Genomic DNA, 144,179 nt, shown 5'->3' with positions numbered 1-144,179 from the left:
GTTACCAAATCCTTGAAAAAATTATGTATGCAATTCCTGTGAAGGGAAATGTCTATCTGTGTACCCTCTTTTTTTAAAGAAAGTAGATCATAAAATTTTTATTAAATGCAACTCTAAACAGAAAATAGTGATAGTAGTACATCTATTAAATTTTATTTTAGCCAATGCTGCAGTGCAGCTAGAAACTAGATATTAACCAACATGAGCAAATATATACATAAAGCAACAAATGAAATGTCATTCACTAGCCATAAGGCATCTCCTAAGGCAGTAAAAAGAATCTCTCAGCTAGACAGGCAGTGCTAATCAGCTGTATAGACATGATGTATTTCTCATCACTTCATTAGGTATTTCAGTAAATATTAGAAAGTACGAGCTCCAAACTGTAATCATATGTTTTCACGTATGAGCATGTCATATTTGTGATACTTTCTACAAAGAAATGTCAATAGCAAGGTTAATGGACTTTTTTTTCTCCAACTGTGCCTCTGAAAGGCCCATACTAATGGCTTTTTTTCAGGCAACTGTCATGCAGCAGGGCACCCACAACACATTATGTCAAGGTCACCTACCTTCTCTGCTGAAATATTTACAACAGTTTCGGATGCAGTGACAGTCTGAACCCAAAAATACACTCCTGGAAATTGAAATAAGAACACCGTGAATTCATTGTCCCAGGAAGGGGAAACTTTATTGACACATTCCTGGGGTTAGATACATCACATGATCACACTGACAGAACCACAGGCACATAGGCACAGGCAACAGAGCATGCACAATGTCGGCACTAGTACAGTGTATATCCACCTTTCGCAGCAATGCAGGCTGCTATTCTCCCATGGAGACGATCGTAGAGATGCTGGATGTAGTCCTGTGGAACGGCTTGCCATGCTATTTCCACCTGGCGCCTCAGTTGGACCAGCGTTCGTGCTGGACGTGCAGACCGCGTGAGACGACACTTCATCCAGTCCCAAACATGCTCAATGGGGGACAGATCCGGAGATCTTGCTGGCCAGGGTAGTTGACTTACACCTTCTAGCGCACGTTGGGTGGCACGGGATACATGCGGACGTGCATTGTCCTGTTGGAACAGCAAGTTCCCTTGCCGGTCTAGGAATGGTAGAACGATGGGTTCGATGACGGTTTGGATGTACCGTGCACTATTCAGTGTCCCCTCGACGATCACCAGTGGTGTACGGCCAGTGTAGGAGATCGCTCCCCACACCATGATGCCGGGTGTTGGCCCTGTGTGCCTCGGTCGTATGCAGTCCTGATTGTGGCGCTCACCTGCACGGCGCCAAACACGCATACGACCATCATTGGCACCAAGGCAGAAGCGACTCTCATCGCTGAAGACGACACGTCTCCATTCGTCCCTCCATTCACGCCTGTCGCGACACCACTGGAGGCGGGCTGCACGATGTTGGGGCGTGAGCGGAAGACGGCCTAACGGTGTGCGGGACCGTAGCCCAGCTTCATGGAGACGGTTGCGAATGGTCCTCGCCGATACCCCAGGAGCAACAGTGTCCCTAATTTGCTGGGAAGTGGCGGTGCGGTCCCCTACGGCACTGCGTAGGATCCTACGGTCTTGGCGTGCATCCGTGCGTCGCTGCGGTCCGGTCCAAGGTCGACGGGCACGTGCACCTTCCGCCGACCATTGGCGACAACATCGATGTACTGTGGAGACCTCACGCCCCACGTGTTGAGCAATTCGGCGGTACGTCCACCCGGCCTCCCGCATGCCCACTATACGCCCTCGCTCAAAGTCCGTCAACTGCACATACGGTTCACGTCCACGCTGTCGCAGCATGCTACCAGTGTTAAAGACTGCGATGGAGCTCCGTATGCCACGGCAAACTGGCGGACACTGACGGCGGCGGTGCACAAATGCTGCGCAGCTAGCGCCATTCGACGGCCAACACCGCGGTTCCTGGTGTGTCCGCTGTGCCGTGCGTGTGATCATTGCTTGTACAGCCCTCTCGCAGTGACCGCAGCAAGTATGGTGGGTCTGACACACCGGTGTCAATGTGTTCCTTTTTCCATTTCCAGGAGTGTATTTCACAGGTCGAAAAATTACGGTAGAAATATATAGAAACGAAATGTCATGACTAGCAGTGTTGTGATACTCACATTCACGCATGTACACACATATCATAACTATTAAAGTACGATTCTTGAACACGCTTTTCACAAGTCAGAGTCCCTAACTACTACTCATTATTCCTTATCTTATTACACATATACATATTCGTCGACACTTCTTCAATATTTCATCACAATAAATACATAGCATAATCAAATTCCTCATATAGCCTCATCTCATTGATCATAAACATACCTCAACAGCATAATACACATCGTCACCGTAATAATATCATCATAGCAAATCAATAAAATCTCAAAATCGTTGTAACTTTCTCCAATAATCTAAAAACCTTTAAAAAATGCTCTCTACTCGTTTCAATAAAGTCATCTACCTCAAATGTAAAAATCATAATCCGTCACCAAATACATCATTCAAAGCCTTCACAGTATCACTATGGTTCCAAAAAAATATGAACAGTTCACAAAGTACAGACAAAACACAATTTCATAAGTGTGAATTAATTTAACTATGTAATAACATACATATGTGTCAATTACATATTGAAAAAATGTTTGTCTCTCTGTTAAATAATTTATAGCTGTGTAATTCTGTGTTAGAGAAATATGGTACCGATGTGTAAATTTGAATAAGCAAAATTATGTAACGACTATAAGGCTTACATACTTAGAACATATACTGCTAATGAGATTTTAATGCAACATTTGGTTTACTTGAAAATATATTGTGGATTTAAAGTACTTTCTGTGAGATTACAGATGACTAGCATTTGGTTTGTTTGACAGCTACACAATTATTTCACGAAGCTACTAATGAGTGACATAATCTACATTGTTGCTTTTGTGCTGTATCTGTTTTACATCTGCACAGTGTTTCTGTATTATTCTGGAAAGTAAAACATGTTTTAATAGTAACTTTTGTGGTATAGTTACAATGAGACAGCCTTTTCTGTAGCACAACAATATGTTACAGTATAGTACTTTCTTGATCACACCAATAAGCATAGTAACTACGATATCTATACGCATAGCATTACACTTTTGTTGCCCGCATCTCGTGGTCGTGCGGTAGCATTCTCACTTCCCACGCCCGGGTTCCCGGGTTCGATTCCCGGCGGGGTCAGGGATTTTCTCTGCCTCGTGATGGCTGGGTGTTGTGTGCTGTCCTTAGGTTAGTTAGGTTTAAGTAGTTCTAAGTTCTAGGGGAACTAGATGTTAAGTCCCATAGTGCTCAGAGCCATTGAACACTTTTGTTTATGACGAGGTAAGTACATTGACTTCTACAGAACTTTGCTTATGGAGGAAGATAACTACGACACTTGTCACATTTTTACCGTCACGTAATGACAGAAATTATCTTACAACAACTCGCACAGTTTAGCGCTACAGGACACGCATTTGAGTGATTAATTTTTGTACTTAAAACATTTCTTTTTAGATTTTTGAATTACAAAGATACAAAGAAGGTTCTCGGCGATACATTTCATTCCATTGCTGTAATCTTTAACACCTGAGGGCATAATTACATGTGTAAAGTTGTATAAGCAAATACCATAATAGCTATGGCTCCTAGCGCTTGCCACACACCTAGTACACAAAGTAGGCGTGTACCCCCTGAGGATTAATGTAATTATACCCTCAGGTGTTAAAGATTACAGCAATGCTGTAATCCGAAATGACTTTAGCAACGTGTCCAATGTCACGTAAGAAATTTTTAACAAAGACGTTGGATACAGACCGTCCAGTAGCTTTACATAACGGAGTGAAAGAAAAAAAAATTTGAAGTAAGTTCAACAGCTACCAGAACGTACGAGAATCCATTCGATGTTCTGACAAGGGGTTCCAAGAGATCAACACCAGCAAATTCTTTTAATTTATCAGGAATGATAGGAAACAATGAAGCACGTTGTGAGATGGTAGATGCTTTAGCTTTTTGACAAAGTTTACAAATATACAAGACTCTTCAAATTCTCTTTTCCATATTGTTAAAAAAACAAGTCGTCGGAAGAATATGATAACATTTTCTTGGACCAAAATGTGGTAGCTGAAATGAACGTACCAAATGAGCTTATTAACAAAATCGTCACGACCGCAAAGTACCCAAAGATTCTCATCAACAGTGCAACATTTGAAGTGTATGTTGTTTGTAACCAGATAATGATGTTGAATCTGCGTGTTTGTACTTTCATGCCACTTACTTTTGACGTCTTTCCAAATCGGATCCTTATCTTGTTCATAAGCAATGTCGTTTTAAGGTGTTGTGATGAAGTTTTCAAAGGCGACTTTCTGAATGTAAAGAATACTGAAATTTTTTTCGAGGTTGCCTTCTGTGTTACTTTCCTCAAGCCCAGCCGGGAATGTAGATTATTGTGAAGTGGAATTCTTGCAGAAACAATGCCCAACGTTTCAACCTGTCATGATTTAATTTTGAAGGCTTAAGAAATTGTAATGCACGATGATCACTGTGTACTTTTACGTGTTGACTAGAAAGAAATAAACTGACTTTGTTAAATGCCCAAACGATAGCTAAAGCTTCTAATTAAGTAACGGAATAATTTTTTCAGATTTTGTTAGGAAGCAGCTAGCAAAATTAATGGTTTTCTGAACAGTAGTGTCATTTTCTATGGCTTCTTGAAATAAGTGGACATCAAGACCGACTTGAGAAGAATCTGTGCTAAGAGAAAGTCTTATGACGGATCTGGATTAGCTAATATTGGCGCGTTAAGTAGCGCTTCTTTCAAAGAATTGAATTCCAACTGTGCATTTCCGACCCAGCTCCAAATAGTATTTTTTCCAGTGTGAGAACAAAGTTTTGGTGTTACTAGAATTTGCATATTCAGGAAACGACGGTAAAATTTTACGAGACCTAGGTAACTGCGGATTTGTTCTATTGTGGATGGAACTGGAATGGCTCTGATTGCTTCTAACTTTTCAGGATCCGGCAGGATGCCTTCAGAAGAAATAATGTGTCCCAAAACCTTCACCTTTGACCCACCGAATTCAGACTTTTCCAAGTTAACTATAATTCCAGATTCTGCAAATATATGTAACACGCTGTTGAGGATGCGATTATGTTGTTCCCATGCGGCTTCTGCTAGTAGAATGTCGTCCACATATAAGGTGATATGACGTCTTAAGAACTCCGGTAATATGGGATTTAGTCCACGAATGAATGCTGCGGAAGAAATGTTCAAACCAAAAGGAAGCTTCCAAAACTGATAACAAACGCCGAGAAAAATATAAGCTGTGTATTTTCTATGTTATGGATTAGGTTCGATCTGATAAAAGCTGTATCTGAGATCAATAGAAGGCAACACTTTTACACCATTAAAATTTTGAAGAAGTTCTTCCAACGTTTGCGGTCTGTCTGTTTCAAGAATGATGATAGTACTGATTTGTCTCGAATCAAAGACAAGCCTGAACGACCCTTTTTTCTTCTCAACAACTTGTAATGGATTGTTGTATGAGCTTACTACAGGCTCAATAACGCCTTCGTCTAGCATAGTTTGTTTTTCTGTTCTAACACCGTGCCCATAATGTGCCGGAATTATGTATGGTCTAACACAAAATTTAGTAAGCTCACGATCACGAAACTGGTATTGAAATCACTTGATAGTTCCTATTTTGTGAGTAAAAACTGTGGAATATGCTTGTAAAATGTCAAAAAGGTCCTGCCGATCATTACAGTTCACAACTGTTTGAATTTTATTTTGAATTAAGTCATTAGTATCAGATACTTTGTCGATGTGATCCCTGTCAATACTTGCAGAGTGGTTGATTGTTAGTTGCGTCGAAAATTCCGAACTGTTGTCTAACAAGAGGTAATGCCGATTAATTTCCTCGTCGTGATTTGAGAGCCAAACTATATGTTCAAAGCTATTGACTTACCTTCTTTCTCTAAACTTATTTCAGCTTTGTGAGAATTTAAGATTGCTTTGTATTCATTCTAAAAGTCTACTCCCAATATAATTTCTGTCTACAATAATGGAAAAATATGGAAGTTCATAGAGAATCTGCGGTTTTGACAAAAGAATTCTAAGTTAGTTTGTTGGCTTACATCTACACTTTTTCCAAAGATTGCACCTTGTAATTTAATCTTACGTAACGGAAGTGTGGGGCAATCGTTCGATTTGGTGCACTTGCTAAAAGCTGTTTCACCAGTTACTGAAATGAGACTGCCAGAGTCAAGTACTGCCGTAAATTTTACATCATTTAGTGTAATGTGAATTACAGGATGTGGAATGTTGTTTTGTTTTACGTCGTGTTCCTGGAGTGAGATGTCCCTAATTTTTACGTAATTAATAGCCACGGCAGCTACATCGTCAGCTACAATTTGGACATGTCGAGAGGGCACTGCCCTGTTTGAGTCCCTCCAGTTCTGATTAAATTCTGGTCTGCTTTTAAGATTATATAGTCTGTTGTCTTGTCTGTAGTCTCCGTAGTTTCTTTTCCGTCAGTCACATGGTGGAGAATTTCTCCCGAAACCTTAACTGTCTTGTGGACCGTTGCGTCTGGATTTATTCTGTCTCCCTTGATAATAATTATTTTGGTTCCCATATTGTCTTTTTCTCTGAAAGCCTCTGTCATAGTCATTACTGCGGAGAGGTGATCTTTCCCTGTAATTATTATTACTCTTCCAACGGTTGTCACACGGGTGGTGTCTGTTTTGGTCATGATCTGCGTTGTAAGAAAAGTCCTGTCGTGTCCAGTTATTATTTCTGCCATCATGGAATTGTGAAGGATGTGTAATTTAATTCTTGTGTTCCTGTTTTCGCGTCCCGCGGTTGTCAGTGTCAATTTCCAATTATTGTAACAGTCCCTGAAAGCTTCGATGTCTTTGCAGCGTCCTGCCAAAATAATACGTCGTAAATGTTCAGGCAATTTGATTAAGCAAATGCGAATAAGTTCTGATGGGCTGTATGGGTTTGACAGATACTGATTCTCATGCAACATGTCTTCAAAGTATTTGACAAGACTGGAAAATTCGGATTGTTCGGAATGTTTCATCATTATAATGCTATTTTTTACGCTATCTAGAGTAGCTTGAGACCAATATACTGAGAGGAAGGCATGATAAAATTCTCCTTCGGGGTTACAAGGGTGAATGACCGATCGCATTCTTACAGCTGGTTGACTCTCTATGTAGCCACACATAAATTCTAATCTGTGCTCCAATGACCAGTTGGAAGGGAAACAATAAGAGAATTGATGAAGCCATGCTTGTGGATGAATGTCGTTGCTAGAATTCTTAAATGTTTTGAATTTACGTCTAGTAATGAACAGCTTATAGTCAAAGTCATCATGACAGCGGGTCGCATATCGGTCATTGCTACTTCGTGTCGTCGGTTCCATCTCAAAATTCGGTGCACCTTGCCACTTTCTTTCATAAGTTCCTCTGAAATATGTAATTCTTGTATTACATGTGCCAATTGATCTTTTACTTCCGGGATTTCTCTTTTGTGTTCAATATTAATTTTATTCTGATTTTGTTCGAATTTCCTAATTTGTTCGTACTCTTCTGTGTCAGTAAAGACTACCGAACTGGTGTCATTCAGATTAACATTTACCTTCGTAGATAAATTATTTAGCTAATCCCAAAGCTTGAATACTTTCTCTGATAGTGAACTGATTTCCTCTGTGTGTCTTTCTGAACCAGGTTTCAGAGTATCTACTGTGTCCTTTAAGTTTTCCTGAGTTTTTGCAACTTGCGTAACCGAATCGGAAGATGCAAGTGAGTCAATTTTAGCTTTCAAAGTGTCGTGATTTTCATGAACGATAGTCTGCAATCCCTTTATGGCTGCTTCGTGATTCTGTAATGCATTTTCGTGCCACGAAAAAATAGGTTGAAAATGCTCAATAGTTAGTGTTTGTACGTCATTACATACTTTTTGACATATAGATTCGATTTTAAGTAACTCAACAGTTAAACCTTCACGTGTTTGTTGAAGTGTTTCTTTAATTTGTTTCTGATTTTGTTCCATTTGTGGCTGTGATTGTTTTAGATTTTGTTCCATTTGTTTCAATAATTGCAATAATAATCTATTAGTGTCTGGAACAAGTTCATTTGTGCCTATTGGCAGTGCGTTTGCACCGGCAGCATTCGTATTTAGAAAAGCAGACAATGTGTCTTGACTTAATTGATAAAAAGGTGAGGACGCAAAACCTGACTCTACAGTATTTGCAAAATTTTGTCCGGTCATTTCGGATTCCTGAGGAGAGCTGTTGCCAACCGATTGACCGACAACGCTTCCCCGTACACTAATTGTTTCACTACCTACAGCATTATTTATTGCCTGGTCCATTTCCCTATGCACAAATCACCAAATTACTACTCTGATTATTAGTTATTTATCAGACGGTGGCGATAACACACTACTCTCGTCTTCACTGTCATTTCTCAGTGTACTTTGCAGCCTAGTGTTGCGTTTCACACACGCCATAATTATCACGTATTTCACACGATAACAAGAAAAGCACAAATTGAAGAACAAAAATAAGAAAACACATTAACATAGCACTGAAAATAATATCTAAGTAATTGCAAGTACGGCTGTGAAATACTTGGTGCAAGTCAACATGCATGCCACAACTGTTTTACTGTACAGCAATGAAAAACTACAACTAGAAACGATATTCTCTCTACAATTACGTGCTAGCAATAACAGTAACTACACTAAGAAAAAAATCAGAAGTTTCCAGTGAGATATCTTCGGTTAAGGGTCGACGTATGTAACGTCCCCTTAGATAAATTATGAACGACTCTGCTGGTAAACTACTACGTTATTTGATTTTGAAACAGCTGAGCAAAACTCAACGTACTCAAACAGTTTTCTCTTTACTTATTCTGATCATCCCTAAGCTGACACACAATATTTTAGAGCAACGCTATCTCGCTTTCAATAATCCCAGCAAAAGAATGGCCCTGACTAGCAATAACCTATATCTTTCATGTATAATTTATCTCACAAAAATCTTCGTTACTCGAACTACTGTAATACAGCGAGCGCCAATACTGCCAGCTAAATAGAAGATTCTAACTACTGAAGGCACTAACTACTGATAGGCATAGTTGGCAAAAGAAAGATTTTCATAGAGACCAAACAATGTATTAACATTCATAATGTTCAAAAGTAATCTCATATATATATATATATATATATATATATATATATATATATATATATCAATTCATGACATCCATCTTTACAAATTTTCTTTTTCTGTCGGACACACGTCCAGATCGTCCGCCTATAGTACGTAACCTCTCAAAACTCTGGCATCTCTCTCTCCACATCCACCACTGCTGGCGGCTCACCTACAACTGCACAACGCTACGCCCTGTTCACATCCAATTGCTCACCACTACACAAGTGAATATTCCAACAATGAGTCCAACCAGCCACGGACTGCACACAGCACAGTGATTTTGATACAGAGCGCTACTTGGCGTTACCAACATAAAAACCTAACCACGCTACTTACAAGAGGCTGACGACCTTTTGCACCACAGACGATTGATGAAATCGCTGTTCTACATCTACATCCATACTCCGCAAGCCACCTGACGGTAGGTGGCGGAGGGTACCTTGAGTACCTCTATCGGTTCTCCCTTCTATTCCAGTCTCGTACTGTTCGTGGAAAGAAGGAATGTCGATATGCCTCTGATTTTATACTCATGGCCTCTTCGCGAGATATACGTAGGAGGCAGTAATATACTGCTTGACTCCTCGGTGAAGGTATGCTCTCGAAACTTCAACAAAAGCCCGCACCGAGCTACTGAGAGTCTCTCCTGCAGAGTCTGCCACTGGAGTTTATCTATCATCTCAGTAACGCTTTCGCGATTACTAAATGATCCTGTAACGAAGCGCACTGCTCTCCATTGGATCTTCTCTATCTCTTCTATCAACCCTATCTGGTACGAATCCCACACCGTTGAGCAGTATTCAAGCAGTGGGCGAACTAGCATACTGTAACCCACTTCCTTTGTTTTCAGATTCCATTTCCTTAGGATTCTTCCAATGAATCTCAGTCTGGCAGCTGCTTTACCGACGATAAACTTTATACGGTCATTCCATTTTAAATCACTCCTAATGCGTACTCCCAGATAATTTATGGAATTAACTGCTTCCAGTTGCTGACCTGATATATTGCAACTAAATGATAAGGGATCTTTCTATCTATGTATTCGAAGCACATTACACTTGTCTGCATTGAGGTTCAATTGCCATTCCCTGCACCATGGGTCAATTCGCTGCAGATCCTCCTGCGTTTCAGTACAATTTACCATTGTTACAACCTCTCGATAATACCACAGCTTCATCCGCTAAAAGCCTCAGTGAACTTCCGATGTTATCCACAAGGTCATTTATGTACATTGTGAATAGCAACGGTCCTACGACACTCCCCTGCGGCGCACCTGAAATCACTCTTACTTCGGAAGACTTCTCTCCATTGAGAATGACATGCTGAGTTCTGTTATCTAGGAACTCTTCAATCTAATCACACAATTGGTCTGATAGTCCATATGCTCTTACTTTGTTCATTTAAAGACGGTGGGGAACTGTATCGAACGCCTTGCGGAAGTCAAGAAACTCGACATCTACCTGGGAACCCGTGTCTATGGCCCTCTGAGTCTCGTGGACGAATAGCACGAGCTGGGTTTCACACGATCGTCTTTTTCGAAACCCATACTGATTCCTACAGAGTAGATTTCTAGTCTCCAGAAAAGTCATTATACTCAAACATAATACATGTTCCAAATTTCTACAACTGATCGACGTTAGAGATATAGGTCTATAGTTCTGCACGTCTGTTCGACGTCCCTTCTTGAAAACGGGGATGACCTGTGCCCTTTTCCAATCCTTTGGAACGCTACGTTCTTCTAGAGACCTACGATACACCGCTGCAAGAAGGGGGCAAGTTCCTTCGCGTACTCTGCGTAAAATCGGACTGGTATCCCATCAGGTCCAGCGGCCTTTCCTCTTTTGAGCGATTTTAATTGTTTCTCTATCCCTCTGTCGTCTATTTCGATATCTACCATTTTGTCATCTGTGCGACAATCTAGAGAAGGAACTACAGTGCAGTCTTCCTCTGTGAAACAGCTTTGGAAAAAGATATTTAGTATGTCGGCCTTCAGTCTGTCATCCTCTGTTTCAGTACCATTTTGGTCACAGAGTGTCTGGACATTTTGTGTTGATCCACCTACTGCTTTGACCCAAAATTTCTTAGGATTTTCTGCCAAGTCAGTACATAAAACTTTACTTCGAATTCACTGAACGCCTCTCCATAGCCCTCCTCACACTACATTTCGCTTCGCGTAATTTTTATTTGTTTGCAAGGCTTTGGCTATGTTTTTGTTTGCTGTGAAGTTCCCTTTGCTTCCGCAGCAGTTTTATAACTCGGTTGTTGTACCACGGTGGCTCTTTTCTATCTCTTTCGATCCCGCTTGGCACATACTCACCTAACGCATATTGTACGATGGTTTTGAACTTTGTCCACTGATCCTCAACACTATCTGCACTTGAGACAAAACTTTTGTGTTGAGCCGTAAGGTACTCTGAAATTAGCTTTTTGTCACTTTTGCTAAACAGAAAAATCTTCCTACCTTTTTTAATATTTCCATTTACGGCTGAAATCATCGATGCAGTAACCGCTTTATGATCGCTGATTCCCTGTTCTGCGTTAACTGTTTCAAATAGTTCGGGTCTGTTGGTCACCAGAAGGTCTAGTATGTTACCGCCACGAGTCGGTTCTCTGTTTAATTGCTCAAACCAGTTTTCAGATAAAGCACTTAAAAAATTTCACTAGATTCTTTGACCCTGCCATCCGTTATGAACGTTTGAGTCTCGCAGTCTATATCCGGCAAATTAAAACCTCCACCCAGGTGGGGAAATCTACTCGAAATATTTTCCAAATTATCATTCAGGTGCTCAGCCACAACAGCTGCTGATGGCTCTGAGCACTATGCGACTTAACTTCTGAGGTCATCAGTCGCCTAGAACTTAGAACTAATTAAACCTAACTAACCTAAGGACATCACACACATCCATGCCCGAGGCAGGATTCGAACCTGCGACCGTAGCGGTCACGCGGTTCCAGACTGAAGCGCCTTTAACCGCACGGCCACACCGGCCGGCAACAGCTGCTGAGCCAGGGGGCCTATAGAGACATCCAATTACCATGTCTGAGCCTGCGTTAACCGTGACCTTCACCCAAATTATTTCACATTTCGGATCTCCGTCAATTTCCTTCGATACTATTGCACTTCTTATGGCTATAAACACGTCTCCCCCTTCACTGTCCAGCCTGTCTCTGCGATATATATTCCAATCTGAGTTTAGAATTTGCTGTGGCAGACAACGCTGTGCGCGATTCCCTATCCTCAGGCAGCGCGCGTGCTGTGTCACAACAGTTGAACATCCCGTGGTACACTGCACAGATGGTGCTCCGAAACATTCTCAAATGGTATTCGCGCAAGATCCATATCGTACCGTAGGTTGCACCACGGGATGCACACGATATGCTGACTTCGTTCTACACTTCGTCGCAAGGAGTGAAGTTGACGAGTGCTGGTCCTGGACCATCCAATGGATAGACGAAGCACATTTTTCTCTGACAGGTGAGATGAACACACAGATTTGACGAGTGTGGGGATCTCCACCTCCATTCACCGTGCGTGAAGCTCCTCTATATGGTGAACTTGTCACCGCATGGTGTGGCTTCACGGATACTTTCATCATTGGCCCATTCTTACTTGACAGGTTGGCGCTCAAGGACCAAAGACGTGCAGCGTGATTGGCCAGCGCTACTGCGATATGCTTCTCCAGCATGTCACACCCGCCCTACAGGAGAGAGACGCATTGAACTCAACAGTTTTCGTGCAATGCACAACGCTCGCGAAGTTCACCTGCTTCTCCGAAACACATTTGGAAACTCTCGAATTATCAGCCGATCGTTTCCAAATGCTTGGCCGACACTGTCACCTGATCTCACTCCCTGTAATTTCTGGTTGTGGGGCTGCCTGAAGGACATGGTTCCCCAGGGGAACATTCACACATGCGCTGATCTGAAGCGCAGCGTATCAAGAGAGGTAGCCACGTACCTACGGACATACTTCGTTCTGCCGTGCGCAATACAATATTGCGCTTTCAGACTCTTCTGGGCACTGAAGAGCGCCATATTGAGCCCCTTTTGGAACAGTAGTGGCACCGACATGTAATGGTATAATGTACCGTTGCAGCATATTCAAAGCGTTTCAGTTGAATTGGTTCTGCGTTATTTATCTTCCCCATTTCCCTGACATTAATGCTACCAAGTTTGGTCCTCGTACGGTAGTGTCCTTGTTGTAACGTGTTAAGTAGGGAAGTCTAATTACAACCATCTCATATAACTTCTGTGGAACAGGTAGGCAGCTATCTTCTCCAAAAGCTCCATTTGGGCTTCTTAGCTTAGAGGTTGTTGGCACAGGGCACATGACGTATGCCAACATGCAGTTCATTCAGATTTTTTCTGTTCGTGTATTGTTTTAATTTTTCACTATTTTAGTGCCACCTTCGGTATAAGGAACTGCAAATCGAGCGTTGAAACTACAAATTATTCCGCTCAGGTTTTGTGACTGATCTGGCGCCTCTTCGCAGCATTCACGTCTCATCTTTAAATGATACGCTTACTCCAACCACATCAACATCGAGGTGCACTGTGATACTGGAAGATATTCACGCTTCTTGAAAAGTAGGCCTTGTAAATCTGAGTAACTATGCCAGAAAACTGTTACATTGCTACTTTCAGTGACACTTCATTAATAAATGCACTGGCCATAAAAAGATCTAAGAGACAGAATGTGCCATTTAGGAGCCCTTTTTAAGGCAAAGAGAAAATAACCATCTACAGAAAAAGTGAATGACGTACCTTCACAGGAAGATGACACACTTTGGATTAATATACTATACTGAATCAGTCAAAATCCTCGGTCTGCCATTAATCACGAAAAGGAATGTGGAGGTCTCCGAATTCTAGCTTGTAACAAGTCTGTGTCTAATGTAGCTATGTCAGTGTGTGAAAAACAGCGTGCTTTAATCGAGTTTCTAACCAAAGAAAAGTGCCTCCAGTTGAAACACATGGAAGAATGAAAGCTATGTTAGGCGATAATTGTATACGTCAATATTGTGCGACTTAGGGTTATTGGTGCCCCTAATGAAGGAAAGTGTGGTGCTAACCTCAAAAGCCACCAAGGGTCACCGACCCCAAAAGAGTTCATGAACATGCAATCTGCAGGCAAAGTCAGGCTCACAGTGTTCTGGGATGTTCAAGGTGGGGTACATTTCGAATTCATGACTAAATGTACCAGGATATGCTCTCAAAGGTAGTGAAGCATGAATTCGAGGAGTTTGTCCACACATGGAGCGCCTTCTCATTCCGCACGAAAATTCCAGACCACACACGAGCGCTGGGACATCTGCAGCAGTCCAACGCCTTGGATTCGCTATCATTGATAGTTCTCCATAAAGCTCGACTAGCGTCTAGCGGATTTCCTTCTGTTTCCATAACATAAGAACACCTTCGAGGACTTCTCATTGATCGTGATGATGTGGCTCCGTGAAAGAAGTCAGCCATTCTACAGTGACGGTATCAACAAATTGGTCCCTCGTTGGGAGAAATATGTTCGTCATCATGGTGGCTATGCTGTGAAACAAACAGCAAGACATGAAGAATAAAGATGTATAAGCTCAGTGTTCATTTTCCTATTCACAATTGGTGGATTAACAGGATTAGCATGAGCAAACACTAATAAAGTTTGTTTTATCTAAAAATTATTAGGTGTTTCTACATAAAAACTTCGGAGGCGTTACTTTTCAGCACGCCCTCGTAAATATTCGTAGCTACCATTTCTCACATCCTGTTAACCTTCGTACACTGAAGTGCCAAAGAAACTGACATGAGTATTCAAATACAGAGATATGTAAACAGGCAGAATACGGCGCTGCGGTCGGCAACTCCCGTATAAGACAACAAGTGTCTGGTGCTGTTGTTAGATCCGCTACAATGGCAGGTTACCAAGATTTAAGTGAGTTTGGACGTGGTGTTATAGTCGGCCCACGAGCGATAGGACACAGCATCTCAGAGGTAGCTATGAAGTGAGGATTTTCTCTTACGACCATTTTACGAGTGTACCGAGAATATCAAGAATCCGGTAAAACATCAAATATCCGACATCACTACGGTAGGAAAAAGATTATGCAAGAACGGGACCAAGGACGACTGAAGAGAATGTTTCAACGTGACAGAAGTGAAACTCTTCCTCAAATTGCTTCTAATTTCAATGATGGGCTTGTAACACTAGCTACTCGTTTGTTATGGCACAAACTAGCGTTACCCTCTCGGAGGATTTTTGTATTTCACCGTGTGTTTGTCTAAGGGAGAAAAGGGTATCGGACAGTAATTCTGCAAATATTGCACTTCATAGAAAATTAAACAGGCTTTACTTTGTGGATAATGAAAGTATTAAAGTTCATCCAAATGAAACAATAAACGGTCGCCAGCCTAATTAGGCATATTAATGTGAAACATTGGTTGAAGGAAATTGAATATTAGTAGTTGTAGTGACTTTCATTAAGGTTGCCTTTGAGTAGTACACTGGATACACACGGCTACAGGGCGATCTAAGGTGTGGGTAGCAGTAGTTACCACTAAAGTTCAACCCAGTTATCACAGAATGCAAGATTGTACTCCACTCGTAATAATAACACTTACGATCACAATCATTATGTAACTCAGTACTAAGATGTTACTGCAGGAAACAATGAACTAAAGTTCGGTATGAAAAGTGTTCTGATTGAACTGACAAATAAATACTAAAAATAAAATTAAATAGTACTACTTATACACTTTTTATATTCCCATTCATATAAAAATATCAGATTTCCTTAGTGGCAGTAAATATCCCAATTATCTTTCTGATATGAGAAGAATATAGAGGGGACCCATGAACTGATACTGTCTCCCTAGGCAAACTCTATGATTGTTTCAGAAACAAAGTTCAATTCAATCAACAATAATTCTTAGCCCCACTTTGAATAATTTATGTTTTCATCCTTTAAAACAAATTACTCAACACTGAGCTCGATTAACTTCAAAAAACAATCGTTCATGATACCAATCAAGATTAAATTACGTTTCAAATAAGTTTAATTTACGTGCCTTTTTCATCGCCTGTGAAGGAGGAATTTTAGACAGTAACATTTGCACACGATGGCACTAAATTTTGGCACTTTTAATACACAGAAACAAATCACTATTTTGATAGAAACAGGATACTCGATATTTTGCACACTAGGAGAGGATCCTGCATCGGTTCATTATTAGGATAACATTAGGGTTCAAACACAGGTTTATAGCACTTGGATTATTATTGAAAACACACACACAAATTACCTGGTCCATGCTATAATACACATGTGTCCTTGAAGTTGGCGGAGTAGTGGTGGCAAGCGACGTGGTGGCTAACTTCACTCACGGTTCTTGATGTAGAATGCTGGTTACAATTTCTTCTTGGCGACGGATTTTTATAGTGTTAGAGCCATTCCGTAGTGCCGAGAGTACTATGCAACAGCCAAATCCACATCCGAGGAAAATTTCCATGCAAAACGGCTTCGAAATACCTCCCTCGGCACCCTTGTTGTGTATTGTGCAACGGCTAACCACTGATTGCGTATCGTTCCCGCCCAGATCGACCGCCAAACCCGCCATTTACATTGTTCAAAGCCACTTCCGTTGCGGAGGGGCTTCCCTACAGCTTTTACTTTTCACAATACAAGTTCCGTAAGCATGAACCAGAATCCAATACACAAATTTTTCTTCATGAACATACATATTTTATAAAATTTCATTATTTCAAATATCATCTATCTTTTTTCATACATACATTTCAATCTTTAAATTTCCTGACACAAATCAATAACCTCAATTAAGAAAAAACAAACACTTCATAATCACAGACACATAGATACATAGTATAAACCTACTTCTAACCGATATTGGTGTCACAGGCTGTAAACAAGCGTCAGCGTACAAACCGTTCAACGAAACATCATCGATTTGGCTTTTGGAGCCGAAGGCCCACTTGACTACCCTTGATGTCTGCACGAAACAAAGCGTTACGCCATGCCTGGGACTGCCAACAGCGACATTGTACTGTTTACGACTGGCAACGTATTACCTAGTCGGACGAGTCTCGTTTCAAATTGTATTGAGCGGATGGACGTTACGAGTATGGAGACTACCTCATGAATGCATGGACTCTGCGCGTCAGCAGGGCCTGTTCAAGCTGGTGGAGACTCTGTAATGGTGTGGGCCGTGTGCGGTTGGAGTGATATGAGACCCCTGATACGTGTAGATACGACAGGTGACTTATACGTAAGTATCCTGCCTGATCACCTATATCCATTCTTGTCCGATGTACATTCCGACGGACTTGCAATTCCAGCAAGACAATGAGACCCGCCACACGTCCAGAATTTCTAGAGAGTGGGTCCAGGAACACTCTTCTGGGTTTAAACAATTCCCCTGGCCACCAAACTCCCCAGACATAAACATTATTGAGCATATGGTTCAAAATGGCTCTGAGCACTATGGGACTCAACATCTGAGGTCATCAGTCCCTTAGAACTTAGAACTACTTAAACCTAACCAACCTAAGGACATCACACACATCCTTGCCCGAGGCAGGATTCGAACCTGCGACCGTAGCAGTCGCGCGGTTCAAGACTAAAGCGCCTAGAACCGCTCGGCCACACTGGCCGGCTATTGAGCACATCTGAGATGCCTTGCAATGTGCTGTTCAGGAGAGATCTCCAGACCCTCATACTCTTCTACAGGATTCTTGGTGTTAATGTCCTACAGCACGACTTCAGACGTAGTCGACACGACGCCACATCATGTTGCATCACTTCTGCGTGCTCGTTGAGGCCCTTCACGATATTCGGCAGGTGTACCAGGTTCTTTGGCTCTTCACTGTAATATGCACCTGGATTCGGAGAGAATATGTACCTGACCCCCATCTGTAGTAAGGTGGTGTGGTTTTATCGATTACCTGCAACTTTTGATTTTCTTTTTTTTTTTTTTAGCTTTGAATTTCAAGTGGTACTTTCATTAACACTATGGGCAGCACTTGTCACACATGGCGCAACTGTTTCAAAGAGAGAGAGAGGACAGATGGGAGATTGCAGAGCATTCTCACTTCTAATAGGGTGTTATGCTGTCTAATGTTCTTAGAGAAGTAGATCTTTATTACTTGGTTGTTATACCTGGATACGATCTGACTTTATACATCATGATGAAATGGTGGGCAGTAGTTAACGCTCTTGCTTGTGTGCTCTAGTGAAAGAATAGCGGTAAGCTTTACCTGCATTTTAATGAATGGGGTGCCAATTTAAACGACTGAAGTAAAAGTGTACGGCGACTGACGGACGAGGAGAGCGCTTTTTCTGCGGAGCCTAGGTGAAAACATTTGTGGACTGCCCAGTTCCTCAGTCACATTGTGCAGACACGTTGGATGGCGCCGGTCGGTCGGCAGCCGCGTCCAGGAAGGCTGACGAGCGCCGAGGAGTCGTTGCAACTGTGTGCAGACTACTGACGACCGGCAATAAAGCAGAGGATGGACCGGACTGCCGAGTTCTGTGGTCTCATTGTCCAGACACGTTAGGATAGCGCTGGTCGGTTTGGGGCCGCCTCCAGCTAGGCTGACTGTCGCCAAGAAGTCTCTGCTGCATTGGCAGAGCATTGAAGACCAGTATTACAGCAGGGGGTGGGCCCTTGTTAGGCAGGAAGCCAATGAGACGACTGTGAACTTTCTGTGAATTTCTGTGGGACAGGTCACTGGCGCCCAGACGTCAAGACTCTGTTACAAAACATATCTGTGAAGGCATGGCCGTTCTTTGGAAAGTTCAAAACGGACGCAACAAGCAAGATAAAGATCTTTTTATGGAGGGCTGTGGTTCCATCGAGGTCATGTTGTTAGCTAAGGACATGGCGTAAATGTGTGGGAAAGAGGCCATGAAGCTGAATCTTCCTTTTCTCCCAATCAAACTTCAAGATCGCTGATTGGTTAAATCAGTGTATGCAGAGCAAGGGGCAGTCTTCCACCTTCGCGTGAAATGCTCCAGCTCGTGACTGGCTTGTGCTAAAGTGGGAGCAGTCTAACAAGGGAACCTCCCCATCGCACCCCCCTCAGATTTAGTTATACGTTGGCACAGTGAATAGGCCTTGAAAAACTAAACACAGATCAATCGAGAAAACAGGAAGTAGTTGTGTGGAACTACGAAACAAATAAGCAAAATATACAAACTGAATAGTCCAATCGCAAGATAGGCAACATCAAGGATGCTGGGAGCTGCGGAGCGCCGTGGTCCCGTGGTTAGCGTGAGCAGCTACGGAACGAGAGGTCCTTGGTTCAAGTCTTCCCTCGAGTGAGAAGTTTAATTTTTTATTTTCAGGCGATTATTATCTGTCCGTCCGTCCGTCCGATGCGATCACTTTTTTGGGAGTGATTATCACATCCACAAGAAAACCTAAATCGGGCAAGGGAGAAGAATCTTTTTACCCATTCGCCAAGTGTACAAGTTAGGTGGATCGACAACATATTCCTGTCATGTGACGCACATGCCGTCACCAGTGTCGTATAGAATATATCAGACGTGTTTTCCTGTGGAGGAATCGGTTGACCTATGACCTTGCGATCAAATGTTTTCGGTTCCCATTGGAGAGGCACGTCCTTTCATCTACTAATCGCACGGTTTTGCGGTGCGGTCGCAAAACAAAAACACTTAACTTATTACAGTGAACAGAGACGTCAATGAACGAACGGACAGATCATAACTTTGTGAAAACAAAGAAAGTAAACTTTTCACTCGAGGGAAGACTTGAACCAAGGACTTCTCGTCCCGCAGCTGCTCACGCTAACCACGGGACCACGGCGCTCCTGAGCTCACAACCTCCTTGATGATGCTTATATTCCGCATGGACTACTCAGTTTGTATATTTTGCTTTTCTTTTCATAGTTCCTCACAACTTCTTCCTGTTTTCTCGATTGATCTGTGTTCAGTTTTTAAAGGCCTATTCATTGTGCCAACTTATAACTAAATCTGAGGGGGGCACGATGGGGAGGTTCCCTTGTAAGATGTAAATGTGCTTTGGTACCGAGCTGGCGAGGAAAGCTGAGAGAAAGAGAAGCGGACACTCTTGTACTGGCGCTTTGCTAGTAAAGAACTGCAGGTCTTTACCTAAATGGTGAGACTTGTGTCCTTTACTAGTGTGCCGACTTACAGCCTGTGCGAGTCAACTTCTGAAACGTCAGAGGTACTGCTTCTAGGATCACGCACACAACGAGTGATGCGTGGGTGTACTTATCTGTTTGGAGTCGGCCGTCTAAACGTTTGACACATTCTGTCACGCATAGTCATGGGACGGGGTAAAATTAGTTTGGCAGACCAGCAGTCGGGTCCACCTGTACACCGGAATCTATGGGGTTTCAGAGGCTCATAGGAAAGTACCTGCATTCCGAATTAGCTGAACGCGAGACCGCATACTTGCATTTTTCGGGCGCGCACCATTAACAACAGATTGCTGCTGTCCATGACTCCATTCGTCGAGCGCATCGTGGTGTGCCGCCCTGACCACCAGGAGGGTAAAGTACTCGCTGCTACAGCGTAGGGCACCAATATATGCTTCTCAGCATCCTGTTGTTTCGAACGATGTTTTTCTTTATGGAGTAGTATAGATGCTTGACTGTAGCGCAGTTTTTGGGCCATACCACGGATTCATAATTATGAAGTCAGGTAAGGCGATTAGTTCTGGTTAGTGTCTTGTGTTGATCCCCAGCTGATCGCTTTGTTCACTATAGACCGCATATAATAGAAATCGTTTCTCAAACAAAAATGTTTCTGTGACGTTTCTTTAGCCATTTCTTTGTCTTGTAATGTTAGGAATGAAACCAGCTATTGTCATTGAGACCACAACTCCTCCCAGTCTTCTGATTAACATTATTTTGCCATTTTCGTTAAGGTCTTGATTACAACTGAAAGTAGGAAGATTGCACAGAAAAATCTCAAATTAAAAGCTATGGCGGATTACCTCCATGTCGCCTATGTGTAGAATCGCCTCCATCTTCACTACGTTTAGAACATGTGATTTTTGTTCACAGTAAAGGTACAATATTGATTCAGATTTTAGATGCCGGATTGAATTGACAGGTTTGATCAGTGCTGCATAACCAATGTGGAATAAGTGACCCACTCGACGAGACACGGGCTATTTATGTCGTATGCAACAGTTTTATGCAGCTGGTTACAGAATTTTCATTTTTTGAAGCTGATTAAATAAAATTACCAGTTTATATAAATGTATTATATTACTATTCTATGGCAGAGATATCGCATTGTTTCCTTTGGTATGATCTTTGTATTTCTTCCTTCTTTCAACACAGCTTAATCTTTGAACAACTGATAGTTGAATAGTTGAAGGTGTGGTGTGGTGGTGGAGTGGGGGGGGGGGGGGGGGGTGCGTAATCCACATTAGCTTCTTTGAGCTGTAGCATGTTATATGCCTGGTTAAATTAGAGACCAGAACATAAATCCTATGTGACACAATAATTTATTTAAGTGGCAGTGGTTTCTAGCGGCAGTTATGGAACTGTTTGTGACCTTTATGTGGTGAGCTGGAAAATACACCAGATGTGATAGGACCTATCTATACAACTAATAGGCTAATCAAAATATCCACGGGTATGCTGCCAGTCTATAGTGTCCAACGGGCACAATATTTCGGCGATCAAACATGTCGCCATCATCAGGTGAACTGACGGACTGAGCTCCTGTGAACGTGCCGGCACGGAGATCCGTACGCTATGGCTGCTCAGAGGGAACTGGGTTCGGTCGCGGCGGCGGCCGATTTACATACCCTCCGCCCGCGGCGCGCTCCCTCCGCCGTCCGCGCCCAGCGCCACGGTCGCGCGGTGGAACAGATTGCGACGGCGTCTGAGATGACGTCGGTGTGATGGCTCTGTCCGCCGTGGTCGTCACAACTATACGTCTGCTCGATTTACTCTTGATTAACCCGATCGCTGGTTCCCAAGCCTTGCTAAGATTATAGCCACAGTCACGGTTTATGAGGTCGTCATTGGTGCGAATTTCGATGGCCTCTCTAACAACGCTGTCCCAGTATCTCGACGTCTGTACCAGAATACTGGGACAGCGTTGTTAGAGAGGCCATCGAAATTCGCACCAATGACGACCTCATAAACCGTGACTGTGGCTATAATCTTAGCAAGGCTTGGGAACCAGCGATCGGGTTAATCAAGAGTAAATCGAGCAGACGTATAGTTGTGACGACCACGGCGGACAGAGCCATCACACCGACGTCATCTCAGACGCCGTCGCAATCTGTTCCACCGCGCGACCGTGGCGCTGGGCGCGGACGGCGGAGGGAGCGCGCCGCGGGCGGAGGGTATTTAAATCGGCTGCCGCCGCGACCGAACCCAGTTCCCTCTGAGCAGCCATAGCGTACGGATCTCCGTGCCGGCACGTTCACAGGAGCTCAGTCCGTCAGTTCACCTGATGATGGCGACATGTTTGATCGCCGAAATATTGTGCCCGTTGGACACTATAGACCGGCAGCATGCCCGTGGATATTTTGATTATCAAATACGCCGGGAGAAACTCAAGAATCACAACTAATAGCCTAACTATGTTCTTGGTTCCTGAGGCTCAGTGCCAATTGCTTCAGATTGCGTATCCGTCGGTTCCAGCGGCAACATAAATTTGATTTTCAGTATTCAATATTACTATTTCCCGCACTTAAAAATTTTAAGTGCTGTCATAGTGTACCCATCAAGAGTTACACTTCTGTGTTAAAGGCTTAACACAGTAAGGAAAGTATTATAGTCAGAGATTGTATCTATATCATGAGCCAGTGCAACTGACTGTGTGCAAATGCCCAGAATGTATTCTTCCGCTATTAGAGAATGAGAGCACATAATGACTTTCAACAAGCTTTACACATCATTTAGAAATTTACCAACTTTTTCTCTCTGACACTCCACAAAAAAGGGTGACAGGAAGAAGGTTCATCACTTGCTGCGTTTTTGCTGCCCATTGTCTCAAACTTCATCAAGCATGAAGTTTTAATTTTTTACTTCTTTACTACTAACTCTATTCGTAACACAGTTTGCAGACAATATCCACATATACGACGTCCCTGCAAAACTGTATCATTATGCGATTCATAGTGCGGGAGACATTATGTCAAAAACATAAGATTGTTGAAAACTTGCTTTTGGTGAAAATGAAGTTTAAATTATCCAGTCTGCACTAACCCACCATTCGATAATGCGAGCACTTAGTGACTTCTAATAAGATTTAAAAAGAATTTCAAAGCTTATCTAAGCTTTTCTCGCTTATTCGCTTAACGTAAAATATTTAACACATTAAATCATTTGAAAAAAATATTCATAAATTAGGAATTGTCTTATACATGGTAGTTCGATTCTTTACAGGATCGAGAGTTTACTAGTCAATGCTGGATTTGAGATTAGCACTCTCTTTCGCTGACTCCACCCCTTATTTAAGTCGAGAAGTAGCAGCATCCTCTCTCTGGTGAATTGAATGCTTCTCTTATTTAAGGTGTTTCTCAACGTTGTCTTTCCTTTGTCACACAATTAAGAAACCTGCAAAACACTGATCATCCTCCCGCGAATTAAGCTGCTGACATAACATAACCTACAAGCACTCTGATGGCTCTAAGGACTATGGGACTTAATATCTGAGATCATCAGTCCCCTAGAACTTAGAACTACTTAAACCTAACTAACCTAAGGACATCACTATCATTCGTGCCCGAGGCAGGATTCGAACCTACGACCGTAGAAGCAGCGCGGTTTGCATACAGGTCATCCCAGTAAGGTGGCGTAAGGCCGTCGCACTGAACAGAAACCAGAAGAGTGGGAATAATACGGTTCATTGAAATACTAAATAAAATCTGCCTTCAGGGATAAACTGGTTGCACGTGCCACTCGTATGAATAAATTGATGAGTGACAAACCGAACACGCTTGTGTGCACATGGAGAAGACTTGGATGGCTGAAAGGCGAAATATCAGAGATGCTGGTGGTCAGAGGTTACCCGTTTCCCAGCTCAGATTCTAAAACTCCACCATTAGTTAATTATATTAAAATTAAGTACGGACGTGAGATTGTAATGTTAGAATTAATCTGACTGTTTGGCCCTTGGGAGAATCACTGTCATTGATGATCAAGGTCCTACACAGGGCTCACACTCAAAAAGGTAGTTTAAAAATTCGGCGTTTTTTTGGGGATACTCTGTGGAACATACTTCCATGCAAGACTCGCCAGGAGCCGCTTCAGCCAAGAGAGGGACGTGTATTTCTGGCTACGAGGGAGAGAAGGCATCGGCGCAGACCAGATGACGTAAAATTTTTCAGCCATCACAGCAACCACTCGCGAGCGCCAGTAACACTAAGTATGGTGAGCAACAAGAGCAATCGAAAATAGAGTTACGTGTTATACAAAAAGATTTCAGATCGACATTAGGATTTTCACTGTTGTAATTCATATTCGTTTATTAACATCCCTCGGCTCAACATGTGCTGAATAAAGATAGTCAGTGCATGCATGGTTTTTTTATGTCGTTCTTTCTTTCCTCTCTAATTAACATCCGGCAGTTGTTTCCTAAAATGCTACGTGACGTTAACGTATTCACATCAGATTCATAACCCGGTCCTTACCGATGTGGATCGACAGGAAGTGCAAAATGGCTAAGCAGGGATGGCTAGAGGACAAATGTAAGGATGTAGAGGCCTATCTCACTAGGGGTAAGATAGATACCGCCTACAGGAAAATTAAAGAGACCTTTGGAGATAAGAGAACGACTTGTATAAATATCAAGAGCTCAGATGGAAACCCAGTTCTAAGCAAAGAAGGAAAAGCAGAAAGGTGGAAGGAGTATATAGAGGGTCTATACAAGGGCGATGTACTTGAGGACAATATTCTGGAAATGGAAGAGGATGTAGATGAAGATGAAATGGGAGATATGATACTGCGTGAAGAGTTTGACAGAGCACTGAAAGACCTGAGTCGAAACAAGGCCCCCGGAGTAGACAATATTCCATTGGAACTACTGACGGCCGTGGGAGAGCCAGTTCTGACAAAACTCTACCATCTGGTGAGCAAGATGTATGAAACAGGCGAAATACCCTCAGACTTCAAGAAGAATATAAAAATTCCAATCCCAAAGAAAGCAGGTGTTGACAGATGTGAAAATTACCGAACTATCACCTTAATAAGTCACAGCTGCAAAATACTAACACGAATTTTTTACAGACGAATGGAAAAACTAGTAGAAGCCAACCTCGGGGAAGATCAGTTTGGATTCCGTAGAAACACTGGAACACGTGAGGCAATACTGACCTTACGACTTATCTTAGAAGAAAGATTAAGGAAAGGCAAACCTACGTTTCTAGCATTTGTAGACTTAGAGAAAGCTTTTGACAATGTTGACTGGAATACTCTCTTTCAAATTCTAAAGGTGGCAGGGGTAAAATATAGGGAGCGAAAGGCTATTTACAATTTGTACAGAAACCAAATGGCAGTTATAAGAGTCGAGGGACATGAAAGGGAAGCAGTGGTTGGGAAGGGAGTAAGACAGGGTTGTAGCCTCTCCCCGATGTTGTTCAATCTGTATATTGAGCAAGCAGTAAAGGAAACAAAAGAAAAATTTGGAGAAGGAATTAAAATTCATGGAGAAGAAATAAAAACTTTGAGGTTCGCCGATGACATTGTAATTCTGTCAGAGACAGCAAAGGACTTGGAAGAGCAGTTGAATGGAATGGACAGTGTCTTGAAAGGAGGATATAAGATGAACATCAACAAAAGCAAAACAAGGATAATGGAATGTAGTCTAATTAAGTCGGGTGATGCTGAGGGAATTAGATTAGGAAATGAGGCACTTAAAGTAGTAAAGGAGTTTTGCTATTTGGGGAGCAAAATAACTGATGATGGTCGAAGTAGAGAGGATATAAAATGCAGGCTGGCAATGGCAAGGAAAGCGTTTCTGAAGAAGAGAAATTTGTTAACATCCAGTATTGATTTAAGTGTCAGGAAGTCATTTCTGAAAGTATTCGTATGGAGTGTAGCCATGTATGGAAGTGAAACATGGACGATAAATAGTTTGGACAAGAAGAGAATAGAAGCTTTCGAAATGTGGTGATACAGAAGAATGCTGAAGATTAGATGGGTAGATCACATAACTAATGAGGAAGCATTGAATAGGATTGGGGAGAAGAGAAGTTTGTGGCACAACTTGACCAGAAGAAGGGATCGGTTGGTAGGACATGTTCTGAGGCATCAAGGGATCACCAATTTAGTATTGGAGGGCAGCGTGGAGGGTAAAAATCGTAGAGGGAGACCAAGAGATGAATACACTAAGCAGATTCAGAAGGATGTAGGTTGCAGTAGGTACTGGGAGATGAAAAAGCTTGCACAGGATAGAGTAGCATGGAGAGCTGCATCAAACCAGTCTCAGGACTGAAGACCAGAACAACAACAACATAGTCTACATTAATTCTCAATGAACGTAACAGTTCCCTGTCTTTGTGCACTTGTCTTTAACCACAAGTTTATTGCGAATTATAATGAATAGGGTGTTGTGGTGACCATTGCTTCATTCACCACCTTGATGCAACTCCCTATTTTTATCTCTTTGTGAGTTACAGAAGCCATGTTTCCCGTACGTTAAGGCCAACCATGTTTAATAAATTAAATTCATTAAGCTGTCCATAGCGTAACATTTGTAATTAAATTCAGGTGATATTCTTATCGGCAAGGTCACTCGGTACAGATCCCTCTGACATGCACAGAGGTATATCAGTGGCTCAGCCTTAACCTCACACAACATCATTGACTAAAAAATTCTTAGCTTTGTCTGAAATGTTCGTCGTCGTCTGTCGTCTCGGTTGTCCTGTAGCATCCGGCAAGGCCCTGTCGCGATCGCGGCCAGAGCTAACGAACTCTTCGTGTCGCGCGGCGCTCGAGACGAATCATGCGAGTAATTGCTCCGCAGACTTCGCCCCAAACGTTTGTTGGCGGACCTGGATAATTTATAGGCTCTGCTGTACCTAAGCTGTAAGTCCGGATTGCCGGCCTCGCAGAGACGGGCGAAACAGGGTTCAAACTGCACCTCCGCTGCGCCACTATTCATTGCTCTGAAATCTGCCTTCAAAAGCTCCGAAGTCCGTCCACTGGACTGGAGGACATAAACCGCAGTCTGTCCCCGCACCGTCGCCTGCCGGTTTCTCCCGTCTTTTCTCCAAACAACAGAGGAGCACATTAAAAAGCCAAAGAGGGTAAGGACATGCACAAGATCGTCACACTTCTAATTTCTATTGCAGAAAAACTCAATTTATTCTTCTTGTGACAAGCCTCGCCAAGTCCGCTACGTTCGTTGCACAACGCCTCCAGCTAGCGAGTTGCTCCACATTCTGTCTGGTGACCTTTTACTTAACAGTCTGTATAAGCACGCTAACGTCAAAACCCACCTCCAAACCAGCAATAGATTAAGATGTCCCTTATGTGCGTCTTGCGAATACTTTCTGTACGTTCCACACGCGAAAATAACCTTGGACCCTGACTAAAAGTTTCCCAAATACGCATACCCAGCTCCTCCGCCACAGAGGATCCAGACTCGCCACCTGCATCCTAAAAAATGGTTCAAATGACTCTGAGCACTATGGGACTTAACTTCTGAAGTCATCTGTTCCCTAGAACTTAGAACTACTTAAACCTAACTAACCTAAGGACATCAGAAACATCCATGCCCGAGGCAGGATTCGAACCTGCGACCGTAGCGGTCGCGCGGTTCCAAACTGTATCGCCTAGAACCGCTCGGCCACTCCGGCCGGCACCTGCATCCTACCGCTATCTCAGACATACTCCTCGATGGCGAAGCTTTTTATAGCTCCACGACATTTTCTTGACTTGCAGACGTTTCTGCCAATCAGCCTCCAGAGCATAACGTAGTGACTGCTACTGGCAATTTCCTGCTAACGCCCACCATACTACAGTAAAGTGTTGCCGCCTGTCTACACTTTCACAAGTTTGTTCCCTAAAGGGTAGTAGGAAAAGCCGGCCATGCTGTGGTAAAAACGCCCACCTTTGAAAACCACCCAGTCGAACAAGCCCACTACCCTTACACAGTAGCGACCAGTACACATTGATTATTACAGCCCGTAATTGATATGTTACATTTCGATCTTAATGTGCTGAAAATAGATTGATATGATACCATGGTAGACAAAATACTTCAGTTGGGTACAATTCGCTACAAAATAGCCTGAGTAGATGATTTCGCTATTTAGCTCATTCAGCCAGAATTTGTTTAATTCTTTACTTTCTGCCTCCTTCTCTTGCATCTTATCTCCATTCTAGATATTTTACAATACATTTACATCTATCGGACAACCCATAGCTATGGAACAACACTTCTAAAACAATAGCAGGCGTATCAAACGAATTTTAAAGACATGCAGTTTGAGACGGTAGACTGGAAAACCTGTTAGGCTATGTCATCAACATACTGCAAGAACTGGGGAGAAAGGAAATTTGTAGCATAAGAGTACAGATTTTGAGACATCAAGTAATCATTGATTCAGTATGGGGAGTTAGTCAAAGTGGGGAGGGGGATTAAAATTTCACAGGGGAATCAAGAGATGAGAACAGTAAATAGATTCCGATGGATGTGGGTTGCAGCAGTTATTTGGAGATGAAGAGGCTTGCACAGGACAGAGTAGCATCGAAATCTGCATGAAATCGGTCTTCATATTGAAGACCACAACAACAAAATATCCCCAGCTCTTTGATATGTTATATGACCCTTTTCAGTCTGAAAATTACGAGTTTCATTCTTGATAGCGGCTTTCAGGTTGATCGATGTGCAGCCCTATAGCATCGACGACACACGGACGAGCGCAGCGCCGGAAACGGCATCAAGAAGGCGCTGACCCGCTCGCCAATGGATAGAGCGGGCAGGGTCACACCTCCAGGAAGACAGAGTTCAGCGCCCCCTGTTAATTTTGATTAAAGCAGCCACCCAACGCTGGTCGGCCCCCAGTTCGATCGCAGTGAGCATCAGTACTGAGTAATAAGGAGATGATACTTAGCGTGCGTTCTACGATCAGCAATAGGTTGTAAAAGTGATTGCGTGTAGAAGGACACAGGAAGCACCTCAACCCACCTCATAAAGAGAAGTTAAGCATTGTTGCTTTCCTGTTTAGAAATAAGACGCTCTATTAATCTGCAAGATGCATAGATCACTTTTGGATTTCTACCAACGGCTTTCACAACCCCTCTCCTCAGTTGCTTGTGCCGGTGCTCCAACAGTAAACATCTGTAAAAACGTAGATACAATATGTAATACATTAATACGCGCTGCTACCTGTCGGAGGGCAGAAGCACTCTTACCGACAATGGCGTGTGGCGGCCGTTAGAGCTCACACACCGCGCTCGTTTCTGCGCAGAATTATTGTAGGGGCGCAGGTGTGCGTGACAGACAGCAGGTATGGGCGTCGCGTCGTTAGGGGGGTAAGGACGTCCCGGGTAACGACCAGCCTTCCATCACACCAGAAGTCTGCGGCACGGCGGCCGAAGCGCGCCTACTTGCAGCAGGAGCTTAACCATGTCCGAATTACATCTGCGTATACAGGGTGAGCCATCTACAGCACGAATTACAACATGGCGACTGTAGAGTTATCCAGAGAGTCAGGAAATAATTATTACACTACTGACCATTAAAATTGCTACACCATCAAGGTGATGTGCTACAGGAAGAAGATGCTGTGATATGCAAATGATTAGCTTTTCAGAGCATTCACACAACGTTGGCGCCTGTGGCGACACCTACAACGTGCTGACATGAGGAAAGTTTCCAACTGATTTCTCATACGCAAACAGCAGCTGACCGGCGTTGCCAGCTAAAACGTTGTTGTGATGCCTTGTGTAAGGAGGAGAAATGCGTACCATCACGTTTCCGACTTCGATAAAGGTCTGATTGTAGCCTATCGCAACTGCGGTTTATCGTATCGCGACATTGCTGCTTGCGCTGGGCGAGATCCAGAATATACTCGTAGAATCGGTGGCTTCAGGAGGGTAATACGGAACGCCTGCTGGATCCCAACGGCCTCGTGTCACTAGCAGTCGAGATGACAGGCATCTTCTCCGCATGGCTGTAACGGATCGTGCAGCCACGTCTCGATCCCTGAGTCAACAGATGGGGACGTTAGCAAGACAACAACCGTGTGCACAAAGAGTCTGACGACGTTTGAAGCAGCATGGACTATCAGCTCGGAGACCATGGCTGCAGTTACCCTTGACGCTGCATCAAAGACAGGAGCGCCTGCGATGGTGTACTCAACGACCAACCTGGGTGCACGAATGGCAAAACGTCGTACTTTCAGATGAATCCAGGTTGTGTATACAGCATCATGATGGTCGCATCCGTGTTTGGCGTCATCGCGGTGAACGCACATTAGAAGCGTGTATTCGTCATCGCCAAACTGGCGTACGTCTCGGTCACCTCTTGTTCGCATTGACGGCACTTTGAACAGTGGACGTTACATTTCAGATGTGTTACGAGCCGTGGCCCTACCCTTCATTCGATGCCTGCGAAACCCTAGATTTCAGCAGGGCAATTCACTTCCGCATGTTGCAGGTCTTGCTCGACTGTTGCCCTGGCCAGCACAATCTCCAGATCTCTCACCAACTGAAAACGTCTGGTCAATGGTGGCCGAGCACCTGGCTCGTCACAATACGCCAGTCGCTACTCTTGATGAACTGTGGTATCGTGTGGAAGCTGCATGGGCAGCTGTATCTGTATACGCCATCCAAGCTCTGTTTGACTCAATCCCCAGGCGTGTCAAGGCCGTTATTACGGCCAGAGGTGGTCGTTCTGGGTACTGATTTCTCAGGATCTATGCACCCAAATTGCGTGAAAATGTAATCACATGTCAGTTCTGGTATAATACATTTGTCCAATGAATACCCATTCATCATCTGCATTTATTCTTGGTGAAGCAATTTTAATGGCCAGTAGTGTATATTGCAATTTCAATCACGCACCAAAAGTGTTTGTTAATCAGATTATTAGTTTCAGTTAATGATGCCCGACTACCACAAAGCAGAGATATACCCCATTTCACACAAATACAGATTCAGAAATCAATTTAAGCAACGTGGAATTATTTCTGTACCTGAGAAGTTGCAGTGTATTAATCGTATCGTATCGCTACATACATACGTAGGTTGGAATTTAAATAGGTGCACCACTGCTGTGGAGACACTATGCAATAGAATCTACTGTTGTCACTGATAGCGCACGTTGATGACATACCGACCTTCCGAGCAAATGGACTCGCCCGTCCCACGTCACCGACATGAGCACAGTCGAAGGAAACACAGTCACTTGTGAGAGAGCGGTCTAACGTGACGGAGTCACTATGTTTTCGAAACAGGAACAACAGAGTTGGATCAAGATTGAATGTGCCAGAGGTCGTACAGCACGACAGTGTCATCAAGGTCTTCAAGAGGCGTGCGGGGAATCGGCATTGCGGTACAGAACAGTGGCACGTTTGGTAAATTCCTTCAACGAAGGTCGGTAAACTGTGGCAGACATGCATCGGGCTGGTCATCCTAGCATCTCTGAGGAAGAAGTGCATGCTGTTGCCGCGTTAGTGGACAGTGATCGACGCCATACGATTCGTGAGCTCGCCCACAAAACCGGATTAGCGCATACGACTGTGCATCGCATCCTGAAGGAACACCTGGGCATGCGGAAAACTGTGCCACGATGGGTTCCGCAATACTGGACAGAAATGGATGCGTTATGGCGCTGCTCAGACGCACTAGGAGCGCTATGAGCGTGAAGGAGAGGCTTTCTTACGCCGTATCGTAACACTGGATGAGACATGGGCCCCATCGTACGAACCAAAACTGAAACACCAATCCAACGAATGTCGTCATTATGGGTCGCCACGAAAGTCGAAAGTGCGTTAGAGCCCCAGCACGGTGATTCTCGTGTACGACTTTGATGGTGTTATCCTAACGCTTTACGTTCCTCCACGGCAGACCGTCAATGTACAGTACTACTGTTCGTTTTTGCAGCATCACCTGCGACCAGTTTTGCGAAAGAATCGGCGACACTTTCTGCTCAACCCACCCATCATTTTGAACGACAATGCGCGGGCGCATACAGCGCAAGCTGTGGCTGCTCTGTTCGGTCGATGGGACTGGGCTGTACTGTAGCATTCACCATACTCCCCGGACTTAAGTCCTAGTGACTTTGATTTGATTCTGAGGATGAAAGTATCACTTCGTGGTGTTCGCTTCAGTACTGTTTCAGAGATTCGACAGGCAGTAGACCGCTGCATTCGCACCATCAACAGAACACGCTCTGCTAACTGTATACTATGCCTTCCACATCGCTGGCAACGGGTTCTACACAACGCTAGTGACTACTTTGAAGGACATTAACAGGGCAAACATGTAACTCTTTTTGTATCGGTTGTGAATAAGTAGTTGTCACTATTAAAGTTCCAACCACCGTATACGGTATAGCTACAATTATTAGTTACTCGAACGTATTCACGAAATACCAAAATCTGGTATCGTAAGCACTACTACGACACTCATGCTGACACTTTGAAGAAATAATTTAGACTGACGAGTGACGTCCTTGGAATGTGGCACGCTATATGTCGCTTCTGCATGTTAGCTTACATGATTTCAGTAGAACGTTTCTTTTAAATGAAGTGTACAAAACGTCTACAACGGGAGTTATTGAAAAAAAGACGCAGGTAATTGTGCTTGCATCTCATGCAATAAAATGTAACGAGTAAGGAGGCTTTATTAAAATATAACGCTAACTGTATTCTGATAGTTACACAATACCATAGTCCACTGAAACTGGTAATAGCAACAAAATACCTTAAGTTCTCTAATATATACAGTGGAAGAAAACTTGAGCGCACATATTGTGCCCGCACAATGCACTTTCCAGACAGGAGCACACAAAACGCCTTACAATTACGTGAAAGGAAATGGAAAGCCACCGTGACCGGACACATCAGTGCGGTTGTCACAGAGACCACCTATCAGTATGAGTTACAGGTCAAACACGAAAACTCTGAGGTTCCGAAAAAAATCAGACGTAAGCGCTCAAAATATGGCCAACTAAGGGTCAGTCAAAAACTGTGCATTTACTAGCCTGAAAAACGGTCAGCAACCCTCTATAGCGAGTTTAAAGCGAATGGCGCAAGACTGTTAGATAAGCGTGGCTGTTGTATCCTCAAAGTACGCAGAAGGTCTCTATCCTTCAACGTCATTACATTCAGATATCATTATAAACATTCAAGAAATCATATACGGCAAGAGTAAGACACGCTAATGAAAAAGAACAGCTATAGATGAGGGGAATCATTGTCGCTTGGAGCTAGCCTCAATGTAGAAGTGCGATCAGCCGAAGGAATCTTCTGGGGACACTATATTTCAGCCTTCAATATTTCGTTCGCTCCGTCAACACCTTCATGACAATCACTCCAAAATCCGTCACAGTTCTCTGAGTTATTTCTACTTAAACTGCAGACTGACTTCTATACATTTCACTGAAGTGAGACGATTAAATCTAACTTACTATCAATTGGAAAAACGCACTAGGTGCATCTAGTGACTGTAGAAGAAGCAGTGGCTACATGAGTAGACTACATGGGCCAGCTGAAAAGTAATACTACCAAATTTTTAATATGAGAGCTCTTTAAGCCAGTTAAACAAAGCAAACGTTATTAAGAGTAGTGTCGCAGCAGTAGGCCTCATTGCCGGCCGGAGTGGCCGAGCGGTTCTAGGCGCTACAGTCTGGAACCCCACGACCGCTACGGTCGCAGGTTCGAATCCTGCCTCGGGCATGGATGTGTGTGATGTCATTAGGTTAGTTAGGTTTAAGTAGTTCTAAGTTCTAGGGGACTGATGACCTCAGAAGTTAAGTTCCATAGTGCTCAGAACCAACCAGTAGGCCTCATCAAACTACGTCGTTATGCAAACTCGCCACATTTTTATATGCAAATTGGAGTCAGTTTGATATGCAAAGTAGCTACACTTGAAATTAAATCCAGTCGAAATTGGGGAGAACGCGGTAATTTTTCAACTGCAATACAACTCCAGTGGTTGTGAATGTGATTTCTTCCTTCAGTGTAGATACTCTATTGCATGTACTTGGTGCGATATCTATGTGCTGTGCCAGACGCAGAGCAACAAGAGAAGTTCAACAGAAGAACCATCTCAACCCTGCCGATAAAACAGGCACGGAAAGCGCCAGCCACTGGTGGAGAGGACAGATGGTACAGACAGCCGCCCACTTCCTGGAGAGATCTTGTCATCCAGGCGCACTTCGCAACATTTTACCGCTAACGACAATCTTCCCTGGGGAAAGAGGAATTGGTAAATAACACAGCCAGTTTGCTCACTAACTCTTAAGAGAATACTTTCTGTGGGAGAAACCGATCTCGAAAACTTTGTAAAAAACAGAGGCATTTCCAAGGGAACTGGTACTGACTGTCATATGCTTCGGCCGCCTATTCGGCATCTAAATTGACACTCTTCTCCCTTTTGTGCTTTTATATTCCCACGTTAGAAAACAGCGCTAAAGCTGAGAAACATAGGACATCTCGATTGGCAGGAGTTAGGTTAAGTAAAATTTTTAGACGCTAGTTGGTGGAAGAATGGTTTCAGTACACTTGATTACAAGGGCTATATTTTTCGTACGGTGATAACAGTAGAGCGGCGTCTCCTTAATGTTTCATTGGCGGTTTAAAAACGTTACTCTTTGATTGCTCATTACTGCTAAAGACGGGTAAAGCTCAAGCTGAACTGACGCGCTCTGCGCTTCTAATTTCACTTAGTGGAGCGGCTTTAGGCTCACCTTGTAGAGGGCAAACCTCGGCCTCTGCTTGCAGCAGAGTCACTTCACGCTTTATATTCATTGAAGACACTTTATGTTCTGCACGCAGCTGGGACGCCTTCAGCCAGGACGCTCCCGATCTAGACTTCTGGATCAAAATGGTTCAAACGGTTCAAAGCACCGTGGTACTTAACATATGAGGTCATCTGTCCCCTAGACGTAGAACTACTTTAACCTAACTAACCTAAAGACGTCACACACATCCATGCCCGAGGCAGGATTCGAACCTGCCACCGCAGCAGCAGCGCGGTTCCGCACTGAAGAGCCTAGAACCGCTCGGCCACAGCGGCCGGCATTTCTGGATCAGACCTCGTCCAAGGACGCTGCAACAGTGGCGCACACACAGGTGCGCTTATCGAGTCATCGGCACCTCCCACAGCCAGCGCATTCGCACTCAAACGTCGGTGAGATTTCCTGGTAGCATTGGCAGTGAATCCCTTGATGAATTTAGTAACCCGTAATAATTTCTGGCCGCTGGAGCTAGCACAGTAGCACAACAACTTTACCGATATTCCAAGCGTGAATGCAAATACTGACGGGTTTGATTCAATTGAAATGTAATATGTTAGAGAGTGGAACTTACCATCATGCTTCCCTTTCTCAACTTTGCCAAACCTAAATAACTTCAGTTTTATCTTGTTTCGCGTTTGTCATTATTATCGTTGGGTCTGGATTAACTTTAATTGCGCCGGCCGGTGTGGCCGAGCCGTTCTAGGCGCTTCAGTATGGAACCGCGCGACCGCTTCGCTCGCAGGCTAGAATCCTGCCTCGGGTATGGATGTGTGTGATGTCCTTAGGTTAGTTAGGTTTAAGTAGTTCTACGTTCCAGGGGACTGATGAGCTCAGATGTTAAGTCAGATAGTGCTCAGAGCCATTTGAACCATTTTTTGGACTTCAATTGAATTATTAGACACTGTTTTTAACGAAACCAGATTGTGCTAATAAACTCAGGCATTTGTCCTACCCTTGAATTTCATTTCATAGCTAGTCACACCTGTGCCTAATTGAGGGAAATATATGGCTATCCCCACTCATAAATTTTTTCGTGGGCCAAAAATCAGTGTTTATTAACTACGTTATGCACGGTTTAATTAGTGTCATTCATTATGGGACAGTTATAGATGAATAACTAAAGAGCATCATTTCCCACTGTTTTTAACAGCAAGAAGTTTTGCACTTAACATTCTACATGTTTATTCTTCATGTCTACGTATTTATTTGTCAACATAATAACCCTGATGACACGTACACATGTCTCCCAACTAGAGAGAGTATGTTGATACCGTCACTGTAGAATGTTTACCTTTGTTGACTGAGCCACAACCTCACTTCTGCTTGCATTGCTTCATCATTATGAAAGTAAAGTCCACGAAGATCTTCTTTAAGTTTTGGAAACAGATAAAAATACAGAGCGGCCAAGTCGGGACTGTGCGGAGAATCACTTGTAATGGTGAACCCAAAGTGTCGCACTGCTGAAGATGTCGAGGTTGTTTGTGGTTTGGCATTGCCATGCCGAATTACACTCCTGGAATTGAAAAAAAAACACATTGACACCGGTGTGTCAGACCCACCATACTTGCTCCGGACATTGCGAGAGGGCTGTACAAGCAATGATCACACGCACGGCACAGCGGACACACCAGGAACCGCGGTGTTGGCCGTCGAATGGCGCTAGCTGCGCAGCATTTGTGCACCGCCGCCGTCAGTGTCAGCCAGTTTGCCGTGGCATACGGAGCTCCATCGCAGTCTTTAACACTGGTAGCATGCCGCGACAGCGTGGACGTGAACCGTATGTGCAGTTGACGGACTTTGAGCGAGGGCGTATAGTGGGCATGCGGGAGGCCGGGTGGACGTACCGCCGAATTGCTCAACACGTGGGGCGTGAGGTCTCCACAGTACATCGATGTTGTCGCCAGTGGTCGGCGGAAGGTGCACGTGCCCGTCGACCTGGGACCGGACCGCAGCGACGCACGGATGCACGCCAAGACCGTAGGATCCTACGCAGTGCCGTACGGGACCGCACCGCCACTTCCCAGCAAATTAGGGACACTGTTGCTCCTGGGGTATCGGCGAGGACCATTCGCAACCGTCTCCATGAAGCAGGGCTACGGTCCCGCACACCGTTAGGCCGTCTTCCGCTCACGCCCCAACATCGTGCAGCCCGCCTCCAGTGGTGTCGCGACAGGCGTGAATGGAGGGACGAATGGAGACGTGTCGTCTTCAGCGATGATAGTCGCTTCTGCCTTGGTGCCAATGATTGTCGTATGCGTGTTTGGCGCCGTGCAGGTGAGCGCCACAATCAGGACTGCATACGACCGAGACACACAGGGCCAACACCCGGCATCATGGTGTGGGGAGCGATCTCCTACACTGGCCGTACACCACTGGTGATCGTCGAGGGGACACTGAATAGTGCACGGTACATCCAAACCGTCATCGAACCCATCGTTCTACCATTCCTAGACCGGCAAGGGAACTTGCTGTTCCAACAGGACAATGCACGTCCGCATGTATCCCGTGCCACCCAACGTGCTATAGAAGGTGTAAGTCAACTACCCTGGCCAGCAAGATCTCCGGATCTGTCCCCCATTGAGCATGTTTGGGACTGGATGAAGCGTCGTCTCACGCGGTCTGCACGTCCAGCACGAACGGTGGTCCAACTGAGGCGCCAGGTGGAAATGGCATGGCAAGCCGTTCCACAGGACTACATCCAGCATCTCTACGATCGTCTCCATGGGAGAATAGCAGCCTGCATTGCTGCGAAAGGTGGATATATACACTGTACTAGTGCCGACATTGTGCATGCTCTGTTGCCTGTGTCTATGTGCCTGTGGTTCTGTCAGTGTGATCATGTGATGTATCTGACCCCAGGAATGTGTCAATAAAGTTTCCCCTTCCTGGGACAATGAATTCACGGTGTTCTTATTTCAATTTCCAGGAGTGTAGATGGTACTCAATGTCTGGTTGAATTCTTGCAATTAGAAACGCGATAACACTATACTGTTCCACGGACCGACGTATTTGTGTTACACACCACCATGTTACACGCTACAGTTCGGAGCTCTCTATTGGCAGAGGGCTGAAAATATGTAGACATGAAGAATAAAATTGTACAATGTTTATAACGTCTGTTGTATCTAAAAACCTTTTAAGAGTTTTCCCATTAAAAATTTGGAAACATTACTTTTCAGCACACCATCGTATTTTACCAGAATGTATGTCTTAGGTCTACTTGAAACAATATCAAGGTCATCCACATATTTTCAAAACCGTCCACTCCAGGGTAGCACTGTCACGTTGTACCATGTACATTGAAGAGCCAACGAAACTGGTACACCTCCCTAATATTGTGTAAGGAACACGACGTCATATGAACTCGAGTAATGTCTCGAGTAGTGCTGGAGGAAAATGACACCATGAATCCTTCAGGGCTGTCCATAAATCTGTAACAGCACGTTGCAAGGCATCCCAGATAAGATCAACAATGTTCGTGTCTGGGTACTTCGGCAGTCAGTGGAAGTGTTTAAACTCAAAAGAGTGTTCTATAGCAATTCTGCACGTGTGGGGTGTCGCGTGGTCCTGCTGGAGTTGCCCAAGTCCGTCGAAATGCACAATAGACATGAATGGATGCAGGTGATCAGACAGGGTGTATACGAACGTGTCACCAGTCAGAGTCGTATCTAGACGTATCACTCGAACTGCACACACCGCGCACCACTGCAGAGCTTTCAGCAGCTTCAACAGTCCCGTGCTGACATGCAGGGTCCATGAATTCATGAGGTTGTCTCCATACCCGTAAACGTCATCCGCTCGATACAATTTGAAACGAGAATCCTCCGACCAGGCAACATGTTTCCAATCATCAACAGTACAATGTCGGTGTTGACAGGCTCAGGTGAGGCGTCGAGCAGTTATCAAGGGTACACGAGTGGGCCTTCGGCTCTGATGGCCCATATCGCTGATGTTTCGTTTAATGGTTCGCACGCTAACACTTGTTGATGGCCCAGCATTGAAATCTGTAGCAATTCGCTGAAGGGTTGCACTTCTGTCACGTTGAACGATTCTCTTCAGTCGTCGTTGGTCCCGTTCTTGCAGGATCTTTTTCCGCCTGTGGCGATGTCGGGAATTTGATGTTATACCGGGTTCCTGGTATTCACGGTACACTCGTGAAATGGTCTTGCGGGAAAGTCCCCACTTCATCGGTACATCAGAGATGCTGTGACTCATCACTCGTGCGCTGACTATAACACCACGTTCAAATTCACTTAAATCTTGATAACCTGTTATTGTAGCAGCGGTAACCGATCTGACGACTACGCCAGACACTTGTTGTCTTTTATAGACGTTGCCGACCGCAGCGCCGTCTTCTGCCTGTTTACATATCTCTGAATTTGAGTATGCTTGCCTGTACCAGTTTCTCTGGCGCTTCAGTGTAGTTGTCGGGTTTGGATGTATCGCCTCAGATATTATGTAGGCATCGTGGCTGACAATTTAATAGATATGCACCGCTGCGTATGCGTTTCTGATGTACAGAGTAGCCCTGTGCATGTTCTTGTCATTGCTAGACCATACCCCATCCGATGGCCGTGGGTTACCCACGTAGCAGCACACACAAAATAGTGTGACTTGTGTCCAACCACATTTAGAATGTATGACTGTTTCACATGACTGGTAGTCTTGTCATCATGTCCTTTATCTGAAGGTATCTGTGACTGGTATGAGTAATCAGCGTCATTAAAAAAGCGTTTTCTGTTGGTGGTCATTTTGATCATATGACTATGCTAATACGCATTCCACTTTAGTCGAATGCATTTTTCATCACGGAGGAAGGATGAGGTGGTATCTAAACCAGCATCCTCTTTAGAATTCAAATAAAAACGTTGACGATGTGGCCGAGCGGTTGTAGGCGATTCAGTCTGGAACCGCGCGACCGTTACGGTCACAGGTTCGAATCCTGCATCGGCCATGGATGTGTGTGATGTCCTTAGGTTAGTTAGGTTTACGTAGTTCTACGTTCTACGGGACTGATGACCTCAGATGTTAAGTCAGATAGTGCTCAGTGCTATGTAAATCTGTAGTTTCGATTATTTAACGTGGAATTCGATAGCATGAGCTAATGAGCTACCAAACATTGAAGATGACAGTTCTACTGTGGATGACTGTCTATTCGATGTAAGGAAATCACTCTGCATATTCATTCTAAGAATGATGTTTTAATCGAGCACTTGGTAATTTTCGAAGGGTATGGCTGTCTATTCACCGAATCGTTTCGCCAGGCAAGTTACTGGTGTCAGATACATACTATAGCACCAAGACTGGAAAACATGTTTGTTATTTGCAGCTACTATAGTTGTAAAATCCACTACCTTTCCCAGACGTTATTTTGCTAGTATGTTAAGAATATGGAAAAATATAGGGACAGTAATCCAGACAACACAAAGAAGAATACGCGACTGTCTGGTTGGTGACGATATAGAACAAATTATGCCCACCTGACATCTAAAGAAGGCAATGTATGCGGAGCAAACACATTATCTGTTAAAGTTTTCGTATATGTAGTCCTATGTCGCTCTGCAGTTTGTCAAGTGCAAAGTAATAAGAGCGTGTATGTTGTTGATCACATAATCAAGACGTGTTTTCTGGTTATGGCTCCAAAATTTAGAATACATAGATGTTATACCTTAACTGGATGAGTACATATTGTGGAAGGCTGTAGTTTTAATGGAATATTCGGTAATGGCAAGGTGCTGTGCCATAGCTCGATACCGTACTTAAAAACGACGAACAGGACCTATAATGCATACATATCACGAAAACGGATGTTTTAATACATGTATGTGTTGTGGAGGTGGGATGGTCAGTGTCTGTTCCACTGTTCCACATCTCCTCCTAAACCACTGCACCGATTTCAACCAAACGTGGTACACTTACCCCTTACTGTCAACCAACAATCGCTGTGTAGGTAACGACCACCTACCTACCATAGTTCAAGAGGTGGTATGTCAAAAAAAAAATCAAATGCGTGAAAAATTAGCGCATCATTCATGGCATTTAGATGCATTACTCCTGTTCAACAAACTGTATTCATTATGAACTTCATAGGCAGGATCCACATGTGCTGTTAAATGCACCTACAAAAGTATAGTGTGGCACCGTATAGATTTCATATGACATGACGTCTTGAAACCTGAGATATTTGAAAAGTTTGCGCATTATGTACGACCATTATATTTATTACTTTTCTTCTACTATCTCTGTTCGGAAGACGTTTTCAGAAGATATTCACATATGCCTCTGAACGTACCTACGTACAAAATCATAGCACTGTATGATACCTAGAGCAGGAGTTACGACATCATAAACACTGAGAAATTCCGCATCGTAGATGAAGTTTTAATACATTCATTCTTAACTAGTAAGATACTCCTACAGTCGAGTCAACTTAAGAAAATCTCTGACACCTGACAGTGATTTTGAGTTTTTTCTACTGCGAAGCTAAATAGAAGTAGGCGGAAACTACTGCCGTCTATAGAGCGATGAGGAGGTGTTGCCACAGAAGCTGCCCGGGATAATGTTTCTTAATATGGAAACTGTACTTACACGTTTATAAATTATGGACATGTCTTCGTGCGAATGTTTCATAATTTCAAAGGTGCTTTCACAGATACATGGAAAAGATATTTTTTCAGTACTGAACTATGAACAGAGCTAAAGTTTTGTTTTGGTTTCTAATAAAAAATTGCTAGAATGAAAACTCGGGCATTGCCGGCTTTGTCAGCCAGTGTGTTCCAAAACTATGCACTGTACGCCTATAGTTTTAACGTGGAAATCGAACAGCAATACTGACAGGTGTTAAGAAGATGATATATTGGTGGAATTCAAAGTTACTCTACCGGAAGACTGAAATAAATTCGTCTACTACGTTACTGGAGTCGGTTACTTCCTATAGAACCAAGACTGTGAGATTTGCTTTACTACGAACTCGCAGCTATGCCTGACAGAAACGTTACCTTCCCAGATGGGCTACGGCTCCATCACGTAGTGCTAATTCAGTATGTTATTGTAAACAAATACCTATGACTGCGTATCGAATCTATAATTATTTTGTCACTTACATAGCACATTTCGGATCTGCAGAGGTCTCTTCGGTAGTAAGAACAGGCCTTCCAGAAGAGAATGGTTGACTCGAGCGGCCTTGGGAAACTAGGTGATTTTATTGCAGTGGAGGTAAAGCACAAGAAACGTAAAGACGAGTTATGTTCCTCATCCATCATTACACGTCACCCGTCTGATACACGTGTCAGTATTTACTTTAAAGAGGGAGTGATACGTCACCCAATGTTTACACGCCTAGATCGATCTAATCCACAATTATTTTTATCTCTAGCATATCACGTTTCGGGGACTGGTTCGACCTCTCAAGTGCTTTGGTCAAGGATGGACAGCAAATAACCATTTACCAATCACAAGCGCAATTATTATAAACAGGGGTTGTGAAGGATTTCGTAATTCTCATCGTAAGGTAGAAGAGAACTCCGATGGTAAAGGAAAATTCGAGAGCTTTAAGGACGGGGTGGAGACTGAACTGCAGACAAAGAGACAGAATACCATAGACAGGCAACTCAGCGATCAGAGTGAGGCAAACTGAACAAACCTCCGCCATGTTTTTTGAAGTCAAAAGAAAGGGGCATGGAACATAATATTGCGTAAAGAAAGCAGGAAATGTAGGGTAAAATAATAAATTCACATGTTCAGGTAAAGTCGAATACATAAAAGTTTTTCCATGCTGATGTATGGCACAAGTGCACATAATGACTAACAAACATTATTATTGAAAGGTAGGTACGCGCGCAATTATACACTGTGCAACAGTTTACCTTACAAGTCTGCATACGTACTATTTCGTTTTGAAAACAACCACAGAATGACGATTGACTAACACGGGGAACCCACAACTGCTTTTGGCTAAAATCGGTCACGTGACGTCCCTCGTTTGCTACTTTGAAAGGATTCATCGTATTTCGCTTCTTCCGTAATATAACTTGCGTGTTATGACAGTACACCGTTTCAAGGCTAACGCGCATTGAAGGTTCATGACAAACACAGCACCCTAGGAGTGACTTGTTAATAATGAATTATCAGCTAAAGAAACAGCACCTGTAAAAGTCCTTACGAGATTCTGAGACGAACGACAACAATGCTCGGAATCGTATGCGTTCGCTGCGGTCGCGTGGTTTGACATATGCAGTTATGGAGTCGAAGGAAGTAAGTATGCGTGCTAGTACAAGCTGAGAGGCACCCACGTGCCTTGCTCATACTGTGGCATCAAGCAGTCAACATGCATAACCCACTGCCTCTGAACCTATCTTGCTACTCTCCCATGCAAACCACACATACTTAAATTACATGAAATACATCACACTGGCAACATACATCACAAAGAATAGCACAACGTTAGAATAACTTCACTTTCAGCTTTCCCATATTCGTCCCAGTTTCACACGACACTGCCCCACTTCGTGACTTTTCTTTCCTACTACGAACTCTGGAGGATATATGCACGTCTTCCTGTGCAATGCAAGCCAAGTGGCGTTGCTGGGTAGACGGCTGACTCACCTTGCTTCTCTCTCAGAGTATTAGAGTTTGAATCCAGCGTCACACGGAAACATAACACGCAAAGTAATATTAAGAACATATTCGTCACACACGCGAGTCCTCAACTGATACCATGGACGAGTACTTCTCTTTATCCTCTGCCTCATACGCAGATTGAGACTCACACGGTACTCATCACGTGGAAGTACTCGTCTCAAGTCCTGCACACGCCATTTCTTAAATATTTCCAACTTATAGTACACATGCCAGTACTTCAGCTTAACCTTAGCACTCGGAAGTATCTCAACTTAGTACTAGCACTCGCAAGTATTCCAACTTAGTACTAGCAAGTGTTTCAACTTATTGCTACACGTGGTTTCACTGTGACCGTTGGTCACTTCCGAAGATTACTACGATCCCCTTAATATTACCTGCCTGTCATTTAATTCTCCCCCCAAAAGTTCCTGAAATAGAGAAATAATTGTTCCAAACTACTCTTAAGTATCTCACATGCATACCGTTTTATCCACTCTTTTGCCTTTACGGAGCACACCTAATACAGGTGTTACCAACACAAGATCCAGCGCCAGAGTGCTGAAACATGGCCGATCTCGCACCTCCGCCAAGGTGGGGGAGCAACATGCTACATTATTGGTGAGCCACATTTCAGGCGTTCAAAGCTCAGGCAAATTTCATCTCTTTTGTTCCACCAAAGGTGACCAAAGGACCGTCTCAAATATGATCATATACTGCACATTCAGTATCTGCGGTTAGCAGACGACCATACATTCATTCATTTCACAGATCTCACCAAACTGGATGTAGGGATTTATTTTGTGGGAGTGCACATGTGATCAGTTATATAGATAAAGTGTCCTTCTTTCCTACACTGGTATCCGGCTTCGGTGTATTAAGTGAAATTGAGTTATTATTACAAAAAGTTTGTTCTGACAAGACTAACGAAGAATGTTGTACCTATTTTCAATGTCGGGCGGTACTGTACCCTTTCAAAGCTACTTCTTTTTTCTTTCATATTCATGTTTATAACACATTCTGGGACGTTCTTACTCATGTGAAAGAAGCATATTCTTCAATAGTCGATGTTATCTACATATAAGCGTGTGCCTTATCAGGAATGAGTTTCTTCGAATTCGTGAATTTGGTCTGACTGAAATAACAAAAGTTGAAACTGCAACGAATGAAACAAACGGTAACTATACTTGTATTCTCTCTTGGTACAAATATATGACCATTTTTTTCAGAATATGTTACTGTTTCGGAGGATGTGATTAGGCAGGAACCCAAGAGCACAGCTTCAATAGTTAGTAATGGAACTAGCACCAATTTTATCTACTTCCGATTCTCGTAAATATTTAGCTGCGATCAAATATTTAACAACACCTGCCTAAATTTGGCGGTCAACACAAAGTTCACTCTACACAGCGAGTGATTGGCATCATGTGACCGATTTCAGCCGAACGCCATGGCACTTGCTCACTGTAGTTACTCGTTCTGAACTACTTCGGAATATAAGACGGATATTAGTACAGCGTGGCACCACACGGAACGGTAACTGACGTGCCAAAGATCTCTGTGTACATTCTATTTCTTAGATTGCAAGATTACAGAGTAATTCATGCAACTATATCCCCTCTCTGCCAAACCGCTGTATATGCATTAAAAATTGATCATGATGTCACTTCCAATCATGACTCTTAAAAGCATTAGATTACGTATTGACACTACGACTAAAAGAATCTGTAACACGGTTGCTTCGTTCGTGGAGCTTTCGATTTTGTGTGTGAGTGTGTGTGTGTGTGTGTGTGTGTGTGTGTGTGTGTGTGTGTGTGTGTAAGTGTGTGTGTGTGTGTGTTATTAGGTGATTCTCTGACGCAACAACAGATAATATTATATTGAATGTTTGTTTTAACTTGAGGCAATTAAATATCTCGAAAACGACGCATCGTACAAAAAAAAATGTTGTAGGTGGAAAGTTTATATTAGTAGAGGAACGTATGTGTGTGCTACAACTGGTCACCTCCTATCCACTCCTCCTGCGTGGGTGGAGCCAGCTTCGTATATTCAAATGGCAACTCACCATTACCACTGTATATTCGATTTCGACGCCGAAACATACTTACGGTTTAGTCAAATCATTGTTTGCCATTCGTACTAGATGCGCTATAATTGCCAAAAATCAGTTGCGCCTGTTTTTTCTGTTAAGAACCGACGCATTTGTTTCTACATTTCATTTACCATGTAAATGGAAATCTTTGTGCTCTAACAGTTGATATTTGTGTTCGAAATATAGTGTGGCAAGTTTTATTGTGCAGAACGGTACGTTTAGCCGTTTCAATGTCTGTTGGGAAACTATGTTTAGCATGGTCCAGGAAAAAACGCCATTGATGTAATAGTTTCCTGTTCCCATCGGGATCTCAGCATTGGGGTTCCTGACTTCGGTGAGACGCCTTGGCTCTCACCATTGGCGTGCTTGATTTAGGAGTGTTCCCTTGCCTCTGACCATTGGGGAGCTTTGTTTCGGTGAGTATCCATGATAAGTGCACCTGTGACTATCACTGCAGGGACATTTTACGTTATTACAATAGTTGTGGTGTATATTCCGCAGGTAGCCGCATAGCGGATAACGCGAGAGTCACGACGACTGGATGGATACACACCCTGGAATCAGTCACCCAGATGGCTGGCACTGTTCGAGGGCGTCCCCGAAATCAAACGGTCCGATGGCTTGGAGACTCATCAGTCAGCTTCATAGGGAACAGAAAACTACGTTAGTATACAAGTAGTTCATTTTCCGTATTGCTCGCACTGTACAATCACATCTGCAACATACAACTAACGTTTGAACATCAATATCAACCGTTAGAGCACAAAGATTTGCATTTTCATCGTACATGAAATGCAGAGTCAATGCGTCGGTTCTTAACCGCAAAAACAGACACACTTAACATTTTTCGATTACGGCACCATCTACCACGAATAAGAAACTTTGAGTAAACCATAGGTTCTTTTTTTTTGGGAAGGGGGGGGGGGGGGAGGTTATAACCCCAATATGCTATTTAACGGGTGGTGTAGATTTGAAAATACAAAGTTGTCCTCCATGCGGGACGGTTTTTAGGGGCATCAGTTGTGCCACCGACAATCCATTTACCAACATTAATTTTTCACCTGAAACAATTTTTTCCTAAGATACCTCGTTTTAAAGATATTTAACTGTCTCATGTTCAACCAAAAAACGTGTATACAGTTGTAAGTGTGTCACAGCGCCACAGCGTCTTCCTAATCTCAACATACTGTCATAAAATACCTATGATTATCCATTACTACCAATCTATAATTTATCACTTACATACCACGTTTCAGGAAACTGTTGCATGGATTTTTTTTTTTTTTTGCATTTGTGCTATATAAAAATACGTTGTGTTACGTACTTTGCTCGTCAGCCGGAAACCCATACCAGGTTGCATGAATGGATATGGTATACAGTTATTTTCAACGTATCTTTCCTAAAGAAATTACGGAACAGAGTGCTATAGATAAGAGGATCATCACCTGCAAGACTTACTTGTCATTTTATAAGTTGAATGTCGAAACCAAAACGTTAGGAAAGAACGAAAAAAATTTTTATTGCATCCTATCTACAGACTTGTCGTCTCCTTCAATATCAGGCCCTCAGTCTGACTACTTCATTAGCCGATCTGCGTCATTTAAAGCTGGACCGAACTCTAGGTATGCATTTGAATTGGTTACACGTTCATGATGTCTTCCCCTAAATTTTTTTGTCATACTCCATATGGTATTTTGCGCCATCCACAAAAATAGATCTAGAATGAAAAATATCTGTCTGCACAAATCCTAATTTCTCTTATCATACATAAGATATTCACCTGTTACAAAAGTCAGTTCTCATTGGAGTTGTTGAGTTTCAGTTCGCTTTATACTAGGGTTTTGACTGAACCTAACGGTAACACGTCCAACATTTCCTTCTTGGTTCTGGGAAAAGTCTTCTTCTAAGTGAAGGGTGCATTACAGCATTTCGGCAAGCAACAAAATATTCACTGCCACAAAGTGTGGCCAGAAAACTTATAGACCATATTATGGGATTTGCTCAGCAGTATGAGGTCCATACGAGGTTTGATTAATTGAAGTGGGATATAAATATCGCGCAACCTTTCGTAAACGCATGTTCCTTAGAAAATCCAAAGAGAGTGTTAGCTAAAAGAGGAAATCGGCAAGGATTATGGGCGATTTCCAAACGAATTGTCATATTTACTTCCGTACAAGAAAAGGAAAATCAGATATAGTAATATGCAATATACAGACTTCTTCTCTCAGCAGGAGAAGGCTCTAAATTTGTCTCTGACATTATCTATTCAACGTACTCAGTGACAATATCATAGGGAGGACATTGTCAGAGCGCTAACAATATTTGAGGTCCTGGAGGGAGAAGGATTTGTGATGAAATCTAATCGTCCAACACTTTATACCTGACAATATTATTGTATCGAATATATGAGGGAATGTATTTTGTTTTACACAAAATATCGACATATTTTTGTTATTAAGATTGTAAGGACAAATACAGCTATTCACAGAGGTCCTCAATGATATACATGCATCGTGTAATAAAAACGTATTAGGACATTTTACATGTGCCTCCATCCACTAGTAGCCTTGAGTCTGCGGCAGGTAACATACCACAGGCGTTATCAAGCACCAACTTCCTACTATTATGGACGACACCCGTGCATTGGCCCCGTTCATATAAAGTTTCGTTATTAGTCGCAAAACTGAATCTGGCTGCCGCAATTGATATTCACAGACGAGGAGAAGGTATTCGGCCATTGAATGACACGTATATCGGTGATTCTCTGATGTGTAGGAAGATTTTCCGCGGTTACTGTCTAACAGTGTCCAGATACTGAGGCTGTGGCACCCCCTCCCAGGGGCTAGGCATATGATTTACACGAAGAATGTTGTGACATCGAAGGCTCTGAGCTACCTGGAGACTTTTGGTGGTGGGAATCGAGGGAAAATGGTGCTGATTCTTCTGTTATCGTGTATGCGCACATGTTCTTCCAGCAGCCATTGCGTGTATATTGTTTGCAAGTTAATTCCTTGATTAATTGTTCGTCTTTTGTGAACAGGTTTATCACCAGATGGTGAGCGAACTCTGCAGCTGTCTTAAGACCACACTTTTTTATCGTATAGTGAGAGAGGTGCCATGATCTCTGTCGGTCTGTGACGGTGTGTGTAGAAATAATTTATTTCTGCTGCACCGTGGCCACTGCTCAGTCGAGTCTTAGAGTGACGTTGTACACTCAGACAGTTACATGTCGTTTTATGGTGCCTGGGAGCGCTGGCAGGTCTCGTCCAGTATGGTCCCTGTGTAGGGTGGGGAATACAGCAGTTTCGATTAATTTGCACCACCCCTGTCCACATCTGAGGGCAATTCCAAACTAAACCATCCAATTTGACAGATACAGATGGATTATTAGCTCACCTGTTCTTCTAGGAATATCAAATACACTAATAGTAATTCAGCGGCGTATATTGTGTGACACAGCTTCTTCTACCGCCTGGGAGATTTGTCTGACAGAGACTAACACCACCCACGCGTTACTGCTTGTTTTGGAAGCTGGATCCTTGTTGCTCCAGTCCGAGACAGGTGGGAGAGAAGTGCCTGGCGCTTATCTGCAATGCTGGCCACATGTTACCACCAACTGGCTGGAACATGTTTGCCGGTATTACTGTGGTGGGAGATGTTTAGCTGAATGGGTTATAGAGAAGTATGGGTGTCTTTAGCGCCAGACACGTGGTCGGAGTCGATTATATCAAAAACAAAATGCAAATTTCTCGGCCATTGCTGAATTGGGGAGGAGGAGCGGTAGTGTGTTCAGGAACATACTCCAAGTATCGGTGTTCACGGTGGCTGCCATACTCTATGTTAGAGGTGTGAGCTACCCTGCAGGCGACGCACTTATCACTGGCGTAGCTGCAGATACTCGGTAGATTCCTCTTACGGTGCGTATTTTGCAGCATTGTGGTAATTCTTATACAAACAGCATCTTTGGTTCAAAATCTCCGAACTTTGCTATCACGCCATAATTTCCAACAAAACATTCGTCCTAGCGTGTAAACTGTGAAGTCACCCAGTCTAGTAATGTAGAGGTCGATTAGCGGGGGTTGATCTATCGCTGTGTTGCATTTATTATGCATACAGTGTCTTTGGTTGAAAATCAGTAATACTGCAGTGCTGATAGGATTCGCTATGATGTCGTTATTTATGCCAATGTGATCGGTTCTAGCACATACACTATGTCGTCGCAGATAACTTACATGTGAGATGTGAATTAATGTAAGTCACCTAATGTAAGTACAATAATTTGTTGTTAACGTGTAGACATTACTTGATCTTTTCTCTATGCTGTATAGTTCCGGCGTGTACTGGACCTAATAACCTGCGGTTATAAGAGTGGCGTGAAAGACCGCACTAGTACATCTAGCAACACCATACTGTTTTACAGACGACTCCTACATCTGCCCTGCTGTATGAGCCCGTGTGTCGTGGCTGGACGACATGAGAGCCGTCTTGATGTCATCGGACAGCAGACAGAGCAAATAAATCTTAGACGTCCAGTGCAACATGGATTTGTTTGCCTTCGTCGTGCACGGTTCGCTAGCTGCTCCCGCTTTCAGCAACCGTGCTCACACTCCACCTGTTAACCTGAGATACGGCGCAGTAGCTGGCGCGAATGACTTTTTCTTTTTTGGTTCCGTACTCAAACAAGACAAATGTTGTTCTGACTTGGTGGCGTTACTTCTGCCTTACTATACTGAGAATAATTTTGGATTCTTTTGGGAACAATATTTGTTCCTTTCGAAGGCTGGACATTCGTCAGTCAGTATTGTAGAGTTACGTAAGTTATCACCAGTCAGTGGATGTTATATCTGTGTCCCGACCCACTCTCCCATACGCACACATGCACTCACACACACGCACACACACACACACACACACACACACACACACACACACACAGACGCTGTAGTGTTTCAAATCACTGTAAGATCCGTTGTGTGATATCAGGTCGGTTATTAACGTTAGATGTTGCTGTAACTGTTTTCCTTGTAGTTTTACCCAAGAGAAGTGTATCTGGTTTGTTAAAAATGTCGAAATAAATGATGAAATTTAATGCTTAACTACTTTTGTGGAGATGCACAGACCGTGAACTGAAAATTTATGTGTTTCATTCAACCTGTGTCGCTTTGTACCGTTAATAAAGTTAAAGCACTTGAAAAGTTTTCTAAAGATTATTCTGAATTTTTCGAGAGCTAAAGCGGGAAGTTCTTTGAGACCGGATATTCGAATGAGACTAAAACTTAAAATGATTGAAAGTTAATTCAACATACGAAGATGATTAGAGTTTCAGAACAGGATACTATGTCATTAACATAAAAACGGGAAAAGTGGTTGTTAAGTACTGTAATACGTCTGGCTATAATCAGTTTATTCGAAACTTAAGGTAATGGGTATTTGACCCTAATATGGTATCATACTCCATACTTAAACTGTGAATTCTATGGCGAAACAATCGAGAAGATCGGAAATTACTTGTGACATTGAACATTCAACAGACAGTTCGTAGTGATTTTTTATTAAAATTACATTATCAATCAATACTTCTAGGAAGTGTTAATTGAAAACTACAGATAATATACTGCGTTGATAATTGTATAGTCTCGAAAAGTATATCAGTAATAACTAGATACATTGTATGAATTTAGGTTGCTGCTTTGATCAATTTAGAGAGGCTATAACATTACATGTAGATATTAAACTTCTACGAGTATTAATATCTCCGACTACGATAGCAGTTGGGTAAAGTTGTCACTGCAGATAATCTGAATCCTACTACGGATAGTTTCATCTTATTCAAAGATAATTCTTTTAAATTCAGAAGATTAATTCTCCACTTACGAAAATCCAAAGTTGGTTAAAAGAGAAATAAACAGTAATTGATACCGGAGAGAATGTTTAGAGATCGATGTAATAGCGGCAGGGTTGAGTTTCGTGAAATTTGTAACTTTTGGTATTATACTGATTTTACTTGATGATAAGTAGGAAAATCTCTGGGTTTTCTTTATTTGAAATTAAAGGACCTGCAGAAATATATCCGTTATTTTAAGAAGCTATATCTTCGTGAAGACTAGTTTATTATTTGTCGGATCGGTTTGCGGAGACATATATAGACACACATCTAAAAAAGTTTTGGATCACCTCGGTTCCGGCAGTTGCGGAACTTGTAAAGAAAACTGGAATAGAGATCAACATAAACATAATTTCCGCCCTTTTTATTGTTCATGAAAACAACACATTGCTGTACAACCCGGTAACTCTAGTACCGTGTAGCACGTACCCTTGCATTGGTGCATCCCTTTATCCGTCGTGGCATACTATGCACAAGTTCACCAAGGCACTGTTGATCCAGATTGTCCCACTCCTCAATGGCTATTCGGCGTAGATCTCTCAGAGTAGTTGGAGGGTCACGTCGTCCATAAACAGCCCTTTTCAATCTATCCGAGGCATGTTCGATAGTGTTCATGTCTAGAGAACATGCTGGCCACTCTAGTCGAGCGATGTCGCTATCCTGAAGGAAGTCATTCGCAGGAGGTGCACGATGGGGGCGGGAATTGTCGTCCAAGAGGGCGAATGCCTCACCAATATGCTGCCGATAAGGTTGCACTATCGGTCGAAGGATGGCAATCACGTATCATACAGCTGTTACGGCGCCTTCCATGACCACGAGCTGCGTACGTCGGCCCCACATAATGCCACCCCAAAACAGCGGGGAACCTCCACCTTGCTGCGCTCGCTGGACAGTGTGTCTAAGGTGTTCAGCCTGATCGGGTTGCCTCCAAACACGTCTCAGACGATTGTCTGGACGAAGGCATATGCGACACTCACTGGTGAAGAGAACGTGACGACAATCCTGAGCGGTCCATTCGGCATGTTGTTGGGCCTATGTGTACCGCGCAGCATGGTGTCGTGGTTGCAAAAATGGACCTCGACATGGACGTCGGGATTGAAGTTGCGCATGATGCAGCCTATTGCGCACAGTTTGAGTCGTAACACGACGTCCTGTAGTTGCACAAAAAGCGTTATTCAAAATGGTGGCGTTGCTGTCAGGTTTCCTCCGAACAATAGTCGGTAGGTAGCGGTCATCCACTGCAGTAGTAACCCTTGGGGGGCCTGAGTGAGGCATGTCATCGACAGTTCCTCCTCCATGTCCGAACAATATTGCTTTGGTTCACTCCGAGACGCCTGGATTCTTCACTTGTTGACAGCCCTTCCTGTCACAAAGTAACAATGCGGACACGATCCAACCGCGATACTGACCGTCTAGGCTTGGTTAAACTACAGACAACACGAACCGTGTACCTCCTTCCTGGTGGAATGACTGGAATTGATCGGCTGTCGGACTCCCTCGGTCTAATAGGCACTGGTCATGCATGGTTGTTTACATTTTTGGCGGGTTTAGTGACATCTCAGAACAGTCAAAGTGACTGTGTCTGTGATAGAATATCCACAGTCAAGGTCTGTCTTCAGAAGCTCTTGGAACCGGGGTGATGAAAACCTTTTTTGGATGTGCGTATTTCTGCGGCTGGCAGACGACGGTCTTATCGAAACGTAAAAAAATACAAACAGGTCGTTATTCATTTTGAACATCATTGCCGTGGAAGATTTCACGGTCACATTTTCGCAATGACGATATCAAGACTGTGTGGCAGATCTGAAAACTTATGTCTGGTTAACACATTGGGTGTTAATTGGACACAATACTTCACTATAGGTATATGTGTGTGATACTAAGCATCGACACATCTAATGAACAGTGTCAGCGCCTGGTGGTGATCTACTTAACGGAATGTTCAATAAAGGGAAACGGAGAAGTGATTGTAAGGTCGTCGTGGGAAGACGGAGACCGAAGTATCCCTGGTGTGGATAGAGGAAAATCGCGCATCCGCAACGCTTTAAATTTTGTACAGGTGCCATCGAGGGAGCAGTTGCAGGTGGGCGTGCGGATTACAGCGTCAGAAGGCGCAGTTATTGGAACGTCCACTGAGAACAAAACAACGCCGGCAGTTTGCAGCAGCAGCAGAGGAACCGTCAGACAGTTTCAGCGACAGGGACGTCGAATCAGCAGTTCCGAGCCACAGCCACGACACTCCAATGAACAAATGTCGCAGGTGAGTCATTTTCATAACGGCCATATACTGTGGGTGTTGTTTGAATATTGCGAGGTATGTTAAACCAGTATATTCAGTGTCCTGATATCAACGGTTTAACAGTAGTGTTAATTGAATCTTGGAAGTGCAAGTAGTGACTATAAATTAGTTAAGATGTAACGAGAAGTTTTACAGATGCTAAAAAATCTTACAGAGCGGATACATAAGAATAGCCGCGAAGTGAAAAAGGAGAATAGTGATATCAAAGCTGACATTCAGGCTCTGAAACCGGATGTAACTAATATCACAAATGATAACTGGACACTTGAACAAGAAATAACCGACTTCGGGCAACAACTCCAGACTTACACTACTGATTCGCGGGCAGAGAAAATGAGATTAACTGAAGATGTTTTTGGATTAAAAACTTCCTTTTTTGGACATCTAGACCATCAGGCCTGAGTGATTCACAACGATTTGCTTAAAAATGTTGATGTGACGGGACTAGAATTTATCGAACATAGCAAAGAGGTAAAGTCAAGCCTCTACATGCAACAGAAATTTTTTTTTTCAGGGTTGGAACTATAGATATACAAAGGACAAACTTGAAGTGTTAAGGAAACAAGTCGCCTTAGCGTGCAAAGAACTGACGATTTGCAGAACAACGTCGGGGCAGCAATGAGGTAAAAAAACAATTCGAACGCATTTTTGAAAATTTGTGATAAGGTCTTGTGGGACCAAACTGCTGAGGTCATCGGACCCTAAGCTTACACACTACTTTATCTTACTTAAGCTAACTTACGCTAAGGACGACACACCCATGCCCGAGGGAGGACTCAAACCTCCGACGGGGTAAGCCGCGGGGACCGTGACAAGAGCAAACATCCACTCTAGTGGCATTCTACAATACGATTCTGGTGGACAATCGCCTTTTCACAGTATTACAGTCAACGGAAAAGGAAATGGCCGGGTGGATGTATCGTGAACAGTAGGTAAAACATTGCGACTAACAATGAGATTAGTTTAGGGGCAAAAACTCAATGTTAGACAGCACAGACTGGTGGGAAGAATTTTGTATAGACAGTGTGTCATCTAGCAACAATTCCTGGTCTTAAAATCTAAAGCAACATTACATATTCCTGAAAACCTTTGAGGATGCGTTACCCCGTTCATAGAAGTACAGCAAAAGTGTCAAATTTCCAGAAACTCTTCTAGAAGAGGAAGTGTCAGTGGGGAGTGCTGCATACTAAAGACTTTACCAGCTGAGAGTGGTTTTGCAAAAAGTTCAAAGGAACGTATTGGCCAGAAGGAGAGGTTGTGGCTCCTAATCTTTATAATCGCGGGTGGAGAGGACTGAGACAATGTTTTGAGTGGCACCTCACGCTCATGAAATTTTTGGATGAGCCAATTAGTGAAGGAAACTTAGCTAAGATTTCAATTAGTCAGACTTAGCATATATAAGAGAGAATACGATAGCCGAAGGTTTTCCAGAACAAGTAGATAACTTATATAAAACAAGAGAACGGAGAAAGGAATAAGATTAATTGGGATGAATAAAAGTGCACTGGAGGCTGAGGCGCAGGTGACGAGAAGATCCCGTAATGTTCGATAATGCCAATTTAAGAGACCTCAAAACTCAGACTATAATGCGCCGAGAAGGCAGGCCAGCCAAAAGTAGGGTGTACAAGGAAATACCGATCCTGAAGGAAGTACTTGCCCAATCAGAACACTGATTATCGAGAATAAAGGAAACTTGAAAGGTTTCCCAAGAAAGGCCGCCCCTGGAGACCAATAGACGAAAATGGAGTGACCAAAGTATTGGGCATAATCACCTTGGAAGAAAAACGACTGCTCAGGAAAGAAAATGAAATTTAATAAGACTATTACTTGGGGTAAAATTCTAGAAAATAATACGAATATTATTGTAGACTAGGGAAATGAGATTTCCACAGTACATCAAGATGTCTTTAATAACATACAGATTAAGGCAACTATCCAGTTCTACTTGTTACATGATTCAGAATGTTGGAATCATTGGGTCAAAGGGGAAGATGGTAAAGAAGTAATTAGTAATAAACTTCACCTTAATTGACGTCAACATATATGGTCTGTTAATGTATGGTGTGGAATCCCTGGGGATGAAATAATCGGTCCAAACTACTTCCCAGGTACACTGTCAGGTGACTTACGTCGCGCGTTTATAGTCGACAGTTTGGGTTGTTGAACATTCGTGTCTACACACGAGAGTCCACAGGTGGATGCAGCACGATGGTCACCCAGCCCATTGTGCGCTTGCTGTTGTGAAAGAACTAAGCAACAGGTTTGCAGTAAAGTGGTTGGGGCCCCATGGTCCTTATTCATGAACCACAAGGTCGCCCGGTTTAACACCATTAGATTTCTTTTTGTGGGGATATCTAAAGGATCGTGTTTATGTCACTGAGCCCACAACGCCAGATGATATAAAACGGCGCATCGAGGACGCATGTTGCTCCGTGACACCGGCGATGTTACATCTCGTCCGCGGATCCTTTAGAATACGCATTGTATTGTGCATTCAGGAACATGGACACACAACTCATTTAAATCAACTTCCCACCACCAGAACATCCATCACCCAACAGACAGCCATGTATTATGTACAGCGTGTGGTATCTGCTCCTGTAACTTTGAAGGGTTGTAGCTCCCAAACTAAAAGTGATAGCAACCTAATTTAAATTGATGTCTACACAGCTGGTGTTACTGATTCCAGTGCACGATAGAAACAACTATTGTTCCCTTTAAAAAATTGAATCTTTTTGCTGTAACTCTTTGGATATTAACACAATAAACTATGTTCATAGCTCCGCAGACAGTGTAACGTTTCTTATGGTGACCTATCGCAATAAGTATTTCCGTCGCCTATTACTTCGTAGCTTACAGAGGCAAACACGTTTAGTGAAACACCCTGTATATCGCGTACGCCTTCTAGGATTCGTCAGATGCAACACATTCTTAAGACTTAGTATTTCTAATGTGTAGCTGCAGTTCTCCCAAACAAATACTGCTTCCCTGATGCTTCAAGCATCTACGAGTGTCAATGGAAAGTGCGGATTTGTTTCCTGTCAGAAACAAAATTAATTTAATGCGGAATTTTACGTACCTGTTCGATAGATGAGTCCCAAATTAGTCTAGCGCAATATTCGGTTTATCGGTATGTGCTAGCAGGGACAGTAGAACACGATGGATAACCATCGAATCTGTATGTACAGAACAGGGAATCAGTGATCATAAGGCCGTTGCAGCATCCCTGAATATGGAAGTTAATAGGAATATAAAAATGGGAGGAAGGTTTATCTGTTTAGCAAGAGTAATAGAAGGCAGATTTCAGACTACCTAACAGATCAAAACGAAAATTTCTGTTCCGACACTGACAATGTTGAGTGTTTATGGAAAAAGTTCAAGGCAATCGTAAAATGCGTTTTAGACAGGTACGTGCCGAGTAAAACTGTGAGGGACGGGAAAAACCCACCGTGGTACAACAACAAAGTTAGGAAACTACTGCGAAAGCAAAGAGAGCTCCACTCCAAGTTTAAACGCAGCCAAAACCTCTCAGACAAACAGAAGCTAAACGATGTCAAAGTTAGCGTAAGGAGGGCTATGCGTGAAGCGTTCATTGAATTCGAAAGTAAAACTCTATGTACCGACTTGACAGAAAATCCTAGGAAGTTCTGGTCTTACGTTAAATCAGTAAGTGGCTCGAAACAGCATATCCAGACACTACGGGATGATGATGGCATTGAAACAGAGGATGACACGCGTAAAGCTGAAATACTAAACACCTTTTTCCAAAGCTGTTTCACAGAGGAAGACCGCACTGCAGTTCCTTCTCTAAATCCTCGCACAAACGAAAAAATGGCTGACATCGAAATAAGTGTCCAAGGAATAGAAAAGCAACTGGAATCACTCAATAGAGGAAAGTCCACTGGACCTGACGGGATACCAATTCGATTCTACACAGAGTACGCGAAAGAACTTGCCCCCCTTCTAACAGCCATGTACCGCAAGTCTCTAGAGGAACGGAGGGTTCCAAATGATTGGAAAAGAGCACAGATAGTCCCAGTCTTCAAGAAGGGTCGTCGAGCAGATGCGCAAAACTATAGACCTATATCTCTTACGTCGATCTCTTGTAGAATTTTAGAACATGTTTTTTGCTCGCGTATCATGTCATTTCTGGAAACCCAGAATCTACTATGTAGGAATCAACATGGATTCCGGAAACAGCGATCGTGTGAGACCCAACTCGCTTTATTTGTTCATGAGACCCAGAAAATATTAGATACAGGCTCCCAGGTAGATGCTATTTTTCTTGACTTCCGGAAGGCGTTCGATACAGTTCCGCACTGTCGCCTGATAAGCAAAGTAAGAGCCTACGGAATATCAGACCAGCTGTGTGGCTGGATTGAGGAGTTTTTGGCAAACAGAACACAGCATGTTGTTATCAATGGAGAGACGTCTACAGACGTTAAAGTAACCTCTGGCGTGCCACAGGGGAGTGTTATGGGACCATTGCTTTTCACAATATATATAAATGACTTAGTAGATAGTGTCGGAAGTTCCATGCGGCTTTTCGCGGATGATGCTGTAGTATACAGAGAAGTTGCTGCATTAGAAAATTGTAGCGAAATACAGGAAGATCTGCAGCGGATAGGCACTTGGTGCAGGGAGTGGCAACTGACCCTTAACATAGACAAATGTAATGTATTGCGAATACATAGAAAGAAGGATCCTTTATTGTATGGTTATATGATAGCGGAACAAACACTGGTAGCAGTTACTTCTGTAAAATATCTGGGAGTATGCGTACGGAACGATTTGAAGTGGAATGATCATATAAAACTAATTGTTGGTAAGGCGGGTACCAGGTTGAGATTCATTGGGAGAGTGCTTAGAAAATGTAGTCCATCAACAAAGGAGGTGGCTTACAAAACACTCGTTCGACCTATACTTGAGTATTGCTCATCAGTGTGGGATCCGTACCAGGTCGGGTTGACGGAGGAGATAGAGAAGATCCAAAGAAGAGCGGCGCGTTTCGTCACTGGGTTATTTGGTAACCGTGATAGCGTTACGGAGATGTTTAATAAACTCAAGTGGCAGACTCTGCAAGAGAGGCGCTCTGCATCGCGGTGTAGCTTGCTCGCCAGGTTTCGAGAGGGTGCGTTTCTGGATGAGGTATCGAATATATTGCTTCCCCCTACTTATACTTCCCGAGGAGATCACGAATGTAAAATTAGAGAGATTAGAGCGCGCACGGAGGCTTTCAGACAGTCGTTCTTCCCGCGAACCATACGCGACTGGAACAGGAAAGGGAGGTAATGACAGTGGCACGTAAAGTGCCCTCCGCCACACACCGTTGGGTGGCTTGCGGAGTATCGATGTAGATGTAGATGTAGATGTACTCCAGCAACGTCTGACTTCGCCGCCTTGCCTCACAATGTCAGCTAACGCCCTGCAGCAGCGATGCTCCGTCGCTGATGGGATACTGGTAGTCTTTTGAGTTCTGCTGTCTCTGTTAACACATATCGATAAACCGAACATTGTGTTACTCTAATATGGGACCAAACTGTCGAATGGGCACGTAATATTTCGCTTCAGAATTAATATTATTTGTAATAGGAAACACACTGGACCTTGCATGAAACATGCAATGAGCAATGTTTATCTTCCTCGAGACATTTTTCAAAAATCCACACAACGTCTTCGAAGAAAGTTCGTAGTAACTGGCTGTAATACTAATTTTTTGTTGTCCACCCTGACTGCTTTACTTTTTTTAAATGATCGGTTTCTGTTCCAGGTGAATCACCCTCACAGCAGATAATATCAGTTACAATAATAACCAATTCAGCTTATGAGCAAAATTCACATTCTACGTCACAGGAAACGTACTTGGGAAGAAAGTATCTCTCACGTGGATGCCGTAAAATTAACTGTTTGGAAGCTTGTCTAGCGCCTTGTCACCATCGTATGTTTGATGAATATCTGTTGTAATGTTATCATTCCCCATGCTAATCTTGGTATTTTCGTCTTTGAACTGATGTCGAAGCGATCTAATAGCGCTATGAAATAGCGCTCACTTAGCATATCGTCCTTTTCTTGACTTTTCATGACAGTCTGCCGAAATAAAATACTTTTAATCATAATGATGTATAGATATCCCTATTGGTGCCTTCAAAGTCGTTTCTGCCACTTTCTTCGATTGAATTTCACCTTCACAAACTACGTCAGCCTCAGTACAAAGACAGATTATAGGACTGGCTCTGTAAGCACCTGTAGCCAGCCTGATAACATTATGGTGGATAGTGTCAGTGATATTTAGAGACATAGTTCTCGCTGGTCCACACTCTGTGCATTTATAGTCTAGGTATGAAATCAGGATAGCCTTATAAAACTGGGGCCGACGTGCTCTTTTTGCATACTAATACCTGATGTTAGACCAATTCCTTCAGGGTCTTTGCCTTAAGATCCTTCAAGTATGGTAACCCCAACCGTTTGGAATGAAGTATGGAAACATCATCCAATCTTTTAACATATAAGTATCAGACAAAATAAAACGAGACACATGGAAAACAGAAAATAAACTACTAATTATTTCAGAAGTAATTGCTATAACAACTAAAGCATTTATCCCACTATGAGAGAAGACGGTTGTAAGTCAATATTGCCTTTCGTGACGTGTCAGTGGAATACTTTAATTGGAATATTTAATACAATACTTTAATTTGGCCCTGTATATCTAAAATAAGTAAATCATCAGCAGTGAAAATATAGATAAAGGAATTCATCCGAGTATAAAATTAGACAGATGTGGTTCAAATGGCTCTGAGCACTATGGGACTAAACATCTGTGGTCATCAGTCCCCTAGAACTTAGAACTAATTAAACCTAACTAACCTAAGGACAGCACACAACACCCAGCCATCACGAGGCAGAGAAAATCCCTGACCCCGCCGGGAATCGAACCCGGGAACCCGGTCGTGGGAAGCGAGAACGCTACCGCACGACCACGAGATGCGGGCTAGGCAGATATCTCATGAACTCAGTTTATTGCTAGATTAAATACACAATAAACAAAAGGAACAACCACTGAAATCAGTAGACTAATGCCTTGGCAATTTGCGTGGTCTCATATATATATGTTGTCCTCTCAATCACTCTGTAGCAATAATAGTAGTTAGATGTTTTTTGGTGCAACGTAATTTACTAACTTGTACAAAATTCCTTCCACAGTTCATCGGCATTCTTATGCAGCTCCTAATTTTTTTTTTTTTTCCATTGAGTTGAGTATTGAATTTTTGTCTTTGGATTTGTACCTGTATTTGGTACGATGCCGCGGAAAAGTGTCAACGTTCCGGTAAGTAATCTGACAATTAGAGATTACGAAACAGACGATTTTCGTATTGTTGACAACAATGTTGAGGATGGCCGTAACTACTCTGCGGTGTAACAGTTGCAAAACACCACAAAAAACGTGAGTTCTCTTTCCTAGAGTAATGTACAGTTTCCGGACAGTATGAGTTCACCTAATTTACCATCTGCTCAGACTGTTGATTCCGGCACAGCGGAAGACGCTGAGGTAGATGTTGCTAACCCGCATACGTAAGAACACGATTCTTTACCGAATCCGGTCAATAAACTTCCCAATTCTTGTATAGTCACTCAGAATGCCAACAGTATGTCAGAGGACACAGTAGTGCAAAGTACTCAATCTGTTTTTAAAACTTCTTTAGATTCCGTAAACGGTAATTGTGCAGACAATGCCAGAAACGAGACGTCCATGGTTGTAGATCATGTCTCCACAGCACAAAGCACAACGCAGCTGACACCAGTCGCATCAGTTCAAAGCAATGTGGAAGCGATGCTTCAAAATCTCACGCACATGCTCAATGAACTATTTAATAAAAATGATGAACAATTTTCCATCATACGAAAAATACAAGTCGACACCACCACTCAGTTCAATGAACAATTTTCCACCATACGTGACGAGCTTAAAACGAAACGACTGATAACCGTTTCAAACAGGTAGATACAGACGTTAACGCGAGTGAAAAACGTCTTTGCGATAAAACTGAAGCCATAGCCAGGCAAGCGTAGACCTCGATTAGAAGCAGGTGCTAAATTTCAGGCTGAGACCTGAGATAAGTGACACAAAGACTTTCTCTCTAAACAAACAGAGGAAAGCAGTCATATTTACAGTCAATAGCAGTACAAAGACAGGAAGTACAACAGCAGCTGCTCACTAGTCTTACAACCCATGTTGATGCTACTATAGCTTCCGTTACTGACGAGGTTAAGACAGATCCCTATTTACCGACCCCGCACAGTCATCCTATACAAACCAGTGGATGCATGTTTGGACAAGTCATTTGGTACCTTGATTGCAAAGTGATAAAAAGTACTGCCTCTACATTTCCTTCACCGTCCAAGTTTGGAGGCACCTGGATAAGTTGTCAACATCTCACGATCATCAAAGGAGTCCTAGGCTTTCCGTTCCTATTCCTCTTTCAAAAATGTTGTCTTAACAGCCTTTATATTTCGGAGAATTGTGACTGTCTACTGTTCCTCTCCAGAATAGAATTTCTTCCAGGACTTTTCAGTTTAGTGGCACGCATCCCACGAGCATGTAGCTCACGAAAAAATAGACTCTGTTGTCCCTCGCACACTAGACATGTAACGTGCATTATATTGCTTCAGACCCTCAGCGCCAGAGCGGCGTTCTTTCAGAGCATATCCCGGTCCGACACTATACAGCCTAGCTTGTCTCACTATAAGGACAGGCGGCGAGTCTGGGAATCGTGGCAGGGGTCTCACTCTCAGCAGATTATGGCCTTACATCGCTTCTCTAACTCTGCGTGGAGTCCAACCTGCTTTCACAGGGCCTACTCATTCAGCTATGTGTGCAGTTTAATAATACTCTAAGTAGTTACGTATTGGCCACCACTGGCAATACTTTATATTTCATTATCCAGTGGAGATTAATATATTTCTGTTACATCTGAATTTTTCTTCCAAGTCTTACATACGTTACAGCACAGTATAAGAAAATGGTCACCTAACGTCGCCAGGACTTCATGGAAAATCGTTTGCAATGAATCATTATTGTATTCAGCATTGCACCTCTTCGTTCAAAGCAAATCGACAACCACGAATGCACTTCTTCAGGACCGCCCACACGTTGCCAAGGTAGTTTCCACTAAGCTGCAGAACTTTGGCTGGGGAGCCCTTACAAATTCTCCATACAGTCCTGATATCTCTCCAACAGATTTCCATTTTATGGAGGCTGAAGAAAGACATTCGTGGCTGCAGATTTGCTTCAGACGAAGAGGAGCATTCTCAGGTATATTCATGGCACTGTAGGCAACAGCATAAATTTTAGAGGAAGACACTGACCATGTTATCTCATCGCGGTTAAAATGTAATAACAGCTATGGCGATTACTTTCGAAATAATAAACATTTAGCTTTCTTTCTTCCATCGGTCTCCATTTCATTTGACTGCCCCTTATACAAGGTGAAGCGAATTCGCGCACTCGGGCTTCGCAGCGCGACTCCTCACATGCCAGCGATAAAAAAATGTTTGTCACAAAATTTCGTCCAGTGAGTACATCCGGCAGAAAAAGGACGATAAAGAGTGGCAATCTGGCAACACATGTATAGTAACTAGCTTTGCCAACACGTGATATTTGTGTCCTACAGTTGGTGCAGTGGATAAATTATTAGGTTATCATGCAAGAGGTCGAGAGTTCGATCATGGGTTGAAACATATGTTTTTTATTTGGTAAATGTAGTCCAAGTGGTACGGTATCTGGCATCTTAATCGTCAACAGCGATTGCAGTGAGTCCGCTGGAAAACATTTGCACTTACATACGACAATCATGGAAATGGAACATTGGTAAGCTTTGAAAGATACTCTTTCCACGTCGTGGGCTCGAATTCATTCGCACCACTTCCTCTACTAGAAGCGAAACCCTTTGTACTCTCCTCTAATCGTCAAATAGATTAGTACCAATTATTATTCTGGCCTCGTTCAGGTCTATTACATTTCGTTAGGGCCTTACGTTACCAGCAGGACTAACAATGTACTTTGTGAATAATGATACTAAAATGTAGACTTTCACGGCCGGAAATATCATGTCCATTGTAATTATCCGGGCTGTTATGCCGTGGTCGGTTGATGAATTCTGTGGTGATTCCCAACGTTTCGTCTCCGACTGCGGGAGACATCTTCAAGGGGGTCCGTAGCTCGATGGAAGGTCCAACACACACACTGGCTCGCTACTGACTGCCGCTAAATTCCGTGTCCGCGCGCCCCCGCGCCGCGGCGTGACATCACGTGTTTTGAAAACGACAGTGCAATTGGCCGCAGTCCATCGCCGTCGATCGCCGTTGCCATCAACCAGTAGTGGACGGGTGGTACACATCTTCTTTAACACCGGCATCCATATACCGTTTAATTTGACGCCCTCCTCCTTTCGGTTGACATTATTTGGGTGTTTAGCGATTTCGATTGCCTCCTTGTAGAGCCTTTCGTAATATCCGCTCGTGGCCGCTAGTACTTGCGTCTCCTCGAAACGAATATTGTGGTTCCCTGGCTGGAAAGTATGCTCCGCAACAGCTGATCGTTCCGTTTCTCCTCTTCTACAATTTCCCTTGTGCTCTTGCAAACGTTTAGAAACAGTTCTTTTAGTGGTACCCACATAAACATCACCACAGCTGCATGGGATCCTATACACTCCAGATTTTTCCAATGGTTTGCGAGCGTCCTTGGCAGGCTTAAGGTATTCCTGTATCTTCCTAGTGGGCTTGTAAATTACGGTAATATTCCGCTTCGTCAAGATCCTCCCTATTCTTTCCGTTACATTTTTAACAAACGGCAGGAAAACCTTAGATTTTGCAGTAGCCTGTACGCCAGTATGATTTCTGCGTGGCTGCCTCAACGCACGTTTTATTTCGGCGGACGAATATCCGTTCTTCATTAGTGCATTGTGGAGATGTTCCATCTCAGCGTCGAGCAACTCAGGTTCACAAATATTTCTAGCTCTGTCCGCTAACGTCTTGATAACACCCCGCTTCTGTTGTGGGTGGTGGTTCGAATCCCGGTGCAAATAACGGTCCGTGTGCGTGGGTTTGCGGTACACTGAGTGGCCCAAACTACCATTTTCGTTTGTAAACACAAGCACATCGAGGAAATGTAGTTTGCCGTCTACCTCCTCCTCCATTGTAAACTGAATTCTCGAGTTTATATTGTTCAGATGTTCGTGGAACCGGCTTAGTTCCTCCCTACCATGTCTCCACAGCACAAACGTGGCATCCACGTATCGGAACTTTACATTTGGTTTCTTGCTGGCAGTACCTAAGGCCTGTTCTTCGAATTTCTCCATAAAGAAGGTTGCAATTACGGGACTTAGGGGGCTTCCCATAGCCACGCCATCCGTTAGCTCATAAAACTGTTCATTCCACTTGAAGTATGTGGTCGTCAAACAACACTTAAACAGTTCTAAAATATCGGCAGGAAAAATTCGATCCTGCTGCTCCAATACATCATTAAGTGGAACCATGGTAAACAGCGATACCACACCGAAGCTGACCAATATGTCCTCCGGCTGGACCACTTTGCCATTCAATCTGCTGATGAAATGTGTCGAATTCTTTATATAAGAGTCCGAACGGCCCACATGTGGTTTTAACAGCGTAGTCAAAAACTTGGCTAACGAGTAGGTGGGCGAACCAATGGCACTTAGTATCGGTCTTAACGGCACATTTTCTTTATGAATTTTGGGCAATCCATAAAGCCTCGGTGGTAGCGCAACCGAATTGCAGAGACCTTTCTGTACACTCTCTTCAATGGAGGACTTTTTTATTAACCGCGACACAGTTCTGAGAACGTTGTTAGTGGGGTCCTTATTCAACTTCCTATATGCTGCGGATCCAGTAAATCAGTAATTTTTCTCTGATTGTCGGCCACATCCATAACCACCGTTGCGCTTCCTTTGTCAGCTGGGAGAACCAAAATACTATCGTCGTCATTCAGGAGTCTTAAAGCTCTTCTCTCACCCACAGTTATATTACTTTTCGGCGGTTTTGCATTGGCTAATATTCTCACTGTTTCTATACGGATTTCTTCAGCTGTTACAGAATCTACACTGCGAATTCCTGCTTCTACACTGGCTATAATTTTTTCCGTTGGCACAAAATTCGGACTAACAGCAAAATTTCCTCCCTTGGCAAGCACAGATAATGTCCAAACTCGGTGACTATTTACATGTGTGATCACCATGGTCCCATTAATTTTTTCAGCTGTCTATTTCTTAGTCGTCTAACCATGTATTTGTTGTCTTCAGCGTTAGAAAATGTTGTAAATTTAGGGTACATGTCACATAAGAAACGGTGTGTATTACAGTAGGAAACGAAAGAATGGAATTAGCAAATAAAAAAAGTGAACCTCAACGCAGGATTGAACCCTCGACCTCCTGCATGCCAACCCCATACTCTCAGTGCGCCAACTGCACAGCAAGGCTCAGATAGGCTGTTAAGGTAGTTACCACAAGAGTTGTTACTGTGTTGCCAGATTGCCACTATTTCAGGTCCTTTTTCTGCCGGATGTACTCGCCAGACGAAATTTTCTGACAGACACTTTTTTATTGCAGGCATGTGAGGAGTCGTACTGCGAAACCCCAGTGCGCGAATTTCGCTTCACTCTGTATAGGGTCATTCCGTGCCAAGTGGTCAGCTTTTTTGGCAAAGAAAGTGACATGACACTTTGTTCCACTATCTCCTTGCCCAATTGAGCAGGAAGGTATGCTGTTCCCTTCTGCATCCATCTCTAATCAGTAACTAAATAATGTATTTGGCCTCTAAGTGCAAATTATAATCTGCTTAAATTTCAGACAAATCGCTACTGAATGAAATTATACTCAATGTATGATACCAATGAAAAAATCTGATAAGAAATATATGCTATAAAAGACACAATCAAAACAATTTTTTGTAAATTAGATTACAAACTTTGATGGTCTTGCGAATCACTTAACAAGCCACACTCAGTCAAGAGAACCCACTCACTATGCTGCAAACACACCACTGAAATACTGATTGTTCAAACAAGGCTCACAATAATGAAACAATCTGATTGTTAAAATAATTGTTGCCATTATATTTCTATAAACAGTGACTCTTGTGAATTTTATCTGTGTAACTAGTGGTTATGTATTTACCAAGGTAGTAGGCTACATTTAAGTGTGATTAAATAAATAATTAAAACTCTTAAATCTTTAACTAACCAATTTCACATGTTTCCCTAATAACTTTAAGACAAAAATTCCCCAGTAACAGCACCTAGATATTAAAATCTCTGCAATATTGATTGGAAAATTTAAATCACTTGATGCATGATTCAAGCAAACCGATTCGTTTTTGGAAAATTTTTTTATACAATTGAGACCAAAAATTAGGTCTTCATTTTCCACTTGTAAATATTTACAATTTTGAGAAGTACAAAAAATATGAAGCTATTATTCATTGAATTCTTTATGATCTCTCTCTCTCCTCTTTTTTTTACAAATGAGAAGAGTCTTACGCAGATGAACACTTACAATAAATGCAGAAGGGCTACCTCTCATAGTTTTCTAGTTTTTCTGACAGTCTCATTGCCTATTTACCAGATCTTTTTATCTGAATTATTGAAGGCACTAATAAACATTTATTAGGCATAATAAAAGGTTTCAGGTATAATTTGAGTGCCAGAAAAATGTGTTCAAACTTCCAGTGCGCCTCTTTGATCATGCTACTTTTTAGAGCCTTATATGCTTGCATTGCAAAACCAAATCCACTTTTCTAGATAGTTTAGAATATGCTCTTTCAAATGACCATAGTTTAGAAGAGTTTGGAGAAAACACTTTTTTGAAAAATTTGACTAAAAGTACCCATTTTTAACACTTTTTGAAAAATTGTCAACTTCACCCTAGATTTGTGAAATAATGGAAAGCAATAGGAGAATGAAATTTTATATTTTAAGACCTTGTGTTGGTGAGTTATGGTGTGCAAAGTTGCATGTACATCCCACAATTACTTATGGAGATATAAGAAACTAAAGTTCGCATTTTTTTAAAACAGCTATTTTTTCGCCCAACTTTGCTTCAAAGTATCTATATGAAAATTGCTCAGAAATCCTTTTCTTAATATATTACTTTAAAGAGCTCTAAAAGTTGTATAAGATGGCCACGTTTTGTTTCTTTAATGCAAATACTTACAGAGATATCTCATCTCAAAGTTGCTGAAAATTCAAGGACGCACTATAGAAAGCTGTGCTGTGGTCTTAAACAAGTGACTGTATCTCCGAAAGTATTGAATTTCTGAAACTGAAACTTTACCAGTGTTCATTGAGAACATGTGTAAATGTTCATACAAAATTTCATCAAAATCCATGAGGGTCATGTGGGAGCTCTAGACTACTTGGCATGGAATGACACTATAATGGAGTCCCTCCGTTGCGGATCAGGTAAATTAAATAAGTGAAATGAATGGATGAAATGATATCAGCAGAAATACACACACACACATATACACACACACACACACACACGCACACACACACACACACACACACACACACAGGCACACACCTACTCTGTATCTGCAGCCCCTTAATAGTGAGCCGCATTTGACGAGTTGGTATTGCAGGCTGGCCTGCCGCTGTGGCCGAGCGGTTCTAGGCGCTTCAGTCCGGAACCGAACTGGTGCTACGGACGCAGGTTCGAATCCTGCCTCGGGCATGGATGTGTGTGATGTCCTTAGGTTAGTTAGGTTTAAGTAGTTCTATGTTCTAGGGGACTGAAGACCTCAGATAGGGCTTAGAGCCATTTGAACCATTTTATTACCGGCTGTAAGAGAAGCGAAAACACTTCAAAGGCAGCCACAGGAAATATACCTTTAGGGACATCATCAGATACATCCGATAAATGACATTGTGGAGGGATGTTATGGCTTTAGACTGAGTTTGTTATGTTCTCTCTTCCTTATTCCCTGATAACGTTAATATGAATAAGGTTTGGGTTACTAGTGTTGCTCATAGGGCACAGACACAACCTATACTTATATTGGAAACTGTACTTCCTATTACTCCAAAATATTTATAAAACGTGCAACAAGCATAGTAACTGGGATGAGTAATTCCGAATGCAATCTGCACTGTTGCCACATCAACTCAATTAATGTTAGCACTTCGTTACTCGTCGGAAATGCTTCTAAAAAAATTCAACAGATTTCTTCTGTTCCATTCAACATTCGATTTTTTGTGTTAGTAATTAACCATTGCTTAGTGTGTTCCATGCTCTAAATAATATCTTTATACATACACAGAAATGGAGCGAAATATTATGATTACATTATACAGCATCGTTTAACTCAGATGGACGAGTGAGTCAAAGAGAGTGTATTATTTCTGGAAAACTTAGAATGTGCACCAAATCTGCCAATGAGACACTGCTTACTCTGTGTCTGTCAGACATCTGCTATACTGTTTTAATAAATCCTTGTCAGATTGGATTGGAGCCGCCTTACAGAGAAGAACACGGCCGATTTACATCTCCATACTTGCCGTTCCGCACTTGCATCCCGCTGTTCTTTGTTTGCAACAGACAATATTGAAGCCGGTCGCTGTGGCCCAGCGGTTCTAGGCGCTTCAGTCCGAAACCGCGCTGCTGCTACGGTGGCAGGTTCGAATCCTGCCTCGGGCACGGATGTCTGTGATGTCCTTTGGTTGGTTAGGTTTAAGTAGTTTTATGTCAAGGGGACTGATGACCTCAGATTTTATGTCCCATAGTGCTTAGAGCCATTTTGAACCATTTGAACAATATTGAAAGTTCCATATACAGTTCGACTGCAGTAATACTGACTGATCCCACATATTACAGCAACAGCAGCAGAACAAAGCGATACCTAACACGTCGAATACATCACGAATAAACGGAATGATACGCGAGAACGCACTTGACAATCAGAGTAATTTCTCAAAATGCGTTATTCTGTTGACTGTTTCGTACACGACACTGCACGGAATCAATACGTCCCAAAAAGCGGGGCACGAAAATGCACTTTTTTAGTGGTTCATACCTAGGTTCAAAATGGTTCAAATGGCTCTGAGCACTATGGGACTCAACTGCTGAGGTCATTAGTCCCCTAGAACTCAGAACTACTTAAACCTAACTAACCTAAGGACATCACAAACATCCATGCCCGAGGCAGGATTCGAACCTGCGACCGCAGCGGTCTTGCGGTTCCAGACTGCAGCGCCTTTAACCGCACGGCCACTTCGGCCGGCGTTCATACCTAGGGTTCGGTTGATAATAGACATAAGGGGTTGAGTGTTTTAGATAGCCCTTGGGTTAGTTGCAATCTGCGTACCGATCGGAAGAACGGGCATACTGCAGCTCTCCTACAGTGCATGGTCAAAATTGAAACATTACACACCCGATAAATGTAACTGATTGGTTCTTTTGCATTAATAGTGGTCTAAGGTAGATCCCAGGCGACTTACAAAAAGCACAATTATTTTATTTATATTCCGAAAAGCAGTGATTTTTGGGTACCAAAAGCACCAGTTGTAGGAACGGTCACTTCTATAATTTATGTTTTTTGCAAATCGTCTCAATTTTTACTGTATGTTCTCAAGACGATTATTTCGAGGAACCTTTAAACTTTTCCAGATATCATTACCCAATACCGAGATTCGGAGTTTCAAAGATACCGTGCTGATGCACGTAAAATATGCTCGTAATGTCAGGCCTGAAGCGTAAATGTAGTTGTAACTGACACAGTGAACTAATTTCAAGTATACAGAGTCATCGCAAGGATCCCCTGGCCATGATTTTAGTCTACATTTTTTCAAGGATAAAACTTTATGCTTCACTGCCTCCATATAAAGGTCACTTCATGCCTACAGAAGCATGCCCAAAGTGGTACTGTTCTGACAAAAAATGGGTAAATAGTGTTATTGGGCTGTTACTTTTCAACATATTTACATACATACATAAGTGACCTATTGAACAGCAATGGACTTCCAGAAGGGTTTTTTGGATAATGATGATGTTGTACAAAGAGAGACAGCAACGCTTAAAAATAGTACGGAAGTGCAGAAAGACCAGCAGAGCTGCGACACTTGGCACAGGGACAGGCAATTGACCACAATATAAAAGAACTGCACGTATTGTTCACAAATAGGTAGAAAGAGCCAGTGCCACATGACTGACGGACAACCCCTGGAGCAGCCACATACATAAAATATCTAGAGGTTTGGGAATGGAGCGATTTAAAGCGCAACGACTACGTAAAAAAAAATCGTAAGAAAGACGACTGTGGGATTGAGATTCATTAGAAGAGCCTTCTAGATATTTAGTTCACTTACAAAGGAGGTAGCTTACAAAACCTTAATTAGGCCAATACCACTGAAGGGCAGCGCGTATCGTTAGAGGTTTATTAATTTTAGTAAATGTGAGAAATCTTTTAAATGGTCAGCAAACGTCAGTGGTAGACGCTGCAAGAGAGACGATCTGCGTCACAGCATCATGACCATCCTGTAAGAGTCGTGTTGCTAATGATGTTTTGTCTGTTTCAGTTTTAAATTACTGTAGCGTATCGACCGTATTCGGTCAGAAAATAAGCCAGAGTTGAGGTGAGTTGGTACAGAACCAGCCGTGTGCTGACGAGAGTGTTGTGAGTTGCAAAGCAAAAAACACAGCGACTGGCGTTGCGAAGTGGAGCCAGCTGGGAGGGGTATATCAAGAGCCGACGCTGCAGTACACTAGTGGTAGTACTAAAGCCTTTCCTCACTTGCCACCAAGGAACTGTTTAGAGAACATTCCTTAAACCCTAAACGAACATAGTCTGCAGCGTTTAAGCACTTACCCATTCGTGCACTAAATGATTCTCGTCTCAGTATCACACACTAAATAATGAGCCTGCGACACACGGAGCGACATCCCAGAATAGAGTACGTGGTCTGATGTTGGACCACAACACAGGTCAGCCTGCCCTGACTCACGGGGGAGTTGCCCACCCGCTGGAGGGAGACCACGGCCACCGTAAGCTGCACTACCACACTGCTATCAAGCTGGAGACGTCACTGACAGCGATATTCGAGTGACGCCACGCCCGGTCCCGCTCTTTCCACTGTCAGCAATGCCAGACATCTATTTTTTCATGGCCGGGCGGTGTGGCCGAGTGGTTCTAGCCGCTTCAGTCAGGAACTGCGCGACCGCTATTGTCGAGGGTTCGGATCCTGCTTTGGGCATGGATGTGTGTGCTGTCCTTAGGTTAGTTAGGTTTAAGTAGTTCTAAGTTCTAGGGACTGATGACCTCAGATGCTGTCCCGTGGTGCTCAGAACCATTTGAACCATTGTTTCAGATGAGAGACCACTGGATGTCTCCACCAATCTGTTCCTGGTGTATTACGACCGAGGCCCAGGATCTTAACGTCTCACTTCACTCTCCACTGGTGACAACGTAAGAGTCATTTAACATTGGTGTTGGAACACTGAAAACGCCTCCTTAGAGCAATGCCTGAACCTATAGCCCACAGTACAGTAAGTTAAAACAAAAACTTTATTGTATGCTGGTCATGGAGAAGAAGTTCGACTGTCATGCATTTTGTACAGTAGATTCCATTGGAAGCAGAAACCACTATATTTCTCTAGGTTTAGAGGTAAAGGAAGTCACAATTGGTTAGTACCTATCAGATGTCCACAGCGTAGCCTTGAGGGTCACTCAGCACCATGTACGAAGTCAGCACTAGAAAAATGATGTACGTGCAAACGTTGGGAGCATATGGCTAGGAAATGCTGGGACTCGAGATGGCTCACCATAAGCCGTAAGAATTAAGTTAATGTATTTTGTTTTCTTGTCTTGTGAATGTTAGTTCTCACAACAAGAGTTGTGAAGGAGAAAGCTTCGACAGAACCAGAGGTGCAAGGTGTGTCAGAACCATAAGCAGTATGCATATTGTTGAAAAAGGTAGCACAATTAATACTGGGTAATACAGAAATGCGTGGGTTTGTAGAATCACGATCATCACAGTGGGGTGTAGACTGTCAGTCGCAAGTTTAGTTGCTCTTTTTCTGGTAAGGCAAGGATGTCCAGGTCTTTGTGCCATATCCTGGAAATCCAGCTCAGGTGTAAGGTTGGTTTGGTCTGATAAGGAATTATTGAGTGTGGCAAAACTGTGACTAACAAAGGAAGCAAAATCGTATGTAGGGCACACAGGAGCTCTTACGGCAACCAAAACATTCGGAGAATTTAAGGAATGGTTAATTCAGAGATGGACGAAATGAAATAGTGCTACGTACTAAGAAAAATACGGAGATTGTGGAGCAATTAGCACGTAGGATAAGGAAAGTTAATGGAGGAACCTATGAATTAGGTCAAGATCCTCCAGTCAATGAAAGTATTTTGCAAGAAACTGAGCGGAGGGCACTCGATGCTTTTTTAAGTTTGTTGCATGCGGAAATGTAAACACATGTGAGGTCAGGTGGTTCGAAGGATTTGCGTGTAGCAGTGCGGTTAGCTATCGAGTGTGACGAGATGGATTTGTTGACTGGAATGGAGGGTGAACGGACGGTGTTTGCACCTAATGTAAAATGTTTCGGGTGTGGACAAATGGGGCATGTAAGAGGAGGCAGTGTTGCCAGCCTCAGAGTGATGTGAATAAAGTAAGACGAGGGAACAGTCTTTGAAGCAGAGGACAGGGGAAGACTAATAAATACCTGTGAGTACCCGAAGTCATTTTTTCGGATGAATCCAGGTTCTGTTTACAGCATCATGATGGTCGCATCCGTGTTTGGCGACATCGCGGTGAACGCACTTTGGAAGCGTATATTCGTCATCGCCATACTGGTGTATCATCCGGCGTGATGGTATGGGTTGCCACTGGTTACACGTCTCGGTCACCTCTTGTTCGCATTGACGGCACTTTGAACAGTGGACGTTACATTTCAGATGTGTTACGACCTGTGGCTCTACCCTTCATTCGATTCCTGCGAAAACCTACAATTCAGCAGACTAATGCACGACCGCATGCTGCAGGTCCTGTACGGGCCTTTCTGGATACAGAAAATGTTCGACTGCTGCCTTGGCCAGCACATTCTCCAGATCTCTCACCAATTGAAATCGTCTGGTCAATGGTGGCCGAGCAACTGGCTCGCCACAATACGCCAGTCACTACTCTTCATGACCTATGGTATCGAGTTGAAGCTGCATGGGCAGCTGTACCTGTACACGCCATCCAAACTCTGTTTGACTCAATGCCCAGGCGTATCAAGACCGTTATTACGGCCAGAGGTGATTGTTCTGGGTACTGATATCTCAGGATCTATGCACCCAAATTACGTGAAAATGTAATCACATGTCAGTTCTAGTTTAATATATTTGTCCAATGAATAACCGTTTATCATCTGCATTTCTTCTTGATGCAGCAATTTTAATGGCCGGTAGTATATCAGAGGTTTGAAACGATGGAAATGCTTCGTTTATCTCGATGACATAATCTTCCATGAGAGTAATATGGAACAGCGCACAAAGCGATTAAGGGAAGTATTCCTAAGGATAAACACAGCGAAATTAACACTGAGTACAGAACAGTGTAATTTTGTGGTGGAAGTGGTAGCATACCTAGGTCATATCATCAGTAAAGACAGGATTGAGATGGACCAGAGATTTCCTGTACCAGAATCTATAAAGGAGTTGCAATAGTTCTTGGGACTTGCGAACTATTACTGCCGGTTCGTAAGAGGATTTGCGACTATTGCCAGACAGCTGAAAAAGCTGTTAAAGAAGGATGCTAAATTTGTGTGGTCAGATGAGTATCAGCATGGTTCTGATGAGCTAAAAGAAGCTTTAACCTCGAGTCTGAAATTGGTATTTGCGGATTTTAATACATAATTTGTTTATCATGCGATGCTACAAATCATGCACTTGGCTGTGTGTTGGCAAAAGAGGCAGAAGGCGTAGATCATCCGGTAGTTTACATATCAAGGCAACTAAGTTTAGCAGAGAGTAATTATTCCACAACGGAGAAAGAGATGTTAAACCTTCTTTATTTTATCACATATATCAATTATTATCTGTACAGTAAAAATGTAGAGTAATTACGGACCATGCAGCGTTAAAATTGTTGTTGGAGTTCAAGTATCCTTCCAGTAGGTTGACGCACTGGGCAGTAAGACTAAGTGAAGTTGATTTCGAAGTTACGCATAAACTTGGGATGAAGCACGGAAATATGGACGCCTTAAGTAGAAAAGTAGTAGTATTACATGCTAGGAGTAAGGAGTGGCAAGCTGAACAAAGAGCGGGTGTCGAAAGTAAGCAGTATTTTAAGAAGTCACAGTTCTATATGCAGGATGGCTTGCTATCAAGATAAACCAAGTTGGGACTACGGGTAGTGGTACCAGCGAAGCTAAGGAATAGAGTGCTACAAGAAGCTAATGATCACGTATTAGCAGATCATAGAAGTTACAGATCTACCAACAGTAAAGTAGTGGGAAGGCACTGGTGGAGGAATGGCAGACAGAATGCACAGAGAGCAGATTTATGTCGAACAAGAGTACCACTATAGAGATTATCTGAAGCTAGTACCGTTCAAATTTCTGGGGAGTGAGGTTTTAGGTCCATTCAGTAAGACACCTGCAGGAAACAAGTACATACTCACAATCATAGATCATTTTTCACGATACGTAGAAATGGTAGCAATGCCACACCAACAGGGAGCAACAGTGGCACAAACACATGTGAATAATTGCATATTGAAATTTGTAATACCTGAAACGATAATAACAGACCAGAAAACGAATTTCATGTATGATCTATTCAAGGAACTGTGTAAGCTATTGATTGTGAAGAAGCTAAGGGAGAGTCTTTTCCATCCACAAGCCAATGGAAGAACTGAAAGAGCGCAAAGAACAATAAAAAAGATTCTTGGATACTACATTGAGTCACATCACACCAACTGGGATGTCTAATTGAAGTACGTCGTCTCCACCTACAACTCAGAGCAGCATACATATGAAATAGTATATGGTCGTAAAATGCCATCACCATTCGACATATTGAAAGCGAAGAGAGGGAAGACTGGAGAGTATGTTGAAGAATTTGCCAGAGTGATTAGGGAAACTAGGAACAGAGTACGGCGGCTAAATACACGAGCACTGAAGAAACAGGAGTAAGCAGTGGACCGTACGGCAGTAATTCCACTCTATAAAGTTGGTCAGTGGGTGATGCTATCAACTTCGTATACATCGAAGGGAAAGACAAAGAAATTATTTGCGAAGTATTAGGGGCCACACCAAGTGGTAGAGACTACATCGCCAGTACTTGTCAAGATTCAATTGCCGACGAGAACGATAATTGAGCATGTAGGGCGGTTGAAACCATTTGAAGTCCGAAGTTATTCCAGGGATATGAGATGCGTGCCAGAAACAGAGAGTGAGGAGAAATGTATTGGGACGTGAACAAGATGTTGTGAATGAAACAATAACGAGGAATCCATATGGATTAAGGGATACGAGATAGCCATTTAATATCTTTTTATGTTATGTATGGATTAAGAGTAATCAGTACAATCAGCTACAGAGCAGCTATCAATTTAAGAGGAGGAAAGTAGTATGTATTCTTGCCTGTAGGTGAGTTTTAGAGAAGGACGTATGGAATAACACAGACTACTATGACAACTGACTGGAGAAGTAATGCGGTATCCCAGAGCTGCAGAAGAGGCACTTAATCAGAATATCAGGGAACAACAAACGACAGTAGGAGTCTTAGATTCGGAAGTAGTAACAAAGTGGAAGTAACGAAAGGGAAGTAGTGACAAAGCGGTTGCAGTCTGTAGAAGACAGGGTTTAGGAAGCACGAATGAAAGTAACTGAACTACAAGAGCAGCAGTTTGTAAGAGGTCGTCAAGCGGTAAACTTGTCGCCAGACCAGCATTTAGAGGGTCTATAGAAAGTACAGAAGGAACTACCGCCAGAGTCGGGGTTGGTTTTAGAACCCAAACAAATTACCCTTATATTTCAAGGTAGCTGCAGTATCGGTGAGTTCTGATGGAACCAAAGTTTACATTTCCGTTTCTATACGATTAGCAGAGAAACCAGCACATTTCTGCGCTGCGTAGTTCATGGGGGGATATTGAGAAATTTGTAAGAATAAAAACTCAGCGACTGGTATTAACTGCAAGAGAAAAGGAAAGATATGCAACAATGAAGGAAGCAAAGTTACAAAAATGCAACAGAGGGGAAATTACAATCTTTCCGAAAATGGTAATAGGAGAGGGGCAGGATTCCTGCGCAGTGAAATTGCTGATGGGACAAAAGGAGGTGAGAGAATGCGAGAAAGAAGTGATCGAGCTTGAATTGAACTTACAGCAGGTCGAAGCGCATTGGTTGCACTCTTTCACAAGAATATACACTCCTGGAAATTGAAATAAGAACACCGTGAATTCATTGTCCCAGGAAGGGGAAACTTTATTGACACATTCCTGGGGTCAGATACATCACATGATCACACTGACAGAACCACAGGCACATAGACACAGGCAACAGAGCATGCACAATGTCGGCACTAGTACAGTGTATATCCACCTTTCGCAGCAATGCAGGCTGCTATTCTCCCATGGAGACGATCGTAGAGATGCTGGATGTAGTCCTGTGGAACGGCTTGCCATGCCATTTCCACCTGGCGCCTCAGTTGGACCAGCGTTCGTGCTGGACGTGCAGACCGCGTGAGACGACGCTTCATCCAGTCCCAAACATGCTCAATGGGGGACAGATCCGGAGATCTTGCTGGCCAGGGTAGTTGACTTACACCTTCTAGAGCACGTTGGGTGGCACGGGATACATGCGGACGTGCATTGTCCTGTTGGAACAGCAGTTCCCTTGCCGGTCTAGGAATGGTAGAACGATGGGTTCGATGACGGTTTGGATGTACCGTGCACTATTCAGTGTCCCCTCGACGATCACCAGTGGTGTACGGCCAGTGTAGGAGATCACTCCCCACACCATGATGCCGGGTGTTCGCCTTGTGTGCCTCGATTGTATGCAGTCCTGATTGTGGCGCTCACCTGCACGGCGCCAAACACGCATACGACCATCATTGGCACCAAGGCAGAAGCGACTCTCATCGCTGAAGACGACACGTCTCCATTCGTCCCTCCATTCACGCCTGTCGCGACACCACTGGAGGCGGGCTGCACGATGTTGGGGCGTGAGCGGAAGACGGCCTAACGGTGTGCGGGACCGTAGCCCAGCTTCATGGAGACGGTTGCGAATGGTCCTCGCCGATACCCCAGGAGCTATCTAATTTGCTGGGAAGTGGCGATGCGGTCCCCTACGGCGCTGCGTAGGATCCTACGGTCTTGGCGTGCATCCGTGCGTCACTGCGGTCCGGTCCCAGGTCGACGGGCACGTGCACCTTCCGCCGACCACTGGCGACAACATCGATGTACTGTGGAGACCTCACGCCCCACGTGTTGAGCAATTCGGCGGTACGTCCACCCGGCCTCCCGCATGCCCACTATACGCCCTCGCTCAAAGTCCGTCAACTGCACATACGGTTCACGTCCACGCTGTCGCGGCATGCTACCAGTGTTAAAGACTGCGATGGAGCTCCGTATGCCACGGCAAACTGGCTGACACTGACGGCGGCGGTGCACAAATGCTGCGCAGCTAGCGCCATTCGACGGCCAACACCACGGTTCCTGGTGTGTCCGCTGTGCCGTGCGTGTGATCATTGCTTGTACAGCCCTCTCGCAGTGTCCGGAGCAAGTATGGTGGGTCTGACACACCGGTGTCAATGTGTTCTTTTTTCCATTTCCAGGCGTGTAATAACGGCTAGTTGTTTCGAGCAGGGGTAGCTTACATCAGCAAAAAGGCTAGAATGAAACGGGAATGATTTGTTATTAAATGGAATAGCGTTCGAGACAATGTTCCTATCCTCAGTCCGCCGCTACTATTTCAGAAATATCTCACATGAGTATTTTGCAGCCTCGTTTGTATTGGCCAGATGAGCCCATGGAAGTGCTACTTGTCACAAATCTAACCAGCTTAATTCTAACTCTCGTAATTAATGAAGACTACAAGCACACTTCTGAACCAGCAGGAGGGACGAGTCTCACTGGAAACCTTATTGCAACACGTAAATTCTTATCAAGAAAATCAGCACTGGAAAGAGACCACAATGGCTTTTGTCATTCCAGCCACACCAGCGGCACTTGTTCTGCTGACCATGCTCCTTGAACTCAGACCCATCTGTCGTTCAGATTCCAGTGGATTGCATACCCCAAGCATAAAGGCAGCAGAAAGAGGCTGAATGCACAAAGGTGTGGTATTAAGAATAATTGGTTCATTTTAGCTTGTAAGTTGGGAATAGAGAGTTAGCACTGGTTGTGCAAGAAACCTAGTAATGAAATAACTTCCATGGTGCTTGAACTAAGGAGCAGGGCATTGGTCCCTGTGGAATTGTATAAGATTACGTGGTAGGGTTGAGGGAACAAATTATTAGAATAATTCTTAAGAGGCAAAACAGGGCCAGATGGACTGGTTGCTAGGAACTGTAGTGTTAAGGATAATCTACTTTTGTCGGTCCGAGGGACCCGGTCTTGATAGAAAGGACGGAAATGTAGCGTGTTGATTCTATTCAGTCAAAAATTACGTAGGAGCGGTATACACGCAGATGGAACTGGAGATTTCCCTCACTTGCCACCTTGGAAGTGTTTAGAATACATGCCTTAACCCGTAAACGAACATAGCCTGGAGAATATAAGTACTCGGCCATTCATGTACTAAATGACTCATCTCAGTACCGTAGTCTACACCACGAGTTTGCGACACATGTAGTGACACCACAGATGTCCAGTGTTTGGTCATGAGACAGAGCAGCCTGCCCTGAGTCACAAAGTAGCTACCTGTCCACTGGAGAGAGTTCATGGCCACACCATGCTGCGCCACCACGCTGCCATCACTGCCACGCTGTCATCACTGCCACGCTGACGATGGGATTTGAGTAGCGTCGCGCTCGGCCCCGCTCTTCTTGCTGTCAGCAATGCCAGACGTCTACTTTTCTTTGAATGAGAGGCAACTGGATGTCTCCACCAAGCGGTTCCAGATTTACTATGCCCGAGGGCCTGAATAAAGAAATTAACTGAACATATCTACTGTCATTGTGACGTCTCATTACTCTCTCTGCTGGTGATAATATAAGGGTAATTTGACATTACGTTCAAAAGCGATTGATGTGGTGACGTCTCAGTTGCACATCATCTGAATGACACTGCAAGCACATCTGCATTTTCTACATGTAGAAACTAACAATCTAAATTCTTTGCTGTGGAATCCGATTACTGTTTTTCGTTGCATAATATACAATACACTCCTGTGCTATACCTCATACTGTTACAGTCCGTCGCCACCCAGCTTTTCTACATCCCAACAACGACTGTGCACCTGAATACAAAGGAAACCATTATTCCCATAGCTATCAGGGCCGTCTGTGGGCTAGTAGGAGATCTGTAATTTCAAAATATTCCAATACTAATTCTTCATATTTATGTATGTATACTCGTGGTGTAGTCACTGTGTCTGTCCCGCTTATGAACAATTAGCTGTCGGAAGAATTATGGACACTCATTAATTTTGAATCACAGGTCTTCCTTTATTCTGAATGAGATGCATTGCACTTACCAGCAATCCTTCCGCCCGCAAAGCATGTGTGACTGCAACAGAAAAAAAGTTGATGTGACGTACACGACGTACCCTCTCATAAACATCATATGGTAGTTTGCAGGGTACGGATGTGGACGTAGGAGTATGTCGACAATATACGTCGTTTATCTATACTCTGATTAAACTGTTTTTAGCATCTCTAAAATTTATGTAGAAGGAGTATCTAGCGAAGGGTTTTACGCTTTTTGCACCTTTACAGCGTGAAATGTCCGTGGTCTATGTACTGGTGGATTAATTTTAAATTATTTTTGAATGCTAAAAGCTTCCTGTAATGCTTTGTGTTACCTTTGCAAGGAAAAGAAGCTGTCTATCCATCGGAATACGAACGTAATAACTAAGTGCAGAGACTAACGAAATTAAATGCAGAAGTTTTGAACAAAATAGAGTCCTCATAGATCGACGCAGTAAGCTATGTACTCCGCTAACTTGAAAAACGAAATATAGAAAAGTAAATGATAACTCAATTTTCGATGTTGTCTTTAAAACGAAGACGTATTTTCAGAGAGAGACACTGATTTATAAAAAATGGAAGTTACGTAATTGAAAGAGTTAAATGAAAAATTCGTTCTCTTTTCGCCGAGGAACTAGATTAGCACTCAGACGCTCTTCAAAGCGCCGAGTTAATCTCTTTTTAGCATAGGAAGACAGCTGAAATGCGAGCCGCGTTACTTCTGTCATCACAGGCGTCTTTAGATTTAGCAGTACGACAACAAGCTTCAGCGACACGATTTGTTCAGTTTAGGTTACTTTACTTCCAAAAATTCTGATTTCAAATATTCTTACTGCACTAACTGTTGGTACAAACCATACTCCTCTCTCCTCGATAAACGTCATTATCGTTTCAAAAAGTAATTCCACTTTTTTTTTCGTTACTTCTGTCATCACAGCCGTCTTTAGATTTAGCAGTACGACAACAAGCTTCAGCGACACGATTTGTTCAGTTTAGGTTACTTTACTTCCAAAAATTCTGATTTCAAATATTCTTACTGCACTAACTGTTGGTACAAACCATACTCCTCTCTCCTCGATAAACGTCATTATCGTTTCAAAAAGTAATTCCACTTTTTTTTTCGCTTCAGAACATATTTACTGTTTGGTGGACATATACATCAACAAGTCATGTCCATGTCCTATTTTTCTACGTAGTCTCCATCACGTTGTGGAAGAGCATGCATTCCCTGCTGGTAATAGCTCTTGTCCTGTAGGCGTATCCATGTCTTCACCGCATGATTGACACACTCATCATCGTCAAAGTGTGTTTCCCATAGAGGATCTTTAAGCGGCCCAAAGAGATGGAAGTCCAACGATGCCAGGTCTGGACTTTATGGTGGATGAGGCAATGATGTCCAACCCAATTTGACGATGTATTCCCGGGTTCTCAGACTTGTGTCTTGGCGTGCATTATCGTTTGGAGCAAGACTTCTGTCGGATTATTTTCCGATCGAATAGGTCAGAAACGATTCTTGACTTTACTTAGGATCTTCACGTATGCTTATGAATTGATCGTTGACCCTCTTGGCATAACATCTTCGCCTTCACAATCCCAGAAGACTGTTACGATGACTTTTCTGGTAGAGGGGTTTGTCTTGAATTTCTTCTTTTGTGGTGAATGAGAATGATGCCACTCCATGGACTGCTTTTTTGTTTCCGTTGCAAAGGGGTGCTCCCAGCTATCGTCCCCCATAACGATCCGTGACGTCTGTCTCAAAAAGCCCTAAAAATTCAGATGAAATGACCTTTCTTTGAATCATGTGATATGCTATGAGCATTCGTGGGAACCATCGTTAGTATCTCTTTGCATATCCGAGAGTCTCGATCATTGCAGACGCACTTCCAGTGCTGACCGACAACTGTAGAGCCAACTGTCGAGTTGTGATGCGCCGGTCGGCACGAATATGGCATCCGCACGATTCAGCATGTCTGGAGCAGTGGCTGTGAAGGACGTCCCGAGCGTGGCTGATCATGGACCTGTGTTTCTGCATTTCCTGAGGCTGTAACTTTCATTATCCATCACCCAACTGTACTCCCATCAACAGCAGAATTGTCATACACTGCACAAAACGTTTACGGATGTTCACTCCGGTTTCTTTTTCTGGACACAAGAATTCAATAACAGCACGCTGCTTCTAACAAGAGTCCTACGTAGACGCCATTTTTACGCTGCACTACCGTTCTGCCATCTGGCAGAACGGTTCGAAACTTAACCGGCAAACAGAACAAACATCGAGTGTGAAGTGCCAACGAGGACGTTTGTCTGCGTCGATTACTGGTATTTTTAAAAAGATGTGGGGCATTATTTATTCATTCCCAGCACATCGCGATTCACAGCGCACATTACACTAACTGCTTCTAAAACCAATACTTCATTTCTGCTGCAATTAGCACCACATCCCTTGTGCGTAATCATTTGTCTGTCTGAAAAGAAACGTCAGCCTCACTCCAGTATTAAGTAGATATTGATGTCGCGCAGCTGTAACGAGTTTTGCGTTTTCCGTTGCAGATCTTATGCATATAGCCACCCAGTCACAAGTGTGATACCCAGAACTTACAATGTCAAAATTCAGAAATGCTTTTAGCTTTAATTTTTACCAAACACAATATTTTTGCCCATCTTTAACTTGCATTACTTCAGTAATTTTTTATTATACTGTATGTGTCATTTAAGATATCGGCGGTAACTACCATTTTAAACATGATGGTTTGAGTTATTTCTTTCACTTCTTTGGACAATGAATTACACAGAATAGCTTCCTTGTAAGAAATGCTGTTGTGTGTCTGTGACGTTTAGCTCTTGTTCCCTTTCCAGGATAGACCTGTTATTCTAATAACAACTAATGTTTTTCTTAATGAGTGTTAGGTGGATTCAAATGATGCAATTATTATGTCGAAGTTTTTATCCATTTTTGCAATGAGAATATGTTTTTTTACCATTTGTTACTACTTATTCGGTTTGAGTACTGTCACTAAATTTTGTGTATTTCATCCACAAAAAGTGCCCTCACTCCGAAGGTATGAGTGTGAACAAGAGCAGAATATAACTACAAGACAATCATTATTGCATACCCATTATATTGCCCCTTCATGCTGAAAGTGATACTTTTGAAAGACGTCATCACCACCTGTGGCGTCCGCCCCAGTAGCTGAGTGGTCAGCGTGACGGATTGCCGTCCTCTGGGCCCGGGTTCGATTCCCGGCTGGGTCGGAGATTTTCTCCGCTCAGGGACTGGGTGTTGTGTTGTGTTCATCATCATTTCATCCCCATCCGGCGTGCAGGTCGCCCAATGTGGCGCCGAATGTAATAAGACCTGCGATATGGCGGCCGGACCTGCCCCGCGAGGGGCCTCCCGGCCAATGACGCCAAACGCTCATTTCATACCACCTGTGGCTGCTAAAACAGTTATAAAATCCGGTGGTTCAGCTTCGCTCGATTACCCATTTTAACATGTAGTGGTGGAAAATTTTATATTTGAACAAGCCAAATTTAGTGCATTTTTTATCTTATGAACAGCGTTTCTTTTCTGTTTATTACCAATAATTTCTTTCTCTTTCTCTACCATTATTTCTGGCATTTAATCTGCATTTCATTGTTTACTCATATCTGAAGTACAATGAAACGAAGTCATCAGTTACTACACATGTCATACTCTGCTGTGCCAGATAAAGAAATTTAAAAATGACGCTTCTTAGAGAGTCAACTGATATACACTATGTGATCAAAACTATCCGGACACCTGGCTGAAAATGACCTACGAGTTCGTGGCCACCTCCATCAATAATGCTGGAATTCAATATGGTGTGGGCCCACCCTTAGCTTTGATGACAGCTTCCACTCTCGCAAGCATACGTGCAATCAAGTGCTGGAAGGTTTCTTGGAGATTGGCAGCCCATTCTTCATGGAGTTCTGTGCTGAGGAGAGGCATCGATGTCGGTTGGTGAGCCCTGGCACGAAGTCGGCGTTCTAAAACATCCCAGAGGTGTACTATAGGATTCAGGCCAGGACTCTGTGCAGGTCAGGCCATTGCAGGGATACTACTGCCGTATAACCATTCCGCCACAGGACGTGCATTATGAACAGGTGCTCCATCGCGTTGAAAGGGGCAATCGCCATCCCCGAACTGCTCTTCAACAGTGGGAAGCAAGAAGGTGCTTAAAACATCAGTGTAGGCCTGTGTTGCGATAGTGCTACGCAAAACAACAAGGGGTGCAAGCCCCCTCCATGTGAAACACGACCACACCATAACACCACTAGCTCCGAATTTTACTGTTGGCACTACACACGCTGGTAGATGACTTTCACTGTCCATTTGCCAACCCACAGAATTCCAGTGGATCGCCAAATAGTTTACCGTGATTCGTCACTCCACACTACGTTCTTTCACTGTTCAATCGTCCAATGTCTACGCTCCTTACACCCAGCGAGGCGTCGTTTGGCATTTACTGGTGTGATGTGTGGCTTATGAGTAGCCGCTCGACCATGAAATCCAATTTTTCTCACCTCCCGCCTAACTGCCATAGTACTTGCAGTGGATCCTGATGCAGTTTGGAATCACTGTGTGATGATCTGGATAGATGTCTGCCTATTACACATAACGACACTCTTCAACTGTCAGCGGTCTCTGTTAGCTAACAGACGAGGTCGGCCTGTACGCTTTTGTGCTGTTTGTGTCCCTTCGCGTTTGCACTTCACTATCACATCGGAAACAGTGGACCTAGGGATATTCAGGAATGTGGAAGTCTCGCGTACAGACGTATGACACAAAATCACCTGACCACATTCGAAGTCCGTGAGTGCCGCTGAGAGACCCATTCTGCTCTCTCACGATGTCTAATGACTAATGAGGTCGCTGATATAGAGTAACTGGCAGTAGGTGGCAGCACAATGCACCTAATATGAAAAACATATGTTTTTGGGGGTGGGGGTTGATCAGATAGTGTAGTATTTCTATAGACAATATCACACGAAAATTACTTACTTTTATAATTGTTAATGGCATGAAGTAACATGTAATGTTCAGGTCTAGTTATTGAATGGCATATCAGTAATAGTACCGGATATCCGTTATTTCGTGAAACGAGAGTAGCATTGCTCCTGATGTAACAGTGTCCAATGTGAATTCAAAATTAACATTTACGTTCAGTTTGACCACACCTTCACTCGCGAAATTATTTTTTCCGAGTCATCAGCCCTCTGTCTGGTTTGAAGTGACCTGCTTAAATTCCCTTCCAGTGCCAACCTTTTCATCTCAGACTAGCACTTGCAGCCTACATCCTCGATTATTTGCTGGATGTATTCCAGCCTCTGTCTTCCTGTACAGTTTTTAACGTCTACAGCTCCCTCTCGTACCACAGAAATTATTCAATGATGTCTTAACACATGTGATAGTTAGTTAGTTCCATGTTTCTTAGATCATTTGAAAGAATCTTTCATCGACAGAAGGTGTGACTAGTCCGTTTACGGGATATATTTACGTGATTGGTGTTGTTGTTGCGGTCTTCAGTCAAAAGACTGGTTTGATGCAGTTCTCCATGCTACTCTATCTTGTGCAAGCCTCTTCATCTGCGAGTAATTACTGCAACCTACATCCTTCAGAATCTGCTTAGTGTATTCATCTCTCGGTCTCCCTCTACGATTTTTACCCTCGACTCTTCCCTCCAGTACTAAATTGGTGATCCCTCGATGCCTCAGAACGTGTCCTGCCAACCGATTCCTTCTTTTAGTATGGTTGTACCACAAATTTCTCTTCTCCCCAGTTCTATTCAGTACCTCCTCATTAGTTACGTGATCTACCCATCTAACCATGAGCATTCTTCTATAACACCACATTTAAAAATCTTCTATTCTCTTCCTGTCTAAACTGTTTATATTCCATGTTTTGCTAACAACTTTTTCGTCTTCAGAACCGCTTTCCTTGGCACCGCTAGTACACATTTTATATCCTTTCCACTTCGACTACTCTCAGTTATTTTACTGCCCAAATAGTAAAACTCATCTACTGCATTAAGTGTCTCATTTCCTAATCTAATTCAGTCAGCATCAGCATATTTAATTCGACTGCATTCCATTATCCTCGTTTTGCTCTTTTTGATGTTCATCTAATATCCTCCTTTCAAGACAATGTCAATTCTGCTCAACTGTTCCTTCAATTCCTTTGCGGTCTCTGACAGAAAAACAATGTCACCGGCAAACTTCAACGTTTTTGTTTCTTCTCCCTGAATTTTAATTCCTACTCCAAATTTTTCTTTAGTTTCCTTTACTGCTTGTTCAATGTACATATTGAATATATATTGTATAACATTGGGTTAGGCTACAACCCTGTCTCCTCCAGTTTCAACAATTGATTCCCTTTCGTGCCCATCGATTATTATCACCGCCTTCTGAGTCCTGTACAAATTGTAAATAGCCTTTCCCTCCCTGTATATTACACCTGCCATCTTCCGAGTTTGTAATAGAATGTTCTAGTCATCATTGTCAAAAGCTTTCTCTAAGGCTACAAATGCTAGAAACGTAGGTCTGCCTTTCCTTAATCTAGCTTCATAGGGCCAGTATTGCCTCGCGTGTTCCAACATTTCTACTGATTTCAAGCTGATCTTCCTCTAGGTCGGCTTCTACCAGCTTTCCCGTTCGTCTGTGAAGAATTCGTGTTAGTGTTTTGCAATCGTAACTTGTTAAACTGATGATTCGATAATTTTCACGCCTCCCAGCACCTGCTTTTTTTGGAAATGGAATTATTACATTCTTCTTGAAGTCTGAGGGTATTTCGCCTGACTCATACATCTTGCCGACCAGATGGAAGAGTTTGGTCATGGATGGCTCTCTCAAGAATATCAGTAGGTCTAACGGAATGTTCTCTACTCTCGGGACCTTGTTTCTACTTATGTCTTTCAGTACTCTGTCAAATTCTTCACGCAGTATCATATCTCCCATGTCATCTTCATCTACGTCCTCTTCTATTTCCATAATATTGCCTTCAAGTACATCGCTCTTGTATAGACCCTCTATAAACTCCTTCCACCTATCGGCTTTCCCTTCTTTGTTTAGGACAAGTTTACCATCTAAGCTCTTGATATTCATACAGGTGGTTCTCTTTTCTCCGATGATCTCTTTAATTTTCTTGTAGGCGGCATCTATCTTATTCCTAATGATGTATGCTTCTACATCCTTACATTTGTCCTCTAGCCATTCCCGCTTAGCCATTTTCGCTTGCTGTCGATCTCATTTCTGAGACGTTTGCATTCCTTTTCGCCTGCTTCATTTACTGCATTTTTTAAATTTTTTCCTTTCATCATGTAAGGGTATGCGGAACGTCCTATGCTTACAATGTTAAATTGAGCTAAAAGTTAGGAACATTTTCTCATTTGTTATTTGGACGATACTTTTGATTTTTTCACAGAAAGCAAAGATATGTTCTGCTTTTATGCTGAATTATTAATTTTGAAAAAATAATGTACAGTTTTTCAGATATTTTATTTTTTGTAAATGTTAAAAAAATTATACATTTTAACAAGTATTTTAAAATTTACATCCATTAATACAAAATAATTCCACATATCTTTTAATTCAGATATATTAGAAGGTCTTAAGGAACAACTACAGAAAATTTCATCTTTCTACTATAAATAGGCCCTGAGAAAATGTACCTTATACACAAAAAAACTAAAGTTATGGGAAATTAGCTTCAAAGTTTTTACTTCAGTACAAGCCTGCTCCATAGCTTGTATCATCAGAATCGTCCAACAGCTTCCTCTTGATGGCTCTGCTATGCTGTCTAGCCACCTTTGAATATACTCTTATTGCATTATCTGAAGACCTGAGCCGTTCCTTGTCCAAACAAAGCATAGCTGCGGCAGTTCGTAGTCCTACACAGAGCCCCAACTTCTGCAGAACTTTGCACTTCGTTATATTGCCCTGATTGAATGATGAAACTGCATCATAAACAATTACTATTAAAAACAGTCTTGATCACAATTTATTTTATAAGGTGACCGGTTTCGACCACTGCTGTGGTCATCTTCAGACCTACAAGATGTATACAAAGCATTAATTAGAGGGCTACATGCATTAATGAAAATACATAGAGTTATACAGCTATAAAACGTTGAATTACCATTGAGTGGAAACCCCTTTCTGTTGGAGAATCACAACTGGAGAAACCAGTGCACGTCTTACTTTATATAATGGAGGCTCCACCCACTTCTGACTGCATGATGTCATTATTAACCAATGAGTTATAAGTCGAATTACAATTTAAAATTTCTTAGTTAAAAGAACATTGTCAAGAATTAGAAATAAATATACATTAAACTTTGCTTATTTAACAGCTATTGTCAATTAAAAAGCGTTAAAAATATTTAAAAATGTAGGAAAATGAACTTCAGTTTGGCAGTACATGGGTTGCCCTCTCGTGGCCTGTCAGTGAACCATTTGAAACCACTGGTTGCTATGGTGAAGTTAGACGCCGTTACAAAGATGAAGGAGCAAGCTTTTTCCACTGAAGTTGTTGTAGAGTCGATAGTTGAACTAGTGGTTGCCATGGTGAGGACAAACGCCTTTCGTTTCAATAAAGACAAGTTGCTGCTCAATAATACATCGTCTGACGCCACAACTTCATTGGAAAGAAGCCTGCTGCCACATCTTTGCATTGGCGTTTGTCCTCACCATGGCAACCACTAGTTCAACTATCGACTCTACAACAACTTCAGTGGAAAAAGCTTGCTCCTTCATCTTTGTAACGGCGTCTAACTTCACCATAGCAACCAGTGGTTTCAAATGGTTCACTGACAGGCCACGAGAGGGCAACCCATGTACTGCCAAACTGAAGTTCATTTTCCTACATTTTTAAATATTTTTAACGCTTTTTAATTGACAATAGCTGTTAAATAAGCAAAGTTTAATGTATATTTATTTCTAATTCTTGACAATGTTCTTTTAACTAAGAAATTTTAAATTGTAATTCGACTTATAACTCATTGGTTAATAATGACATCATGCAGTCAGAAGTGGGTGGAGCCTCCATTATATAAAGTAAGACGTGCACTGGTTTCTCCAGTTGTGATTCTCCAACAGAAAGGGGTTTCCACTCAATGGTAATTCAACGTTTTATAGCTGTATAACTCTATGTATTTTCATTAATGCATGTAGCCCTCTAATTAATGCTTTGTATACATCTTGTAGGTCTGAAGATGACCACAGCAGTGGTCGAAACCGGTCACCTTATAAAATAAATTGTGATCAAGACTGTTTTTAATAGTAATTATTTACAATTTTATTGATCACTGCTGTTCCCATAATGCATTCAAAAGTAATGCATCATAAACGCCAAAGTGAAGTGTGTTTATACCCACAAACTCAGTTTTAGGTAGTCTATTCTATATCACATGGTTCACACACTCATTTGGATTTTGAGTCCGGCCATGAAGACATTTCTTTAGTAGACTAGTATCTGCGAGGTCTCGGAATATTGGCCTTATTTCATCCATTATGGCAGGTGGCAGGTGGCAGGTGATGAGGGTGATTGTATTGTTTCTTAGTTACCTTGACTCTGTTGTACTTGCACCAACTATCGTCTCCTTTTGGACATAGCCTATGTTGGGGATTCTCATTGTTTGAAGCTGTATGAAAAAACAGAGCCCAGACTGCTCTTCTCATTAATTCTGCATCTGCTGTATTCTGTCTTATTGCTAGACCATAGCACTTCTGAATATGATCTATTGTAGCATCTGTCAGTCTATTTTTCCCATCTAAAGTTTTTCCATAGCTCAATTTCTTGCCTTTCATGCTAGCCTTGAGCCGTCGAAGTCTTGGTCCCATCCTTTTCTGAACATGGCCAACACACTCCAGTTCGGAAATTTTCACATCGTTACCATAGGGTCTCAGTTCCTCAATATCTCTGAAAGCCTTTGAGTCACCATCACCAAGATAAGTTATGTATCTAACGTTCTACCATTTTACTGAGCATTGATAAATACTTCTTACACCAGCAACTTCCATACCACCACTTGACCCATAGTAATTTGCCATGCACTCCTCTTCATGTTTAGTTTTCATTTTCTCCTTGCATCTGCAATGCTTGGAAAGTATTGTCACATTAACTACCTTACCAGTGTCCACACTTGTAGCTGTTACTACACCATTCAGAGACGTGTGGCCTCTCTTCTGCCAGCTTCCATCAAAAGCTATGGACAAGTCTCTGCTATTATTATTTCAACAACTGCTTCCTCAACAGCATCTTTCATGTTTTCCTGTGCCACATCTTCTACAGCAGAGCCTATTGCAATTATGTGTTTGTCAAATTTTGAAGGTGGAGGAGGGAGGTTCATCACACCACACAATATGGCACCTGCAGCCATGCCCTTTCCTGTACACCGTAATCCATAAACCAGTCTAATGTTTATATCGTATAGTTTACCTGTATCTGCAGTAACATGTGAGGATTTGACGAAAGTTACACTGTGTTTGCAATAACTGCACATCAACTCTAATTCACAAGCAAGTCCTACATGTAAGTTTGTTTTCAATTAAACACCACATTTTCCACATTTTTTGCAGCACACATTGTTCTCCAAAACGTCTGATAATAAAGAGACGTTAATTATCTCATATTTTGCAGTCCCAGCGCTTAGTTTCTTGCATTCTTCTTCAATTCCAGCTAGTTTTCTTCTTGAAGCACTTTCCGGTGTAGTGGCAGCAGCATCACTCAATATATCAGTACCAGTGTTGAGGTTAGTCGCTAGTGGGACATCAGATACTGATGAAGATGAATCAGACGAACTTTTAGTACACTTTACTTTCTTGTGCCAATGTACACGCTTTCTAAATACCTTCAGACTAGGTCTTTGCATGTTGAAGGAAAGAAAAGTCAATGACTTCTCCACATACGACTTTCACAACAATGACATGGATGTACTCACAAAGGAAACAATACAAATGGTGCAGAATCTATTGTCAACTGTCTAGCAGTGCAGCCAACAGAAAAGCTAACTCTCTTGTGCTCAATTATATCTCTGGCAAGGCTGTCTATATCAGGTGTATTTCGCATCTCATATACAAGGTGCGGAACATCGTGTGTCGAAATTATTTTAAAAAAATTATTTAAAATAGTTCTATTCACGTCATCCAAATATTTTATACATGGTGATAAACGGGAGATTCAGAATTTTTCGAAAATGCATTTACCCAAAAATTGATTTTTTCATCCAAAAACTCATTCCGTATACCTTTAAATTCAGTATTTCTTGTGTTACCCAAGAATTTCTACTAGCCCTCGTCTTTTTATCTACGTGATCCTCTTATGCCGTCACCATTTCAACTCTTAAAGCTACCCATTCTTCTTCTACTGTGTTCCTTTCTCGTGTTCTTGTCAATCGTTCCCTAATACTCCCTCTGAAACTCTCTACAATCTGTTATTCTTTCAGTTTCTCCAGGTCCTATCTCCTCAAATTCCTGCCATTTTGCGGATTATTCAGTTTTAATCTGCAGTTCATATCCAGTAAATTGAGGTCAGAGTCCACATCTACCCCTTGGAAATGTGTTACAATCTAAAATCTGGTTCCTAAATCTCTGTCTTACCATTATACAGGGTGTTACAAAAAGGTACGACCAAACCTTCAGGAAACATTCCTCACACAAAAAGAAAGAAAATATGTTATATGGACATGTGTCCGGAAACGCTTACCTTCCATGTTAGAGCTCATTTTATCACTTCTCTTCAAATTACATTGATCGTGGAATGGAAACACACAGCAACAGAACGTACCAGCGTGACTTCAAAGACTTTGTTACAGGAAATGTTCAAAATGTCCTCCGTTAGCGAGGACACATGCATCCACCCTCCGTCGCATGGAATCCCTGATGAGCTGATGCAGCCCTGGAGAATGGCGTATTGTATCACAGCCGTCCACAATACGAGCACGAAGAGTCTCTACATTTGCTACCGAGGTTGGGTAGACAAGAGCTTTCAAATGCCCCCATAAATGAAAGTCAAGAGGGTTGAGGTCAGGAGAACGTGGAGTCCATGGAATTGGTCCGCCTCTACCAATCCATCGGTCACCGAATCTGTTGTTGAGAAGCGTACGAACACTTCGGCTGAAATGTGCAGGAGCTCCATCGTGCATGAACCACATGTTGTGTCGTACTTGTAAAGGCACATACTCTAGCAGCACAGGTAGAGTATCCCGTATGAAATCATGATAACGTGCTCCATTGAGCGTAGGTGGAAGAACATACTGACGAAACTAAAATGAGCTCTAACATGGAAATTAAGCGTTTCCGGACACATGTCCACATAACATCTTTACTTTATTTGTGTGTGAGGAATGTTTCCTGAAAGTTTGGCCGTACTTTTTTGTAACACCCTGTGTAATCAGTCTCAAACCTTCTGGTGTCTCCAGTTCTCTTCCACGTATACTACCTTTCCATGTTTAGTGTTAACTTTTAACTCTGTCGTGCACATTATCATGCAACTACACTTAAAAAGATTTTTGTTTTTACTGCATATAGTTTTTTAGTAAAATTAGTTCACTGTAAAAGAAGGAGTTGTTCGGGGGAAATGATTTGAAATTAGATTTAGAACATGCTTCGCTCTGTCAGACATCTTACGTTACTTTGCAAATGATCAAGAATTTTTATTGCTGCATATTGAAAACCTCTCTGAACCACTGACAACTTTAATAATAGGTAGTAGAGGTACGTACGTCTCTGTTATTCTCAAACTGTAATGGATTATTTATGAAGAATTTCATTAAGTATATATATATATATATATATATATATATATATATATATATATATATATATATATATATATAGGGTGAGTCACCTAACGTTAGCGCGGGATATATTTCGTAAACCACATCAAATACTGACGAACCGATTCTACAGAGCGAACGTGAGGAGAGGGGCTATTGTAATTGGTTAATACAAATCATAAAAAAATGCACGGACATATGTTTTTTAACACACACCTACGTTTTTTTAAATGGAAGCCCGTTAGCTTTGTTAGCACATCTGAACATATAAACAAATACGTAATCAGTGCCATTTGTTACATTGTAAAATGTTATTTACATCCGGAGATATTGTAACCTAAAGTTGACGCTTGAGTACCACTCCTCCGCTGTTCTATCGTGTGTATCGGAGAGCACCAAATTTCGTAGAGATCCAAAGGGAACGGTGATGGACCTTAGGTACAGAAGAGACTGGAACAGCACATTACGTCCACATGCTAACACCTTTTTATTGGTCTTTTTCACTGACGCACATGTACATTACCATGACGTGGAGACCGCATAAATTGGCCAGACCGTTCTCCTGATCTTACACCTCTGGACTTCTTTCTGTGGGTTACGTTAAAGGAGAATGTGTACCGTGATGTGGCTACAACCCCAGAGGATATAAACAACGTATTGTGGCAGCCTGCGGCGACATTACACCAGATGTACTGCGGCGTGTACGACATTCATTACGCCAGTGATTGCAATTGTGTGCAGCAAATGATTGCCACCACATTGAACATCTATTGGTCTGACATGTCGGGACACACTCAATACCATTCCGTAATTGAAAACGGAAACCAGGTGTGTACGTGTACCTCACCCCTCATGGTAATGTACATGTGCGTCAGTGAAAAAGACCAATAAAAAGGTGTTAGCATGTGGACGTAATGTACTGTTCCAGTCTCTTCTGTACCTAAGGTCCATCACCGTTCCCTTTGGATCCCTACGCAGTTCGGTGCTCTCCGATACACACGATCGAACAGCGGAGGAGTGGTACTCAAGCGTCAACTTTAGGTTACAATATCTCCGGATGTAATTAACATTTTACAATGCAACAAACGGCACTGATTACGTATTTGTTTATATGTTCAGATGTGCTAACAAAACTAACGGGGTTCCATTTTAAAAAAACGTAGGTTTGTGTTAAAAAAACATACTTCCGTGCATTTTTGTATGGTTTGTATTAACCATTTACACTAGCCCCCCCCCCCCCCCCCCTCACGTTCGCTCTGTGGAATCGATTCGTCAGTATTTGATGTGGTTTACGAAATATATCCAGCGGTAATGTTAGGTGACTCACCCTATATATATATATATTGTCATGGCGCTTTTGTGCAGACAATATTTCCTTTCTAAATGGTTATTTACCCCACAAAATTACTCTATACGACGTTATTGATTGGAAATATGCAAAATATACCAGGAGGTTGATAATTATTCCATACGACGTTGTTGATTAGAAATATGCAAAATGTGCCAGGAGGTTGATAATTTATTTCGGAGATTAGCAATTTTACGAATAGCAAAAGTAGCTGAAATTAATTGTTTGAGAAACTCAGTATTGTACTTCTTCCAGTGCATACTTTCATAAATATGTACACACAAATATTTGGAGAATTTTAGCCTACTTATTGATTCCTGCTCATGTGGTACATCATTTCTTGGTATGACCCTATTTGCTGTCCAGAGAGGAATGTAGCGTGTTTTCTTTTTCCTTTCAAGATTTAGGAGAGTCTGTTCTCAGAGAACCACTTAAGAGTTCTTTTGAAAATATTGTGTACTAACTCTTCTGTTGCTTTCTTTCTAATGGGAATTATTTTAACGCTAGTATCGTCAGCAAAAACTAACAATTTACTTCTTCCATGTGGAGTGGAAGGTTATTCCCATAAATGAGGAACATTAGTGAACGTAAACTTGAATCCCGGGGGACTGTCTTTTACCGCAGAAACCAAATTTCTCTACCTTTCCGACAATATCTGAATTACTCGGCACAACATTTGGCAATCTGTTTGTGAACTATGATTCAAACCAGTTATGTCTAAATGGAGCTTTTTAAAAGTGTATCATGATGTACACAACGAAGGCCTTTGAGCGATCACAAAAGTATGACAACTGGCGATATATTACTACTTAAGGTTTGTACAGTTCAATGAGTGAATGTATAAATAGTGTTTTGAGTCTAGCAACCTTTCTGGAATACGTTGCTGTCAAACCACTTTTTAACAAAGTTAATTGGAGAGATGTTAATAACTATCTGCTTCTTTGAGTGTTAACATCATTTTGCAAAATGTTTGAAAATGTGATGCAATATAGAATATTATCTGACCGGAGCAACGATAATAGCCTCAGAAAATCACAGTTGGGGTTTCAGAAGAGTGGCTCTGTTGCGATAACCATTTACATGTTCACTCATCAGATTTTACAACGATTAAATAATAAAGTATTGCCGGTTGGTATTTTTTACGACCTATTCCTTAGATACACTGAAGTTTTATTGGACTGGCGATATAATCAGCAAATGGATAATGTCGTGTCCAATCAAAAGAATACAGTAACATGTGCTTAGTAATCCAAATAATGTAGTCCAGGGACAATACTCTGACAGGAGAAAAATCATGTATGAATCCGACGAAGGTTCAGTCTTAGGTCCGCTAATGTTACTTTTAGCCACATATACGTAAACCATTTTCCTTGTAATATATGGCAATCAGAATTAGTTCCTTATTTCAAATGATGCTAATATTGTAATCAATCCAACAATACATACAGAAACATGAAAAATTATAAACACTGTTCTTGAAAGTATGATAGACTTGTTTCCTGGCTATGACACAATCCTCAATTGCAGAAACACACAACAGATTAGTTCTGCGCATTTAGGATACTGTACTAATGATAAGTGTAACACGTACTGAGGATATAATAAATACAGTGGAATCTTCAAAACTGTCAGAGGTGCATATTGACGAAAATTTAAACTGAAGAATAAGAAGTCACGGCAAATCTTGAAGAGAGACAAATTTGTAAGTTGTCATATGTTGCGTACTTTCATTCAGTAATGTGACATGGAATAACGTTCTGAGGAATTCATCTTTAAGACGTGCTGTAAGAATAATGTGTGGTACACGCCATCGATCATCTCCTAGACGTCTGTTTAAGGAGTCGGGCGATATTTTTATTGCATCACTTTGAATTTATTCTCTCATAAAGATCGTTGTAACCAGCTCACTGCAGTTCAAACGGAACTACACGTTCTTAATTATAATACCAGAAAGAAAAATGACATTCATTATTGCATATACGGGTTGTCTTTAGCACAAAAACGTTTGCATAACGCCGCAACAAAAATTTTTGATAACTTAACCCGGTGATATAAACTATGTGACAGACAGCAAAATAATATCTGAAAACAAAGTTAAAAAGAATCATTTTACAATTCTTTCTATTCCGCAGAATAATTTCTATTATTGTAATGGGTAAAAAGTGGTGGGTAGGAACTACTAAATAACATGTCTATGTTTAATAATAAAAGAAATATAATATGAAAAATGAAACTTATAAATGTTCAGCGTGCAGCCATCTTTATAAATTAATTTGCCAAGTGAACGTAGAGCGAGTCATTCCACGTCATTACGATTTGTCGTGCGCATGATCCATGGAATATGAAACTAATTAACTAAAGCTGCACTGCCTTGGCAGAAGGCTACAATTCCGCACGTGCTGAGAGAATGGTGGATTGCGGTATAGGCTTGTGGTGGCCCTCACCTTGTTACCGGGTGGAAACAATAGCCCGTCTCCTCTACGTGCCACAGTGTCTACGTTGAGACAGCTCTCCAGTGTCTGGTGCGGCGCCACCTATCGTATTCCGGACAAGACGCGCACACCGGCGAGCCGAATTCAGCAGCCTACGGCGCAGGATGATGTACTTCTGTGCTCAGCTTACTAATTTGCGTGCGCTAATTGGTGCCGCTGCCACGTTACTCAACGTAGTCGTCAAGATGGCGAGAGATACCGGTATGAGCTGAGCATCCATTGCAACGGTGCCACATCCCTTAACTAACTCTGCACTAATTTACTGTTTCTGTCCTGATACGTAGAAGGTTATTTATCCTCTAAGACTGCTTATAGCACCGAAGTAGGTACGTATACCTTTACACTAAATTAATGCATCAATGAATTCACTTACTTACTTTTTATATATGTATTCTGTCTACATAATCTACATCTACATGATTACTCTGTGATTCACCATGAAGGCCTGTCAGAGGGTACGTCAAAGCGCCTTCATGTTATTTCTTTACCGTTCCGTCTAGAACAGCGCACGGGAAAGGCGAATACATAAATCTTCCTGTGCGAGCTCTGATTGCATTTATTTTGTTAAGATGATCATTCGTCCCTATGCAGGTGGGCGCCAATAAAATATTGTCACACTCGGAGGAGAAAGTTGACGATTGAAAGTTGAAGATCCTGCTGCAGTCGAAAGCGCCCCGTTTTAATGACGGCACCCAGTTCGTGTGTCATATTTGTAGCATTGTCTCCCCAGTTTCGAAATGGAAGAAAGCGAGCTGCTCTTCTTTGAACTTTATCGATGTGCGATGATCCCATTTGATGAGGATCACACACTGAACAGCAGTACTATAGAAGACAAGTGTAGTATACGTAGTCTCTTCAGTAGTCCTGTGGCATTACCGTAGTATTCGGGTTTGTTTTACCCACAACATTATTTTCGTCATAATTCCAGCTACAGTTATCCGTAATTGTACTGGTTATGTATTTAGCTGAATTTACCGCCTTTAGATCTGTGTGATTTATCATGTAAACGAAATTAAGCGGATTTCTTTTAGTGCTTATGTATATAATTTCACACTTTTCATTATTTAGAGTGAAGTGCTACTTTTGGCACCATACATATATCTTATCTAAGTCGTTTCGCAATTTGCGTTTTGACCTCATGATGACTTTATTATATGGTAAATGAGATCATCAGCAAACAATATCAGGGGGGTTTCTCAGATTGCCTCCTACATCGCTTATGTAGATCACGAACAGCAGAGGGCTTATAAAACTTCCTTGCGGAACGCCAGATATTACTTCTATTTTACTCGATGACTTTCCTTCACTTACTGCGAACTGTGACATTAAGGACAGGAAACAAAGACTCTAGTCGCACAACTGAGATGATACTCAATAAGTATGCGATGAGATTAGAAGTCGCTTGTAAGGAACAGTGCCAACAGTCTAGAAAACATAAAAATATTGAATACATCTGACATCCCTTGTCAATAGCACTTATAACTTCGCGAGAATAAAGAGCTAGTAGCGCTTCACAAGAACGATGTTTTCTTAATCCGTCTTGGCTGTTTGTCAAGAAATCGATTTCGTCGAGATAGTTCATAACGTTCAAGTACAGTATACGTTCCAAAATCCTACATCAAATAGACTTTAGCGAAAGATAATTTGCTAAATTTATGTCATAAAAGAACATATAAAGCTGAGTATGACCGAATAATGTTCTCCGGGCTTATTCCAGGATGAGCGTTACTGTATCGAAAACGGCTGATATTTTAATTTTTGTGCCTGATCGGAACTCATGAACTGAAGCGGGCAACAACAGTGGTTTCTTTGGTAGAAAGGTGTTAGTGCCAGTTAAAGCTCTTAATGAGTTTCAGTCCGCAAACTGCTTATCATCATGAAGAGAGAACACACAAAAATAGTGCAACGCATATTTATTCTGATGGGAGTGTAGAGAAGCAATATAAATAACACAAAGGAAATACATGATACTCGAAAACGCTCTGATATGTTAGGCAGGTTAAACGAAGCAAAGAAAGATCTACTGTAACATCTTACAGGTCAGTTTATGTAATGAATATATGATAGAGAATAATATCAATCAATGTTGCTTGTATCGGTGTACTAACTTTTCGATAATCGTGAGTGAAACCGATGCTAACGATATGAGAGGACTACTCTGAAAGTAACCGTTTTCATGTAATTTGAGAAGCAGTGGGTGTAAACGTAATCAGTATCTCACTGTTCGTACAACTGCGACAGCGAGAAACCCAAGCCGCTCCTCGCTCGCTTACATTAGTTGTTAAAACTGAGCGTTACAACTGATGATTCCGACAAAGGTGAAATCCATTCTGTGACGCACTCTTGACAACGAAATATTTGTAATTCGCGCTGTATACCGACCTTGCGTTTCAGATTAATCGTGTGAGGTGGGGCATGTTTCAGGCCTTACGTTTTACCCACTTGCATACTGAATACGCATGCAGGAATCTCTTGCTTCATTTACTTTCCGATTAGCTTTTTATTTGTCGACTTTTCACTTGTATAGCACGGTGATTACATGACAGGTTAGGGTGTAGCTTGTAGCAATGTAAATAACTCATATGTAACATTTCATGATGTAGTAGCTTTTACCTTTAACTATCTACTTTGGATCAGGGGAATTCTTGTGGACAGGATCGGGTGAAACGTTTCGCACGCTCTTGAGGAGTTGCCTGTCGTTCAGGCTCTCACGTTAGCGGACAACATGGGTAGCCGAGCAAGCCTTTCAGGCATTGTCCTGCAGGTACCTCGAACAACGGGCAGTGGAACGAACGACTGGCGCCCTCTCTGCCTGAACGGGAACACACATTGGAACGGATGAGAGCTCCACTTGCTAGCAAACCCTTGGTGAGGTTCCCTGCTGTCCACTTCCCATTACACGACTGTTTTTTGGTCTACAAAAAAATGGCTCTGAGCACTATGGGACTTAACTACTGAGGTCATCAGTCCGCTAGAACTTAGAACTACTTAAACCTAACTAACCTAAGGACATCACACACATCCATGCCCGAGGCAGGATTCGAACCTGCGACCGTAGTGGTCACGCGGTTCCAAACTGACGCGCTTAGAACCGCACGGCCACACCGGCCGGCTTTGGTCTACAGACACCCTCCCCAGAAGTTAGGTATATGGTAGCAAATGGGCCTGGGAAATGGTTCAAATGGCTCTGAACACTATGGAACTTAGCTTCTGAGGTCATCAGTCCTCTAGAACTTAGAACTACTTAAACCTAACTAACCAAAGGACATCGCATACATCCATGCCCGAGGCAGGATTCGAACCTGCGACCGTAGCGGTCGCGCGGTTCCAGACTGTAGCGCCTAGAACAGCTCGGCCACTCCGGCCGGCCCAGACCTGGGATATTTCCAAACTCTGCTCATTTCGTGGGAGCACTCTGCGAAGCTCTAGAAAATCTCTAGAAATTTCGACAGGTCTGGCTATGGGAACGGAGTGATAGTCGGTTCTCGCTTTCATAAACAGGAATCTCACCGGCGGATACATTTTTTACGTGATAGTGGGAGCCAGTAAAGGATTGCCAAATGGCTCGTGGAAGGAGCCCTTGGGCCCATTCTGGGATTGTCTAGAAAACTGGTGCCAGGTGTTATTCCAAGGTTAGAAGGAAAGCTATCGAAATTCAGAGGGGCATTTTCCGTTCTGAGTGTCAGTCGGATTCTCTAGTGAGGTGTGCTGTCAAATTATGTCATTTGATTATGATTGAAAGTACGAATGTTCGTTATGATGGAAGAGGTCTGTAGTCACCAACGAGCTAGTACAGGAAACTGAGGAAAAATTCAGTCTGAAGTGGCGATTGTGATTTTGCAACTGTCACTCCGATTTCCGCCGTTTTCTCTAAGTGTTTTTTCTGATTAAACCATTTTAATGTCAGAATTTCTACGTTCGTTGGTGTTCAGCTCTCTCAGGCTGCATAACTCTAAGAAATGGGAATCAGTCAACAATCAGTCACCTCTTCAACAGGCATGATATAAGCAGAATTCTGAATGGTGATTGTGGTATCGATTCTAGAAGTTAATGTCGGCAGTTGTTGGATAAAGTAGGTATGCTAGTAACAAAATGAGAAATAGGTCGTCCCTTATGAACATTGTTTTGAATAATCAGACACAATTTAAAAACAAAAGTGTAATTAATAAGTATAGAATTTGGATATAATTTTGCCTACGGTGTTATCAACTTAATCTCTACCTTGCCTTGAAAGAACGTAGCCATAAAAATGTTTAACTGTCTCTCTTATGAACTAAGGCAGCTGGCACACAGAGGAGACAGGTATAAATTCAAATTGAAATAACTTCTACTTTGCTACTCTTTCCACATCAAAATGAATTTTTGAACAGATTGTATCTGTACGTTTCTGTATTACCTTAAACTGTATTCTAGATTAAGATCAAATTTAAAATCGAATCATGTAAATAACTAGTTTGTAGCTTTATTTTCACCGAGGAAGTTGCTCTTTTCTGTAAACGTTACACTTCTGAGGGAATCGTTACACGTAATATCCATGAAATATGGCGGTAACTACGATAAAATAAAACAGACCAGTAACTGCAAAAAGTGAGAGGAAAAAGTATGCCTCGGACTGCGGCTGGTTGAATTCACAGAAGTTGTTCCTGGGTATGATAACAATGCATGATGAGCTACCAGTTTCTTTACAATAGTGTAATACCAATGAAGAAATCCCTTACAGAACACGTAACAAAACTTTCTACTATGAGCTTTTAGTAGCAGCCTTTCAATATACTCTCTCAAATAGTTTGCAAATTATTTATGTAACCGTACACTGATCTTGTACATCTGCTATGTTTCCGTAAACCGTCACAAACATAATTGGACAGTGTAATATTTTTGTATTTTTGGAACAAGGTCAAGACATGCGTTCCATCTTACACACATGAGAAACTGCATTATCTTCACTAGTAGCGTGTACTATTCATTTTCTATGTGATGACGGTCACAACGTGTTATAACAAGAACATTACTAGAAATCCAAAACAGTGTGCTCTTTTATTGATCCAGGACCGCTTAACTGCCGACCACAGCTTACAGAGATCTGTACGATACATATCCAAGACTCAGTGGTATCAGAGATATGGTCAGTTCGACTGAAACATTTGTTACGATATCGACCTGAAGAGCAAGCAAAATAGTGACATAAAATCGTTATACACGGGTTCTTATGTTTTCAACCTCCGATTATTTTCGAAATCCGTCAGGTTTCTTCGTCATGACAATTCTCAGTTGCAAACTGCAGATTATATGAAGAAGTTCTTGCAGAGATTCCGGTGGAAGTATTTCATCACACACCATTCAGCACTGACGTGGCTCCCCGTGACTTTTATCTCTTTGCTCAAATGAGCTCCTGGCTATGAGGACAGCATTTAGGCACAGTAGGGAATTGCCGTACATCACAGGCACCTGCCTCCTATGAAGAGGTTCTTGCGAAGTTGGTATCACAATACGGCAAATTTTTAAGTCGCTATGTGGAAAAGTGCCTGGGAAATGTAGTTAACGCTCCAAGTAAACTGTGGTTTTCATTTCGCGACCAGTCGGAAGTCGAAAAAAATTAACAAAAACAGCCTTCATCTGTGTGTAATGTCTTTCATTTTATCTTGGTCTTTGTCTAGTTCGTTTCAGACTGTCTGTGCTAACACGTACGTTTAGCCTCATACGATCACTCGCGTTCTATAAAGTGATTACAGTGCGGGCGTCTTATTCCGTCTACTCACCAACACGAAAACTCTCACACTTGTGACCCGAGACAACCAAACAATTTCTTCGGGCTCAGGAAATGTGCAGCACTACCATGCCGCCAACTAATGATCAGTGATAGTAAACAAAGATTACTGGGATCGTTCACCTGTACTGAATGTGTTTCTATATGACTGCTTTGAGCAATGAAGAGAATATAGAACAATGTAAGTACCAAGAGCACTTCCGCGCGTAGAGGCGGAGCGGAAAGGAAGCGAGGGGGGGGGGGGGGGTGAAAACTGCGCATGCGCGGCAGCAGAGACCGGGCAAACAAAAGTCCACGTTGCTGAACTGCATTGCTGCGGATAATAATGATGAGGTCCCATACTCCCATTGCCTTCCTCCGACCGTAATGGGGATGAATAATGATGATGAAGGGAACACAACAACATACCCAGTCATTTCGAGGCAAGGAAAATCCCTGACCCCGCCGGGAATCGAGCCCGGGATCCCGTGCGCGGGGAGCGAGAACGCTACCGTTACACCACGAGCAGCGGACTGCGGATAATAGTCACGGTCGTTTGTGTACTGTATGAGAGAAATAATAAACATTAAAACCAATTTCGTTCAATCGTCATGACAGAAATATTAATTCACGTCATTAATTCACGTCCACTTCTCTACAGATTTACTCTGCGTGACGTCGGGAGGCGAGAACAGCCGGCACAGCTTTGTGAAGACGTGAAGTACAATTTTCCTCAAAACGACATTGAATTAGTGGTAGAAAAGACTAATGTAGAAGACTATCGTAAAAATGGTCAGTAAGTTGTCATAGTTTTTGCTGTTAAAGGGCTTAATGAGTGTAAACTAACATGTTCGATATTGCAGTAAGAGAAAGCATTTATAATTCATTGGACAAGCACAAAATTAACCGTCATCTGCGAAAAACTCCAGGGAATTGACCGATAACATCGTAGACCACCGATATCTCGACAAGTAACAGTAATTGTCATTTTAGGGCCTTATCCACTTCGTGCCTTGAAAAGAACAAAGTTTTACAACGTTGTGGAGGCAATATGTGGAACATTATGGTCTGCATAATTAAAAGGATGCAAAGCCCTAATCAAAAAGGCTAGCAAGTTCTCATCATTATGTATGCAACTGATATGCTGACAAACAGAAAAAATGGTTCAAATGGCTCTGAGCACTATGGAACTTAACATCTGAGGTCATCAGTCCCCTAGAACTTAGAACTATTTCAACCTAACTAACCTAAGGACATCACACACATCCATGACCGAGGCAGGATTCGAGCCTGCGACCGCAGCGGTCGCGCGGTTCCAGACTGAAGCGCCTAGAACCGCTCGGCCACATGGTCCGGCCGCTGACAAATACATTTTTGAACCACGAGTCTGTAAAACTAAGAAATATTATTACTTTGTTCCAAAGTCTACATCGTAATACCATAGTCACTTCTACTTGAGTCTGTTTCGAACAATCTGGTTGTAAATTTACGCTGATAGGCTCCACTCCTATATCCATCATAATTTCCCTGCCAAATTCTTCTTTCCGAAGCTTTTCAGCGTGCCACATAGTCTGTGCCCACGCTACGGGTGGGATGTTGTCCGTTGCCTCATTGTCTATTGCTTCTTGCACAAGCGATTCACTGTATATTATCTTGAATGTTTTGTTTTTTTCTCCCACATGGCCTAAACCCTTTGCCCAAATTAATTCCATGTGGCTACAATGACAGTGACATGTGGGTAAACACAAAACTGTGTGATCCCATTCACGTGCAAGAAACGATCTGCAGGAGATCGGCACGAGTCTGATTTATACGGTGCTTAATATTTTTATTTTTGAGTCAGGGAAAAGTATTCTCTTTTCTTGTGTTTATATTTGGTGTTTTCTCTGTAACAGTTGAATTATAACTGGCAATGTCCTACTTCGAAGCAAAGTACGACAAGAACTGTGAATCTGGTCTCGAAACTGACAGCGTTTATTGCCTAATGGTAATCACTGCTATCTCTCTCGCATTTTAATACAAGTTTATTCACAGAAATAAAACCAGAAGAATAGTCAGTATGCTGTATCCGAGAACCTATCCCTATGAGAACTTTAAAACCGCCAGTACCATCACTCATTTTCCAGCAGATATTCTTGAAATGATTCTAATTGACCCGTGTTTCAGGTAATGCACTGTTAAACTACCTCCTTCTCTTGTATCATGAATCTTTATATGGGATGTAGTTCATGCTGCACCTAGGTAGCTTCTGTGAATTAAAAACTCAATTCTTAATATATCTGGAAGCAACGTCTTTTAAAATTCTTTACTTTGACGAAGCGCTTACAATTGAAGCCAGCATAACTGTAACACGTTTTTATTATGTTGAGCATTAATCATTCACATTGAGCACTTTAAAACCCCATAGTTAAGACTATCCATTTGCGTTACAGATTCCTTGCGATTTCGATGCGTTCCAGGCGACACGAAACCAACTGTTTCTACAGTTCCTACAACTGTGACACTTTCCTTTACAATTCTCTTTACAATTCTCTTGCTGACGTCACTTGGTTCTGGAGTCCGTTCTTGTGTATTCCAATGTCAACAGTAGGAGACCTGCTTTTAAATTCACGTTTGAAAAAGTAGTAAATGCGTTAAATAATCCGCCTTGCCTGCTCGTGAAGCACTTCGCGTTTATTGCCGTCACCTAACTTTTTTTAATCGCACATAAACATTTACAAGATACACATTCACAGCTATACTGGTGCTAGAAAAAAAGGAAACAAAGAAACTGATAACTGATTGAAAAATACGGTTGCTGCAAAGTGCAGTAACAGTGCAGAATGTAGTAGAGAGATTCTCGCTCTCTAGCTGTAACTCTCCGCTAGCCGCTCGAAAGAGAATGAATATTATTGGCCACCAGCGGCTAGTGGAGGGGGATGCGCAGAACGGCTGAAAGTTGGACTGCCTTCTTACATGACACGAACAATAGTGAGAGTGCTTACAATTCCTCCATTTGTAGTATAGAAACATACGGATCACTTATACTACAATTCTGTTTTCTCGCTGTGATCCTGTTGAATTCATTATGGAAGATGAGCAAAAGAGACAAACGGGTTTTCATGGACCTGAATCAGATTTTCGCGCGCAATTACACTCCTGGAAATGGAAAAAAGAACACATTGACACCGGTGTGTCAGACCCACCATACTTGCTCCGGACACTGCGAGAGGGCTGTACAAGCAATGATCACACTCACGGCACAGCGGACACACCAGGAACCGCGGTGTTGCCCGTCGAATGGCGCTAGCTGCGCAGCATTTGTGCACCGCCGCCGTCAGTGTCAGCCAGTTTGCCGTGGCGTACGGAGCTCCATCGCAGTCTTTAACACTGGTAGCATGTCGCGACACCGTGGACGTGAACCGTATGTGCAGTTGACGGACTTTGAGCGAGGGCGTATAGTGGGCATGCGGGAGGCCGGGTGGACGTACCGCCGAATTGCTCAACACGTGGGGCGTGAGGTCTCCACAGTACATCGATGTTGTCGCCAGTGGTCGGCGGAAGGTGCACGTGCCCGTCGACCTGGGACCGGACCGCAGCGACGCACGGATGCACGCCAAGACCGTAGGATCCTACGCTGTGCCGTAGGGGACCGCACCGACACTTCCCAGCAAATTAGGGACACTGTTGCTCCTGGGGTATCGGCGAGGACCATTCGCAACCGTCTCCATGAAGCTGGGCTACGGTCCCGCACACCGTTAGGCCGTCTTCCGCTCACGCCCCAACATCGTGCAGCCCGCCTCCAGTGGTGTCGCGACAGGCGTGAATGGAGGGACGAATGGAGACGTGTCGTCTTCAGCGATGAGAGTCGCTTCTGCCTTGGTGCCAATGATGGTCGTATGCGTGTTTGGCGCCGTGCAGGTGAGCGCCACAATCAGGACTGCATACGACCGAGGCACACAGGGCCAACACCCGGCATCATGGTGTGGGGAGCGATCTCCCACACTGGCCGTACACCACTGGTGATCGTCGAGGGGACATTGAATAGTGCACGGTACATCCAAACCGTCATCGAACCCATCGTTCTACCATTCCTAGACCGGCAAAGGAACTTGCTGTTCCAACAGGACAATGCACGTCCGCATGTATCCCGTGCCACCCAACGTGCTCTAGAAGGTGTAAGTCAACTACCCTGGCCAGCAAGATCTCCGGATCTGTCCCCCATTGAGCATGTTTGGGACTGGATGAAGCGTCGTCTCACGCGGTCTGCACGTCCAGCACGAACGCTGGTCCAACTGAGGCGCCAGGTGGAAATGGCATGACAAGCCGTTCCACAGGACTACATCCAGCATCTCTACGATCGTCTCCATGGGAGAATAGCAGCCTGCATTGCTGCGAAAGGTGGATATACACTGTACTAGTGCCGACATTGTGCATGCTCTGTTGCCTGTGTCTATGTGCCTGTGGTTCTGGCAGTGTGATCATGTGATGTATCTGACCCCAGAAATGTGTCAATAAAGTTTCCCCTTCCTGGGACAATGAATTCACGGTGTTCTTATTTCAATTTCCAGGAGTGTATATCACTGTAACCAAACCACTCACGATTCCAATTGTTCTCGCATCCTGGTTATTGAGATGATCAATCCGTTTCCTTCCCCTTGTGGAACCTCACTGGCTGGTTCACAAGTGAAATTCTCCAGATTGTATGCCATGTTGTGGCGAATCAATGGGGTTCCGTTTTCCGACAACCCCGACTCGAATTACATGGTGCTGTATAGACACGTTTCCACCACAGTTGCTTAGCGAACAATGACAAACTTGGTTTGCCATTGTAGACTGTGTCCTTTGTACTCACAACGTAATCGATGGTACAGCAAAGATATGCACGATGAGGGTGCGAATTGTCTTCCATGAAGACGAATGCCTCACCAATATGCTGCCGATATGGTTGCACTATCGGTCGGAGCATGGCATTCACGTATCGTACAGTGGTTATGGCGCATTCCATGACAACCAGGGCGTACGTCGGCCCCACATAATGCCACCCCAAAACAGCAGGGAATCTCCACCTTGCTACACTCGCTGGACAGCGTGTCTAAGGCGTTCATTCTGACCGGATTGCCTCCAAACACGTCTCCGACGATTCTCTGGTTGAAGGCATATGCGACACTCATCAGTGAAGAGAACGTGATGCCAATTCTGAGCGGTCCATTCGGCATGTTGTTGGGCCCATCTGTACCTCGCTGCAGGGTTTCATAGTTGCATAGATGGACCTCGCCACGGACGTCGGGAGTGAAGTTGCGCATCATGCAGCCTATTGCGTACAGATTTAGTCATAACACGACGTCCTGTTGCTGCACCAAAAGCATTATTCAACATGGTGGCGTTGCTGTCAGGGTTCCTCCGAGCCATAGTCCGTAGGTAACAGTCACACACTCCAGTAGTAGCCATTGGGGGGCCTGAGTGAGGCCTGTCATTGACAGTTCTTGTCTCTCTGCATCTCCTCCATGTCCGAACAACATCGCTTTGGTTCACTCCGAGACACCTGGACACTTCCCTTGTTGAGAGCGCTTCCTGGCAAAAAGTAACAATGCGGACGCTATCGAACCGCGGTATTGATCGTCTAGGCATGGTTGAACTACAGACAACACGACCCTTGTACCTCCTTCCTGGTGGAATGACTGGAACTGATCGGCTGTCAGACCCCTTCCGTCTAATAGGCGCTGCTCATGCATAGTTGTTTACATCATTGGGCGGGTTAAGTGACATCCCTGAACAGTTAAAGGGACTGTGTCTGTGATACAATATCCACAGTCAAGGTCTATCTTCAGAAGCTCTGGGAACCGGGGTGATGCAAAACTTTTTTGATGAGTGTACATTATGGTAATGCGTTCGTCATCAGCAAAGTAATTCTGTCACCACCCACCTTTGGAAGTCCGCAACAGCTAAGGCAGCTTCATTGCAAAAATTATGCAAATCAACTCAGCAACAAGTTCATCAGACAATTTACTAGAACAGTTAGGTGGAAAAATTCCTTCACATTTCTGGAGCCGTTTGCAGAACACAATGTATTTTAAGATAATTTTGTAGACAATGCGGGCGAGAAATTAGCCTCATGTTATTCAAATGACCTTGATTACAAATGATGTCAATCTATAGATGACTGAATGTGTTTAAATGCTGCAGAATATACTCTTTTACTGCCCAGTAGGCACCACTTGCCATACCTGTGGCAGCCCTCCTGCTCTAAGCTACAACTTTTGGCAATCACGTATGGCTGATCATTTCCAATAAATAATGATGTGCCCTCCACTGGTTAGGGCCTTCCAGCTCTCAAGATTCCACATGATCAACTGCGTATAATACACCGTGTAACACAAGACACCACTAAGAGTTCCAGCAACAACTGTTATACCGCGCATTGTGTTGGTTTCACACATGTTTCGAGACTACCGCGCTCAAATGCACCTTGTCATGTTAGCACCCAAATGCCATTCGCAATCATCTTTAGGCATTACAAGTCGTGAAAATCAAGAACGTACTTCTAGGTCCAAGGCATGTGAACCGAACTAGTTTGTTTCATACTTCCAAACACAATGGACATCACTGTTTTCTCGACAAGAGTACATACAAAAAATTTTAGTACTCTCGAGATAGGAGGTAAGCTCTACCCCGAGATAGCATCTCAGTGACAGCTCCGGACTGCAGTTGATTCACATATAATGACCACTATCAGCACCATCGACTTAGGTCCCGGAAAAAAAATTTACATGAAATATTTTGGTGTCTGAGATTAACGAAGTCTTTTTAGGAGGTGATTTTCTGTGTCACTAAGATGTGCCCTGATTTAAGATGACTACTTTTCAACAGAGATGTTCGCGATACAGTACATAGGATAATCAGTATTGAAGACAATCTGTCTTCCATAAAGCATAGTGTTTACCTCGTGCTAAATTACAGGCCACAAAAAAAGCTACGGATGCTATATTAACGAAGGGCGTAGTATGTCCTTCAGATAGTGCATGAGCTTACCTGGTTCTCTTAGCACCAAAAAAGATGATATATTTCGGAGTGTTGAACACTAACCATACCTGGCAGATATCCCATCGCTAATATCCAGGACTCCGCTTATTTGTTGGTGTGTACAGATATCTATGCTAAAGAGGACATTTCTGACATGGCAGGAATTATTTCTTTTGATTTGTTTGAGTTCTTACACGCGAATATCGGTTCAAAAAACTAAGTCCAGACCTGTCAGCGATTTATTGTTTCAGCACTTGGCAAACTTCCTTTCTATCTGCATTACCTCGGTGACGCAATGATTTTATCCTCATTCCGTCAACAACATTAGAAGCATCTTCGTTAGGTCATTAGTGAGCGGGACACGTTAAGTGTTTCTGTGAAGAAGGACAAATGCCAGTTACGCCAGAGACCTGTGATATTCTTGGGAGATTTAGCGACAAAAGCCAGCATCAGATCTACAGCAGAGGGAGTTGAGTTTACTAAATAGATCTACCACGTTACATGAAATGAGAAGGTTCCTGGAGATAATTAATTTTTACAGTTGACGTACCCCTCAAGCTGCGGGAATCCTGGCAGCCTTAATCAATGCTCTGTCAGGCAAAAATACTAAGAGGAAACAGCCTTTTCAATGGACAAAAGAAATGCTATGTGTATTCGAGGCTATCAATGAACGCTTACACGTATTATTTTCCCTGGTTTAACCCTCCCCTTTTGCCGACTTTTCCATTAGGGCAAACGAAAGTGAGACAGCTTTTCGTGCAGTTTTGCAACGGACTGTTAACATACTTCAACAACTCCTGCATTTCTTCTCATGTAAGCCCAATGAGATGCAGCTGTTATGGTCAGTGCTTTGGACATTTGACTTTATATGACCCATTGAAGTAGTATCCCATGGAGGACATCGACGGACATCCCCTCACAATTTTTACGCACCTCATCGTTTCACATACTTGGACTACATTTGACTGTTGACTACTGACATTTGTCACTAAACAGTGTGGACAATGCGGATGTAGATAACCTGCCACGCATAAGTGCAATTATCACTTTCATTGATTTCAGAAAATTGGGTAATGAGCAGGGATCAAATCAATAGTTGTCGGCATTCTTAGGAGACATAGTCACTGGCTTGAAGTTGGAGCACATCCAGATCCCCAACACTTACTGCTGTGGTGCGGAACCTCACAGGGCAAATTTCATCCTCTGTTCCCTGTTATATACTGGTGGACCCGCTTTGGTTGTCTGTGTAACTTCTCACTTCCTGCAGTTCATTCCACCAGAAGTTAGTGAGTGAGTGATTTATGCAGACAGGTGCTAAAGCTGATTGCAAGCAGTGGGCACGCATGTCTCCCACCCCACGCCACTGCAGCAAGACAGGGCATCACAAGTTTTCGGCATCAAAAGTGTATGACGTACCTACGGACAGACTACAATGCGTCTATTTTGACTTAGTTGTTCACTGCCTTAGTTGAATGTATTCCGAAATATTTTCTCTGCAAATGACAGAAAAGTGGTTGATGGAAACTGTATCTTTAAAGGACATGACAACCACATCTGCTGGTTCGTCCTTCGTTCACATGTGGATTGCTCGCTTTGGTTGTCATCCATAAATTACTGCTGACGATAGGAGTCACTTGGATCGCACTTTTTCGAATAACTGTGTATATTGTGTAGTGCAGCAAGTTCCCACAATGCAGTACATCACACAGAAAGCAATGTTTACTTGAAAGCTGCCACTAATGTTCCACGATTCACTGTGAAGCACTACTGCGAGCTTTTTGAGAATCAGCACCGCATACGACGAAGATTTGAAATAATCTGCCTTCATTCAGCGTGTCAAGCCATCTTTGATGCCGCAGGAACAGGAAGATGAAGAAGATGTAGCACAGCGATTGGGAGACTACACACCTAAATCTGCTTCAACCGAATTGTCTTCGTCGCAATACGATGTCTCAACACTATCACTACGTAACGACAATGGCGTACATACCCATGCTCTATTTTGGCTCTCAGCACTATGGGACTTAACATCTGAGGTCATCAGTCCCCTAGAACTACTTAAACCTAACTAACCTGAGCACATCACACACATCCATGCCCGAGGCAGGATTCGAACCTGCGACCGTAGCAGTCGCGTGGTTCCGGACTGAAGCGCCTAGAACCGCTCGGCCACCGCGGCCGGCTAATACCCTTGCTGGATATGGCCTTCACCCTCCCCACCCACTCCCACCTTCCACCTTTCCTGCAACGGTATGATCAGAATTAATAAGACGTCCATCTATCCTATCTCCTGTCTGTGTTCTGCACTGGAAAGGGCGTGAGGGGGGAATGGGGGGGGGGGGGGGAGGGGAGGAAGGCTGTGTGGCGACACAGACCTGCAGAGGTGAGTAGAGCTAGCAAAATTGAGCAGTAAGAACAGCATATGTGTGTAATATCTTTTGTTTTATTATTGGTCCTCGTTACTTTTTGGACTGTCTGTGATAACCCAAGGGTCCTGTATCGTGTGATCATTCATATTAGTAAAGTGGTTACTGTCATAAAATCAGTCTGCTCACTTTATTCCATCTGGTCACCATCACGGAAAAGAGCACACGCCCTCGCGTCGACGGGGGATTCCTTGAATTACTCGTATTCATTTCCAAAGAAACAGAAAGCTGCACTGTCTTCCTGAGAGTACTGATCGTGTACTAATATCTGTAGACGAATAAATATTAGTCTGCATTATCGGACAGTAGATTCCTTTATATACCGACAGCGAGAGATAATGAGATTGATATTATGAGGTCCATTTCATCCCGTCTTAACAACCCCCTCTCCCTACTCAATCCGCTACAAACACATGCACACACACACACACACACACACACACACACACACACACACACACACATACACACACAATTACTTCGCCACCTGCCTGAACGCAACCTGTTGGCAAAGAGAATTCATGAGATTTTCCAGGTATTCATATACCACTGTCGGCGAGTAGCAATGTGTACGAACACAATTCAGTTGAGGTGTTTTTTCTGTGCCAAGAGCTTCCAGTGAAAATGTTACTGCCGCTATAGTAACGTTTGTATCATGTGACATACGATGGGACGTCGCAGTGCCATCGAAAAGGGTTCTGACTGGTGCAGCTACTCACACCTTAACGTTGCTCAGTATACTTACTGCATACGAGCCTGCGGTGCCCCATGTGGTGAGCGACAACTAGCAGAGAATGATCAAGTACGTCGACATCGCAAATTTGTACATCTTGCTTCAGACTGTCACTTCGATGGCAAACACGTGTTGTAGTGACATGTCAGTCAGCTGACATGGCAAACTGTTTCATTTTTACTGTTTCATTTTCACCAACGTTGCAGGTGTATCTAATTACGCAGTTCATTAGTGAACGTAAGCTGTACATACGTCTGCCGCATTCCGAAATTTCCTACCCAAGAGAAAATGAAAACTAGACGAAGTAAAGGGACCAACGGCCTTGCCGCAGTGGTGACACCGGTTCCCGTCAGATCACCCAAGTTAAGCACTGTCGGTCTGGGCTAGCACTTGGATGGGTGACCATCCGGTCTGCCGAGCGCTGTTGGGAACAGGGGTGCACTCAGCCCTTGTGAGGCAAACTGAGGAGCTACTTGACTGAGCCGTAGCGGTTCCGGTCTCGGAAACTGACATACGGCCAGGAGAGCGGTATGCTGACCACATGCCCCTCCATATCCGCATCCAGGGACGCCTATGGGCCGAGAATTACACGGCGGCAGGACGGTATTGTTGGGCCTTAATGGCCTGTTCGGACGGGGTTTAATTTAGTTTAGACGAAATAAGGGGCGTCTTCTGAATCTCTGACACCAGACACAGGTAAAACACGAAGAAACTTCATCCCAAATGGTCTTTAACGATGCATATCTCAAATGAGTTTGAATTATTTATCCTACTTACATGAAAAAGAAAGGAGAGGTTTTTGTATGTGTATTTTTGAATGCCAAGCCAAACCAGAATACTTATTATGAGCTTGCCCCATTCTCGGATAAGGGTAAAAAGTTCAAGATATTTACTCAGATATCGATTACGTAATACGTAAATATCTGTGAAACATATCAACGCAGAAAACAACAACCGCATTGGTCTTGACGTTTGTTGGCTGAAACTGACCAGGGAAATACTATACAGTTTAGCGGATTACAGTAAATCGGAATGATAAGAATGAAAAACAAAAGCGTGTAGTACGGATTTGTTTAGCAATTACACGTCCAGTAATTCGTTCGTCTTCAACCTTGATGATTGTGAACGGTGATAACATCACCGAGCGCCTCCCCGATAGCTGCCATGTTCGGCTAAACGTTCCTACAGAACTAGGTGGCTAGGCTATGGTTTGCTGCCCCGTTTTCCTGATAGTTCCATCCGCCTCCAAATATGATCTAATTTCTATCACACAGCAGAAAAAGGGCAAGTAAAATGTATAAACTTGATATAAATACAGGAAACTGAAAATAGTTTCTTTTTTAAAAATACGAGTACTTGTTTATTCCATAGACCAGTTCTCTAATCTTTTCACGCTCGTCTTTCGATGGTGCACAGAAGGTTATATGACTATTACATAGTGTAATGATGGATGCTGGCTTGCGAGCTAATAGGCTGGTTCAAATGGTTCAATTGGCTCTGAGCAAAATGGGACATCTGAGGTCATCAGTCACCTAGAACTTAGAACTACTTAAACCTAACTAACCTAAGGACATAACACACATCCATGCCCGAGGCACGATTCGAACCTGCGACCGTAGCAGTCTCACGGTTCCGGACTGAAGCGCCTAGAACCGCACGGCCACCGCGATCGGCAGCTAATAGGCACCTAGCATTAGGCTACCAAGTAGTGTGAAAATGGTCGAAAACCGGTTTATAGAACTTCACAAACACTTTTTTTTTTCTTAAGTTACTGGGTGCAGTTTTCTGTACTGATATTCCATAAACAGTCACGGGTAGTATCACATCCGTATTGGATAGGCGTCATATACGTTTGGCCTACTAACACCACTAGCAGTGTAACCAGTCTTAATTTTATACTGAGGAATAACGAAATATGCGAGAATAACGTTGGAAATAGTTATAAGAGCGTCATGTTGCCCGTACTATAAACACAGAACTGCAAAAGAATTGTGATAGCACCACATTATTCGTGGTTTCATCCAGACTGGTTGTAATTTCCACGTTATGTGTTTTATTGACTGCTGTTGTGGTGCTAGATGTTAGTAGACCTATTGTCTTGATTAAGGTTATTACTTCTTTATTTTCTAAATAAGGGCACATTTTCTAATTTTATTGTATTATTGGAAGTCCCAATACAGAAATAATAATAATAATAATAATAATAACAATAATAATAATTTAGAGATCGTACATATTACCCTCACTTGTGGCTCCCTCAATAAAAGTTCAAAATCTTATTTATCTTAAAGGAAGTTATTGGCGTTATTCCCTACTGCTGGTGGGTCTTTACAGTTAATCTTCTGGATTCTCAGTAGCCTGTCGCTTTAGACTTTCCATGCTCAATCCAATGAAAATTCGTTAAGATATTAGCAATCCTCCTCCGCTTAAAGTATTATCGGTAATTAACCAGCAACATTAATTTCTGTCAGGAGGCAGAAATCTTCCCCCACTATCAGGTTGGTTTAATGTTTGTGTCAGCGATAGTGGTCGTACTTGGTGAAAGAATCTTTACGACCTGCTTGCTGTTATACTCTTGTAGCCCTCGCATCCTCAGAGTCAGCCAACCGACTCAGCTCATAGTGAAATTACACATTGTAGGGTGCGGTTAGGTTTTTCTTCTATAGTTGAGAACAACTGTTTAAGGTAAAATGACAAGTTTTATGTCGCAATATTTCTCACTAAATTACAGCTTTTACCCAATTTTCAACTTGGCAACATAAAAACAGCTCAGTGGATAACGCATCTTGCCAATGTCAAAAAATGAAATATTTTAATACAGAAAAATGTTAAATATTAAGAACATTAAACCTATGTACGATATTATGAAAGTTTAATTGAAAGTTTCCTTACATTAATCCTAATCATAATAATATGAAAGTTTAATAGGAAGTTTCTTTACAAAATTGCTCCTACACATACGTTATGATGTTGGTCAGTACTACGAAAATCGTCTGATTCCTTTTCAAAGTTCGGTACTATTTAGGATGACAATCATGTGTACGGTGGATGGTTAGTCAAGTGACAAATTTGACAGCAAGATTACCCAAAGCCACTCGAGTTTACAGTGGACGCAACCTGGTAAACCAACAACGTTTACGTCTCTGCATGCGGTATTTACCTTAAGCTGCGACGTGCTGCTGTCTGCAGTTCCTATAAAACAAATCTGGCCTTTGCTGAACTTTCGAGCAGAAACTTTCCCTATGTTTCGTGATATGCAAGAAAACATGTACTCACCCCTAGTCTTATTTTGTGGTGATATACACATGTATGGTTGGAGCAGCATGCATTCTATAGTGCCCTCTCAGTTCTCACAAGAACAGTTAACTAAACTGGCTTTTCCGTTTCTCCACAGTTGGAGCTAAACGTTGCTACAGCTAATTTCTAGCTGGAATGCAGCCACTGTGAACGCAGTGTCCACACAAATTCCTTCTTTGCATCGTACGGAGCATTAAGCGCTCCATTCTGCACTTGACGCCAAAAAATTTCTCTTTCGTCCTACTCATGGCAGAATTGCCTCCCTCCACTTGGGTTCCTTTTTCGACCAATTGGAGCATTCCTCTTACTATGTACAAACTCACTCTACCAATTGCAATGTCCCTTCTATCAAACTGCGTCGAAATTTCAGTATTTTTCTCTTTCCTAGTGCGTTTCTGCCAATAGGACATCTTATGCCCATTCTAGATGCCTGAAGTGCATTGACCTTTCCATGTGCCACACCCGCTGGACGAAAATGCGTCACTGGCTTTTGTTCGTATCCTGTTGGAATTGTGAACCGCAGCTTTGTAAAGCTTTTTATCTTTCCCTTGTGCAGATGTGCCACTACATGCGTCCTCTGGCCTGAATCACCTTCCTCCTGCCACCCCTTTAAGTGGTTTCCATCGTAACTCTCGCAGCACGGCTTCGCTATGCTGTTGTGGGGCTGGCTTTTCAAAACTAAAAGTGATTCGCATTGCCTGTTCCACCTTCCACTCGAGGACATGCATTGTATAGGAACGGTGTGTTGATTACCACTGATTGACTGTCATCCCTTTTTGCATTACTTACTGATAAACAAATGTTCTCATAACCGCCACATTACATTAGGTGTCATCTTCACCTTCTCGTTGTGATGTGTAAAGGTCTCATGTAAGGTGCTTATCTGACCATTTAATCTGACACCTTACAACATGACTGTGAATTCAGTAAGTTCTTCTTTATTACATTTACATGCAGAGGTGAAACCTATGTGTAACTCTTCCGCCAGCTTTTATTTGGTTAGACGTGGCCAAAAATAATAGTGCATTCTTTTAGAAGCTTCCAATTTACTCAAGTTTTATTGTTGCAACGATACATATGGAGTACATGAAATGATTCTATATCGGTAGCACCAGTGGTTTTGAGGTACGAAGTATCGACCCATGCTGAAACATGCATTTTAGTTTGTGGTGTAGCCTCCACAAGTGGCAGTGCAGGTACTGAATCTGTCATCAAGTCAATATCACAAATAGCGAATACTGTTGTGGGATACTTAATTCCATGCCTGCTCTACCTCTTCACATAGTTCTGTAACAGTTGCTCGTTGAAGAATCAAATGAGCCACTTCTCGTCCCATCATATCCCACATGTGCTCGACTGGAGACAAGCCTGGAGATCATAATGGCCAGGTATTTGCTTCACTTGTCGCAGAGCACATTGAGTTTTACGAGTATTACCCTGTTGGAGCGACATACCTTCCAGTCACAGGAGAGAGAAAAGAACAGGTCTAACAACATTTTGCACGTACCAAGTACTGGTTGCTGTCCCCTCCAGAAACATCACAGGTGAATGAGAATTGTAGCTTATAACAGCACAAACAATAAGCCCTGTGATATGTCCAATGTGTCTTGGATGAATGCACTTCATGAGACAGCGCTCACCAGATCTACGTCGAACGTGCACAAGACCATCACTTCCACGCAGATAGAATGTGCTCTAATCGCTCAAGTATCGGATGTCCGCCCTGAACAAAATCAGCGAACAATAGAGAAAAAAATGTATTTTTTTTAAGTGTTCGGCTTTCAAGCCGCTGGATAGCTGGATCGAGTTCCGTTCGTCAGTTTCCTTTATTTTCAACACTGCCAAATAACACTGTAAATTTAATAAAAGTTCATCCAATTACATGTATTTTTCCCATTATATCAATTGTAATATAAATAATAAAGAAAATGACTGTGTTGAAAATAAAAAAAAAACTGACAAATGGAACTCGATCCAGCGGCTTGAACGCCAGACACTTAAAAAAAAAAAAAAAAAACATTTTGTTCTATGTAGTTCGTTGAATTTGTTCAGGGCGGACGCCCGATGACACCCATTCAGTTTGTTCGAAGATCCGTTCGCTCAGTTTTTTATTATAAAGGGTAGCTAACGCTCTGACCGAACGCGCTGAGCTACCCTGCCGGCACCACTCGGCTGCAGCCGCTTCATGGTTAAGCTAGCTACGCACAGATATGTATTCGACGACCGAAACTATCTTGCGATTTTCTCAATAGCGCTTGAGAAGTACGCGCTACTGCTTACACATTTTGTTGTCCTCATGGAGTACTACGATTGTGCGAAGTCTGTAGTAAATCCGCGTTCCAAACGTCGTGGCCTTCCGTTGTAAGACAAATATGAATGGTTTATTAATTATATAAAATCAAAAGTAAGTTTCACATATCATTGAATAAAAAGATAATGAATAAACATCAGTCTTACTCTATTACCTCATACAATTTCAATATGCAAGGGGATGATAAAATATGAGACAATCAAGGCTGAAGTGCTGGACTCAAAGGTGGGCTACAGTAGTTGTTGAGTAATTTTGTAAGGTAGTCATGGAATGGAATACTGAAATTACTTGCGTAGCGTGGGTGAAAACGTGCAGCTCGCGAGATACAGCGGCTATCATTGACCGCAACGTGTAAACAGCTTCCAATTGGGAGAAAATTTCTACTTTCTGAGATATATCAGTGTTACTGGTTTATTAGAAGAGATTCTTTAAGAGGAGAGAGATTGCTAATATTATAATGAGTTTTTCCTTGGACTGAACTCTTAAGGTCTTCAGCGACGCTGTTGACAATACAGTGCTGGGACAAACAACAAGATATTTAGACGACGAGCATGAACAAACTTCGTGCAAGAGCTCCAGAATGGGAACACCTTGTATTCGCCTGCGCTTCCAGCAGACTGCGCTTTGGCTGATGGACATTTTGAGACTCAGTCTCAGAGCTGATCACAGATACTGTTACCAAGCTTGTAACTTTCAGCTACCACTGCAGTCGTTCTCTCCATTTGAGTTTTAGAATAATCGTAAGCATGTGTAGTATCTGGGCGATGCGAGCTGTTTAGAATGGAGCTCAGCTCCCTATGAGGGTCACAGTAGAGGACAGGGGCCGAACTTGGCAATTTGCAAACTCATAGTGTGAGAAGCAGCATAAAGAACACGTTCTAAACAGATAGGTATCTACAATGACTAATCAGTCACACCTTTACTCATGATGAAATCAACTCAGATCAGATCTGTGTACATCTACACTCCTGGAAATTGAAATAAGAACACCGTGAATTCATTGTCCCAGGAAGGGGAAACTTTATTGACACGTTCCTGGGGTCAGATACATCACATGATCATACTGACAGAACCACAGGCACATAGACACAGGCAACAGAGCATGCACAATGTCGGCACTAGTACAGTGTATATCCACCTTTCGCAGCAATGCAGGCTGCCATTCTCCCATGGAGACGATCGTAGAGATGCTGGATGTAGTCCTGTGGAACGGCTTGCCATGCCATTTCCACCTGGCGCCTCAGTTGGACCAGCGTTCGTGCTGGACGTGCAGACCGCGTGAGACGACGCTTCATCCAGTCCCAAACATGCTCAATGGGGGACAGATCCGGAGATCTTGCTGGCCAGGGTAGTTGACTTACACCTTCTAGAGCACGTTGGGTGGCACGGGATACATGCGGACGTGCATTGTCCTGTTGGAACAGCAAGTTCCCTTGCCGGTCTAGGAATGGTAGAACGATGGGTTCGATGACGGTTTGGATGTACCGTGCACTATTCAGTGTCCCCTCGACGATCACCAGTGGTGTACGGCCAGTGTAGGAGATCGCTCCCTACACCATGATGCCGGGTGTTGGCCCTGTGTGCCTCGGTCGTATGCAGTCCTGATTGTGGCGCTCACCTGCACGGCGCCAAACACGCATACGACCATCATTGGCACCAATGCAGAAGCGACTCTCATCGCTGAAGACGACACGTCTCCATTCGTCCCTCCATTCACGCCTGTCGCGACACCACTGGAGGCGGGCTGCACGATGTTGGGGCGTGAGCGGAAGACGGCCTAACGGTGTGCGGGACCGTAGCCCAGCTTCATGGAGACGGTTGCGAATGGTCCTCGCCGATACCCCAGGAGCAACAGTGTCCCTAATTTGCTGGGAAGTGTCGGTGCGGTCCCCTACGGCACTGCGTAGGATCCTACGGTCTTGGCGTGCATCCGTGCGTCGCTGCGGTCTGGTCCCAGGTCGACGGGCACGTGCACCTTCCGCCGACCACTGGCGACAACATCGATGTACTGTGGAGACCTCACGCCCCACATGTTGAGCAATTCGGCGGTACGTCCACCCGGCCTCCCGCATGCCCACTATACGCCCTCACTCAAAGTCCGTGAACTGCACATACGGTTCACGTCCACGCTGTCGCGGCATGCTACCAGTGTTAAAGACTTCGATGGAGCTCCGTATGCCACGGCAAACTGGCTGACACTGACGGCGGCGGTGCACAAATGCTGCGCAGCTAGCGCCATTCGACGGCCAACACCGCGGTTCCTGGTGTGTCCGCTGTGCCGTGCGTATGATCATTGCTTGTACAGCCCTCTCGCAGTGTCCGGAGCAAGTATGGTGGGTCTGACACACCGGTGTCAATGTGTTCTTTTTTCCATTTCCAGGAGTGTAAATACATCGATGTCATGCAAAGTTCCATATAGTGGTACAAATGCTGACAACAGTACACAATGTCACTACCCGAAACGTGACAAAATGTATGAATATCTCTACTTGTGTTACTGAATGTTAAAGTAATCTACAGATTAGTACAAAATAGTAAATCCAACAAAGATGGTGTCATGTCTAAAGTAAACTACAGTATATAATTACATTGCTCCAGATGGAGACCAAAGGTTGTCAACTAACGGACTATATACAATAAAAGTGAAAACATTACAAGTTTACGGAAAGAAACAGAATTAAACAACTTCAATGGCGTGCTTAAAAGTTATTCCACTAGAGAGGCAGCTCGCTTAAGGGCAGTTCAATTGTTCTTCAAACAGACCAACAGGCCACTCCCTGAAAATACAATGTCGAGGAAACACACTTGCTACATTTAAAAATATGCGTATGATCCCTGAAAATACAGTGTTCAGCAAAGAAAGTACATATCACTGGTTCGGACTAGCGGTGTGGAAAATCACACGAATTGTACCGTCTGTTAGTCTGGCATGAGAAACGAAGCAGTACGATAAAGATGATATTTTCCGACATGTAAGCAATCTGTTGATAGAAGTGCGGTACAATTCATGAAATGGGATTTAACGTTTTTATTAGCAGCTTCTCCACACATCTATGTTTAATTTTCAAACGCTAGTCATTTTGATGGTGCGCATCGCTAGCCCATCTCACGTAAACTATCAAACCATTAAAACCTGCAACTTTTCTCAATGTACAGTAATATATGGTTCCCGTTCATAACCAGATTACAAGGTTCATCAAAGTTAATAGAATCGCAAAATTAGAGTTTCTAAATAGTTAGTAGACGTGCTACACTTGAGATTTGTTGATTTCTATGGATTTGTGTGGGTAGCACGTGAGTAAAGTCTCTTATATTCACCACACACTAACTGGTGTTCTAGACCAACTGGCAGGATGCCTAGTTCTTCTGGTAAGATTTGAAGGCCTTCCTCTCCAGGTATAACCACTTGATATCGCCGTAGGTTGTGGGCTAGGATGATTGTCCATGGGATTAGGTAGTGGTCAGGCGGTCGTCGACCAGTTCACGGCATACGTCGTTTCTCCTGTTGTACTTAGCTATTGAGTAACACGCCTTGGCTTCAGCCACGGCGTCCACACAGAGTCTATGATTTACACAGTATCGATCACAGTGGGTGTAGAAAAACTTGTGGCTTAATAACTTGCTTTATGTGACCTTCTCCTTGCTTTCAAGAAACCTTCTCTCCTACTGTGAACCTGATCTGCCTTACTGTGGCTTTACTTACTCTAATGAACAACAAAAACATATATTTAATTCATACGTTCACCTATGTGGATATTTACATTATTTTTATGCTAACTAACCTCTTAACTAATTAATCATTTTATATACTCACAAATTCTTCCGATTTTGCCGTCTCTGCTCAACTTACACATTAAATAAGTTCCCCATAGGTCATCCTCGGCACCAATGTTCAGTCCTTCTGCCTCTTTACCTTCCGTTTCTCCTATTAGAATAGCTGGACTTCCTGTGTTCACAACGTATTTCTTTTCCCGGTGCTATGTTTGCATTTCACGTTTACCCATTTATATCCATCACTGCTGTCACTTCAGTCTGTTTACCATCGGTTCTACCCATCCTCTTATGTGGAAAAGAATGTTAACTATCCTACCAACTTCTTCTAGAGTACGCACCCACTCATCATCATCTTCGCATTCCTCTTCGGTATCTGACACGTCTTCGTCCATAGTTTCTGTCTGAAGACGAGCCAACCTCACCATATTTCTGTTGCCTCTACATTTAACTCATACTCTGCGATGTTCATAAACTGCTGTTACGTGTTTCCTGATGGTACTTTTCCTTCACCAGTGAAGGCTCCCACCAGATAAATCATCTAAATACCTTCGAATTTTAATTTAAGCTCAGTCCCATTCAGGGGTTCCATGGGAAATGTTTGTTTCAGGTGCAAAACTATACTGTAGAACTTCACGAAGTCGATATATAATAAGTCTTCACTGTCACGTTCCATATGACCAAAATTTTTACCCAGAGAATATAAATTGACTTTGGAAATCAGCCGTGATCTGCTACTTGATTTCTGCGCACTCATCGTATACTGCTCCACAGACTTTCATCCTGTACACTTTGAACACTCGCTAATGTTTTTTTCTTGTCGCATATCTCATGAATTTATTAATAGATCACTGAAACTTGACTCGATTACTCTAAAATGACATTCACTTTCAAGTCGATAATGGGAGAGGTAATATCCTCCGTCCGATTGTTGAACATTGCGACACCTGCTGATAACTTGTTTTTTAGAATTGTCTGCTGGATCGAGACTCTAAGTCGGGGCAGAGGCAACGAGTTCGAGTCTCGATCCGGCACACAGTTTTAATTGCCAGAAAGTTTCATATCAGCGCACACTCCGCTGCAGAGAGAAAATTTCATTCTGGAACTTATTTTTAACTCATTACAATAAACAAGTAAGGTTCGAGGTAGTTGTATAGTATCTAAAAGTGAAGCTGGTGCCTCAACCACAGGTCAGTTGCACTGATCATTCCTTTATACAACAATATTTCGTTGATTCCTGAGTGGATCAGGACTGCAACGGTTTCTGTGCCTACAAGGGCTGATTGTTTCACCCTACACTGTCGCCTGTCATCTGGTGGGTACGGTGGCCCATTGACCCACACTGATTATTCCTGTTGTACCTGTTTTAATTCTTATGACGCGGCGCCTGCCGCAACAGTTCGGATCATTTGAACCATATTGTTTGACATGAGTTCAAACAAAGTGTCCCCACTCCCTTACTCCACCACTGTGATCGAGCCCAAAGTCTTGTAACAAGTAGGGGAACGCGTTAATATCGTTCTACTGCAGCTTGTGATCATGATGTCTCTCTGATTCGGGTAAAGCAAATTCGTCTGGGAGATTTTAATCAGTTCCTTTTGCTCGTAAAGCACTTCCATAAACTCACATCAGTAATTCTTTAGAATATTGTTTCGGGTATTGGTATTGTGATTCAGCATTCGGTTCCATCCTTAGGATGCTCAGTTTTAAACGCTGTTGCTTGCCTTTTGCCCAGTACTCACTTAAAATGCACACTTCAATTACTCATACAGCTGTCACCCGACTGCAATTACTTGCTTATTTTCTGATTCTCTCTTTCTGGCAGGTATACAAACTAAATTTATTTTATACCCCACAGACCACATACTTGGCAGTCCATTTTTAAACTGTTCAATCCCAATTTTTGGATGGAGACCGGAAGGTCGGAGAATAATATGTATAGTTAACAGAAACGAAGTACTTTCTTTTCAGAATGAGATTTTCCCTCTGCGGCAGACTGTGCGCTGATATGAAACCTCCTGGCAGAGTTGTCTTGTCTGGTCTTGTCTTCTTCAACTTCCTGGTACCCCATTCTGGCTGGTGTCAATGGCTGTACCAGTGGAGATGATTACTGAACTCGATGAGTGTATGAGAGTCTGACACTCAGCTGACACTATTCTTCCTGTTCTTTTCTATGTTTCTAAATGCTTAGCTAAAACTATGTGCTCTTTCTTTGAATAACTCGTCCAACGCTATTCGATTTCTACGATTAATGTGAGCGTGAATTTCTTTGAACTGAAATAGGAATGTAATTTCTTTATGGCCTTTGAGGTTAGTTGGTACAGCTCGGTCTGAAGATGAGCCACTGTTCCTGCTTAGCCATTTCCATTCGCCACTTCCATCACAGCGATGGCTTTGGTCATCGGAAAAGTACGGCGCCGTCTGCCGTCTCTCTGCTACACCTCCACAATGATTCTTTGAAGGCAGTGAAAACAACACAGTACATTACCGCCGTCCCTCCCCCCCCCCCCTAAAAGAATAACTCTAGCCTTCACCCTCATAAGAAAAGGGAAACCTGCCACAACTGCAATAGAACGCAAGAATAATTAACAAGCTGCAACGTAAAAAGCCTCACATACCTCAGTACAATATCAAATCATTGATCATAATCTGATTGGAGTGCAAGATGCGTGTCTTGCCTTCCTTGTTGTTGATACAAGGTCACAAACCTAACACTTTCGCAAGGGCACTTAAACAATTGAGTCGCAAGAGGTCCCGCCACCATCCTGGCCTCCAGTCTGCTCAGCTTAGTGGAATTTCGAACGTCTACCTGAGCTTCTAAAGTTAACTTTAGTTTCCATGTAATTTTCCACGTTCTCTACTTAAATGGAATCCACCTCAACATCCACATTTCACTAAAACTGGTGTTTATATTTGTGAGTGTCATTCAAATTCAAACTCGACCTCCCTCATTCTGCCTAGTGAATGCGAAACCACACATGATTTACGACAGTGATGGAGGTACCAGTTTCTAATAGCCCACTTCTCGATACGTTATTAATCTCATAGCATGATAAAGTTTTTCTCTGCCGATGGTAGGCAAACGTGGCCTCGACTCGAGAAAACTGTCAAATAATGTTACCCTACTTCTTCCTTTGCTGTGTGCAATGTCTCTGGGTGTATTTGTTCCGATCTGCTGATTTAATGTGACCTAAAATTGTAGAATACAGCAATAACAACCGCTTAGGAATGAAATAAATATCAAATCCAGGGCAACCAAGGTGAAATGGCTTCATGAAATATGTGAAGAAATGGAGAAAGGAAAGTTCGGCGGGAGAAATGATTCAGCATATAGAAAAATCAAAATAACCTCGGGTTAAAATTATAAGCAAGGATGGTAACATTAACAGTGTAACTAGAATTCCTCCTTTAAACGCAGGAAAGGGAGCAGACAGGTGTAATGAGTACACTGAAGACCTCTACGAAGGGAAGACTTGTCTGACAACGCTTTAGAAGAAGAAAATCGAGTCGATAGGGATGACATATGGGATCCAGTACTGGAGTGGGAACTGGAATCAGCTCTGGTAGATTTGACAGCAAGCTAGGCAGATGATATGGAATACGTAGGAATTACCAAAATCATTGTTTTTTTTTTTGGGGGGGGGGGTGTTGAGGGTGGCAACCAAACGATTATTCAAGACTGGCGACGTGTCAGCAGATTATCGGAAAAATGACATCCACATTACTCCAAAGATAGGAAGTGCTTATAAGTACAAGAACTATTAGCACTAGGCTTAACAGCTAATGCATCCAAGCAGCTGACCAGAATAACATACAGGAGAAAGGAAGGAGAATGGGAAAGAAAATTTAGGACCAGTTAGATGACAATCAGTTCGGCTGTAGGGAGGTAAAGGCACCAGAGATGCAGTTCTCATGTAGCGTTTGATAAAGGAAGCAGGTTTAAAGAAAAATCAAAACACGCACATACACTCCTGGAAATGGAAAAAAGAACACATTGACACCGGTGTGTCAGACCCACCATACTTGCTCCGGACACTGCGAGAGGGCTGTACAAGCAATGATCACACGCACGGCACAACGGACACACCAGGAACCGCGGTGTTGGCCGTCGAATGGCGCTAGCTGCGCAGCATTTGTGCACCGCCGCCGTCAGTGTCAGCCAGTTTGCCGTGGCATACGGAGCTCCATCGCAGTCTTTAACACTGGTAGCATGCCGCGACAGCGTGGACGTGAACCGTATGTGCAGTTGACGGACTTTGAGCGAGGGCGTATAGTGGGCATGCGGGAGGCCGGGTGGACGTACCGCCGAATTGCTCAACACGTGGGGCGTGAGGTCTCCACAGTACATCGATGTTGTCGCCAGTGGTCGGCGGAAGGTGCACGTGCCCGTCGACCTGGGACCGGACCGCAGCGACGCACGGATGCACGCCAAGACCGTAGGATCCTACGCAGTGTCGTAGGGGACCGCACCGCCACTTCCCAGCAAATTAGGGACACTGTTGCTCCTGGGGTATCGGCGAGGACCATTCGCAACCGTCTCCATGAAGCTGGGCTACGGTCCCGCACACCGTTAGGCCGTCTTCCGCTCACGCCCCAACATCGTGCAGCCCGCCTCCAGTGGTGTCGCGACAGGCGTGAATGGAGGGACGAATGGAGACGTGTCGTCTTCAGCGATGAGAGTCGCTTCTGCATTGGTGCCAATGATGGTCGTATGCGTGTTTGGCGCCGTGCAGGTGAGCGCCACAATCAGGACTGCATACGACCGAGGCACACAGGGCCAACACCCGGCATCATGGTGTGGGGAGCGATCTCCTACACTGGCCGTACACCACTGGTGATCGTCGAGGGGACACTGAATAGTGCACGGTACATCCAAACCGTCATCGAACCCATCGTTCTACCATTCCTAGACCGGCAAGGGAACTTGCTGTTCCAACAGGACAATGCACGTCCGCATGTATCCCGTGCCACCCAACGTGCTCTAGAAGGTGTAAGTCAACTACCCTGGCCAGCAAGAACTCCGGATCTGTCCCCCATTGAGCATGTTTGGGACTGGATGAAGCGTCGTCTCACGCGGTCTGCACGTCCAGCACGAACGCTGGTCCAACTGAGGCGCCAGGTGGAAATGGCATGGCAAGCCGTTCCACAGGACTACATCCAGCATCTCTACGATCGTCTCCATGGGAGAATAGCAGCCTGCATTGCTGCGAAAGGTGGATATACACTGTACTAGTGCCGACATTGTGCATGCTCTGTTGCCTGTGTCTATGTGCCTGTGGTTCTGTCAGTGTGATCATGTGATGTATCTGACCCCAGGAACGTGTCAATAAAGTTTCCCCTTCCTGGGACAATGAATTCACGGTGTTCTTATTTCAATTTCCAGGAGTGTAGCATTCGTCGTCCTAGGAAAAAAAAGTTCTACATTGTAAAATGGGTTAAGGTGTTCGAAATTCTTAGAAAAATAGGAGACACGTAATATATAATATATAGAAGAACCAACAGGAAGCGATAAGACAAGGGAACTTAGAAAGAGCTGCTCGGGTTGAAAAGGGAGCAAGAGAGGAAAGTAGTCTTCGGCCCCTACTGTTCAGTCCATACATCAAATGAGCAGTGACGGAAATACAAGAAAGGTTCAAGAGTGGGATTAAAATTCAGGGTGAAAGAATATCAATGATAAGATTCACTGATACTGATAACACTGCTATCCTCTGTGAAAGTGAAAAAGAATTACAGTATGTGCTGAATGGAATGAACATTCTAATGATTACAGAATACTGATTGAGAGTAAACCGGAAAAAGAGAAAGGTAATGAGGTGTAACAGAAATGGGACTACTGAGAAATTTAATATCATGAATGGGGATCACAGAGTAGACGAAGTTAAGAAATTCTGTTAGCTGGGAAGCAAAATTTCCCAAGATGGTCGAAGCATGGAGGAAACAAAAAGCAGACGAGCAGAGACAAAGAGGGCATTCTTGGTCAAGAGAAACCTTCTTGTATCAAACATTAGTCTTCATTTGAGGACGAAATCTCTGACATTGTACGTTAGGAGCACAGTGTTGTATTGTAGTGAATCACGGTCAATAGGAAAAACGGAAACGAAGCGAATCGAAGGATATCGAAAACCAGGTGGATTATTAAGGGTGAGATTCTCCGCAGGGTCGGCGAAGGAAGGAACGAATTGAAAATACTGACAAGAAGAAGGGACAGGATGGTAGAATATGTGCTACGATACCGTGGAAGTATCTCCATAATGGTAGAGATAAATGTTGAAGGTAAGAAAGTTAGTGGAAGATAGAGATTTGAATAAATTCAAGAGGTAACTGAGAATGTAGAGAACGTAGGGTGCAAGATGAAGAAGTTAGAGAAGGACAGGAATTCGTTGTGGGCCACACCAAGAAAACAGAAAAATAATGAGGAAAAAAAGTATGCCACTACCATGGCCTCAGGGTGAGGGAGGGGGGAGGGGGGGCCACAATTAATATATTTGCCGAACTGCTCTTTTATCCCAATTTCACGAGCGTAATATGATTCAGTTAAGTTCAGTTAACATAGTCTTTAAAGGCACTATTTTTTGCACAGCCATTTGTGAACTCTTGCCACTGTATCTCCTTTAGCTGTGGTCCTTGTAACCAAATTTGCCAGGCTACAACTAGTGCGTGGCTATATTAACTGCAAAAGTTCCCCTTTCCACAATCCAAACATGTCCTTATATCTGTCAACCAATCCATATTGAATAAGACTGTAAGTGCTTCACAGTAGCAGGTGTAGAATAAATAAAATATTAAATGTTCATTTTTAGAAAGTTTTGGGCTGTTATCGAATGACCTGAAATATTCTTGAGAAATTTACATTGTTCTCGAGCGTCATGAAGATTCTAGAATGTTCGCAACTGCTTTGGAAAGTTTGAGAACTATTAGATGACTGTGATAGAGATAGACCTAATACTATATAAAGCGATGTGTGGTGTTCTCGGGCCAAAGCATTTTTAGATATAAACAATGGGTCGAAGACCAGAACACAAGCAAATAAATACAATCGTTTCGAAGTGAAATAGTAAGATTATAAATAAGTAAGAGACGGACGGAGTATGTGGATTTTATAGAGAACTTAAACTTAATTTTGAGTAATTCAAGGCGCTTGAGAGTGTTTCTAACACAATTTAAGATTTTTACAGGTTTGGTAATGCCGGAAAGTCAGAGAAAATATTCGCAGTTTTCGTATTGAGCCAGAAAGACGGTAGGAGGTATGAAAATATTTAACAGAAGGAGCATGACATGATTCACAGGCAACACCATGATACAGAAGGCCTCGGGAAGCATATCACATTATTAGGGAGCAAAGCGAAAACGACAACGATTACATAGGAACCGGGAAACAGCAGCGGAGCGGCCGCGAGCGCGAACGGAGGTACTGGCTCTGGATGTACCTTTAATTGCGTTATGACAGAAAAGACATAAAAATGACGAACGTGAACACGAAATGTTTCATTATAATCCCACTACATGGTACAGAAATTATCCAAATAATGAATTGGAAAAATGGATGAAATACACAATTTTGCCGCTGCTAAGGAATTCAGTGGGGAAGTGTCATCTATGTGTGGTGTGAATGGTGAAATTAAATTGCTACCATTACAATTGCCGCAAGTGGATTGAAAATACTTTTTCAAAACCATCAGCTATTGTTTCAGATAACAAGTTTTGGAACAACTGCGATAACTGAAGATGATGGATACAACCCAGTGTTCAATGTTCAGAGTCAAATGTATCATAAATTTGGATTATTGTTGCTAATTTAAAATGAAATACCGAAATACTTGAAAATTTTGCCTAATGGGAGATGAAGAATAGGAAACGATCAGCGATGTACAATTATCGCACGGCTGCGTGTGAAACAGTTGTCGGTAGGCAACTATTCCCACATACAAAACAAACAACTTGTTTGAATGGAAAAAATGGTCTCATATAAGATAATACTTCCAGTCAATCAAACGCAAGTGGGTGAACAGCATGACATTTTAATGTACCCCAAATGAAAGAGGTGGCAGTGGTAATCATAGATGATGAATTCAATTTTAAGGTCATCGTAATTCAAAGTAGAAGCAATTAGTTGTAAAGGACTGTTGACACTGCTTGCAATAGCGAATGACGGAGATGTTGACAACGTGGAGCGTTCACAGTTTTGACACGCACCTTCACTGGTATATGTTTGAATTAGGACAGCCGGCACGACCAATGTCAGAAAGCACGATGAGAACATTTGTTTCTAACATTGGCGTGTAATTCATCGTGGAGAGAAGTCTAGGAAGTGTTACAGTCTGAAGATTAATCTAGGGAAATGACATAATTCCACTTATATCTGGGTAAAAGTGACTCAGACTCATCAATTCCAACGTGAAAGATGACACGTTCGTGGATATCAGTTGCTGGAGGTACTCGATCGAGTGGCACAAACGAGGACTGCCGCACTCGTGCAATTAAATTTACTTCAAGGAATAAATTCGAAGTATTTACTACGGTTGAATTTCCATATCCAGACGAAGGTACTCTTGTTATAAAATAAAAGTCCACACTACGATTCAGGGACCGTGTGAACCACTCAATTTTCAGTTACCCTGTAGAAAGGAGATCGTATGTTCCAAGCGGTATTCTACACCATTTTTAACTCAAACGCGAACAAATGAAAATTGACATCCCAAGTACAGACTTCGACCGGGTTAATTTACAGCAGAAATCGAAATAAAACGTAGCATCGATGCTGCTTAAATGGACTATCAGTGTCATTCCATATAATCTACTACTATCCAAGATGGTTTAAGCACACATCAACACAGAATGTGTGTAAATGTCTGAAGGGTAGCGAAATGGCCATCCCTCGAGTAACTAACGAAAAGCAAAACGAAGAGATAATACTATATTGAAAGGAAGGGTATATTAATATCAACAGAGTAATGTAGCATATATTAAGCCCACCGTCTGCAGACGAAGCATGGAGGACTTAACAAGCAGACTGTCACACATACAGTGACCATTCTTGGCCAAAAGAAGTCTACAGCATCGTCCTTAATTTGAGGAAGAAATTTCTGAGACTGTAAGGTTGAAAAACATCTTTGTAAGTAAGTGAGTCATAGACTGTAGGAAAACTGCAAAGCGGAAAATCGAAGCGTTTGACTTGTGATGCAGCAGAAGGATGTTTGAAATTAGGTTGACTGATAAGAAATGAGGAAATTCTCCGCAGAAGAAGCTAGAAGAGAGCATATTGGAAAAGCTGATACGTAGAAGGAAGAGAATGATAAGATCCTTACGAAGACATGACGAAATAACCTTCACGATGTTTCGTGGAACTGTAGAAGGGAAACAGTGCGGGACCGGCAGAGATTGAAATATATCCAACAAATAACTAAGACGTTGGTTTCAAATGCTTCTCCTCTGAATTGAAGGTTCTGGCGCACACACACACGCACACACACACACACACACACACACACACACACACACTCGCAAACTAACACACACACACGCGCACACACACACGCACAAACGCACACACACACACACACACACACACACACACACATGCACACACACACACACACTCGCCCGAGCCCGCGTGCGGCACACGGACACGTGTACACCCTCTCACAAAATCCTGTGAACTATCCCATCACTACAACTGTGACTGCTTTATTTAAACAGTACCAAAGAGACTCGTTTACGAGAGTACAGCTGTATCTAAGTTTTGGACTATGACAACGTGAAAATGCAGTCAAGAGAAGAAACGAATTCCCATTGAACACTACGGTGATATATCAGTGGCATGAATACATACGGTGCATCGGAAAAATGCTAAATGTTTCCGTCCCCATCTACTATGTGGGCCGATATCTTTCGGAGCTCTTTGCACATCGTCGCTTACACTTTTGAAACTAACTGAAATCCATGTAAGGGCCTTGTTCCTTAAAAACATCATTTGAGAGCAGGCTTTGTGGGACGCTACACAAACAGCAACAACGGATTGTGACAACAGGAGCAGCTGCGTCGCGTCGCGAGAGGCAGAGGTGAATTATTTGGCAGCTCGTGGCGGTTAGTCGATCAGGCGAAAAATGCAAGTACTCTGGTGGCTGAGCGCCGGATGTGGGGATTTTCCCCAGCCCACAGAGTCCACGCTTGGCTGATTGGGTCGATTCCACTTTATGGCGGATATGATGGACAGTTGACAGATGACAGACGTCAATATTTTCAACGAAGCTAAGTTACGGGCCCTACAAACACGACACGGCAAAAAAATTGCAGCAGAAAAATTGCGAGAATGGAATAGGCACTTTGAAACACCTAGCATGAGTCTAAGATAAATATTAAAAAAACCTTAAATTATTTTAATTACGATGTATTATAAAATTAATAACAACTGAAACACTGTAGTGATCTGATCATAAGAGGTATAAAATTAACGCTTAGGCGTTAGTAAACATAATATTAATGTACTTTTCAAGTGATGTGAATGTAAGGTGATATGCAAACGTGCCACTAATACAAAACCGCCATAGCTGTACTTAGTATGAATAATCCATGTGTTTCCTAGCTCATCACCTATTGAGTATCCATAATTTACAATTTGACGAGATTTACTTAGTTATTTATAGAAATGGTCATTAGTATAGCGCCATAAAACCGACTTGAATATGTGAATTGTAATAAATAAAGTAAATAAATAAAGTGAATATCAACTAAGTACCAGAAGGACACTCTTTCTTCAAACTGGCCATTTGTACGAATTTTATGTAATTTGTACGAAGGTTCTGAAATTTGTTAATAACTTGTCTAATACAGTGTTCTTATTTGTTGTACTTTGTGTTGGAGGTTAATAAAATAGCAGTATTGAAAGACTGCTGACCGGTTATGGTCACTGAGGTTACCACAACTAACAAATAAATAGACAAAATAAACCAAGCAATTGAGAGTGACCGCTATTTGGTAACTTCAGAGAGCAAAGGTTGTATACCTGCCAGCATGCATCTGATGAGTGGCAGTATTCCTGTGACGGGTGCTGTGCCATGTACATGTCAGCTACCTAACATTGCCATAAACTTTGTTTATTGTTTAGGAGATACTCCTCTGCTGACGAATGCCATGCTGATGGAAAATATGGTTGGACACCAGCAGTTTAGTGTTTTACTGACACATATCCAACTTACGCAAACTTTGAGCACAGACATTGGTCGACAGGCATGCAGGAGCATCTGTGTAAATAAGTCTTTAACCCGGAGCCATGTAATGAGAGAACTGCAAGCCTTCACCAATATATAGAAAAATCCGTCACCTCAGCTTATGTAAAGCAGAGTGTATGTGTGTATTTGCATATGTTTGGGATCACCTTCCAAACTTCTGGATTTTTTTCAACCAAATTTGGTAAAGAAGCATCTGGTCTCACAAATATCAGTAATAATGAGTTTATAGATTCCTAACTGCAGTACAAACAGAGATACAGTCAAAGACATGTTTTCTGCAGAACCTGGTGTTAGGCTTATCTTCATAACAGGATTGTTGTGTTTGAGTGGTACTGGTCTGCCTTATGGACCTATTTTGTATTGCAGCATACACAGCAGGGGGAAAAATATATTGTGGGAATAGTATTGGCCTGCTTCATTGACCTGTTGTGAACGAACTACATGAGCAGATGGACATTGTTGGAGTAGGTTTAGATGGATACAGGAAGGGAGGGAACAAGAGAGAGGGACGTGGGAAGGGATGGACAGAAGAAGGATGGAAGGAGTGAGGGACAGTGAGATTTGGAGAAGAAGATCGAAAGGGGCAGGGGTGGTCGCAGGAGATGAATAAGGTGATGTGGGGAGTATAGTATTGTGCCCTGCCCGCGACGTAATAATACACTATTTTCTTTTTCTATCGAAGTACTAAGATTTAACGATATAATTTAAGCACTAAGTCAATGAAATGCTCTGGAAGTCAGCGAATGTGTACGCCCAGAATAATGTGAGTGGCGTATCATTATTATCTATGTTTTGTTCTATATAAGAATGCGAGCCCGTCTTTTCTTGCTCTTCTTCTTCTTTAATCGCGCGCGTTTACGACAGGGTCTTACGCTAACAGGCTCCTATTTTCTTCCATTCTGTTCAAATGAACTAAATTTGTTTTCCTATTAGGAATTTATTGAATCATTCCATTACTGTCGCCAACTGCGACTACTGATAGGATCTTATTATGAATACTTAATTCTTTCGCTCCAGAGTTAAGCAAAGATTATTGTAATGGCCAAGTATTTGGCCGAAATACGGCACAATTCTTAGTCATCTTCTAAACTGTGAGAATTTTCACGAAATGTTAGATTTCAGTATAAAAACTTATTTTGTTAAAAGTAATATTTTAATTTAACATTTCTACTTTCATTTCGTAGTAACAATGACAAATTCCAAATTTTATAAATGTTATGGACTTTTTTAACTACATTTTTTCTTACGATGCCAGTCCGATACTCTCGATATGAAATTAAATCATTCTGAATCTTTCACGAGGCGAGAGGCTAGTTAGAAATTTCCTCGAGATTACAAAAACACAAATTAAACGCTTTTCAGCTCGCTACAAGTCTACTGACCTTCACTTCAAGCAATAAAAGGTAAAAACGAATAGAATGGACTAAGAATTGAAGTAATCATCTTATGCATTCGATAGCATTGTGTGCATTTTCTGATAAAAATTATTTTTGTTTTAAAAACTAAAAAGTTGCGTGTGTGTAATACTCAATTTATTCAATTTTAGACAATGATAAGAAGTGATACCTCAAATTAATCTATGTACTAATAGTTGTATGTGATATTTAAGTAATAAAAATAATGCGTCTCATCCTCATATTTAAAAATAAAAAGTCAAGAATAATGGGGATTAATTAAGTTGAAGAAATTCTGTTTAATATTCACAAGATGCTAATTTGTAAGAATTTCGTCAGTCTGATATTTTGAGACATAATTAGTTTGAAATATTTATTCAATTGCTGAATTATTACAAATATATGAATGTACTTGAGTTTATTTTACATCCATTACAATTTACGCTAGCTGAAGCATAAATTTCCATAATTCCGTAATCATATCCACCCATATTTATAAAATACCGTAGTTAAAGCTTTAGTATACATTTCTCTCAAAACGAGTGGCCACAATGTATGAATAAATGTAAGTAAAAATTTGAATTGCAATTTATAATATAAAGTTTGTATATCTATTTCACATATCCATCCGATGTACTGTACCACGTCGTGGAAATAGTCAACCAATCCTGTTTACGACAAACTGGACTCATTCAAATGAATTTTAGTTCTGTCAAGATCGTGATTTTCTCCTATAGCATTCTTTTTCTTTGATTCTCTACAGAAAGTAAAATCGTAGTTAGTTGTGGTTTAGCTCGGTGATTTTGGAACAATGTGTTAAGAATAATCCAATTTAGCAAAAATCGACGTAAGATCGTTTTACGTGTGAAGATAGAGAACATAAAATGGGCGATTTCGCGCTCAATGATAAAAGAGCATTATTGAATTAATATTGTTTACTGTTATTTATATATGTATGTTACTGATAAATATTAACATTCGTGTGAGGAATTTTCCCCAGTTTTTCAAAATTTCATTTTATGGTCACAGTTGGTAAAAAAAAAGAGAATTTACCAATTGAAACCATGGCTTCACCATTAGATTTCGAAAATGAAACAGAAAATCTAAATGAATCAGTCATAAATTTTACTGCAGATAAGCTAGAAAATCAAACCCTGGACTTGAACGTGTCCGCCGTGATTTCTGAGATTACACAAAACAACGAAAATGGTCGTCCGACCACTGCAGTTAATGAAACTGCAGCGGATACGGATCAGTCTAATGAAACGAAAGAAGACAGTATTGCGCTTGACCCGCTTACTGCTTTCCTGAAAATTACGCGATAACGAACGCGATCAGCGGGAAAAAGAAAGGGAAGCTTTACGCAAAAAGAAACAGGAGCAGAGAGATAAGGAATTAAAAATCAAATCAAAACCGAACTAGGCAACATCAAGTCCGAGTTAATGAACATAAAGCAAGCTTACACACCAATTTTGAGCCAAGTCAATAAACTGGACCGTGATGTTGAAAATCCAAAAACTTCGCATTCCGCAATTAAGTCGGATGTGGAAGACTTAACATCTGCCGTTACAAATCTCAAAATAAATAACCTTCAAGATTTTAAACGAACAGCTAGATTCTCACAGAAAGCTAATATATATTGGAATATCCAATTCTATAACCACTAAAGAGACGGAACTTGATGCCAAAATTAATGTTGCCGTCTACAAAACTGTGCAGCGCGTACCGGAAGAAATATGTTCTTCCGTAAAAGCGAATTCAGACGTCGCGCACAATGCGTGAGACGAACAAAAAGAACCAAACGAATAAACGTCGATGTGGAGACGGGAGATGAACGTTCGCGTCCGAAATTTAGAGAAAACCGTTTCGACGGACAGCAAAACGGAAATAAATTTTTCTATGCAACCGCCGGCCGACGACAATGAACGAAAAACGACATTCGGGAATCAAAGAATATTTCAAACGCCCGACTTGTAGCCAGCAAAAGGTAATTACGAAGACGAACGTGTAATGAATTCAGCGAAATTGAGCAAAGTCTACTGAAGCATCGCGCTTTTCAAACATTTGCCGAGGACAAGAAGTCCATTCATCCAATTGTATTAATACGCGCATTCAGAAATATTTTACCCAGATACTGGTCTGAATATCAAAAATTTCAATTCGTAATGTCACACATACACCCGTGACGCGACACTAAGGGCCAGCGAAACCGCTGAACTATGCAAAACGCTCACTGAATTCGAGAAAGATTTCCTTGCAAAATATTAGTCCACAGGAATCCAAGGACGTTTGAGAAGTAAGTGTAAACCCCGGAACTGTACTGTCTGAAAAAAGGGAGTTTGTGCAAGTATTTTCAACGAGTTGTTGCGAAAACGAGATACTGGTGTTAGCCTATCTCACACAAAGAGCTACTACGCATATTAAAGACCAAATTACCGATTAACCTTACGGAGAAGTTAACAAATGTACCAGATGAAGATTTGGAGTATTTCCTTTCGGTGATCGACTCCTTAGACCTAACCCAAGAAGACGCAAAGTCGTAAGAAGCAATCATGAATAACTGCAATAGTTGTCATAGTGTTGATGATCCGAGTAGTAGTGAACAGAGTTAACGTAATCAGCACAGAAACTACCAATACGACGAAACGAATATGCCTGGTTACAATGATAATCCGAACCATGTTTCGAATGACGCGAATATCGGTTACGTAGCCAATAAATGGAATTGTGGCGACGGTTATCTCGGGAAATGGCAGGAACCATAAGCGCAAGATCGGAAATGGAAATAATTACCATGACACTAACTATGATAAGAAGAGATCTTGGAAAAAGCTGAATGGAAATGAAAGGAGCAACAACAATGGTCCTCCGAATCAGTCAAACACAAATGAATGGAACGAGAACCAATACCTGAATAGTAATAACGGCAATCAATGGTCACACCAGAAACCACCAGACGCCGAATAAAATGCAAGCTGTGCCCCTCATTCCAAACACAAACAGTCAAAATCATATTGACAGTAGTCGTTCTACTATGGCGCGAGTATGCGAAGTGGTAGAACAATCCTGCCAACAGCAACAGTCAAACTAGAGCCGACCGTTCTGAACGGCCTCCCGAGCACGTTCGGATCTATAAGTGGAGGCAACCCCACAATTAACCCGAAAGCACTGCGTTATAACGATGGTGCCAACATCAGGGACGATTTATAAGAAGAATCTAATGTCTAAACATGACGATGAATACATAGTACAAGCTGCAACTATGGTCACTATTAATCGTGTTTATGTGGAAGCAATAATTGATAATGGTGCCACTGCAAGTTTCATAAATCAAACCTTGTTCGACCAAGTTAATCGCATAAAGAGAATTACCTATACTGTCCATGCAAAATTGACTTGTTTCTGGCGCATTAGGCGCTGCCACACAGATATTTAAGCAGCAGGTGCTGGTCGATCTCTATGTATAAGACAAGCAACTTACGTGCCACTTCCTACTAATTATCCTAACTATCGGATCCTTGCATCCTGAGATGGGATTTCTACACGGTAGAAATGCAAAGATTGACCAACCTGCAGAAAATGCGTGGTTACAAACAAACGTAAAAGAATTGCACTACAGTTAATTAGGACTCTAAATGCACATAACAGACACTGTCATAATGTTATCGTTAAACTGGTAGGCCCAAGAGCACTCCACATTTCTGAGGATTGCTAGACATCAGAATTTCTGCACTCGGAAGTTAACAATGCAGCAATACCTAGCAATCCAGCAACAATTGTAGCAAAAGTCACAGAGTCGACCTATTTGAACCAAACACAGAAGGAAGAACTCACAAATCTCATTGAAGATTATATATATGCCTATATTTGCTAATAAACCTGGCATCATAAAGAATTTTGTGTATAAAATGGAGCTTGCCCCACACGAAACTTTTTGTAGGACATCGTGTGCCGTGCCGTGGAGTGAAAGCGAGGCTGTAAAGACTGAAATATGTCACATGTTAGACTGGGGAATAATCGAACCATCGGACTCCCCATATTCTAGTCCCCTTTTAGCTGTATCCAAACCGGGGGGCAAGATAAAGTTAGTGTTCGATGCACGAAACATAAACAAAATTATCATATCAGTCCAAACCAGACCGGAAAATTTAGAACAACTTTTACAACGTTTTAATGGAGCTCGATTTCTCTCAAGCCTTGATCTTCGATCACCATACTGGAATATTCTATAAAGCGAAAAGTCAAGAAAATACACTGCATTAGTTTTTGCCGGGCGCAGGTACCAATTCCGCGTACTAGCCTTAGGCTTGAACGTCAGTGCGGGAGTTTTCATTGCAGCGTTAGACAAGGTTCTGGGCCCTGCACTACTCTACAAAGTCATGGCATACATAGTCGACTTGTTAATAGCCACAGCTAAGTGGGATGAACACATTGAGATACTGCAGGCAAATTTCCGAAAATTCAACAAAGCAGGAATAACTGTCAACCTAGCAAAATAAAAACTTGGGACGTCGAAGATACAATTTCTCGGTCACATTATCTTGCCCGAAGGAGTCATGCCTCAGCCAGGAAAATTGGACGCTATTGAACACTTTGCTGTACCAACAACCAGTAAACAGTTAAGGTCTTTTCTGGGAGCCGGCGTTTCGTACCAAATCAATTATAGAATGACGAAAATCTTTTATCACTTCTATGGAAGAATAATTCTAGAATCTAGCATCATCACTGTCAAACTGTATTCGACAAGGTCAAAACAGCACTTGTTGGTTCAACCACTATTAATTTTGATCACGCATTTTCGTATCGATTATTTTTCGACTGCACGTTGATCGATTACGATATGTTATCTGTGTTACATGCGAAGCCGTTAAGTTTCATTTGTGGTCTTTGGAGACGGTAGCTCGGCCAATGAACGGCTAAGGCGTGCTCACGCCACATGAGCATGTAGTATTTGAAAGGGAGAAAGAGAGGCAATCGTCAAGACAGTCTGTCGTGGGCAGACGTGGGCAGCCCTAGGGGTCTCGGCATGTAATACTGTGCACGCAGGCACCACTGAGTCGGAAGGGGCCGTTTGAAAGTTGTTTGTATCAGACAATATCAGGCCGTCTGATAATTCCGCAACTACTCTGTTGGAAACATGGAGTATATAATATTGGAATTTGTGTGGAGAATGACTGAACAATCGTATCTTGAGAGAACGAGCTCTATTTCTTGAACTGATTACGACAAGGACATGTCCCTCATTTGCTCATTTGTGGTTAGCAAAATGACGATCAGGCTGCAATCAGTATACAATATTTAGATTATGTTTGCGATCAGCAATATAAGCAGACCAATGTTCCCATCTCATATTGTCTGAAGCAATAAAAAATAGGCCCGCCGGTGTGGCCGAGCGGTTCTAGGCGCTTCAGTTTGGAACCGCGCGACCGCTACAGTCGCAGGTTCGAATCCTGCCTCGGGCATGGATGTGTGTGATGTCCTTAGGTTACTTAGGTTTAAGTAGTTCTAAGTTCTAGGGGACTGATGACCTCAGATGTTAAGTCCCATTGTGCTCAGAGCCATTTGAACCATTTTTGAATTTGAATAACGAATAAACAGTTTGTAATTAATGCTACTCCGGCGTTCTAACTTATATCTGCGTGAGTCTAGCAGTCTGAGAAGGTACAGCATCTTAAAACTCTGTACAGCGTAAGCAGACGAAGTCGTGTTTAAAAAGCTAGACAAAAAGTATTCTACATCCCAACGAACTTGAATGAACTTCTCCAATTGTATTTAAATGTGTAAAACACGGTGTCTTTCATTTATTTAGATAGTTTGTACATGTAAGTGTCTGGTTTGTATGCATGTATCCATTTTGAAGAAAAAGATTCGCAGCTAGTGATGAATGAGGCTCGATTTGAACTCTTGGTAGTTTTCTTAACTGAATTCCAAAAGCAATACAAAACTTAAGAAAACAAAGGCTGACTGTGGGATGGAATGGACCGTGTACTTAGCATTAGTTTGATAGGTTTTACTTCTATATCACGCGAAAATTATACGTGATTTGTTTCAATCATTCTGTCATCATGTTCGATAACCTTCTTTCTAAGAAGGCTTTATGGGAGGTATATCGCCGTATGTACTGATTGTTGCTTGGTAACGTTTGTTCGAGCGTAAACGACACCAGTACCTATCCCTCCTCTAATGATGCTATGTCATGCTGCAAGGGTAAGTTGTCTCTTTTACTGATCACGTGACGCGAGGCAGAATGCGGTTACCGTACACTGTAGAAAGGGCATTCTTGTTTTGCTCGTGACATACAAGACCAACAGTGCCCCGCACGTCCAGCTAGCAGATACCAGCCACATGAGGAGGTGGGGGTGGGGTTGGGGTGGCGGTGGCGGTGCTATCCAGCCCTCTCGCTGAGGCCAATTTGCCGGAGCCATCCACTGCAGCCATTTGGCGCAGCTTTTTTGCCGCTAGCGATGTCTCTTCTTCTGGTCTCCGCGTTGCTGCACGAAATTCTAGACAGAACGTCTGAATATTTTACAGTGCAATCGAAAAATCTCTTCACAGATATCATTTCTACGTTAAGCATCTACCATGTTTGTCAGTCTGTTTATTATTTATATTTTAGTTCTTTCATAAACAGTAAGCTCCTCGAGTTAACAACGTGTATAATCCCTCTCACGAGAAATTTATGTAGGTGTCAAATTGTGACGTTCGTTCCACTGTTTGATTCATACGTCATTTACATTCTACAGAAATCGGTACTTTTTCTGTGTCGATAGCGTTTCTTGTCTGGTACAGCAATAAACTTTAACGTTTGCCAATGACATTGACTTTTTTATCAGATATGGGAAGAACAGGGAAGATCAATTCTGCTGAATGATTCGTGATTTGGTTAAAAGTGGCTCTAAGCGCTAGGGGACTTGACAGCTTAGCTCATCAATCCCGTAGAACTTAAAACTACTTAAACCTAACTAACCTATGGACATCATACACATCCATGTCCGAGGCAGGATTCGAACCTGCGACCGTAGCAGCAGCGCGTTTCCGGACTGAAACGCCTAGAACCGCTCGGCCCCAGGAGCCGGCGATTCGTGATTTGAAAAAAAGAATATGAACATAAGTAAAATAAAAACAATTGTAACTGGATGTACTCGAATTGATGATGCTGAAGGCATTACATTAGGAAAAGAGACGCTGAAAGCCTTAGACGAATTTTGCTGTTGAACAAAAAATTAACTAACGACAGAAAAACTCAAGAGGACGTCGAATTTAAACTAATAGAAGCAAGGAAAGCTTACCTGAAAAATTGAAGTCATTAACATCGATCAGTTTTCTGAGACAGAAAACCATTCTTATTATTTGCAGTACAGCCTTTCACGAAATTATAACATTGACAATAAACAATGAATACAATAACAGAACAGAATTATTAGTAATGTGGCACTAGGAAAGAATACCTAACTTCAGTAGAAAGTAGCTAATTGAGATTTAATAAATAGTGGATACTTCCCCCACGAACCATGGACCTTGCCGTTGGTGGGGAGGCTTGCGTACCTCAGCGATACAGATGGTCGTACCGTAGGTGCAACCACAACGGAGGGGTATCTGTTGAGAGGCCAGACAAACATGTGGTTCCTGAAGAGGGGCAGCAGCCTTTTCAGTAGTTGCAGGGGCAACAGTCTGGATGATTGACTGATCTGGCCTTGTAACATTAACCAAAACGGCCTTGCTGTGCTGGTACTGCGAACGGCTGAAAGCAAGGGGAAACTACAGCCGTAATTTTTCCCGAGGGCATGCAGCTTTACTGTATGATTAAATGATGATGGCGTCCTCTTGGGTAAAATATTCCGGAGGTAAAATAGTCCCCCATTCGGATCTCCGGGCGGGGACTACTCAAGAGGACGTCGTTATCAGGAGAAAGAAAACTGGCATTCTACGGATCGGAGCGTGGAATGTCAGATCCCTTAATCGGGCAGGTAGGTTAGAAAATTTAAAAAGGGAAATGGATAGGTTGAAGTTAGATATAGTGGGAATTAGTGAAGTTCGGTGGCAGCAGGAACAAGACTTTTGGTCAGGTGATTACAGGGTTATAAATACAAAATCAAATAGGGGTAATACAGGAGTAGGTTTAATAATGAATAAAAAAATAGGAGTGCGGGTTAGCTACTACAAACAGCATAGTGAACGCATTATTGTGGCCAAGATAGACACAAAGCCCATGCCTACTACAGTAGTACAAGTTTATATGCCAACTAGCTCTGCAGATGATGAAGAAATTGATGAAATGTATGACGAGATAAAAGAAATTATTCAGGTAGTGAAGGGACACGCAAATTTAATAGTCATGGGTGACTGGAATTCGTCAGTAGGAAAAGGGAGAGAAGGAAACATAGTAGGTGAATATGGATTGGGGGGAAGAAATGAAAGAGGAAGCCGCCTTGTAGAATTTTGCACAGAGCATAACATAATCATAGCTAACACTTGGTTCAAGAATCATAAAAGAAGGTTGTATACCTGGAAGAATCCTGGAGATACTAATAGGTATCAGATAGATTATATAATGGTAAGACAGAGATTTAGGAACCAGGTTTTAACTTGTAAGACATTTCCAGCGGCAGATGTGGATTCTGGCCACAATCTATTGGTTATGAACTGCAGATTGAAACTGAAGAAACTGCAAAAAGGTGGGAATTTAAGGAGATGGGACCTGGGTAAACTGAAAGAACCAGAGGTTGAACAAAGTGTCAGGGAGAGCATAAGGGAACAATTGACAGGAATGAGGGAAAGAAATACAGTAGAAGAAGAATGGGTAGCTCTGAGGGATGAAGTAGTGAAGGCAGCAGAGGATCAAGTAGGTAAAAAGACGAGGGCTAATAGAAATCCTTGGGTAACAGAA

At 42.6% G+C, this 144,179-nt stretch overlaps 1 pseudogene; it reads left to right on the top strand.

Moving 5' to 3' along the window:
* The first annotated feature begins 113,603 nt into the window (after nucleotides 1-113,603).
* LOC124617446 lies at nucleotides 113,604-113,721 on the top strand (annotated as a pseudogene).
* Nucleotides 113,722-144,179: the final 30,458 nt, after the last annotated feature.

The sequence above is a fragment of the Schistocerca americana genome, chromosome 5 (genome assembly GCF_021461395.2).
Source record: "Schistocerca americana isolate TAMUIC-IGC-003095 chromosome 5, iqSchAmer2.1, whole genome shotgun sequence".
NCBI lineage: Eukaryota > Metazoa > Arthropoda > Insecta > Orthoptera > Acrididae > Schistocerca > Schistocerca americana.
The sequence above is the reverse complement of the archived record's forward strand: the minus strand, read 5'-3'. Positions and strand labels throughout refer to the sequence as shown.